General features: G+C 44.5%; 5 protein-coding genes and 3 pseudogenes across 14 annotated transcripts; 3 read left to right on the top strand and 5 right to left on the bottom strand.

The window, feature by feature from the left end:
• The first annotated feature begins 1,953 nt into the window (after positions 1 to 1,953).
• Positions 1,954 to 18,293, top strand: LOC311136649 (cdc42 effector protein 1-like). Of its 3 annotated transcripts, none has more exons than XM_084170858.1 (4): positions 1,954 to 2,104; positions 5,636 to 6,500; positions 6,544 to 9,409; positions 16,497 to 18,293. In XM_084170858.1, exons 3-4 carry the CDS (start codon positions 8,956 to 8,958, stop codon positions 17,243 to 17,245), a joined length of 1,203 nt encoding a protein of 400 aa, XP_084026984.1. In that variant the 5' UTR covers positions 1,954 to 2,104; positions 5,636 to 6,500; positions 6,544 to 8,955; the 3' UTR covers positions 17,246 to 18,293. The 3 variants fall into 3 exon arrangements, with proteins under 3 accessions (XP_084026984.1, XP_084026983.1, XP_084026982.1); XM_084170857.1 differs by having other exon boundaries at positions 5,636 to 6,246; positions 6,290 to 9,409; XM_084170856.1 differs by having other exon boundaries at positions 5,636 to 9,409.
• Positions 18,294 to 22,353: 4,060 nt separating this feature from the next.
• LOC311128427 (SH3 domain-binding protein 1-like) lies at positions 22,354 to 45,799 on the bottom strand (the record flags this gene model as incomplete). Its single annotated transcript, XM_084160562.1, has 18 exons — positions 22,354 to 22,832; positions 23,233 to 23,588; positions 23,722 to 23,878; positions 25,760 to 25,857; positions 26,171 to 26,284; positions 26,631 to 26,711; positions 26,828 to 26,909; positions 27,032 to 27,140; positions 27,299 to 27,435; positions 29,616 to 29,706; positions 29,818 to 29,886; positions 29,990 to 30,077; positions 30,452 to 30,528; positions 31,030 to 31,141; positions 31,225 to 31,301; positions 31,422 to 31,526; positions 35,333 to 35,375; positions 45,753 to 45,799. 18 exons carry the CDS (start codon positions 45,797 to 45,799, stop codon positions 22,576 to 22,578), a joined length of 2,100 nt encoding a protein of 699 aa, XP_084016688.1. The 3' UTR covers positions 22,354 to 22,575.
• An 8,123-nt stretch (positions 45,800 to 53,922) lies between these two features.
• On the bottom strand, positions 53,923 to 60,278 carry LOC311129042 (28 kDa heat- and acid-stable phosphoprotein-like). The gene is made up of 6 exons (XM_084161299.1): positions 60,100 to 60,278; positions 59,386 to 59,468; positions 55,799 to 55,873; positions 55,469 to 55,593; positions 55,058 to 55,209; positions 53,923 to 54,837 (listed from the first exon to the last, which is right to left on the bottom strand). The coding sequence occupies exons 1-6, from the start codon at positions 60,110 to 60,112 to the stop codon at positions 54,803 to 54,805; spliced, it is 483 nt and encodes a 160-aa protein (XP_084017425.1). The 5' UTR covers positions 60,113 to 60,278; the 3' UTR covers positions 53,923 to 54,802.
• Positions 60,279 to 64,643: 4,365 nt separating this feature from the next.
• LOC311123363 (monocarboxylate transporter 3-like) lies at positions 64,644 to 73,344 on the bottom strand (annotated as a pseudogene). The gene is made up of 4 exons: positions 73,324 to 73,344; positions 72,314 to 72,506; positions 71,965 to 72,111; positions 64,644 to 64,980 (listed from the first exon to the last, which is right to left on the bottom strand). The product of its transcript is annotated as a monocarboxylate transporter 3-like (transcript).
• A 498-nt stretch (positions 73,345 to 73,842) lies between these two features.
• Positions 73,843 to 74,680, bottom strand: LOC311123462 (protein chibby homolog 1-like; annotated as a pseudogene). Its single transcript has 4 exons — positions 74,615 to 74,680; positions 74,294 to 74,399; positions 74,053 to 74,144; positions 73,843 to 73,899 (listed from the first exon to the last, which is right to left on the bottom strand). The product of its transcript is annotated as a protein chibby homolog 1-like (transcript).
• A 10,267-nt stretch (positions 74,681 to 84,947) lies between these two features.
• On the top strand, positions 84,948 to 90,835 carry LOC311126216 (phospholipase B-like 1; the record flags this gene model as incomplete). The annotated part of the gene is made up of 11 exons (XM_084158494.1): positions 84,948 to 85,023; positions 85,656 to 85,878; positions 86,044 to 86,127; positions 86,351 to 86,492; positions 86,685 to 86,819; positions 87,171 to 87,315; positions 87,994 to 88,194; positions 88,919 to 89,059; positions 89,847 to 90,032; positions 90,362 to 90,468; positions 90,653 to 90,835. The coding sequence occupies 11 exons, from the start codon at positions 84,948 to 84,950 to the stop codon at positions 90,833 to 90,835; spliced, it is 1,623 nt and encodes a 540-aa protein (XP_084014620.1).
• A 1,728-nt stretch (positions 90,836 to 92,563) lies between these two features.
• kctd17 (potassium channel tetramerization domain containing 17) lies at positions 92,564 to 102,405 on the top strand. Of its 5 annotated transcripts, none has more exons than XM_084169917.1 (7): positions 92,564 to 93,048; positions 97,586 to 97,694; positions 98,254 to 98,345; positions 98,662 to 98,808; positions 99,462 to 99,587; positions 99,996 to 100,101; positions 102,264 to 102,405. In XM_084169917.1, the coding sequence occupies exons 1-6, from the start codon at positions 92,698 to 92,700 to the stop codon at positions 100,065 to 100,067; spliced, it is 897 nt and encodes a 298-aa protein (XP_084026043.1). In that variant the 5' UTR covers positions 92,564 to 92,697; the 3' UTR covers positions 100,068 to 100,101; positions 102,264 to 102,405. The 5 variants fall into 5 exon arrangements, with proteins under 5 accessions (XP_084026043.1, XP_084026045.1, XP_084026044.1 ...); XM_084169919.1 differs by having other exon boundaries at positions 98,662 to 98,760; XM_084169918.1 differs by having other exon boundaries at positions 98,665 to 98,808.
• Positions 102,406 to 109,848: 7,443 nt separating this feature from the next.
• Positions 109,849 to 134,948, bottom strand: LOC311131075 (guanylyl cyclase C-like; annotated as a pseudogene). Its single transcript, XR_014615186.1, has 28 exons — positions 134,355 to 134,948; positions 129,973 to 130,085; positions 129,802 to 129,869; positions 129,116 to 129,330; positions 128,751 to 128,872; positions 126,592 to 126,691; positions 126,223 to 126,337; positions 125,959 to 126,100; positions 120,409 to 120,491; positions 120,225 to 120,333; positions 118,277 to 118,358; positions 117,989 to 118,091; positions 117,832 to 117,894; positions 114,340 to 114,411; positions 114,058 to 114,162; positions 113,891 to 113,977; positions 113,541 to 113,673; positions 113,159 to 113,296; positions 112,843 to 112,928; positions 112,502 to 112,593; positions 111,997 to 112,155; positions 111,638 to 111,830; positions 111,155 to 111,329; positions 110,871 to 110,969; positions 110,666 to 110,760; positions 110,453 to 110,529; positions 110,105 to 110,249; positions 109,849 to 109,981 (listed from the first exon to the last, which is right to left on the bottom strand). The product of XR_014615186.1 is annotated as a guanylyl cyclase C-like (transcript).
• Positions 134,949 to 144,179: the final 9,231 nt, after the last annotated feature.

The following is a 144,179-nucleotide window of genomic DNA, read 5'->3' on the forward strand; positions in this document are numbered from 1 at the left end:
ATGGAGATGGAGAGAGGGAGATGGAGAGAGAGATGGGGAGAGAGAGAGAAGGAGAGAGGGAGATAGCGATAAAAGACAAAGAAGTAGCCTGATGCTATGCCTTCATCCATCCCGTGTTAAACCAGATTGGAAAGCCGAATCAATTTGCTTCAAATTGCTGATGTAACGGCAGTGAAAAATGTCACAAGATCATAATATGGATATGGCATTGACCTAGCCTGGTTGACGTGACTCACGTGATCACTGCGCAATCAGGAGGACTTCGAGTTGGGTGTCAGCCAGACTAGCATTGACCCTACTCTTGGGGTGAAACTAATTCTTTTTTTAAAGTACCATTTGGGCAAAGGCATCTAGAGTTGAGCACAGCCAGTGGTGTGTATGAGTACCATGCCTCATGCCACTCCATTTTAATCAGAGAAGAGTGGGCAGAGGTGGCAGCTGAACAACACAGACCATATACAGCCCTGCCATCCTCACATTCCCTGCTCTACAGGAATCTGGACAGGCAGACACCTCAGTGAAGGCTTGAGGTAGACATTGTCACTAAGAACAGATCTAGGATCAGCTTATTGTTCTTTGGGACTACTACCATAAACATGTGGAGGTGAAAAGTAAAACTGACCATAGATCAGCACCGAGGGGGTACTTTTAAAGGGAAAATGTGTCACCGGCCACTTTGCTTCTTGTCCAATATCTTGAAACTTGACTGGTGACATGCAAAACATTTTGGGACTGTATCAACAGTGGACTAATTTAAAAAATACCAAAATACAGTTTTTGAGCGGATTTTCCCTTTCTTTCAGTGATAAGATGAGGAAGGGTGTTGGCTTGGTTTTAACAGTTGTGCGGAGTTGGTGTGTGTATGTGGATGTGTGGGTGTGTGTGTGGGTGTGTTTGTGTACCACCTGAGTGGCGCAGTGGTCTAAGGCACTGCATCGCAGTGCTAACTGTGCCACTAGAGATCCTGGTTCGAATCCAGGCTCTGTCGCAGCCGGCCGCGACCGGGAGACTCATGGGCGGCGCACAATTGGCCCAGCGTCGTCCAGGGTAGGGGAGGGAATGGCCGGCAGGGATGTAGCTCAGTTGATAGAGCATGGCGTTTGCAACGCCAGGGTTGTGGGTTCGATTCCCACGGGGGGCCAGTATAAAAAAAAACATGTATTCACTAACTGTAAGTCGCTCTGGATAAGAGCGTCTGCTAAATGACTAAAATGTAAATGTGTGTTGTTGGGGAAGTGGTAAAACATGAAGAGGGGGTGTTATCATCACTGTAACAGCCTTGCCAAAAGCTGGGAATTTGAACTATTTAGCAGCCAGCACATGAAATGCTTTGAGGACCTTCTGAGGATACTTCCTGTTGATAAGGAGGTAGTATCCTGTTGAACAGGTCAGCATGGGAAACTGCTCACTTTTAACACACTGTGGGCTTTGGCTGCCTCTGTGGTGCTTTCTAAAGAGATATTGGAAATCAGTTTCATTACTGTGTGCCATCAAAATTGAATGAAGAATTATAGATATCAATCATATAATCTATAAATACATTAATCTGTTGGTGTTTCAGACCTCACAGACTGAGGATAGAGCCAGGCTGAATTTTACATCAGGCATGTGACACCTGAGGGGTTTAAACCATAGCTATAGTCAGGTCAATGGATAACTCGTTTTGGCAGATGTAGCCTGCCCACTACAGCTTCAAGCTTACCGGTGTCTTTCCTATATGATGGGACAGATAAAGATTAATCATACTGTAAACCAAACCTTATAAACCTTTGCATAGATACTCATTGGGCCTATATTTTGGAATATGTCTTACAGTTAGAGAAGCGCGCTCCTTCATACAGTAAATCCTTTTCTCTGCTGCTGATTCGACGATGGCCTCGTCAGTTTTGGACTAGCCCGCCTCCTTCTTCACTGCTACTCCAACTCATTCCAGTGAAGCTGAACGCACTAGCGGCGTTGTCCAGCTACGAGACCGGCTACGAGAAGTCACAGTACTTCATGATACATTTTGTATTATAAATACGGATTTTGGGGCTTATCATAAAAAGTACTGGCTTTTAATCGTATCCTATCTGTGTGAGTGTCTCTTAGCCTACTTGCCCAGGTAAGTTTTTCTTTGCGCTCAACTTTTTGTTTTGCTCATGCAGTTTACCATTTAATTAGGCTATTTGTTAAAGTACGAAGGCTATTCATTAATTTAGCCTTCTATAAATGTAATCACTCAAATATCCATAGACTCACTGTGTCAACTGAAAGTAAAGTATGGAGTAAAGTGTTTTGTTTTGTTTAAATTGTTTAATTACATGTACATTTTAGTCATTTAGCAGACGCTCTTATCCAGAACGATTTACAGTTAGTTAGTTTTTTTTTCATACCCCCTGTGGGAATCGAACCCATGCTCTATCAACTGAGCTACATCCCCGCCGGCCATTCCCTCCCCTACCCTGGACGACGCTGGGCCAATTGCGCGTCGCCCCATGTGTCTCCCGGTCGCGGCCGGCTACGACAGAGCCTGGATTCGAACCAGGATCTCTAGTAGCACTCGGGAGACAATTTAATGTTCCCTTACTGTCTATTCACAATCAAGTAATCATATTTGATATCTGAAACTATGTATGCTCCCCATGTACAGTAAACGGTTCTATGGTCCTGTAACCTAACTGTAGCCTAACATGCACATTTGTTATTGTGGGGAAAGTGTCGTGGGTGACTGTCCATAGATCATTTGTCATGAAACATTACATGTCCTGCAGTACATTTTAGGGTTGCTTGTGTTGCAATATATAATAATAATAATATAATATAATAATAATATGCCATTTAGCAGACGCTTTTATCCAAAGCGACTTACAGTCATGCATGCATACATTTTTTTGTGTATGGGTGGTCCCGGGGATCGAACCCACTACCTCGGCGTTACAAGCGCCGTGCTCTACCAGTTGAGCTATATCACAGGTCTATGCCTAGGTCTTATCAGATCAACAATAATGTCCACAAATTATATTCATTATAAACTGGGTGGTTCCTACCCTGAATGCTGATTGGCTGAAAGCCATGGTATATCAGACCAGGTATGACAAAACACAGGTATGACAAAACAGTTATTTTTACTGCTCTAATTACGTTGGTAACCAGTTTATAATAGCAATAAGGCACCTCAGGGTCTTGTGGTATATTGCCAATATACCAGGGCTAAGGGCTGTATCCATTCACTCTGCGTTGTCGTGCCTAAGAACAGCCCTTAGTCGTGGTATATTGGCCATATACCACACCTCCTCTGGCCTTATTGCTATTAGTATCCTCTCCTGTGGTCTGCATTCTGTATATCTGCACATCTGATGTTTTATGGGGGAATCAGAAAATGGACCATTGAGGATTCAACAATAAATCAGAATGACCGCACTGTTATTACACTTTTGCATAGGGGGACCCATTAACTGACATATCAACAATATTATGGGCTCCTGAGTGGCGCAGCGGTCTAAGGCACTGCATCTCAGTGCTTGAGGCGTCACTACAGACCCCTTGGTTCAATTCCAGGCTGTATCACAACCGGCCGTGATTGGGAGTCCCATAGGGCGGCGCACAATTGGCCCAGCGTCGTCCGAGTTTGGCCGGTGTAGGCCGTCATTGTAAATAAGAATTTGTTCTTAACTGACTTGCCTAGTTAAATAAAGGTAAAATAAATAAAAAATAAAAATTACACTATAGCATAGTGGGACCCCCTAACTGACATAAACAGCCGCCGGTCTTACCTGTGCATATTGGACCCGAATGAACGAGCAAACAACTCAAACTTTATTTTAACCCTGGCCAATTGTACCTGTGCCCCACATTCCTCCCATGTGATCCCTTTGGCAGAGACTATTTACATTTATCCACCATCTTTGATTGACGCAACCAGGAAGAGGTCAATTTAAGAGGTGTGAACTCCCAGTATGGACGCGCTGTCTCTTTTTACACCTGAGGGGAGGCTTCTTGGTGTGGGTGTCTTGGTTGCCACACATGAAGAGCAGGGGAAACGTGCTCCATCATGGCCTGTCAACGTCACCAAATGGGCCTGACTAATACCTTCCCTGACCCCCTCAAAGTCTGTCCACAACAGCATTGCAAATGGAAGGAGAGAGATGAAAAGAAGCCTATCGATGTTTGTTGAAGAAGCATTCAAATGTTTTCTTAGCTTAGGAGAAGTGTTGCTCTGTTTTCCTTGGATTCAAATAGAGCACAGCTAAGAGGAATAGAAGGTCATTGGATGTCGCAGGGGGAGTGAAGAAATGCAGCCTGATCTTGGATGTTTGTTCACCTGGTTAACTTAGTGAGGGAGGGACTTCAAAAAGGGACTGGAGTGTGGCAAGGAGGATAGGGGTCAAATGAACACTGGTTGGGATACCTGACAAGGCATAATTCTGTATAAAATCCTGATTCATTCAATCAATTAAATTAGAGATGATTGAGAGTACAGTATCTCTCCAGCAGGTTAGCGTTTTTTTTGTCATTAATCTTGTTCAGGAGGTAGTGCTAAACCTAATCCTGACCTTAACCCTAATGCCTGACCTTAACCCTAATGCCTAACCCTGACCTTAACCCTGACCTTAACCCTAATGCCTAACGCTAATCTTAACCCTGACCTTAACCCTAATACCTAACCCTGACCATAACCCTGACCTTAACCCTGACCTTAGTCCTAATACCTAACCCTAACCTTAACCCTGACCTTAACCCTAATGCCTAACCTTAAATGAAGAGAAAAGCACATTTTTGTTTTCATGAATTTTTACCGTATAGCCAATTTTTACTTTGCTGCTGGCCCATCTAGCGGGAATAGCTCAGTTCTTCCTCCAGGGCAAGATTCATGACAATAAACACCAACCTGCATCTCTCCAGTCTATTGATCTAGCTGTGTGTTTGTGCATATGTGTGTGTGTGTGTTTGTGTGTCTGTACAGTAATACAGCCAGCCAGCCTCAGAGAAGAAAAGCAGGATCAGTCCTGAAGATGTTTCTAGTCAGGGATGTGGTTGGGTTCTACTCTTCTCTCTCTGATGTGATGTGATGGAGAGAGAGAGAGGCCAGGGCTGTTGTTCCCAGGAATCTGTTCACACACACAGCTCCTATTAGAGCCTGTCTTCTCTGGTTTACATCTAGGGTGCGTCCCAAATGGAACCCTATTCACTACGTAGCACACTACTTTTGACCAGAGGCCTATGGGCCTATGGGCCCTGGTCAAAAGTAGTGCCCTATATAGGGAAAAGGGTGCCATTTGGGACGCAACCAAACCATACCTCACATGCCAGGCAGTGAACATCTACCATGCCTCACCTTGGCTCACAGGCAGTAGAGATGTTCAGGAAACCCCCTGAATATTCAGCTTGTGTCATATTGGAGTTTTGCCTTTTTTAGATTTGTTTAGAAATGTTGAGCCAGTTGAATTACAGTCAAACATTAACTATTGTAACAGTTACTACTTGTGTAGTGGCAGGAAAACAGAAACTATTGTAACAGTTACTACTTGGGTAGTGGCAGGAAAACAGACTAGAGTAGAAAAAGGAGTGGAAAATATGGTGAATACACTAAACTGTCAGTACCATGACCTACCATGTATAACTCCCTGTCTCCCACTCTCTCGCTCTCCCACAGCAGACGACATGTTTTCAGTGAGGCCAAGGTAGCTTCCCAGATCCAGATAACCAGCAGGATCAGGCCTGGAGGAGAGAAACAGCACAGACCCATAGAGAGGAAGGTCAGAGCCAGGACAGAGCCATAGAGAGGGAGGTCAGAGCCAGGACAGACCCATAGAGAGGGAGGTCAGAGCCAGGACAGAGCCATAGAGAAGGAGGTCAGAGCCAGGACAGACCCATAGAGAGGGAGGTCAGAGCCAGGACAGAGCCATAGAGAAGGAGGTCAGAGCCAGGACAGAGCTATAGAGAGGGAAGTCAGTCAGGACAGACCCATAGAGAGGAAGGTCAGAGCCAGGACAGAGCCATAGAGAGGGAGGTCAGAGCCAGGACAGACCCATAGAGAGGGAGGTCAGAGCCAGGACAGAGCCATAGAGAAGGAGGTCAGAGCCAGGACAGACCCATAGAGAGGGAGGTCAGAGCCAGGACAGAGCCATAGAGAAGGAGGTCAGAGCCAGGACAGAGCTATAGAGAGGGAAGTCAGTCAGGACAGACTCATAGAGAGGAAGGTCAGAGCCAGGACAGAGCCATAGAGAGGGAGGTCAGAGCCAGGACAGAGCCATAGAGAGGGAGGTCAGAGCCAGGACAGAGCCATAGAGAGGGAGGTCAGAGCCAGGTCAGAGCCATAGAGAGGGAGGTCAGAGCCAGGACAGACCCATAGAGAGGGAGGTCAGAGCCAGGACAGAGCCATATAGAAGGAGGTCAGAGCCAGGACAGAGCTATAGAGAGGGAAGTCAGTCAGGACAGACCCATAGAGAGGAAGGTGAGAGCCAGGACAGAGCTATAGAGAGGGAGGTCAGAGCCAGGACAGAGCCATAGAGAGGGAGGTCAGATCCAGGACAGACCCATAGAGAGGGAGGTCAGTGCCAGGACAGAGCCATAGAGAGGGAGGTCAGAGCCAGGACAGAGCTATAGAGAGGGAGGTCAGAGCCAGGACAGACCCATAGAGAGGGAGGAGAAAGCCCAAAAAGAGGGAGTCTGGACGGACGGATTAGGGGAAGAAGAGATCCAGGGATTAGGGGCTAATCCAAGCCACGACCAATCCCCAGAGAAGTCCCCCCTTTTTGCTTCTGAAGACACAGACAGCCGCCCGGATTACTGCATTAAACGTATTACCTTTTAGAGACTTAACGTAACAGGGTTTGGTTTCAGCCCTGCTCAGATGCCTGGATATGCATACCTCTGAAAACAAATGACCAGAAGGAGAGGAGGAGGAGGAGGACAGGGCAGGGGGGAGATGCTGGGACGTATAGGAGACATATAGGAGCGTGCCGTAAAGACGGGTGGGGATAAACCTCCATGTTACAGCTGTGTCTGCAGGAGTCAGACGAGAGGTCAACTAAGTGGCCCTCTCTCTCTCTCTCCGAGCCCCTCAGGACGGAAAGGACAGACTCGACCCCCACTGAGCATGGGCCAAAGATCCTCCAACTGAAACAGGATTACAGTAGAACAGAGCTCCAGCCCCTTCTGTTAGTACAGTGTGAGGGGGTCGAGATACCTCTCCTCCACTTGAAATACATGGTTGAAACTGAGGAGTATCTGCTTCATATTCACATACAGGCTGAGAAGGGCATAATTACATTCGCCTCTGCGGCTCACAGTCACACAGGAGAGTTAGTAAGGGATGTTGAGGTGGTGGCGTGAAATCTGACTGTATGAAGTCTGGTTGTGACTGTCTGGTTCATTCTCTCTAGAGGTTAACACAATCTCAAATTCAAGATCACACCTAATAGAAGTCTGTTGGTCTGGTGAGTAAACCCCTGGTACTGCTCGCTCTCTCTCCTCCGGTCTGTGGTGTGAGGCGTGCTTCCTCCCTCTGTGCTGCTCCCAGCTGCCCCTCTTAAAACGCCAGCCAGTCGAGACCTAGAGAGGACCTGGGACTGTGGTTAGGAGCAAATTTAAAGGCTGCTTTAACCGTGACGCAATCCCATTCAGAGGTCTGTTCCAAGTCATTAATAAAGCCAGGCTATCGCTCGCGGGAGGGCCTCGGCAGTGGAAAGCTCTTAAAAGAACCAGAAGACCTAGTCTGTGTGCTCTACACTATCAAAATATTACAGAAAGCGATATACATTACTCCGCTGGCTAAAGATAACACAGGAAAGTTATTTGCCTGGCTCCTGCCAGTGTTGACCCACTGGCTTATTTTGTGCAATAAAAGTCAACTAAGTGATTTTCTTAGCTGACTTTTGTCAGTATTTTGTCAGTATTTGTCAGTATTTTGTGCGCTTTTGGCCCAAAATAGTGTTTTTATCTGGTGGAACATACGTTGCATGTTTGTAGGTTTCTGCTGCTGGTCAAATCCGTTTGAAGTGCTGAATGAGGGTCCCTGCTTTTAAATACAGATAAAACAAGTATTTCAGTGAAATATGACGTGATATGATTAATTAGCACTCATATTGTAGCAAGACACAGGACGAGAGAGAAACAAAATACCCTGAAACTCCCAGACAAAAACCAGACTGACGTTTAATTTGTTCTCGAGAGCAGCGACAGGAGAATGACTGTGGTCTAAATTTCGAAAGTTCCAGAACAATGGACTTTGGAACTTTGAAGTCTAACAGAAGGGCAGGGTCTGTAGAAAAAGCTGATCCAGTTACATTCTAACTGAATGTTCCAGTTAGTGACGTGTTCATCCAGACCCCTTACCTGGTTCTACGTCAATACACCAAATCAATCTCTAGCAAAGAAAGTCCCCTCAGAATACCTAGACTGTTATAGCTGAATTTGAGCCTCTCCTAGACGGAGAATCGAACACATTTTTGTGCTTTCTTTGAATAAATAGTTCCAGTGTACAACCGCAGGAGGGATATTTGCAGCTGGAACTGGGCTTCTTCCTGAGCTGATGTTTTATAAACCCAAAGCCCAAAACAACTGTCGAGCCCAGCTTCTCTGACCACACTCAAACTGCCGGGAGATTCCAGGAACTGAGCGGCATACTTTTCTGCTCCATTTTCTCGACTTAATCCAGCTGGATATGAATGACAACTAACAGCAGAAATTGGGACTGAAATTGCAAACAGCACATGATAACAAGAGAATACAATAGATTTCTCCATTACTGAGGTTGACCCTACAAGACCTGGTGGTGAAATTCTATTCAAAACCTAAACGATCACGATCATTACTTTTGAGGCACACAATCCCCCTGGGAGCATTTCTAAAGCAACTCTCCAGTAACAGTTTCGACCAAAGACATTTGAAACTCAATTTTCATCCCATCTTTTAGAGGATTTAAAGGGATTTTTTTGTCATTTTTAGAAGACCATACCATTGGCCATCACCATGAACCTGGGGAAGATCCCTGGGCTGAAGGGCCTGGTGGCCGGCTCTCAGGGTAAACGTCGTTTCAAAGGAGACCTCACCCTGGACATGATCAGTCCTCCGCTGGGGGACTTCCGACATACCATGCACGTGGGCCACGGAGGGGACATGTTCGGGGACACCTCGTTCCTTAGCAACCACGGGGGGGCCACCAACGGAAACTGGGATTCTGTCACAAGCTCTGACAACAAGATCGGGGCGTTCTTCTCTCGGACCCTCCGGCATGTTCGGAAGACACCAGAGCGTCCCAGGGGGGGATCCAAGGACCTGTCCCCGCCACCCCCTCCCATATCCCCCATTATCAAGAACGCAGTGTCCCTCCCCCGACTGGATGTGGACTCACCAAACGGCTGCCCTGCTAAAAACCTCTTCCCCGCCTCTCCTACCTCGCTGGAGGAGACCGCTTATGGTTATGGTGAGTCTTACTGTACACCTACATTTACACACATATACATACACACACATATACACACAGAAATTCACACACATTCACACACACATATTCACACACATATACACACACACATATACACACACAAATATACACACACACATATACACACACACATATACACACACACATTCACACACACATATTCACACACACACACACACACATTCACACACATACACACACATATACACACACAAATAAACATACACACACACACACATTTACACACACATACACTCACACACATATACATACAAATACACACACATGTACACACACAAACACATACAAATACACACACAAACACACACATACATATACACACATATATACACACACACACACACACACATATACACACACATATACACACACACATATACACACACATACACACACAAATACACACACATACAGTGGGGAAAAAAAGTATTTAGTCAGCCACCAATTGTGCAAGTTCTCCCACTTAAAAAGATGAGAGAGGCCTGTAATTTTCATCATAGGTACACGTCAACTATGACAGACAAAATGAGGAAAAAAAATCCAGAAAATCACATTGTAGGATTTTTAAGGAATTTATTTGCAAATTATGGTGGAAAATAAGTATTTGGTCAATAACAAAAGTTTCTCAATACTTTGTTATATACCCTTTGTTGGCAATGACACAGGTCAAACGTTTTCTGTAAGTCTTCACAAGGTTTTCACACACTGTTGCTGGTATTTTGGCCCATTCCTCCATGCAGATCTCCTCTAGAGCAGTGATGTTTTGGGGCTGTCGCTGGGCAACACGGACTTTCAACTCCCTCCAAAGATTTTCTATGGGGTTGAGATCTGGAGACTGGCTAGGCCACTCCAGGACCTTGAAATGCTTCTTACGAAGCCACTCCTTCGTTGCCCGGGCGGTGTGTTTGGGATCATTGTCATGCTGAAAGACCCAGCCACGTTTCATCTTCAATGCCCTTGCTGATGGAAGGAGGTTTTCACTCAAAATCTCACGATACATGGCCCCATTCATTCTTTCCTTTACACGGATCAGTCGCCCTGGTCCCTTTGCAGAAAAACAGCCCCAAAGCATGATGTTTCCACCCCGATGCTTCACAGTAGGTATGGTGTTCTTTGGATGCAACTCAGCATTCTTTGTCCTCCAAACACGACGAGTTGAGTTTTTACCAAAAAGTTCTATTTTGGTTTCATCTGACCATATGACATTCTCCCAATCCTCTTCTGGATCATCCAAATGCACTCTAGCAAACTTCAGATGGGCCTGGACATGTACTGGCTTAAGCAGGGGGACACATCTGGCACTGCAGGATTTGAGTCCCTGGCGGCGTAGTGTGTTACTGATGGTAGGCTTTGTTACTTTGGTCCCAGCTCTCTGCAGGTCATTCACTAGGTCCCCCCGTGTGGTTCTGGGATTTTTGCTCACCGTTCTTGTGATCATTTTGACCCCATGGGGTGAGATCTTGCGTGGAGCCCCAGATCGAGGGAGATTATCAGTGGTCTTGTATGTCTTCCATTTCCTAATAATTGCTCCCACAGTTGATTTCTTCAAACCAAGCTGCTTACCTATTGCAGATTCAGTCTACCCAGCCTGGTGCAGGTCTACAATTTTGTTTCTGGTGTCCTTTGACAGCTCTTTGGTCTTGGCCATAGTGGAGTTTGGAGTGTGACTGTTTGAGGTTGTGGACAGGTGTCTTTTATACTGATAACAAGTTCAAACAGGTGCCATTAATACAGGTAACGAGTGGAGGACAGAGGAGCCTCTTAAAGAAGAAGTTACAGGTCTGTGAGAGCCAGAAATCTTGCTTGTTTGTAGGTGACCAAATACTTATTTTCCACCATAATTTGCAAATAAATTCATTAAAAATCCTACAATGTGATTTTCTGGATTTTTTTCTCTCAATTTGTCTGTCATAGTTGACGTGTACCTATGATGAAAATTACAGGCCTCTCTCATCTTTTTAAGTGGGAGAACTTGCACAATTGGTGGCTGACTAAATGCTTTTTTCCCCCACTGTATATACACACATATATACACACACATTCACACACATCTACACACACATACTGTATGCACGCATCCACACAATAAGTGAACATGCAACCGTACCTGTGGAGGCTTGCGGTAGCTCCTGGACCTTAGGTCTAGGCTTTAGCTCAGCAGGCTAACACCGTCTTGTTGCATGCAGGAGACTTGGATTTGATACATGGTCAGTCATAGAAGCAGTAACTGCCATTGGACATGCTGTAAAAACAAGCCACAGTAATTCACAGATTTTCCACAGCTGCCATGATGAATCGCTGTGGCTCAGACACAACAACCCTCACATTCTCTCCAGCATGATGTGTGATGATAAGAGCGAGCCGTGCCAGACATGACTGTGCTGTCGTGTGTCTGGTCTGAGGCCCTGTGTGACTGACTGCCCCACATTAATACCCTCATGTCTCACTGTCTGATCTTTCTGCCCTATTGTTGTGTGTTTGTGTATGTGACGCGTGTGCGTGTGTGTGTGTGAGTGTGTGTGACATGCGTGTGTGTGTGCATGCATGTTTTTGGTATGAGAGCCCTGTACTCCTGGGCAGTGGGCACTCCCCATTCAAACTACCCACATGAAAAATACTATAGTATACTATGGTGTAAATACTATAGGATACTATGGTCTAAATACTATAGTATACTATGGTCTAAATACTGTAGTACACTGTGGTCTAAATACTGTAGTATACTATGGTCTAAATACTTTAGTATACTATGGTCTAAATACTGTAGTATACTATGGTCTAAATACTGTAGTATACTATGGTCTAAATACTATAGTATACTATGGTCTATATACTGTAGTATACTATGGTCTAAATACTATTCTACATACTATAGCATACTATGGTCTAAATACTGTTGTATACTATGGTCTAAATACTATAGTATACTATGGTCTAAATAATATTCTGAATACTGTAGTATACTATGGTCTAAATACTATAGTATACTATGGTCTAAATACTGTTGTATACTATGGTCGAAATAATATAGTATACTATGGTCTACATACTATAGTATACTATGTTCTAAATTATGTTGTATACTATGGTCTAAATACTATAGTATACTATGGTCTAAATACTATATTATGCTATGTTCTAAATTCTGTAGTATACTATGGTCTAAATACTATTCTACATTCTATAGTATACTATGGTCTAAATACTATAGTATACTATGGTCTAAATACTGTAGTATACTATGGTCTAAATACTACAGTGTACTATGGTCTAAATACTGTAGTATACTATGGTCTAAATACTATATTATACTATGGTCTAAATACTATATTATACTATGGTCTAAATACTGTAGTATACTATGGTCTAAATACTGTAGTATACTATGGTCTAAATACTATAGTATACTATGGTCTAAATACTATAGTATACTATGTTCTAAATACTATAGTATACTATGGTCTAAATACTATAGTATACTATGGTCTAAATACTTTAGTACACTATGGTCTAAATACTATAGTATACTATGGTCTAAATACTGTAGTATACTATGGTCTAAATACTGTAGTATACTATGGTCTAAATACTGTAGTATACTATGGTATAAATACTATAGTATACTATGGTCTAAATACTATAGTATACTATGTTCTAAATACTATAGTATACTATGGTCTAAATACTATAGCATACTATGGTCTAAATACTTTAGTACACTATGGTCTAAATACTATAGTATACTATGGTCTAAATACTGTAGTATACTATGGTGTAGATACTATAGTATACTATGGTCTAAATACTGTAGTATACTATGGTCTAAATACTATAGTATACTATGGTCTAAATAATATTATAAATACTATAGTATACTATGGTCTAAATACTATAGTATACTATGGTCTAAATACTGTAGTATACTATGGTCTAAATACTATAGTATACTATGGTCTAAATACTATAGTATACTATGGTCTAAATACTGTAGTATACTATGGTCTAAATACTATAGTATACTATGGTCTAAATACTGTTGTATACTATGGTCTAAATACTATAGTATACTATGGTCTAAATACTGTAGTATGACTATTTATATACTATAGTATACTATGGTCTAAATACTATAGTGTACTATGGTCTCAATACTGTAGTATGACTAGTTATATAATATAGTATACTATGGTCTAAATACTATAGTATACAATGGTCTAAATAGTGTAGTATACTATGGTCTAAATACTATATTATACTATGGTCTTAATACTATAGTATACTATGGTCTAAATACTGTAGTATACTATGGTATAAATACTATAGTATACTATGGTCTAAATACTATAGTATACTATGTTCTAAATACTATAGTATACTATGGTCTAAATACTATAGCATACTATGGTCTAAATACTTTAGTACACTATGGTCTAAATACTATAGTATACTATGGTCTAAATACTGTAGTATACTATGGTGTAGATACTATAGTATACTATGTCTAAATACTATAGTATACTATGGTCTAAATACTGTAGTATACTATGGTCTAAATACTATAGTATACTATGGTCTAAATACTGTAGTATACTATGGTATAAATACTATAGTATACTATGGTCTAAATACTGTAGTATACTATGGTCTAAATACTATAGTATACTATGGTCTAAATACTATAGTATACTATGTCTAAATACTATAGTATACTATGGTCTAAATACTGTAGTATACTATGGTCTAAATACTATAGTATACTATGGTCTAAATAATATTATAAATACTATAGTATACTATGGTCTAAATACTGTAGTATACTATGGTCTAAATACTGTAGTATACTATGGTATAAATACTATAGTATACTATGGTCTAAATACTATAGTATACTATGGTCTAAATACTGTTATATACTATGGTCTAAATACTATAGTATACTATGGTCTAAATACTGTAGTATGACTATTTATATACTATAGTATACTATGGTCTAAATACTATAGTGTACTATGGTCTCAATACTGTAGTATGACTAGTTATATAATATAGTATACTATGGTCTAAATACTATAGTATACAATGGTCTAAATAGTGTAGTATACTATGGTCTAAATACTATATTATACTATGGTCTTAATACTATAGTATACTATGGTCTAAATACTATAGTATACAATGGTCTAAATAATGTAGTATACTATGGTCTAAATACTATATTATACTATGGTCTTAATACTATAGTATACTATGGTCTAAATACTGTAGTATACTATGGTATAAATACTATGGTATACTACGGTCTAAATACTGTAGTATACTATGGTCTAAATACTATAGTATACTATGGTCTAAATAATATTCTAAATACTATAGTATACTATGGTCTAAATACTGTAGTATGCTATGGTATAAATACTATAGTATACTATGGTCTAAATACTGTAGTATACTATGGTCTAAATACTATAGTATACTATGGTCTAAATACTATAGTATACTATGTCTAAATACTATAGTATACTATGGTCTAAATACTATTCTACATACTATAGTATACTATGGTCTAAATACTGTAGTATACTATGGTATAAATACTATATTATACTATGGTCTAAATACTGTAGTATATTATGGTCTAAATACTGTAGTATACTATGGTCTAAATACTATAGTATACTATGGTCTAAATACTATAGTATACTATGTTCTAAATACTATAGTATACTATGGTCTAAATACTATAGTATACTATGGTCTAAATACTATAGTACACTATGGTCTAAATACTGTAGTATGACTATGTATATACTATATTATACTCTGGTCTAAATACTATAGTGTACTATGGTCTAAATACTGTAGTATGACTAGTTATATACTATAGTATACTATGGTCTAAATACTATAGTATACAATGGTCTAAATACTGTAGTATACTATGGTCTAAATACTATAGTATACTATGGTCTAAATACTATAGTATGCTATGGTCTAAATACTATAGTATACTATGTTCTAAATACTGTAGTATACTATGGTCTAAATACGATAGTATACTATGGTCTAAATACTATAGTATACTATGTTCTAAATACTATAGTATACTATGGTCTAAATACTGTAGTATGACTACTTATATACTATAGTATATTATGGTCTAAATACTATAGTATATTATGGTCTAAATACTGTAGTATGACTATTTATATACTATAGTATACTATGGTCTAAATACTATAGTATACGATGGTCTAAATACTGCAGTATTACTATTTATATACTATATTACTATATTATTCAGTGTAGGGATACTACAGTGTGGAGTATAGGATTATACAGTATACTACAGTTTACTACAGAATTCTATAGTAAGTACAATAGTATTCTATAGTAAGCTGTAGTATTTTGTGTGGGTATGCAGTGGTTTCTTAACGTACCTTGCATCTAGTTGGTTTCCAGCTATAGTAGCAGTAGGCCATGAGAGCATTAGTGTGTGACGGGTCATGTGAGTGATCTGGCCTGAGAACAACATACCTAAGAGGTGATGTCTAACTCAGAGATAGAGCTTGAGTTTGAAACTGGCAGAAGACTCACTCTTTGATTACATAGTTTACACTGCCCTCTGTTGGTGATGGGAGAGCATCTATGGAAGTTCCTTCCTGAATTCTCCACTTTACTTCCCAGGAGAGACTGAGCATAGTCCACTTTATTTCCCAGGAGAGACTGAGCATAGTCCACTTTACTTCCCAGGAGAGACTGAGCATAGTCCACTTTACTTCCCAGGAGAGACTGAGCGTAGTCCACTTTACTTCCCAGGAAAGACTGAGCATAGCTTCTTTGAGATGATCATGAAGTAATGGTAAAACTAGTAATGGTTAAACTAGTAATGGTAAACCAAGTAATGGTTAAACTAGTAATGGTAAAACTAGGGTGCCAACTGGAATTCTATTTATTCTTCCTGTAAAATAGATTTTTAGGTTTTTGTCAATTATTTTTCACAATACAGAATGTTAGGACTAAACTCCTTGTCTCTCCTCCTCCTCAGGTCTGGAGTCAGGTTTCGCCACTCTGCCCCGCCTCTCCCGCTCAGTGGAGTGTCAGTCGCAACAGGGAGGATCTATTTCCTGTACCCCCAATGCCCACGGCTGCTCGCTCACCGACGTCTCCGCCCTCCTGAAGTCCTCCGCATACCCCACCCTGACTTCTGACCCCGGTCACATGACCCAGTCCGACTCCCTGACCTCCCTGACCTCCATGGCCTCCTTCACCTTTGATCTGGGGCCCTCCCTCATGAGCGAGGTGTTCGGTTTGATTGACAGCCCCAACGGCCACCCAGAGCACAGCCATGCCTGGATGGCAGAGGAGCCAAGTTGCTCTGCGTTCAGGTTTGCGACCAATGAAGGCTCGGAGATGGACTCGGAGATGGATGCCACCACTGCCTCATTGGTGGATTCTCTGCTTCGAGAAGACTGTAGCAGCAGGAAGAGTCCATATGGGATGGAGTGGGAAGAGGAGGAAGAGGAGGCTAGGAGAATGGAGGTGAATGGAGGTGAGCAGCATCTTAAAGGGGCGGTGCCTGATTTAGTGATGGGCTCCCCCTCTAGACAGAGACCTGCTATGGAGAGTGAGAGGTTCCAGGGTGCCACTGATGTGCTGGGGGTGCTCTATGGAGTTGGAGGGATCCTGAAGGGGCAGCAGAGGATGGATCTGGAGGGAGAGGTGACCATGGGCCAGACCATGAAGAAAACACCTTACATCTGCATTACCCCCGATGAGGAGGAAATCAAAGTCTGACTAAATGGACAACATTTTGTTTAACCAGAAGTACCTACTACAGATTTGGGATTATTGCTTAATTCCTTGTAAACTCTTTTGTTTTAAGAAAAAAAGAAAAATCCATCAATGAGGCTGGCTCTATTGACCTGAGTCACCCTTGAACCCTTCTTCTTCATCATGTTCTAATATTCCTTGGAGAAATTGAATGTTATAAGTCATCAGAAGACTCACTTAAAGACTTTGCTATTATTTGTTGAAAGACTAATTGAAAGATTATGGAGGCTGAAAGTTCCCCAAGCGAACATACTGTATGGAAGGAGCTATAAACAGGCTAATAATAGCTTTTAAAAGAGGTCACTGGAACCAGTGGCGAACAAAGAGATGGGGTAGAAAGTGTCAGAGTGTACCAGAGAAAGTGGTCGTTGGACACAAAGGAGTTACCATGGAAACACTAAAGACATTGCTCAACAGTGTTTAAGTCTGTTAACAGCTGGTTAAATATAGTCGGTTTGGAATTCCTGAGCAAAATGCTCAATGTGTGACTTCATAGAACTATTCAAGGCAACAGACAGGACACAAAGACGAAGCAGTAGCCGTTTCAACCCAACTTCATCACCATGGAAACACTACACCAAGAGAGAGATCTGAAATCTTAGCACGTGACGTTAACTACAGGAAAACAATAATTTTTTGCCTGACGCTTACACTTTTTATTAGTCTATAGACACAGTATGAAGAACAAACCCTGAGAAATTTACTTAGAAGTTAAATGGAAGAAGGGAATTATGTACAATGTTATAATATAAGTATAATGTTTGGACTGTAAGTTTGTTAATTCACATATTTACATCATACCCCATTTAGAAATGTTTCCCAAATTCATTATGGGTCAAACTCTCATATTGCTTTTTGATATGATAGTCACCTGCTTGTCTGCTATTCTGTCAACCAATGGTTGAATCCTCTTTTTAAAGCAGTGTCTTCCATCCGTATAAATGTGCTGCTGTTGACACCAATGACATTTCTATAATGATAATGATAAATGCAATAAAATGTTCTTAATTAGCATGGGCATTAACACTTTATTTACATGTCTGAAAACATACTGTAATACAAAACAGCACTAAATAAATCACAACACATAATACAGTGCCTTCAGAAAGTATTCACACCCCTCGACTTATTCCACATTTTGTTGTGTTACAGCCTGAATTCAAAATGGATTAAATATATACTTTTTTATCTCACCCATCTACACACAATACCCCATAATGACAAAGTGAAAATATGTTTTTAGAAATGTTTGCAAATTATTGAAAATTAAATACAGAAATATCGAATTTACATAAGTATTCACACCCGAGTCAATACTTTGTAGAATAACCTTTGGCATGTTTGCTTTTTTTTATTTTTACCCATCTACCCAGGGGCGGTGTGTTCATTAGGGCGATATGGGCGACGCACTGCCAAACGGGAAAAGGAAGGGATTTTTTTTCTAATCAATTATATCACGGCAACAGTAGTTTTCAGTGTTCTAATATAGACGTCTGATCTGCCACTAAATGTCCAATCAGGCTAAAGTCGTGCTTCAAATGGCCCCGCCCCTTTTGGGGCGATTTCAGTCAGGTTGAAAATCGCCCAGGAGTCTCTCATAGACTATCATGTAAAATATTTTTTTTTTCAAATATCAGAGCTTTCAATACAATCTCTATGGGTTCCGGGAGGGCTTGCACTTACGCGCTTTCGTCATACGTAACATAAGTAACCATGAACATAACTAAGAAAAGAGCGGGTAGCAGCGTCAATCAATTCACGTACAACTGTCAAGATGGCTAGCTTTGCGAGGCAAAGATGAAACTGAGGGCTCCACCAACCCTGGTATTTTTCTTGGACTTGTCAACTTTGTGGCACAATTAGATGAGGTGTTTGATGACCATCTTAAAAATGCTAAAGTTTTCAAGGGCACATCAAAGACCATTCAAAACGAGCTACTGGAGTGTATGCTAGCGGTCATGAGGGAACATATTGTGGAGGAGGTGAAGTCGGCGAACTTCGTAGCTATCCAAGCTGACGAGACCACGGACGTTTCTACACAGACACAGCTGGTGCTTGTGCTGAGGTACATAGATAGCAACCACAAAGTGCAGGAGCGCTTTTTTGAGTTCCTTCCCATCTCGGAATCAACCTCAGTCTCAATCGCCAGTGTGCTTTTGGAGAGACTGAACGGTCTTTTTGCCGACGACGAGAAAGTCAAACTCATTGCGCAAGCTTACGATGGAGCCAGTGTGATGAGGTGAGAGAAGGCTGGTGTGCAGCAAAACGTGCGTGATCATTTCAAGAATGCCCATTACGTGCATTGCTATGCGCATCAGCTGAATTTGATCATGCAGCAAGCTAGAACAGTTTCAGTACAAGTAATGTAGCCTCTCTCTCTCTTTGTCCCTCCCTGTCTGTCTCTTTAACACACACACGCCCAAATCAGTTCACAGTTGATGTTGTTTAAAATAGTTATTTTTCATTTTTAAAAAAGTAAAAAATAAAAAAAAATCTGTTCATGTTCATTTTTACAAATCTATACAATTGGCCAGAATATGGTTGTTCATATTTACAAATCTATACAATTGGCCAGAATATGGTTGTTCATTTTTACAAAGCCATACAGATAGCTGTGTTTACCTTTTCTAGAAATTATTTTCAAATTCTGTTTTCAGGCAAAATGTCTATCACTGTTCATTTTCACAAATCTATACAAGAGGGCAGAATATGGAAGTCTATAAAAATTTCTTATTACCAATAACTTGCATCAATGTTTTCAGTAGCCTCTATCAAAAGCTCCTGCTTGCTTGTTGTGAATTATGCTCAGGTGCACATATTTCCAATTCAACCATGAGGCCTTTTTGAAGCAAGTAATGTGTATATCAGTATTGACTTATATGCTGCCCCTGTCTTCATGTTGTTGCTGGACATATATTTTTTAAAATGTGTGTAGGTCACCTAAATCATCAGAAAAATTGCCCCCCCTGAGAATTTTTTCAGGAGCCGCCACTGCATCTACCAATAGGTGCCCTTCTTTGCGAGGCATTGGAAAACCTCCCTGGTCTTTGTGGTTGAATCTGTGTTTGAAATTCACTGCTCGACTGAGGGACCTTACAGATAATTGCATGTGTTGGGTACAGAGATGAGGTACTCATTCAAAAATCATGTTAAACACTATTATTGCACCCAGAGTGAGTCCATGCAACTTGTTACAGTGGCTTGCGAAAGTATTCACCCCCCTTGGCATTTTTCCTTTTTTGTTGCCTTACAAACTGGAATTAAATGGATTTTGGGGGGGGGTTGTATCAATTGATGTGCTTAACATGCCTACCACTTTGAAGATGCAAAATAAAAAAAAATGGTGAAATAATACAAAAAAACTGAAAACTTGAGCGTGCATATCTATTCACCCCCCCCCCCAAAGTCAATACTTTGTAAAACCTACTTTTTGCAGCAATTACAGCTGCAAGTCTCTTGGGGTATGTCTCTATAAGCTTGGCACATCTAGCCACTGGGATTTTTGCCTATTCCTCAAGGCAAAACTGCTCCAGCTCCTTCAAGTTGGATGGGTTCCGCTGGTGTACAGCAATCTTTAAGTCATACCACAGATTCTCAATTGGATTGAGGTCTGGGCTTTGACTAGGCCATTCCAAGACATTTAAATGTTTCCCCTTAAACCACTCGAGTGTTGCTTTAGCAGTATGCTTAGGGTCATTGTCCTGCTGGAAGGTGAACCTCCGTCCCAGTCTCAAATCTCTGGAAGACTGAAACAGGTTTCCCTCAAGAATGTCCCTGTATTTAGCGCTATCCATCATTCCTTCAATTCTGACCAGTTTCCCAATCCCTGCCGATGAAAAACATCCCCACAGCATGATGCTGCCACCACCATGCTTCACTGTGGGGATGGTGTTCTTGGGGTGATGAGAGGTGTTGGGTTTGCGCCAGACATAGTGTTTTCCTTGATGGCCAAAAAGCTAAATTTGAGTCTCATCTGACCAGAGTACCTTCTTCTATATATTTGGGGAGTCTCCCACATGCCTTTTGGCGAACACCAAACGTGTTTGCTTCTTTTTTCTTTTAGCAATGGCTTTTTTCTGGCCACTCTTCCGTAAAGCCCAGCTCTGTGGAGTGTACGGCTTAAAGTGGTCCTATGGAAGATATCTCCGCTGTGGAGCTTTGCAGCTCCTTCAGGGTTATATTTGGTCTCTTTGTTTTCTCTCTGATTAATGCCCTCCTTGCCTGGTCCGTGAGTTTTGGTGGGCGGCCCTCTCTTGGCAGGTTTGCTGTGGTGCCGTATTCTTTCCATTTTTTAATAATGGATTTAATGGTGCTCCGTGGGATGTTAAAAGTTTCAGATATTTTTTTATAACTCAACCCTGATCTTTACTTCTCCACAACTTTGTCCCTGACCTGTTTGGAGAGCTCCTTGGTCTTCATGGTGCCGCTTGCTTGGTGGTGCCCCTTGCTTAGTGGTGTTGCAGACTCTGGGGCCTTTCAGAACAGGTGTATATATACTGAGATCATGTGACAGATCATGTGACACTTAGATTGCACACAGGTGGACTTTATTTTACTAATTATGTGACTTCTGAAGATAATTGGTTGCACTAGATCTTATTTAGGGGCTTCATAGCAAAGGGGGTAAATACATTTGCACGCACCAATTTCTCCGTTATTTATTTTTTAGAATTTTTTTAAACAAGTTATTTTTTTCATTTCACTTCACCAATTTGGACTATTTTGTGTATGTCCATTACATTAAATCCAAATAAAAATCCATTTAAATTACAGGTTGTATTGCAACAAAATAGGAAAAACGCCAAGGGGGATGAATACTTTTGCAAAGCACTGTATGTGACTTGTTAAGCACATTTCTACTCCTGAACTTATTTAGGCTTGCCATAACAAAGGGGTTGAATACTTACTGACTCAAGACATTTCAGCTTTTCATTTGTAATTAATTTGGAACAATTTGGAAAAACAGAATTCCACTTTGACATTGTGGGGTATTGTGTGTAGGCCGGTGACAAAATAATCTAAATGTAATCCATTTTAAATTCAGGCTGTAACACAACGTGGAAAAGGTCAAGGGGTGTGAATACTTTCTGAAGAAACTGTATGGTAGCGCTCAAACTACAAAGCATTTTATCTGTAAGAGTGGAACCCGGCTGCAGAAGCCCAATACATCTCTGGCCTTGATACGCAACCCAAACAAGGTTACACCAAATGTCAGGTTACAGTCTACATTTGTACCTAAAGCATAAGAAAATGTATTTACACAAGCTTAGATGATACTCTATATCTCTACTTCATCATTGCGCTATAGAGGTCACCTGTTTGCTCTCCAGTACTGGTGGCTTGGGTGGTGGGATTTGGGGGGGCCTAATTGCACCCTTTTTGTTTGGGGCCTTCTTCAGGACCGGAGTTAGGGGCTTGGGTGCAGGTTGTGGCTGGGTTTTGGGTGCCTCTGCTGGGGCCGGAGGTGCTGGGGTCCTGGGTTTGGAGTATGTAGCGACTACCTGCTCTTTACCCGGGATGGACGGCTTGTGTTGAAAGAAGGATCTCCTTGCTGTGAAAAAAGAGAAATGGGTAGTTCAGTGTTGAGGATTGGTTGAGGATACGTCTTATTGGGACTATAGATGTGCATTATTATATTAGAGTATTTGTCTTTACATGTACTTGAAACTAAAACTGTTGGTTGTGGTAGTGCAACAGTTATTTATTGCAACAGTTTTGTCATTAGAAGCCGTTGGTTATTTTGGCCACTGCTGCGGTGGAACGTGGGCTTCCTGTGTACTAACGTGGGGCAGTTGTTTGCCACTTATGCTGGGGTGGACCGTGACACATCACATGAGCTCTATGGATGACTTCAGCACTGTCAATAGAGAGCGTTAGCTAGCTACCACATGAGTTCTGTGTTTTACTATGCACCGTTAGCATGTCATGGACGGCCGTGGAGGGTCACCTACGTTTGTATGGTGAGGTGATCTTCAGTATAGCTTTGGGGGAGTCCGGTGGGGCCTCAATGATGGGTTCTAGTGATCCTGGTTCAGGGCTCTGCTTCTGGGTCGGAATACAGACAGACACCGGTGGTGGGGAAGGAACCAGGGTTGGGCCAGGATCCAGTTTAGGGCTGGGTAGTGGGGATGTGTGGTGAACCAGTGTTGGGCTTGAGACGGGGGACGTGCTCTGGGTCTGAACTTGGGTAGGGGTAAGTGGGGTTGAGCCTGGTGGGTCTGAGGCCGGGTTCCCCCAGGTCGTGGTTCTATGACCAATGGAGCCTGACTTGAAGATGAATAGACCTCCACTGTCCTGTGACGCTGAGCTGAGGAGGAGATGGTCGGTGTTAGATAACACACTGTTATAATTAAAAAGTGAACAAATAAAACTCTGTTCAAATGCCTTTATTAATGACTATTGGCAATGTTTCCTTCCTGTTCCATCTGTGTGTGCTGTACCTAAGTGTTTTACAGAGAGGGGGATGAGAAGAGGAAGAGCAGGAGGAAGAGCAGGAGGTAGTTCTGGCAAGCTTCTCTTTTCCAGACTCTGAGGGTTGAGGTTCTGACAAGGTCAAATCTGAGACCCCAGGAAGTTCCGGAATCTCAAAGTCCACCTCTGGAAAGGAACACAAAATAGGCCTACTCTGAGAAACCATTTTGCATTAAAAAAAATCCATAGACCTACCTAGCTTAGTTCAACATACAGTGCCTTGCAAAAGTATTCATCCCCCTTGGCGTTTTTCCTATTTTGTTGCATTACAACCTGTAATTTAAATGGATTTTTATTTTTATTTCATGTAATGGACATACACAAAATAGTCCAAATTCGTGAAGTGAAATGAAAAAAATAACTTGTTTCAAAACATTCTAAAAAATAATTAACGGAAAAGTGGTACGTGCATATGTATTCACCCCCTTTGCTATGAAGCCCCTAAATAAGATCGGGTGCAACCAATTACCTTCAGAAGTCACATAATTAGTTAAATAAAGTCCACCTGTGTGCACATGATCTGTCACATGATCTCAGTATATATACACCTGTTCTGAAAGGCCCCAGAGTCTGCAACACCATGAAGTCCAAGGAGCTCTCCAAACAGGTCAGGGACAAAGTTGTGGAGAAGTACGGATCAGGGTTGGGTTATAAAAAAATATCAGAAACTTTCAACATTCCACGGAGCACCATTAAATCCATTATTAAAAAATTGAAAGAATATGGCACCACAACAAACCTGCCAAGAGAGGGCCGCCCACCAAAACTCACGTACCAGGCAAGAAGGGCATTAATCAGAGAGGCAACAAAGAGACCAAAGATAACCCTGAAGGAGCTGCAAAGCTCCACAGCGGAGATTGGAGTATCTGTCCATAAGACCACTTTAAGCCGTACACTCCACAGAGCTGGGCTTTATGGAAGAGTGGCCAGAAAAAAGTCATTGCTTAAAGAAAAAAAGAAGCAAACACATTTGGTGTTCGCCAAAAGGCATGTGGGAGATTCCCCAAACATATAGAAGAAGGTACTCTGGTCAGATGAGACTCAAATTTAGCTTTTTGGCCATCAAGGAAAACTCTATGTCTGGCGCAAACCCAACACCTCTCATCACCCCGAGAACACCATCCCCATAGTGAAGCATGGTGGTGGCAGCATCATGCTGTGGGGATGTTTTTCATCGGCAGGGATTGGGAAACTGGTCAGAATTGAAGGAATGATGGATGGCGCTAAATACAGGGACATTCTTGAGGGAAACCTGTTTCAGTCTTCCAGAGATTTGAGACTGGGACGGAGGTTCACCTTCCAGCAGGACAATGACCCTAAGCATACTGCTAAAGCAACACTCGAGTGGTTTAAGGGGAAACATTTAAATGTCTTGGAATGGCCTAGTCAAAGCCCAGACCTCAATCCAATTGAGAATCTGTGGTATGACTTAAAGATTGCTGTACACCAGCGGAACCCATCCAACTTGAAGTAGCTGGAGCAGTTTTGCCTTGAAGAATGGGCAAAAATCCCAGTGGCTAGATGTGCCAAGCTTATAGAGACACACCCCAAGATACTTGCAGCTGTAATTGCTGCAAAGGGTGGCTCTACAAAGTATTGACTTTGGGGGGGGGGCGAATAGTTATGCACACTCATGTTTTCAGTTTTTTTGTCTTATTTCTTGTTTGTTTCACAATAAATAATATTTTGCATCTTCAAAGTGGTAGGCATGTTGTGTAAATCAAATGATACAAACCCCCCAAAAATCCATTTGAATTCCAGGTTGTAAGGCAACAAAATAGGAAAAATGCCAAGGGGGGTGAATACTTTCGCAAGCCACTGTAGTAAGACAAACATCAGTGGTGAATGAATAAAAAGTTAAAATACTATCCATAAGGCATTCAAGCAGCTCGCTCAGGTACCATCTAGTGGCTAACTTCCACAAATGTCATGCAAACCAACTCATCACTTAAAGGACTCCCAGTGCTCCTCCCTGGAACACACGTAAACAGAACATTGAAGGTGTACCTTCTGGAAACAGGCTGCTTGAGTATTTTATGAGAGGCTCAACCACCGCCACCACCTGGACAGAGGAGGCAGACGCCATGTCCAACAACGCTGCCTCCCTGAGAGAGAGGGAGAGAGGAAAATTGAGAAAAATAGATGACGGTACAGAATTGGACGGAGGAGAGGAAAATTGAAGTAAGACAAAGAGAGAGGGAGGAAAGAAAGAAAGAAAGAAAGAAACAGGTTAAAGTCAAGTACTAAATAACACAGAGACAGTTAAACAGAGACCTAATCAGATTAATAACAACCATGCAACAATAGAAAGTAACATCAGGAACAACACTGAGACATAGGGCTATTATGACAGACAGATAGATAGATAGACAGTGTGGTTCAGTTTCCTCTCTCTGTCAGCATGTCAGTAGTACCCACCCCTCCATGCGAGGCCACAGCAGGTTGGGACCCAGTACTATGGCAATGTTACTGGGACTCATCCTGTTTATCGCCTGCTGCTCTGACAGACACGACAGGAACTGTACCAGATACCTAATAGAGGGGAGGGGGGAGAGAGACAGAGAGAGAGAGAGAGACAGAGAGAGAGAGAGAGACAGAGAGAGAGAGAGACAGAGAGAGAGAGGAAGAGGTGGCTTCCTGCATCATTCTTGAGTGTTTATAACTTCACACAGGAATCTATCAAGATCACAGGAAGTTGGTGACACCTTAATTGGGGAGGACGGGCTCATGGTAATGGCTGGAGCGGAATTGGTGGAATGGTATCAAATACATCAAACACATGGTTTGTTGCCATTCCATTTGCTCCGTTCCAGCCATTATTATGAGCAGTCCTCCCCTCAGCAGCCTCCACTGGTCAAGATCTGAGAGAGCTATGTACCGGAGGTTGTTGTAGTTTTCTGATGGTAACTTCTTCAGCACAATTTTAAACTGCTCAAGTTTGTCTGTCAGTTCTTTCTCCCTAAATAAAGACGGGGACAGGCAGAGAGACGTTTGATGAGGAGAAATTAGAGAGAAATGATATAAAGACACTATGAACTGTATGCTTCTAAGATGTAGACCAATCAAGGACCTTACCCTGCTGCTTGAAACCAATCATTGTAGAGTTCAAAGGTCATGAGGGGTTCAGGCAGCTCTCTCAGGTAGCTTTTCAAAGCCCCTACATGGAAAAAACAGAAGATGCTGCTTAATGCCTACGTGTTGTTGTACTATCAAGTAAACACATTTGAAACTTGAAAACCTTAAATAAGGAGTACTGTCAACAGGGACATTCTCTCTGACCTGCGACTGCGTGAGGGTCAGTGAACTTGCTGTGGTTCACGACCCCTCCATCCAGACTGCTCTTCAGTCTCTTCACTACCGAGGCTGCTGCTGCCAGACGAAACAGACCCTGGGAGAGAGTCGGAGGGAGAGAGATAGAGACCGATTTTATCCAGGAGGGCAAACATTATCGTAGACTGGCTACAGAGTCCTTTCACCTGCTCAGTTAATTAATAATATCCCATTCACATGAATACCATGTAGTAGATGAATAATCACAGTCCTCACCTCCTCCCTCATGCCGGTGTGCAGCAGCATGTGAACACACTCCTGGATGGGAACAGCGATCTCCCTGCAGCTGTCGTACAGGTGAGTCAGCAGGGGCTCCCCGTATACCTTCCCCCTAGAGTTGTTCTTCTGGGAGTCTGTGTTAACATATACTGGTGACACACTGGCAAAGGGTGGCTATTTGAAGAATCTCAAATAAAAATTTTTTTTTGATTTGTTTAACACTTTTTTGGTTACTACATGATTCCATATGTGTTATTTCATAGTTTTGATGTCTTCACTATTATTCTACAATGTAGAAAATAGTTAAAATAAAGAAAAACCCTTGAATGAGTAGGTGTGTCCAAACTTTTGACTGGTACTGTACATACATACATACATACATACAGTGGGGAAAAAAAGTATTTAGTCAGCCACCAATAGTGCAAGTTCTCCCACTTAAAAAGATGAGAGAGGCCTGTAATTTTCATCATAGGTACACGTCAACTATGACAGACAAATTGAGAAAAAAATATCCAGAAAATCACATTGTAGGAATTTTAATGAATTTATTTGCAAATTATGGTGGAAAATAAGTATTTGGTCACCTACAAACAAGCAAGATTTCTGGCTCTCACAGACCTGTAACTTCTTCTTTAAGAGGCTCCTCTGTCCTCCACTCGTTACCTGTATTAATGGCACCTGTTTGAACTTGTTATCAGTATAAAAGACACCTGTCCACAACCTCAAACAGTCACACTCCAAACTCCACTATGGCCAAGACCAAAGAGCTGTCAAAGGACACCAGAAACAAAATTGTAGACCTGCACCAGGCTGGGTAGACTGAATCTGCAATAGGTAAGCAGCTTGGTTTGAAGAAATCAACTGTGGGAGCAATTATTAGGAAATGGAAGACATACAAGACCACTGATAATCTCCCTCGATCTGGGGCTCCACGCAAGATCTCACCCCGCGGGGTCAAAATGATCACAAGAACAGTGAGCAAAAATCCCAGAACCACATGGGGGGACCTAGTGAATGACCTGCAGAGAGCTGGGACCAAAGTAACAAAGCCTACCATCAGTAACACACTACGCCGCCAGGGACTCAAATCCTGCAGTGCCAGACGTGTCCCCCTGCTTAAGCCAGTACATTTACATTTTAGTCATTTAGCAGACGCTCTTATCCAGAGCGACTTACAGTTAGTGAATACATATATTTATTTTTTTATACTGGCCCCCCGTGGGAATCGAACCCACAACCCTGGCGCTGCAAACGCCATGCTCTACCAACTGAGCTACATCCCTGCCGGCCATTCCCTCCCCTACCCTGGACGACGCTGGGCCAATTGTGCGCCGCCCATGAGTCTCCCGGTCGCGGCCGGCTGCGACAGAGCCTGGATTCGAACCAGGATCTCTAGTGGCACAGTTAGCACTGCGATGCAGTGCCTTAGACCACTGCGCCACTCAGGAGCGTCTGAAGTTTGCTAGAGTGCATTTGGATGATCCAGAAGAGGATTGGGAGAATGTCATATGGTCAGATGAAACCAAAATATAACTTTTTGGTAAAAACTCAACTCGTCGTGTTTGGAGGACAAAGAATGCTGAGTTGCATCCAAAGAACACCATACCTACTGTGAAGCATGGGGGTGGAAACATCATGCTTTGGGGCTGTTTTTCTGCAAAGGGACCAGGACGACTGATCCGTGTAAAGGAAAGAATGAATGGGGCCATGTATCGTAAGATTTTGAGTGAAAACCTCCTTCCATCAGCAAGGGCATTGAAGATGAAACGTGGCTGGGTCTTTCAGCATGACAATGATCCCAAAAACACCGCCCGGACAATGAAGGAGTGGCTTCGTAAGAAGCATTTCAAGGTCCTGGAATGGCCTAGCCAGTCTCCAGATCTCAACCCCATAGAAAATCTTTGGAGGGAGTTGAAAGTCCGTGTTGCCCAGCGACAGCCCCAAAACATCACTGCTCTAGAGGAGATCTGCATGGAGGAATGGGCCAAAATACCAGCAACAGTGTGTGAAAACCTTGTGAAGACTTACAGAAAACGTTTGACCTGTGTCATTGCCAACAAAGGGTATATAACAAAGTATTGAGAAACTTTTGTTATTGACCAAATACTTATTTTCCACCATAATTTGCAAATACATTCATTAAAAATCCTACAATGTGATTTTCAGGAATTTTTTTCCTAATTTTGTCTGTCATAGTTGACGTGTACCTATGATGAAAATTACAGGCCTCTCTCATCTTTTTAAGTGGGAGAACTTGCACAATTGGTGGCTGACTAAATACTTTTTTTCCCCACTGTACATACACACTATTCACCTGTTTGACTGTGGCTCTCTTTTAGCTCAGTGATGTTTCGTTCCAGGAAGTCATAGGAATTCTTATGATGTTCTGCTTGTAGTTCCAGCAGCTGAGAGGGCACAAACCCGGCACTTATTAATTCTAATTCCTAATAGCACATGATAATGAACAAAAGTCAAACACAGCTTGAAAGAGAGGACAATTAGCAGGCCACACTCACACGAATGAAGTAGCTGGCATAGGCCTCTTCTTTAGTGGCAAAGTGATAGAGATCTGCAGAGTATTGGTCCTGCAGAGAACGAATAGCCACACCAACAGTTCATATGTAAGAGGCTGAAACTACCCCATAAAACCACAAAGTCTTAAACAGTAACACACATAATAGGAGTGACCTTGATGCTCTCCAGTTTCCTCCAGGCCTCCTCCACCTCCTCTTTCAGCCCGTCCTGCTTTGCCTGAGGGCCCGTACTGGCCTGGGACCTGAAGGGGCAAAGTCATCCATGATCAGAAGCCAGAGGACACAATGGAGATACTGATTAAAGGTAGTTATTATAGATGTATAAAGGAACTATGAACTGTCTGGAACAGAGGAGGCTGGTGGGAGGAGCTATAGGAGGACGGGCTCATTGTATTGGCTGGAATGTAATAAATGGAACGGTATCAAACATATTGAAACCACGTTAGACTCCGTTCCAATAATTCCATTCCAGCTATTATAATGAGCCCGTCCTCCTATAGCTCCTCCCATCAGCCTCCACTGTTCTGGAACATATAGGGTCTGTCACCTATCCGGTGTATGTGACAATAAAACATCTTAAAGTGCTAAATTCAATCACACAGAATGTGTGACCCACTTGTTGCGTGCATTGTTCCAGTCCATTGTGAGTTTGGCAAACTGCTTCTTGTTTTTGAGAATCTCTGGAAGGTCTTCCTACAGATGAAACAGAGTTAGTGTTCATATGCTGAACAGCTAATCAAATGGCTGCCTGGACTATTTGCATTGACCCCCCCCCCCCCTTTCTTTACGCTACTGCTACTCGCTGTTCATCTATGCATAGTCACTTTAATAACTCTACCTACATGTACAAATTACCTCAATTACCTCGACTAACCTGTACCCCCGCACATTGACTCGGTACCGGTACCCCTTGTATACAGCCTCATTATTGCTATTTTATTGTTGCTCTTTTATTTTTTACTTTAGTTTATTTAGTCAATATTTGTCTCAACTCTTATTCTTCTTAATAACTGCATTGTTGGCTAAGGGCTTGTAGGTAAGCATTTCACAGTAAGGTCTACACCTGTTGTATTCGGCGCATGTGACAAATACAATTGTATTTTATTTTATTTTATTTTATGTGATACTACATAATCACAAACTTTCATTTTCTTCCAAAAGTGTCTGAAAGCCTCGTGCTCGTGCAGCCCTTACCTCACTGAGTTTATTGAGAGGCTCCAAAACCTCCTTCTCCAGCTTCATCTCAAAGTCAGCCAGCGTTGTGGCCAGATGGCTCTCCATGAAGCAACACATCTCCAACACTTTCCTATCAGGAAGGAAATAGACTGATTGATTAATGTTTGACTGATAATTTGGATGATGAATAAATGGTTTGGTTACTTAAAGTACCTGATAGAAGAGTCTGCATCAAAGTCTTTGAAGCTCTCCGCCATGCTAACAGACAGCAGCATGAGAGGGAGTTTTTTCTGGAGAGAGAGAGAGTTTTGTATTGATAGTTTTGTATTGATAGTTTTGTATTGATAATCATAACAGAGGGAAGTCAAGTCAAGGGGAAGGGATGAAAGGTGAAAAAGAGGAGACGTTACCGTTCGTCTCTCGGTGTCCAGCCCTAGTTGACTCTGCAGACAGCCCAGCAGCTTCTTGTGAATAACCTGCGCTGCCTTCTTGGCTGGCTCCACCCGCTGCTCCACCTTAGGCCAATGAAAATGACAGATATAGAGCGTGTCTTATGTTCACAGTGTTAGCTACAGTGGAGGAAAAAAGTATTTAGTCAGCCACCAATTGTGCAAGTTCTCCCACTTAAAAATATGAGAGAGGCCTGTAATTTTCATCATAGGTACACGACAACTATGACAGACAAAATGAGAAAAAAAAAATCCAGAAAATGTAATGCATTTATTTGCACATTATGGTGGAAAATAAGTATTTGGTCAATAACAAAAGTTTCTCAATACTTTGTTATATACCCTTTGTTGGCAATGACACAGGTCAAACGTTTTCTGTAAGTCTTCACAAGGTTTTCACACACTGTTGCTGGTATTTTGGCCCATTCCTCCATGCAGATCTCCTCTAGAGCAGTGATGTTTTGGGGCTGTCGCTGGGCAACACGGACTTTCAACTCCCTCCAAAGATTTTCTATGGGGTTGAGATCTGGAGACTGGCTAGGCCACTCCAGGACCTTGAAATGCTTCTTACGAAGCCACTCCTTCATTGTCCGGGCGGTGTTTTTGGGATCATTGTCATGCTGAAAGACCCAGCCACGTTTCATCTTCAATGCCCTTGCTGATGGAAGGAGGTTTTCACTCAAAATCTTACGATACATGGCCCCATTCATTCTTTCCTTTACACGGATCAGTCGTCCTGGTCCCTTTGCAGAAAAACAGCCCCAAAGCATGATGTTTCCACCCCCATGCTTCACAGTAGGTATGGTGTTCTTTGGATGCAACTCAGCATTCTTTGTCCTCCAAACACGACGAGTTGAGTTTTTACCAAAAAGTTCTATTTTGGTTTCATCTGACCATATGACATTCTCCCAATCCTCTTCTGGATCATCCAAATGCACTATAGCAAACTTCAGACGGGCCTGGACATGTACTGGCTTAAGCAGGGGGACACGTCTTGCACTGCAGGATTTGAGTCCCTGGCGGCGTAGTGTGTTACTGATGGTAGGCTTTGTTACTTTGGTCCCAGCTCTCTGCAGGTCATTCACTAGGTCCCCCCGTGTGGTTCTGGGATTTTTTCTCACCGTTCTTGTGATCATTTTGACCCCACGGGGTGAGATCTTGCGTGGAGCCCCAGATCGAGGGAGATTATCAGTGGTCTTGTATGTCTTCCATTTCCTAATAATTGCTCCCACAGTTGATTTCTTCAAACCAAGCTGCTTACCTATTGCAGATTCAGTCTAACCAGCCTGGTGCAGGTCTACAATTTTGTTTCTGGTGTCCTTTGACAGCTCTTTGGTCTTGACCATAGTGGAGTTTGGAGTGTGACTGTTTGGGGTTGTGGACAGGTGTCTTTTATACTGATAACAAGTTCAAACAGGTGCCATTAATACAGGTAACGAGTGGTGGACAGAGGAGCCTCTTAAAGAAGAAGTTACAGGTCTGTGAGAGCCAGAAATCTTGCTTGTTTGTAGGTGACCAAATACTTATTTTCCACCATAATTTGCAAATAAATTCATAAAAAATCCTACAATGTGATTTTCTGGAGAAAGAAAATCTCAATTTGTCTGTCATAGTTGACGTGTACCTATGATGAACATTACAGGCCTCTCTCATCTTTTTAAGTGGGAGAACTTGCACAATTGGTGGCTGACTAAATACTTTTTTCCCCCACTGTAGGTAAAAATCTATTCACTATTCACGTTGTGAACTGAGCCACCTCTATCCCCTTTTATAATCAGCCTTAACTCACCATGACCAAATCCTCTATCCCCCGTTATAATCAGCCTTAACTCACCATAACCAGATACTCTAGCCCCCTTTATAATCACTCTTAACTCACCATAACCAGGTCCTCTACCCCCTTTATAAACAGCCTTAACTCACCATAACCAGATACTCTAACCCCCTTTATAATCACCATTAACTCACCATAACTAGAACCTCTATCCCCCTTTATAATCAGCCTTAACTCACCATCACCAGATCCTCTATCCCCCTTTATAATCAGCCTTAACTCACCATAACCAGATACTCTATCCCCCTTAACTCACCATAACCAAACCCTCTATCCGCCTTTATAATCAGCCTTAACTCACCATAACCAGATCCTCTATCACCCTTTATAATCAGCCTTAACTCACCATAACCAGATCCTCTATCCCCCTTTATAATCAGCCTTAACTCACCCTAACCAGATCCTCTATCCCCCTTCATAATCAGCCTTAACTCACCATAACCAGATCATCTATCCCCCTTTATAATCAGCTTTAACTCACCATCACAGATCATCTATCCCCCTTTATAATCAGCCTTAACTCACCATCACCAGTACCTCTATCCCCCTTTATAATCAGCTTTAACTCACCATCACAGATCATCTATCCCCCTTTATAATCAGCCTTAACTCACCATCACCAGATCCTCTATCCCCCTTTATAATCAGCCTTAACTCACCATAACCAGATCCTCTATCCCCCTTTATAATCAGCCTTAACTCACCATAACCAGACCCTCTATCCCCCATTATAATCAGCCTTAACTCACCATAACCAGAGCCTCTATCCCCCTTTATAATCATCCTTAACTCACCATCACCAGATCCTCTATCCCCCTTTATAATCAGCCTTAACTCACCAAAACCAGAGCCTCTATCCGCCTTTATAATCAGCCTTAACTCACCATCACCAGATCCTCTATCCCCCTTTATAATCAGCCTTAACTCACCATCACCAGATACTCTATCCCCCTTTATAATCACCCTTAACTCACCATAACCAGATCCTCTATCCCCCTTTATAATCAGCCTTAACTCACCATGACCAAATCCTCTATCCCCCGTTATAATCAGCCTTAACTCACCATAACCAGATACTCTAGCCCCCTTTATAATCACTCTTAACTCACCATAACCAGGTCCTCTACCCCCTTTATAAACAGCCTTAACTCACCATAACCAGATACTCTAACCCCCTTTATAATCACCATTAACTCACCATAACTAGAACCTCTATCCCCCTTTATAATCAGCCTTAACTCACCATCACCAGATCCTCTATCCCCCTTTATAATCAGCCTTAACTCACCATAACCAGATACTCTATCCCCCTTAACTCACCATAACCAAACCCTCTATCCGCCTTTATAATCAGCTTTAACTCACCATCACCAGTACCTCTATCCCCCTTTATAATCAGCCTTAACTCACCATCACCAGATCCTCTATCCCCCTTTATAATCAGCCTTAACTCACCATAACCAGACCCTCTATCCCCCTTTATAATCAGCCTTAACTCACCATAACCAGATCATCTATCCCCCTTTATAATCAGCCTTAACTCACCATAACCAGATCCTCTATCCCCCTTTATAATCAGCCTTAACTCACCATCACCAGTACCTCTATCCCCCTTTATAATCAGCCTTAACTCACCATCACAGATCATCTATCCCCCTTTATAATCAGCCTTAACTCACCATCACCAGTACCTCTATCCCCCTTTATAATCAGCCTTAACTCACCATCACCAGATCCTCTATCCCCCTTTATAATCAGCTTTAACTCACCATAACCAGTACCTCTATCCCCCTTTATAATCAGCCTTAACTCACCATCACAGATCATCTATCCCCCTTTATAATCAGCCTTAACTCACCATCACCAGTACCTCTATCCCCCTTTATAATCAGCCTTAACTCACCATCACCAGATCCTCTATCCCCCTTTATAATCAGCTTTAACTCACCATAACCAGAGCCTCTATCCCCCTTTATAATCAGCCTTAACTCACCATAACCAGATCCTCTATTCCCCTTTATAATCAGCCTTAACTCACCATAACCAGATCGTCTGTGAGAAGGTCAGTGGCATCCTGTGACCTGTTGATCAGAATAAAAAAACGCTTTCAGGCCGTATTTGTGTTGCAGTGTGTTGCAGTATGTGCATTTATTATGGATCCCCATTAGTTCCTGCCAAGGCAACAGCTACTCTTCCTGTGGTCCAGCAAAGTGCAGCAAAGTGCAGCTCTATGGGAGATTAGAACACATGTAGCTCTTCCACTGTCAGTTAGATGAGATCAACATCCTAAAGTTAGAGAGTGTGGGCTACTGTGGTTTAGATAGGTAGCAGGCCAGCGAGGGGGGGGGGGGGGGTTGGAGGGGAAGTTGGCTGATGAGGGCTACTGCTCACGCCAAGGCCCTCCCCCCTCACCCTATCAAGATAACCCAGTGGTTCCCAACCTTTTTTGCTTACTGTACCAGCAACTAAATTTTGCCCGGAGTACCCCTGAAGTACCCCCTCATGTGCATTTTACCAGTAAACCTATGGTCTCATGAGTGTTCTCAAGTACCCCCTGTGGATAGGCCAAGTACCCCAGGGGTCCTAGTACAAACACCATTGTAAATACAACCCATATTTATGTTTATTTATTTTCCCATTTGTACTTTAACTATTTGCACATTGTTACAACACTGTATATATACATAATATATTATATTATTATATTATTTTGGAACTTCTGAGTGTAATGTTTACTGTTAATATGTATTGTTTAATTCACTTTTGTTTACTATCTACTTCACTTGCTTTGGCAATGTTAACATACGTTATCCATGCCAATAAAGCCCTTAAATTGAAATTGAATTGAATTGAGAGAGAGAGACAGAGAGACAAAAAGAGAGAGAGAGAGAGAGAGAGAGAGAGAGAGAGAGAGAGAGAGAGAGAGAGAGAGAGAGAGAGAGAGAGAGAGAGAGAGAGAGAGAGAGAGAGAGAGAGAGAGAGAGAGAGAGAGAGAGAGAGAGAGAGAGAGAGAGAGAGAGAGAGAGAGAGAGAGAGAGAGAGTTGATTTATGCGTTTTATAAGGTTTTAATTATATGTCCGGCCTTTTCTCAGTTTTAGTTTGCAATTTGTATCATGTTAAATATTAGCCACTATCGGAAGCCACCGTCAGTAATACCCACATACATTTATAACTAACTTTAGTGTTAGTTTCCTTCAATTTGTAGCCCACATTTTGCATCATTCCATTCCATTCCGTTTACCTTTCTTTCCTCTGTCACGGCCTTGTAAATTGTTCCTGAGGGTCGCTAGCAATAGTGGATCATATTAGGCTAACATTGTGCAATAATTTGGGACATGTAGCCTATTTGAATCATTATGGAACTCAGACCACACATAGCAGTTTAAACCTGGAGCCTGGCGCATGGTTCACGTTGTCATACAGTTCCATGATTAGTGAGGATTAGGGTAGATTTATAGGACTATTGTTCAACCCCTATTGTACACTTTTTCACCTTCCAATATTTCATGGATTGAACTTGAATATGACAACTTTCAGGATTAATGAAACCACTGTAATTTTGATTCATCAATATATTTAGAGCGTAAAGGCTCTCCAACCCTGTTGTTTATGAGTCATACAATTGAAGTCGGAGGTTTACATACACCTTAGCCAAATACATTTAAACTCGTTTTTTCACAATTCCTGTCATTTAATACTAGTAAAAAATCCCTGTTTTAGGTCAGTTAGGATCACCACTTTATTTTAAGAATGTGAAATGTCAGAATAATAGTAGAGAGAATGATTTATTTCAGCTTTTATTTATTTCATCACATTCCCAGTGGGTCAGAAGTTTACATACACTCAATTAGTATTTGGTAGCATTGCCTTTCAATTGTTTTACTTTGATCAAACGTTTCGGGTAGCCTTCCACAAGCTTCTCACAGTAAGTTGGGTGAATTTTGGCCCATTCCTCCTGACAGAGCTGGTGTAACTGAGTCAGGTTTATAGGCCTCCTTGCTCGCACACGCTTTTTCAGTTCTGCCCACACATTTTCTATAGGTTTGAGGTCAGGGCTTTGTGATGGCCACTCCAATACCTTGACTTTGTTGTCCTTAAGCCATTTTGCCACAACTTTGGAAGTATGCTTGGGGTCATTGTCCATTTGGAAGACCCATTTGCGATCAAGCTTTAACTTCCTGACTGATGTCTTGAGATGTTGCTTCAATCCACATAATTTTCCTTCCTCATGATGCCATCTATTTTGTGAAGTGCACCAGTCCCTCCTGCAGCAAAGCACCCCCACAGCATGATGCTGCCACCCCCGTGCTTCACGGTTGGGATGGTGTTCTTCGGCTTGCAAGCCTTCACATTTTTCCTCCAAACATAACGATGGTCATTATGGCCAAACAGCTCTATTTTTGTTTCATCAGACCAGAGGACATTTCTCCAAAAAGTACGATCTTTGTCCCCATGTGTAGTTGCAAACCATAGTCTGGCTTTTTTATGGCGGTTTTGGAGCAGTGGCTTCTTCCTTGCTGAGCGGCCTTTCAGGTTATGACGATATAGGACTCGTTTTACTGTGGAGATAGATACTTTTGTACCTGTTTCCTCCAGCATCTTCACAAGGTCCTTTGCTGTTTTTCTGGGATTGATTTGCACTTTTTGCACCAAAGTACGTTCATCTCTAAGAGACAGAACACGTCTCCTTCCTGAGCGGTATTGTCACGGTTTCGGCCGAGGCTGCCTCTCTCCCTTGTTCGGGCAGGCTTCGGCGTTCGTCGTCTCCGGAATTCTAGCTGCCACCGTTGTATGTTTCATGTTCGTTTGCTTTTGTCTGTTTGTTTTCACACCTGTTTCTATTTTGGGCGTAATTAGTGTCCTATAAGTTTCTCGTTGTGTTTGTCTAGTGTTGTGTGTAATTGATTTTCGTCAGTCGTGTGTTTCGCTCGGTTGAGCTTCTCTCCACTGCGCTGGAGTATTTTCGCACCTGTTTGTGCGCTGTTACTATTTCGCCTTCGTGCGTATTTTCGCCTTCGGGCCAGTTGTCCTTTTGCCTTGGTTTTGGCTTTAATACAAGTCTTTGGATTATCGTTCTGAGTCCTGCGTTTGATTCCACCACTACACCTACAGCACGCCCTGACAGAATTACACACCTACCATGGAATCAGCAGGAGCCGAAGCAGGACAGACGAGACTGGAGGCCCAGGTTCGGGAACAACAGGACCAGATCCTGCAGATGGGGACCGCCCTGCAGGAGGTGATCACCACCCTCCGAGGCTGGGGTACGCCTCCACCGCCTCCCTCCCTGCCAGCACCATCGGCCAGTCCGCCCATTCCAGCGCCGGAACCTCGAGGAGTCCGACTCTCTCTCCCGAGGGCCTACGACGGAACCGCGGCTGGGTGTCAGGGATTCCTCCTCCAGGTGGAGCTATACCTGGCCACCGTGCACCCGGCACCTTCGGGGCATGAGAGCGTGTCCGCCCTGATCTCCTGCCTGGCCGGGAAGGCGTTGGAATGGGCCAACGCGGAGTGGAGGAAGATCGACGGCGCGACTATTACCTACGACGAGTTCTCCCGCCGCTTCAGGGCGGTGTTTGACCATCCCCCGGAGGGGAAAGCGGCGGGGGAGCGTCTGGTCTTCCTCCGGCAGGGGAGGAGGAGTGCCCAGGAATTCGCTCTCGAATTCCGTACTCTAGCGGCAGATGCAGGGTGGAATGATCGGGCCCTCGTCGATCTATACAGATGTAGCCTACGAGAGGACGTCCGTCGGGAGCTGGCTTGTAGGGACACCAGCCTCTCTTTCGACCAGCTGGTCGACATGTCCATCAGGCTGGATAACCTACTGGCTACCCGCGGACGTCCTGCGGAGGGTCCGTCCATTTCACCCTCCAGCGCCTCCGAGCCGTGTCCCATGGAGCTCGGGGGCGCTGGCGCTAGAGAGAGGAGGAGTCGGCAGGCTAGGGGGTCCATCCACTGCACCAACTGTGGTCGGGGAGGACACACCGCGGCTAGGTGCTGGGGATGGCCTCCTAGGGGAGATGACGACAGGTTCCGCACTGGGGATTCCCTCCAGGTGAGTAGGCGCCCCACTCACCCAGAGCTCACTGTTGCCCATTTTTGTATGCCTGTGCGTTTTCCACAGGTAGCACCTCATTCCCAGCATAAGGCGCTGGTAGATTCAGGCGCGGCTGGGAATTTTATTGATAAGAAGTTTTGTTTAGCGTTAGGGATTCCCCTTATTCCTGTTGATGTTCCTTTCCCCGTTCATGCCCTAGATAGCCGTCCGTTGGGTACGGGCTTAATCAGGGAGGTCACGGCGCCACTTAGGATGTGTGCGCAGGGGGATCATCAGGAGATGATTCAGCTGTTCCTGATTGACTCTCCTGCGTATCCGGTGGTGCTGGGCATGCCCTGGTTGAGTACCCATAACCCAGCTATTTCGTGGCAGGAGAGGGCTCTGATGGAGTGGTCTGCTCAGTGTGTGGGTAGATGTTTGGGCGTTTCCGTAGGGGCTACCTCGGTGGAGAGTCCAAACCAGGTGCCTGCATTGCACGTTCCCCCTGAGTATGGGGATTTGGCTATTGCGTTTAGTAAGGCGAGGGCGACGCGGTTGCCACCCCATAGGCAGGGAGATTGTGCGATAGACCTCCAGGCAGGAGCTGCGCTCCCACGGAGCCATGTGTATCCTCTGTCTCAGGAGGAGAAGAAAGCTATGGAGATTTACATAGACGAATCTCTGAGACAAGGATACATACGGCCTTCCACTTCCCCTGCGTCCTCGAGTTTCTTTTTTGTGAAGAAAAAGGATGGTGGTTTGCGCCCGTGCATCGATTACCGTGGTCTCAATCAGATTACGGTGAAGTACAGTTATCCACTCCCGCTGATTGCGACCATGACTGAGTCGTTGCATGGGGCGCGTTTCTTCACGAAATTAGATCTCAGGAGCGCGTACAACTTGGTGCGCATCAGGGAGGGTGATGAATGGAAGACAGCCTTTAGTACCACCTCGGGCCATTACGAGTATCTGGTCATGCCATACGGGTTGATGAACGCTCCGTCAGTTTTCCAATCATTCGTGGATGAGATCTTCAGGGACATGCAGGGGCAGGGGGTGGTTGTGTACATTGATGACATTCTCGTGAACTCGCCTACCCGTGTCGAGCATGTGGCCCTGGTGCGTAGAGTGTTGCGGAGGCTGGTGGAGCACGACCTGTATGTGAAGGCAGAGAAGTGTCTGTTTTTCCAGGAGTCGGTCTCCTTTTTGGGTTATCAGTTGTCTGCGTCAGGGGTGAAGATGGAGGTAGACCGGGTGTCGGCCGTGCGTAATTGGCAAACACCAACCACTGTGAAAGAGGTGCAGCAGTTTTTGGGGTTTGCAAATTACTACAGGAGGTTTATCCGGGGTTTTGGACAGGTGGCAGCTCCCATCACGTCTCTGTTGAAGGGGGGTCCGGTGCGTCTGCAGTGGTCGGCCGAGGCGGACAGGGCGTTTGGGAGGCTGAAGGACCTGTTTACCTCGGCCCCGGTGCTGGCGCATCCGGATCCCTCTTTGCCGTTCCAGGTAGAGGTGGACGCGTCAGAGGCCGGTTTAGGAGCCGTGCTTTCACAACGGTCTGGCGCGCCACCTAAACTCCGCCCCTGTGCTTTTTATTCTAAGAAGCTCAGTCCGGCGGAGCGGAACTATGACGTAGGGGACAGGGAGCTGTTAGCCGTGGTACAGGCTCTAAAGGTGTGGAGGCACTGGCTTGAGGGGGCTCAACACCCTTTCCTCATTTTGACGGACCACCGTAACCTGGAGTACATCCGGGCGGCGAGGAGGCTGAACCCTCGCCAGGCAAGATGGAGTATGTTCTTGACCAGGTTTACTTTTAAAATCACGTACATCCCTGAGTCACAGAATGGCAAGGCAGATGCGCTGTCTCGGCGGTATGACACGGAGGAGAGGTCCGTGGAGCCCACTCCCATACTGCCTGAGTCGTGTCTGGTGGCACCGGTAGTGTGGGAGGTCGATACTGAACTCGAGCGGGCGTTACGCACCGACCCTAGTCCACCACAGTGCCCGGAGGGTCGGAAGTACGTTCCGCTCGAGGTTCGGGATCGATTGATCTATTGGGCTCACACGTCACCCTCCTCTGGACATCCGGGTATCGGCCGGACAGTGCACTGTCTTAGTGCCAAGTACTGGTGGCCCACGTTGGCAAGGGATGTGAGGGTTTATGTTTCCTCCTGCTCGGTGTGCGCCCAGTGTAAGGCGCCTAGACATCTGCCTAGGGGTAAGTTGCTACCCCTGCCCGTTCCACAACGACCATGGTCCCACCTCTCTGTGGACTTTATAACAGACCTTCCCCTCTCCCAAGGGAATACTACTATCCTGGTCGTTGTGGACCGGTTCTCTAAGGCCTGTCGTTTGCTCCCCATGCCGGCTCTTCCTACTGCCCTACAAACTGCCGAGGCACTGTTCACCCATGTGTTCCGGCACTACGGGGTACCCGAGGACATTGTGGCTGATCGGGGTCCCCAATTCACCTCCAGAGTCTGGAGAGCGTTTATGGAGCGGTTGGGGGTCTCGGTGAGCCTCACCTCGGGGTACCACCCGGAGAGTAATGGGCAGGTGGAACGCGTAAACCAGGATGTGGGTAGGTTTCTCAGAACATACTGCCAGGACCGGCCGGAGGAGTGGTCAAGGTACGTTCCCTGGGCCGAGATGGCCCAGAATTCCCTACGCCATTCCTCCACTAACCTAACTCCATTTCAATGTGTGTTGGGTTACCAGCCGGTTCTGGCACCCTGGCAGCAGAGCCAGATCGAGGCTCCTGCGGTGGATGAGTGGGCGCGGCGCTCGGAGGAGACGTGGAACGCTGCACACGTCCACCTGCAGCGGGCCCTCCGACGTCAGAAGGCGAGCGCTGATCTCCACCGCAGTGAGGGACCGGTGTACGCACCTGGTGATCGAGTCTGGCTCTCTACCAGAAACCTGCCCCTCCGCCTGCCCTGTCGGAAACTGGGTCGGCGGTTTGTAGGGCCATTTAAAGTCCTGAGAAGGTTGAACGAGGTATGTTATAGATTACAGCTACCTGTGGAGTATAAGTGTATTAACCCCTCGTTCCATGTGTCCCTTCTCAGGCCGGTGGTAGCGGGCCCACTCCAAGAAAATGAGATCTTGGAGACTCCTCCGCCCCCGTTGGACATCGAGGGGGCACCGGCGTACTCCGTGAGGTCCATCTTGGATTCGAGACGTCGGATGGGGGGTCTCCAGTATCTAGTGGAGTGGGAGGGGTACGGTCCGGAGGAGCGGTGCTGGGTGCCGAGGAGAGACATTTTGGACCCGTCGCTCCTGACGGAATTCCATCGGGGGCATCCGACGCGCCCTGCTCCGCGTCCTCCTGGTCGTCCCCGAGGCCGGAGTCGGCGCACGTCTGGAGCCGCGCGTCAAGGGGGGGGTACTGTCACGGTTTCGGCCGAGGCTGCCTCTCTCCCTTGTTCGGGCAGGCTTCGGCGTTCGTCGTCTCCGGAATTCTAGCTGCCACCGTTGTATGTTTCATGTTCGTTTGCTTTTGTCTGTTTGTTTTCACACCTGTTTCTATTTTGGGCGTAATTAGTGTCCTATAAGTTTCTCGTTGTGTTTGTCTAGTGTTGTGTGTAATTGATTTTCGTCAGTCGTGTGTTTCGCTCGGTTGAGCTTCTCTCCACTGCGCTGGAGTATTTTCGCACCTGTTTGTGCGCTGTTACTATTTCGCCTTCGTGCGTATTTTCGCCTTCGGGCCAGTTGTCCTTTTGCCTTGGTTTTGGCTTTAATACAAGTCTTTGGATTATCGTTCTGAGTCCTGCGTTTGATTCCACCACTACACCTACAGCACGCCCTGACAGGTATGACGGCTGCGTGGTCCCATGGTGTATATACTTGCGTACTATTGTTTGTACAGATGAACGTGATACCTTCAGGCGTTTGGAAATTGCTCCCAAGGATGAACCAGACTTGTGGAGGTCTACAAAAAAAATTCTGAGGTCTTGGCTGATTTCTTTTGATTTTCCCATGATGTCAAGCAAAGAGGCACTGAGTTTGAAGGTAGGCCTTGAAATACATCCACAGCTACACCTCCAATTGACTCAAATCAATTAGCCTATCAGAAGCTTCTAAAGCCATGACATCCTTTTCTGGAATGTTCCAAGCTGTTTAAAGGCACAGTCAACTTAGTGTATGTAAACTTCTGACCCACTGGAATTGTGATACAGTGAATTATAAGTGAAATAATCTGTCTGTAAACAATTGTTGGAAAAATTACTTGTGTCATGCACAAAGTAGATGTCCTAACCGACTTGCCAAATCTATAGTTTGTTAACAAGAAATTTGTGGAGTGGTTGAAAAACAAGTTTAAATGACTCCAACCTAAGTGTATGTAAACTTCCGACTTCAACTGTACATACATTCCTAACCCTAAAATGTGCTTAAATAATCTACAAGATTAGTGTTTTTAAATCAGTTGGTGCTGAAACAGAGAAGAATATATTTAGTTAGCTTCCTTTCATTGATCCCTATATTCTGAAGCCGTTCTCTCGATGTATTCTAGTGAGTCTGTTGACAAAATTATAATTAAAAGTGCACCGTATTTAAAGGGATGGCTTAAGATAAATGTACGGAAAACTCTATTGAATGAAAACTCCATGAGAAAATCTGTTGGTTAGCAGTTGCATAAGATTCATTCAAAATTAATTCAGCCCACGCAAGGGAACCACGCCTGCAAAGCCAATTACACGCCAGCAGAAGGTAAGTCTGAATACCAAATACTGAGAAGTGCGTAGGAAAGGCGTGCATAGGAAAGGCATACATTTCCTAAGTCTGAATTGGGCCCTTAGAGAGCTGTCTGATTGATAGCAGTGAAACAGCTATGGTGTAGCCTTGAACTCCAACCCAGTTCACAGCCAGGTCACATGATTAGCACCTGAACATGTGAACTTGTGTCTTCTGATTGAAACCTATAACATGAGAAATCCCCACCATCTTTGTGAAAGTACCTATGACATCAAGAGCAAGTTCCCTCTTTTGTGTCACTCACTCTCATTTCAACTTTCCTGTTACAACAGCACTAGCTGGACACATTTTTTTCTAGAATAGCTGGAGGAGTGTTTCTACATTCAAGCATTTTCTTCAACTTAACAAAAGTCCATAGGTGTCTGTCTGGGTGTTTTTATAGTTACAGTCAGTGAGTGTAGGTAAGTGCTCCTCTACAGCGGTTAGAGCTCTCTACTGGTGTCACCGCCCTGTTAGTTAGCAGTTCTTGTAAATAGTCTGAAACACATTTTTACATTTTAGTCCTTTAGCAGACGCTCTTATCCAGAGCGACTTACAGTAGCAATTAGGGTTAAATGCCTTGCTCAAGGGCACATCAACAGATTTTTCACCTAGTCGGTTTAGGGATTAGAACCAGCGACCTTTCGGTTACTTGCACAACGCTCTTAACCACTAAGCTATCTGCCACCCCACGTCAGTGGAACAGAGGCCTGCACACACACAGCTTCCATGGTCTGTTGCAACCTGCTGCAGACACCCTCAGCTCTCAGCCAGGATAGCGTGGGTATCAACAACCCGATGTGTCCAATTACATATTTCAGCTAATCTACAGCATAATATACTACATACACATGTGGTCCTCTGTAGCTCAGCTGGTAGAGCACAGCGCTTGTAACGCCAAGGTAGTGGGTTCGATCCCCGGGACCACCCATACACAAAAAAAAATGTATGCACGCACGACTGTAAGTCGCTTTGGATAAAAGCGTCTGCTAAATGGCATATTATTACATGTAGATTTGGCTTTTGTAAATGTCACATTACTGGGTCAAAGGTCAGCCAGGGGCACAGTTGACTTTTTGAGGTACAGGGGAAATCTTGTGGGATGTGCTCTCAAGTTTACACTTTAACCCTTTATGTCACAGGCCACACACAAAGTAAAACATGATTTACACACACTGCACTTGTCATCTCGCCCGTGACACTATCTAAAACAACTGTTCATTGTTATGACTGAACTCTCACTCATCAAGATGAAACATTACAGTTATCCACTCTTCTCACCACTTCTTACTTTCATACTAAGGGTGGCAAACTCTGTGATTTTCTTCAGACACCAAAGATACCCTGTCCTACGCAGAACTCAGCTGACTCTTCCAAACAAGCTCCCCACTCACCAAAAGCTTGTCTAAAGGTTTCCCTTCAACACACAGGTGCTCACAGTGAAAATAAGTCTAAAACCTAGAACCAGACTGGAGTTTAGATTGTCACAAAACTTGATACATGTAGCATTGGTTACAGAAGTACATTAACTCATGATTGTATTCCCCATTTTATATTGTTAGCTCTATTTTCTGTTAAAGCTAGTGTAGTACTAAAACTACTAGAATCAACAGAACTAGGCTATTGTACCATTTATAAACCCCAAAAACAAACAAAAAGTCAAAAATGGCACATGAAAGTACTTACTTCCCCACAGATCCTAACTGCTTCAAGAGGTTGAATGATTTCAGCATTGTCACACAGGAGTCAACCCTCCTCTTACAAAATATCCCTCTGTCTTGACTCAAGCCAGGACTTCAGTCAGGTATCACCTTGTCAGTGACTGTAATATTTCATTGAGCAGGCACCACTGCAAGTGGTTTTCTTCCGTGTGTGTTGTGAGTGTGCGGCTCTGTAATTCAGCAGTATTCGTTCTTGTTTCGGAAATGTGACTGTTCAACCGCCTCTCTGACACCGGTCTGATAGAAGAGGAAGTTGCTTCAGCTAAAGCAGCAGCAGGGGGAAGAGTTTTTTTTCTCCAATATCACAATGTGAAACATTATCATGTAATATATATCTGAGTCATAGATGTATGTCTGTCTAGATATTGTAATCTGCCTATTTACAGTGCCTTCAGAAAGTATTCACACCACTTGACTTGTTCTACATTTTGTTGTGTTACAGCCTGAATTTTTGTCACTGGCCTACAGACAATACCCATACTTTCAAAGTGGAATTATGTTTTTAATCAATTTAAAAGGAAAAGCTGAAATGTCTTGAGTCTAAGTATTCAACCCCTTTGTTATGGCAAGCCTAAATAAATTCAGGATTAAACATTTGCATAACAAGTTACATAATAAGTTGCATGGACTCACTCTGTGTGCAATAATAGTGTTTAACATGATTTTTGAATGACTACCTCATCTCTGTACCCCACAAATGCAATTATCTGTAAGGTCACCAGCTTCATTAGAAAATGTATCGGCGTTGTTGTCCCCACGGTGAGGGTTCGCTGCTTCCCCAATCAAAAGCCCCGGATTAACACTGAGGTTGGTGATAAACTAAAGAGCAGGGCTAATGCACACAGAGCTATCGTAGACAACCCTGAGGACAGGAACAAGTACAAGAAGTCCCGCTATGACCTCCGCAGAGTGATCAAAAGGACAATATAGGAATAACGTGGAATCATATTACACAGGCTCTGACGCCCGCCGCATGTGGCAGGGGCTACAGTCCATTACGGATTACAAAGGAAGACCCAGCTCTGATCTGCCAAAGATGCCCCTCTACCAGACGAACTCAATGCATTTTATGCACGCTTTGACAGCAACAACATCGTGCCGAGATCACCCAGAGGATTGGGTGATCTCGCTTTTCGAGGCCAACGTGAAAAAGGTATTTAATCAGGTCAACGCCGCAAGGCGGCGGGGCCCGACGGTATTCCAGGGTGCGTTCTCAGAGCATGCGCAGAACAGCTGGCAGGCATATTCAATACAAAGTGTTATGTTTCGGGCAAATCCAATACAACACATTACTGAGTACCACTTTCCATATTTTCAAGAATAGTGGTGGCTATGGCTGTGGTGGTCACGAAATTTCGTAAGCTGGTTATTGTCAAGCAAATAATTGTAGGTCTCACGGTAATTGACCATTAATTAACATAAACACATTTAGCATCTCCTGGCTTCCACACATAGCCCACAAGCCATTTTAAAAAGTATAATAAATCCATGTAATATAGCATACACCTTCACAATAAATCCATTATTTATTTTAGACAGGTCTAAAGAAGCATGATATGAAGAAAATGTAGTCTATTTCAGAAGAAAATAATAGCATACTCTGAGTTGTCCTTATGTTAGGTCCTGATGTGGCTATGCCAAATGGCTGTGGGCTACACTAGTTAACTTAGCAGACAAGATTTGCTTATAATTCCGTGGAATTATTTTATATTATTTTATAGTATGAAGAATACAATTGAACAAAGCTGAATAAAATATAAATATTTTCTCCAAACGATTTGAGGTAGTCCACACATGCGGCTATTCTGTGTTGAGCGGTTAACAAATAAATAGGTACTCCTATCTGCTTAATTTAGAGTTATTAATGTAACTTTGGTTGTTCTACAAACGTTGGGCTATATGTTTAGATTTTTAATACATTGTAAGGCTGCATGATGAGACTCTAATGATGATTTGAAAAAAGTCGCTTGAAAGGCATGAGCTCTGCTCTGATTTTTGCGCAGGCTGTACACTCAGTAGTCTCTCTTTCACAATTTGACAAGCTCTTGATAATGCCTCAAATTTCACCGCGGCATCCCCTTTGTGGCCGTATGGCACCCTAAAAAAAACGATGCCCTTTGCCGCCCGGAGTGCGGCGTTGTGCCCTTCACCCTGAGCGTGCTGCGCAATCCGAAGCGTCTCTCACGCGCACCGCTCTCGGTCACATGATCGTGTCCTTCTCACAGGCTACAATTTAAGACAGACACATCTGGGACGCAATTGCGCCCGTCCTTATCCAATTCCAAGGTGCATATTGAAGATATTGGAAGAACTGGCCTAATGAACAGCAAAAGCACTAGCCTATGTCAATCTACTATCCCCCATAGTACAAAAGTCGACCTATTCTATTCTGTGCAACAAATAAATATTCCAAACATTGGGACAGTTATGGGATGTGATAGATCCCAAATTAATACAACTACTAGCATCAAAAAAAACTTATTTGATGAAATGTGGCTGACGCAACAGATCAGGAAGTTTAGCTGAAAATGTTGATAAACTATTAGGCTATTTCTTCACATTCAATTCAAATCAAATTGTATTTGCCACATGCGCCGAATACAACAGGTGCTTACAAGCAATCACTAACTGTAAGTCGCTCTGGATAAGAGCGTCTGCTAAATGACGTAAATGTAAACCAACATTATAAGCGCAGTAATGTGCACATGGTAGTAGGCTATAAGCGTGAATGTTCCATTAGCGGAAAACACCATTATCAAAAGTGACCGCAAATGCAACTATGCATGTAATGCTTATATTATAAAGGTGCATTTTTATGGTGAAAATTATCTTAACCAAACTTGAAACTCACGCGCTGCTTATATATGCCAGTTAGGCTCTACACCCCTTGTAAAACGGATGAATGTGCTTAATTTTAAGAAGTTATTTGGCCACTTTAGTTGATACAAACCTTATTAAAACATATAGGCCTATGGGCTAGGCTACATGAGGTGTGCGAGTATGATTCGAAAAAGTCGCAAAAAAAGGCATTGTTTCTTATGCTGGGCATAATTCACAAGTGATAATATATAATTCACAAGTGATAGGCTAATATTGTCACCCATCAGACTATTCTTGATTTAATCTTGTCTTTACATATGCTAAATAATATACAGTGGGGAGAACAAGTATTTGATACATTGCCGATTTTGCAGGTTTTCCTACTTACAAAGCATGTAGAGGTCTGTAATTTTTATCATAGGTACACTTCAACTGTGAGAGATGGAATCTAAAACAAAAATCCAGAAAATCACATTGTATGATTTTTAAGTAATTAATTTGCATTTTATTGCATGACATAAGTATTTGATACATCAGAAAAGCAGAACTTAATATTTGGTACAGAAACCTTTGTTTACAATTACAGAGATCATATGTTTCCTGTAGGTCTTGACCAGGTTTGCACACACTGCAGCAGGGATTTTGGCCCACTCCTCCATACAGACCTTCTCCAGATCCTTCAGGTTTCGGGGCTGTCGCTGGGCAATACGGACTTTCAGCTCCCTCCAAAGATTTTCTATTGGGTTCAGGTCTGGAGACTGGCTAGGCCACTCCAGGACCTTGAGATGCTTCTTACGGAGCCACTCCTTAGTTTCCCTGGCTGTGTGTTTCGGGTCGTTGTCATGCTGGAAGACCCAGCCACGACCCATCTTCAATGCTCTTACTGAGGGAAGGAGGTTGTTGGCCAAGATCTCGCGATACATGGCCCCATCCATCCTCCCCTCAATACAGTGCAGTCGTCCTGTCCCCTTTGCAGAAAAGCATCCCCAAAGAATGATGTTTCCACCTCCATGCTTCACGGTTGGGATGGTGTTCTTGGGGTTGTACTCATCCTTCTTCCTCCTCCAAACACGGCGAATGGAGTTTAGACCAAAAAGCTCTATTTTTGTCTCATCAGACCACATGACCTTCTCCCATTCCTCCTCTGGATCATCCAGATGGTCATTGGCAAACTTCAGACGGGCCTGGACATGCGCTGGCTTGAGCAGGGGGACCTTGCGTGCGCTGCAGGATTTTAATCCATGACGGCGTAGTGTGTTACTAATGGTTTTCTTTGAGACTGTGGTCCCAGCTCTCTTCAGGTCATTGACCAGGTCCTGCCGTGTAGTTCTGGGCTGATCCCTCACCTTCCTCATGATCATTGATGCCCCACGAGGTGAGATCTTGCATGGAGCCCCAGACCGAGGGTGATTGACTGTCATCTTGAACTTCTTCCATTTTCTAATAATTGCGCCAACAGTTGTTGCCTTCTCACCAAGCTGCTTGCCTATTGTCCTGTAGCCCATCCCAGCCTTGTCCAGGTCTACAATTTTAACCCTGATGTCCTTACACAGCTCTCTGGTCTTGGCCATTGTGGAGAGGTTGGAGTATGTTTGATTGAGTGTGTAGACAGGTGTCTTTTATACAGGTAACAAGTTCAAACAGGTGCAGTTAATACAGGTAATGAGTGGCGAACAGGAGGGCTTCTTAAAGAAAAACTAACAGGTCTGTGAGAGCCGGAATTCTTACTGGTTGGTAGGTGATCAAATACTTATGTCATGCAATAAAATGCAAATTAATTACTTAAAAATCATACAATGTGATTTTCTGGATTTTTGTTTTAGATTCTGTCTCTCACAGTTGAAGTGTACATATAATACACATTACAGACCTCTACATGCTTTGTAAGTAGGAAAACCTGCAAAATCGGCAGTGTATCAAATACTTGTTCTCCCCACTGTATGTGTGAAATTTGTTTTGATTTAGAATGGACCATTATCATGCACCTGTATCGAAACAGGGGCAGCTGGAAAAAATACATGTCATCTATGCACTTAAATAGCGAATGGAGGACGCTTTTATTTTCATGCCAGCCAGGTAGGCTATACTCCTGTTGTAAATATAAGCAATGTGCTTAATATTAGGAAAGTTGAGAAATAAATATAGTAGGCCTACTAGCCTATAGAAAGCTGATGGGATCCTCCTCTTTTTATTAGCGGCCATCACTGTTTTCTCCCGCAATTGCATAGCCTATAGAAATGTTGCGCAACATGATCATTTTACATTTTAGTCATTTAGCAGACGCTCTTATCCAGAGCGACTTACAGTTAGTGAATACATATTTTTTTATACTGGCCCCCCGTGGGAATCGAACCCACAACCCTGGCGCTGCAAACGCCATGTTCTATCAACTGAGCTACATCCCTGCCGGCCATTCCCTCCCCTACACTGGGCCAATTGTGCGCCACCCATGAGTCTCCCGGTCGCGGCCGGCTGCGACAGAGCCTGGATTCGAACCAGGACCTCTAGTGGCACAGTTAGCACTGCCTTAGACCACTGCGCCACTCAGGAGTATAATGGGCTCTCAATGAAGTGTTTGGTTCGATTTTCGAATACTTTTGCATTGATGTCAGAGTGATTAGAGGGAAGAGTGCTGAGTACCAGGCAGTTAACACGTTTTTGTAGGCTGTGTGAATACTTATGTAAATGAGATATTTCTGTATTTCGTTTTCAATACATCTGCAAAAATGTATAAAAACATGTTTTCACTTTGTCATTATGGGGTATTGTGTGTCGATGGGTGAGATTTTCAGGCTATAACACAACAAAATGTGAAATTAGTCAAGGTGTATGAATACTTTCTGAAGGCTCTGTAACTGAGGATATGTTGGTTGAAGTTGCACCATACATACAGTAGTAGATTGTGGTAGTAAAAAGACATGCATGATACTTTCACTTTAAAGGAGAATCTAAATACAATGTCTGGTGATATTAGTTAATAATACTGGGCCATCTGACATCTGTTCTGTCTCCACTTCTGTAAATAGAAGCAGTCTGTCCACAGCACACACATGATCATGATGTGAAAGAGGAAACCTTCTTGGGTGTCTGGTTAGGACTTCTCATATTTCATCTAATAATTATGGTATGCGAGTGGAGATACAACAGCCATCTATCCTAGCTATCCTTTTTTTCCATAGGCTTATATTATAGTTTAGACACACCTCTGGTTAAATACAGATTGCATGCAGTTCTAAACATTTCCAGTGTATTTACAATAGCAGTAAAGTTGCATGCAGGCCTATGTGCAGATTGACAGTTATGGTCTTATCAAATACTGCAGCCTGGTGACAACAGTGAAATTGCATTTACATTTTAGTCATTTAGCAGACGCTCTTATCCAGAGCGACTTACAGTTAGTGAGTGCATAAATTTTTTTATTTTTCATACTGGCCCCCCGTGGGAAACGAACCCATAACCCTGGCGTTGCAAACGCCATGCTCTACCAACTGAGCTACATCCCTGCCGGCCATTCCCTCCCCTACCCTGGACGACGCTGGGCCAATTGTGCGCCGCCCCATGGGTCTCCCGGTCGCGGCCAGCTACGACAGAGCCTGGATTCGAACCAGGATCTCTAGTGGCACAGCTACAATGTGCCTTAGACCACTGCACCACTCGGGAGGTCGCATAAGAGATGTATGGGGTCATATTCTCTGTATACAAGAATCATCTGTTGGACCTGTGTGTATTATAGAGACCATCAGTGCTGTCCCTCAAATCCACTACAGCAGGGGTGTCAAACTCATTCCATGGAGGGCCTAGTGTCTGCTGTTTTTTCCCCTTTCAATTAAGACCTAGACAACCAGGTGTGGGGAGTTCCTTACTAATTAGTGACCTTAATTCATCAATCAAGTAATAATATAATAATATAATATGCCATTTAGCAGACGCTTTTATCCAAAGCGACTTACAGTCATGCGTGCATACATTTTTGTGTATGGGTGGTCCCGGGGATCGAACCCACTACCTTGGCGTTACAAGCGCCGTGCTCTACCAGCTGAGCTACAGAGGACCACAAGTACAAGGGAGGAGTGAAAACCCGGAGCCACTACGCCCTCCGTGGAATGAGTTTGACACCTGTGCACTACAGCAGGGTTTGCCAAACTCGGTCCTGGGGCCCCCCCTGGGTGCATGTTTTGGTTTTTGCCCTAGCAGAGTTGGTTATTTGAATCAGCTGCGTAGTGCTACGGCAAAAACAAAACGTGCATCCAGGGTGGGCCCCAGGACAGTTTGGGAAACTCTGCACTATAGAATCATAACCATCTTGTGGGTCATCACTGTCCTGTTCCACGACACCATAGAAGTCAAACCGTGGAGTCTGAATTTTTCACACTGTCTGTCAGAGCATTGACAGCTTTTGAAGCCAAAGCAGATATTTTGTTCACCTCTGAAAAGCTTGGTGGGGTACAAGGACAAACTTCTATACTATAGTGAGGTGTAAAGGCCTAAAATTGTCCACCGTCAAATGTACGTAGGCCTACAACTTCTGCAATGTCATATGTGATGTGGTATAGACCAGTGGTTCCCAACCAGGGGTACTAGCACCCCTGGGGGAACTTTGACTACCCACAGGGGGTACTTGAAAAGACCCATGACACCATAGGCTTACTGGTAAAATGCACATGAGGGGGTACTTCAGGGGTACTCTGGGCAGAGCAAAATTAAGTTGGTGGTACAGTAACATAAAAAGGTTGGGAACCACTGGACTAGACCATGGATGTACTGTGTAAGTCCATTCAAATCAAAACCGATAACAAATAGTTATTCATCTATTAATGTATTTATTTCTATACAACAAATTAATTCAAATAGACGAAAATCAAACAATTATCCGACCAATCCTTTCAGTCCTGGAGAGTCCTTTTTATAAACATTAAAACACTTTGTATATACTGTGTTTTCAAGAGAGAAAGGAGTTTCCGCCACCACCTCCATTCAGAGAATATTGCTTTCCTGTTAAAAGGCATATCAGGTTCCAACCATTGCGCTACAGCATGTCATCGTCATAACTACCAGAGACCGACAGTGGGCGAGTTCCTCTGCCCAGGCATTGCTGATGCCTGCCAGATCTTAAAATGCCTGGATGTTATAGCAATCTGGTGCCCGACGGCAGTCGATAACGTGGCATGCAACCATTGGCTGATGCATACAACGTCTGAGCAGTGGAACGCGACCATTGACTTGGTCCTGTGTAAACTGTCAAAGGGAACAAAATGATGGTCCATTTCAAGAGAAACCCATAGTGCTGAGAAAGAGACTTACAGTAGGAGACTATAGCAATGCTTTTTCAGTTTTATTATTGTGTAATATCATTATGCCCCTTTTTATTTTTTATATAGCAATATACTTTTTTTACTAGAAGATGTTACGCTGCCAGGTGGTTCAATGAGAAATTAGAGCCAGGTGACAACTCAAACAGCTAATCATTTCTGGGCAGAAACACCAACAAAAACCAATAGAATAAAAGATCCAGGAAATTAAACACCTACAGATAAATGGCATAAAAGCTGATTGAGTCCTTGATGTATGTTTTGTCTGAGACACTACTGCCTCTGGGACCGCTCATTCCCACATCTTCCCTTTGCAGCCAAAGGCCTTTAAACGGTCAGGTTGTGAATGAAGACACAGCTGGTAGAGACAAAGGCCAGAACAGAGAACAATGAGTACATAGACTTCCTGTATAAGGTGGATCTTACTAATGTTCCTCCATCCCAACCACCTCCTCTTGATTCACCTTAAAACAGGTCAGACGAAGGAGAAGGTAAACAAACCCCTCCTCATCGACCCCAAACACTTCTAATTTATAAGTAAACAGTGTTAAAATGTAAAAATCAAAGAATGATCTCCAGCAGCTTTAGAATTTGAACACGGGGAGGAGTGAGGAGGGAAGACACTAGAACACCTGCCATTGTGACCTCACAGAATTCAGAGGAACTAAACAGGCGAACCCGAAGTTCCCCTTCCCTCCCCTGTCTCCTCCAAAATGCCTGGCTCACACCCTTCCCTCATCAGAGATGAAGGGCAGGAGCCCAAGCACACGGTACCCCTGAGCCGACAACCCTCGTATTGGTCCCCTCCCCTCCCTCCTACAATCTTCTCTCGTCTCTCCATCCTCCCCAGAACATTTGCCAGGCCAAGTCCTCGGGAGACAGAGGACTAACGCTTGGACTTGGAGTCTTCAGCTTCTTTTTCTAGGAAATCGTCAGATAAAGACAGTCGGTTAGGCACTCAATTCAAAAGGAACAACACTTAAAACCACAGTCTGTCTGAATAAACACAACAGTTCCCATATGGCCGTCTCTGACTAACCATTTAAGCCCTGTGTTCCTTACCATAGAGAAATACCAATACCTGTCGGACTGTACAGCACAAAGTACTAGCACAGTAGATGTGTAATTCCTCATCCCTCACCTTTTTTGAGTCCGTCCCTCTTCTTTTGCGCGTCCTCTCTCTGCTTCTTGATGATGGCCAGCCTGGCGAGGTCGGCCCGTGCCTGGTCCGTCTTCCCCTCCAGGTGCAGCTTCATGTAGCGCTCCTTAGCTTTCTGCTTCTCAATCTCCTCCCTGAGACAGAGTGTAACAAAGCCCTGCTATCAAGAAGTCCAAGGTCTAATAACAACCCCACCACATTTGCTGTTATCATTTCCATCTGAATGTTAAATGGACATGCTGCAGTGGACATGAAATAAATTATCCTTGCCGACGCCTACTCCCAAGACCTTCACTATCCCAAACACTTACAAGTCAAAACGGGTTATTCCTGAAATTACTGCCTTTACTCATTTAATTTTAGGCATAGGCCTGAGACTTGAAGGATCCCCACCTCTCTCTGCGTGACAGCTCTTTGGGTGCGTTGACATCTAGCTCGGTCACCTTCTTACTTTTCTGCGATATGCGGTTGGGATTCTCAATCTCGATCAATCCCTCCACTCCACTCTTCTTCTTGTTCTGTAATAACAGAGAGAACGTCAAGACATTGAACAGAGTCAACATTGCAGCTCTGACTACGGTAGTGTTGGCAGGTAACACTTTGAAAGTGAGTAGGATAATCTTCACAAGCCTTTCAGTAAAACCCCACATCAACACTTCTAACTCCTTGGCGGGCGGCCTAGAACTAGACATTAAAAAGTTAAAAAGGAGCGCCCTCACTCACAATGTCCTCTTCACTGCTGCTGTCGTCAGATCCTGATGACTTCTCCTCCTCCTTCTCTACCCCGCCGTTCGCCTCCTATCACACACACACCTGTTAGATCATGTTCAAGCCGTCATGTCCGTGTTTGAAATGTATTTCTGATACCTCTGAGTATATAGGTCAATGTTACTAGCCGAATTAGCTGGTGCAGGAGGTCGAGGAGCCAGGCTATAGACAGCATGGTAAACACATTTTCAACCAACCTTTACTTGGCGATACCTCCTTCATTCTCGATTTGGAGGGCAGGTGGAACTCCAAAAACCAGCGAATATTCAGAAAAATGTTAAATCCACTTTTTGCACCGAGTGGGGAGTTGCCATTTACCTGACGGACACCTCCCATTTCCCAACATCATTGCTGGAACTAGTCATTTCTAAGCGCCGTGACCACATGTAGAAGAACCTGACAGCGCAGCACACGGTGTGACCAAACACCACAAATATCTACACACATGCAGGAGGCATTTCTCACTCGGTACTAAAAGTGGATGAATATCTTTCTGAATATTTCCTTGTTTTCAGAGTTTCACCTGCAACTAGAAACTGGACTTTAAGACACCAGCCCCTTCCAAAATGTAAAGTGAGGTGTAATATCTCTCCCTGCACTTGAAGCTAGAACCCTGTACACAAAGACATCTAAAATACAGGGATCTGTCTAGAGCAGGGATGGGCAGACTCTGGGACAGTTCTGGGACGACATAATTCATACAACCACAGCACATATATAAAATAAAATGTAAGCAATGAGGCTGATGCAACAGATCATTTAGCTTAAAATGTTGATAGTTTTATTTCTTCATATTATAAGGTCAATGCACACAAGGCTGTACGCTACGTGCAAATGTTCCAAAATGCAATTAGCTTGAAAAAACGGTTCTTAAAAGCACACAGCACGCGCGAGCGGTTTCATGTAGCAGATGAAAATATCCGTTAGAAATTAAGAGGGGAGATCTAAAGATGCATCAACTAGAATGGGTTACTATTATGACTAGGATTATGCCTTTGGCTACTGGACAATAAAACAACGTTGATTTGAAAACCAATAGAACATGAGAAAAATGCTGGTTTCAATGACATATTAAGTGTTTATAAAATAATTCCCTCAACATTTCTATGGTCATATTTTGGATAGGCTACTTTGAAACAAGGTAAGACATGCTTCATAAAATGACAAAAGTTCCTCCACTCAGATTCAAGGTGGGTGATGTGTGGTGCACAACATACTTTTCTTTTTTTTGTCATTTAGCAGACGCTCTTATCCAGAGCGACTTACAGTTAGTGAGTGCATACATTTTTCCTTCACTCTCCGGTCTTGTGTCCATTTGATCTGAACGAACTGTGCCTCGAGTATGTCGACAGAATCAAGCCTTTAGAAGCTAATTATCCTTCATTATATTTGTCAAACATGACTGGCGTTTAGCCTATATTTATGTAATTAAAAGCCTCATTAAAGTTTGACTCCCCCCCCCTCATGTGAGCATTGGTTTGGACACGAGGCTGTAGCCAACAGGGGTCGTGTTAACACAGAATTCTGTGTTCAAAAATAAAAGATAAACACATAAGAAATATCTTGCTGCATTTTGAAATCTAAAATGCTTTTAATTGTAATTTCTGCTTGGCATCAGACACATGCGCTTCAGTTGCACTGGGTATTCTATCAGCAGACAGCGCTCTGACTACATTTCTGTGGTACTTTTCTCAGGTAAAAACGCAAGATTAACTTCAAGCAAACCATTAGGAAATGTAGCTGTCTACATTCTTTCTATGATAAACATTAGAAATATGGTAGCCATGCATCGTTTTTGCAAAAAAATACCTTCCTTTTTCATTGTAAGCTCATTTACTGCTAGCCAAATGGCGTTGCACTTTGTTGTCATTGATGAAGATGAAGCTATTTTCTGCCGAATGTGTTGCACTAATGTATTTTCTGTGAAGGAAAACTATAGTTGCACACTCCTGATCACTATTGAAGCAAAAAAAACACGACTTTAAATATTAAACACTGGTGAACTGGTTTAAAACAGTTTTAATGGTCTGCGTTTTGAAAATGCAGATTTCTGAACTCTAACGCGACCCCTGGCCAATATGCAAATCATGTAGTATTAACCTGCTGAAAAAAATCAATTCGCAGAAGGATACACTGCTGCCATGAAGGGATGCACCTGATTGGCAATGATGTTCAGATATCCTGCAGCATTCAAACATTGCTTTTATCAAGGGGCCCAATGTGTCCCATGAAAACACACCATCGCCACCAGCCTGCAATGTTGACACACAGCATGATGGACGCATGTACTCATGTGGTTCTCCAACCCTAGTCCTCCCATTCAGCGTGAAAGAGCAGGAACCGGGATTAATCAGACCAGGCAATATTTTCCCAATTCTCCAGTGTCCATTTCTTAGCCCACTGCAACCGCAGTTTCTTGTTTTTTTTGCTTGAAGAAGTTGAACTCTAAGGTCGTCGGCTGCCATACCCCATTTGTGTCAAGGAACGACGAGTTATGCATTCATTTATGGGTCTTTGGGCACCAATGTTGTACTGGACTGTCAGTTGACAAACTGTAGCCCGTCTGTTGCTCTGAACAATGTGTCAGCCTCCTTTGTCCTCTTTCATCAATGACCCGTTTTCGACCACTGGCCTGCCGTTTCCTAGATGTCCTTTGGGAGGTGGACCATTAGTGATACACACGTGAAACTGTTGAGTGTGGAAAACCCAGCATTGTTGCAGTTGTTGACACTCAAACCAGTGTGCCTGGCACCTACTACCATACACCGTTCAAAGGCACTTCAATATTTTATCTTGCCCATTCACCCTCTGAATGGCACACACACATTCCATGTCTCAATTGCCTCAAAAACCCTTCATCTACACTGACTGAAGTGGATTTAACAGGTGACATCAATAAGGGATCATAGCTTTCACCTGGATTCACCTGGTCAGTGTCATGGAAAGAGCAGGTGTTCCTAATGCTCTATACACTCAGTGTATATTCTTCTTTATTTTACTTGTCCCGGACAAGAGGACATGCGTTAATGTCGAGCCCTGTTATGTCAGTCACTCGATATGCCCATGTCAGCTAACATTTTTTAGATTGGTAAGTTAGTCTAGCCAGTTATCTAAACTTGTAGTAATCATGGTCGAATTACCAACCAGGGCCCCCCCATTGATTTTGTTAGTCTCTCTCACTCAGATATCATTAAAACGGCAAACATTTCTCTCCACCCTATGGCAAAATGTGTAGAATTGCAGCAAACTTGCTGTAAAACTACAACATTCTCTACGCCCAATGGGAAAATGTGTAGAATTGCAGGAAATTAACTCTAAAATGTATATTTTCTCTCCACTGTAAAGAGGGGCGGCCTCAAAAATGTTTTCCTTGCCAGGGAGGGGGAGGGGGGAGAAAGGCTAGGACTGCATGTGTGGGTATACAGACCCGCAAGCCACTGCGGCCTCTCATGCAGAGTTCAGATGTTTTGTGGCCCCCACCCCCATCAAAGTTACACATCACTGGTCTAGAGCTGTGTTACTCACAAGGGTCCTTTACTCACCAGCTCTCTCTGTGCTTTCATCTGTCTGTCGATCTCTTCTGGGTTGCTGAACTGCTTTCCCCGACCCTTGTGACCTTTTTTACCTTAAAACCCCAAATGAGAGAGCGCGTGGTATGTTGTAGAGATCACAGAGAACAAGAGATGAATCAGACATGACGTTTACTCACTACGGCATGGTTAACTACATGTCAGAATCCAATCCTTATTAAAAGTTAAAGTGATTGAGCTTCTTCGCTGCCTGGATACAGTGTGGCATAACTCATTAGCCACATATCATTAGGGGGCAGTAAATGCTTACTAAGAAACATGACACTGACATGAACGAAAATGGATGAAATCAACTGGGTGCACATGGTGATAGCCAGATCAACATTTCAGCTAACATTCGCTAGCTAGCTAGTGACAGTAACCTAACAGGTAGCAAGCTAACTAGCTAGCTAGCTAATTAACTAGCTAACAACTACATAGTTAGCGTAACTAACTAGTGGGCTATCTGGCAAGCCAAGTTGCGGTTCTCTATGGCTAGCACGCTACGTCAGTTCTCACGAAACGGGGATACTCAACATAACATTTAGCCAGATCCTTCCAAGTAGCTAGCTAACGTTAGTTAGGTATATTTTTTAAGGTAATGTTCCGTTGTATGGCTAGCTAGCTAACTAGCTACATTTGGAACGTAAGCAAATGTTAGCAAAAATAACGGCGTTTGATACTCACCGCCTCTTGGCATATTTGGTATAGGAACTTGAACAACTAACACAGAAAATGTATAAAAAAATAAATCACTTCACAGTTTCCAGCAAAACAGTGTTTCTTTTCCAAAGAAAAGGCCTTCACTACACAATACTCGCCTTCCGCTAGACAAGCGCACAATATTTTACCCGCTTCAGAGCAACAAGAATGCAAGGCAGTGCAATGATGCAATATTCAGCCAATCGCTACACAGGGATTTTGACAGACTTGTCAACAGACCATTCATATCAGGAAAATACATGCCCAGAGTGGACGGAAAGTAAACATAGCCAATGAAAACACATATCCGTAAGTGCGTTGCTTTACTAAGCACCGCCCTAATTACTTTATGTGGCGGTCATTTTTGGATAAGCAAATTTTGCTCAATACCAGCCAGCCAGAGGAAGGTGTCCACATCACCAAGGACATAAAATGGTCCACTCACACTGTTGTGAAGAAGGCGCGATAGCGCTTCTCCCCCCTCAGGAAATGAAAAGGTTTGGCATTGTCCCTCAAATCCTCCAAAAGTTATACAGCTGCACCAATGAGAGTATCTTGACTGGCTGCAAAACTGCTTGGTATGGCAACAACATTGCCCTCGATCACATGGTGATACAGAGGGTGGTACGGACAGCCCAGTACATCACTGGGGCCGAGCTCCCTGCCATCCAGGACCTCTATATCAGGAGGTGTGAAAGTAAGGCCCAGAAAATCGTTAAATAATCCAGCCACCCAAGCCATAGACTCTGCTTCAGCACAGCAAGTGGTACTGGTGCATCAAGTCTGACACCAACAGGCTCTGCATTCTGGTCTCAGAGCATTTCCTGTTATTCTGTATGTAAATCCGAGACCCTTCATTTAGTATGATATGTGTTGGGTTCTATTTTTCTCATAATTGGATCTGTATGTGATGAATAGCTTGGAAGGAATGCATTAATGAACTGTACTGATATAAATTGTTTCACATAACAGGCTGTTATTCATGTAAGGAACGTTGGGGGCTAGGATGAGATAAGACTTGTATTTCTCACAGATACGAACACTCTCTCTTTGTTGTCTGTGAAACTGTCCTTGAACATGGGTACATGGAGTACAGTGGAATGGTGTCTTTTGGGTGCTGACTCCACAGGTTATAATGATAGCAACTTATGCCTGGCAACAAATGGAATGCCGAGGGGTTGGGACCAACCCCTGCGCCAACGGATTGGCTGAACCACACTCAGTCCTTTGCTCTGGTTGGCCAACAGAAGAAGTGGAGGCTTTCTGTCAGAGTATTTGAAGAAGAACTTAGAACAATGGATCAGTTCTCTGTCTGCCCTGCGTGGTTTTTCAGTGAGCCCGTATACGAACCTTCATACTTATCATACATACATTTTGCATATAATACATTTAGCTTGGATTGAATATCTCTTGATTATGTTTTCTCTTATTCCAATACCAGATTTGAATTACGCAATTTCTAACATATGTTACGTTTCATATGGTGTGTATTAATTTGTGGATGTCCTTCACCCATTTCGGATGATATGTTACTAATTATAATTCGTACAATATGTTACGAATTTCTAAAATGTGCAATATGTTACGAATTCTAGCTAGGTGGCTAACATTAGCTAGGCTAGGGGTTAGGGTTAAGTTTAGGAGTTAGGTTAAAGGGTTAAGGTTAGGGGAAGGGTTAGCTAAAACGGTTAAGGTTAGTGGAAGGGTTAGCTAACATGCTAAGTAGTTGCAAAGTAGCTAAAAAGTAGTAAGTAGTTGAAAAGTCGCTAATTAGATAAAATGCTAAAGTTGTCTGCGATGAGATTCAAACTCACAACCTTTGGGTTTACCTGAAATAAGGATTTGTCTTATGTAACCATGCAATAATATTGTTTAACATGATTTTTGAATGACTGCCTCATCTCTGTACCCCAGACATACGGTATAATTATCTGTAAGGTCCCTTAGTTGAGCAGTGAATTTAAACACAAATTCAACAACAAAGACCAGGGAGGTTTTCCAATGCCTCGCAAAGAAGGGCCCCAATTGGTAGATGAGTAAAAATAAAAAAGCAGACATTGAATATCCCTTTGAGCATGGTGAAGTTATTAATTACACTTTGGATAGTGTATCAATACACCCAGTCACTACAAAGATACTGGTGTCCATCCTAACTCAGTTGCTGGACAGGAAGGAAACTGCCTAGGGATTTCACCATGAGGCCAATGGTGACTTTAAAACAGTTATAGAGTTTAATGGCTGTGATAGGAGAAAACTGAGGATGGATCAAAAACATTGTAGTTACTCCACAATACTAACCTAAATGACAGAGTGAAAAGAAGGAAGCCTGTACAGAATACATACAGTGGGGAGAACAAGTATTTGATACACTGCCGATTTTGCAGGTTTTTCTACTTACAAAGCATGTAGAGGTCTGTAATTTTTATCATAGGTACACTTCAACTGTGAGAGATGGAATCTAAAACAAAAATCCAGAAAATCACATTGTATGATTTTTAAGTAATTAATTTGCATTTTATTGCATGACATAAGTATTTGATACATCAGAAAAGCAGAACTTAATATTTGGTACAGAAACCTTTGTTTGCAATTACAGAGATCATACGTTTCCTGTAGTTCTTGACCAGGTTTACACACTACACACACTGCAGCAGGGATTTTGGCCCACTCCTCCATACAGACCTTCTCCAGATCCTTCAGGTTTCGGGGCTGTCGCTGGGCAATACGGACTTTCAGCTCCCTCCAAAGATTTTCTATTGGGTTCAGGTCTGGAGACTGGCTAGGCCACTCCAGGACCTTGAGATGCTTCTTACGGAGCCACTCCTTAGTTGCCCTGGCTGTGTGTTTCGGGTCGTTGTCATGCTGGAAGACCCAGCCACGACCCATCTTCAATGCTCTTACTGAGGGAAGGAGGTTGTTGGCCAAGATCTCGCGATACATGGCCCCATCCATCCTCCCCTCAATACGGTGCAGTCGTCCTGTCCCCTTTGCAGAAAAGCATCCCCAAAGAATGATGTTTCCACCTCCATGCTTCACGATTGGGATGGTGTTCTTGGGGTTGTACTCATCCTTCTTCTTCCTCCAAACACGGCGAGTGGAGTTTAGACCAAAAAGCTCTATTTTTGTCTCATCAGACTTGTACAGGTCTACAATTTTATCCCTGATGTCCTTACACAGCTCTCTGGTCTTGGCCATTGTGGAGAGGTTGGAGTCTGTTTGATTGAGTGTGTGGACAGGTGTCTTTTATACAAGTAACGAGTTCAAACAGGTGCAGTTAATACAGGTAATGAGTGGAGAACAGGAGGGCTTCTTAAAGAAAAACTAACAGGTCTGTGAGAGCCGGAATTCTTACTGGTTGGTAGGTGATCAAATACTTATGTCATGCAATAAAATGCAAATTAATTACTTTAAAATCATACAATGTGATTTTCGTAAACTACCCCCGCCAACAGAATTCTACTCCTTTGCGCTCTGGCTATGCCTTCAACAAAATCACAGACTCAATCTTGCAAAGTTATGTGTGTTTTGGTTTGTTGCATTGAAAAGGGGCTGATATAATATTGATTCGATCACAGAATAAACGTTGATCTATATAGTGCAAACTAATGGCGAACTCAGGGAAGTTCAATCTCTTGAGTCTATGCGCGGCATTGCATTTCTTCTGTACCACAGTCCTGGAGGAAGTGCGCGGCCCACGCGTGCAGATTAGAGGGAACATTGGCAAGGACTAGGGAGTTTTTAGGATAAAAATAAACGGACTAGAGCTAAGCACAGGCAAAATCTTAGAGGGAAACCTGGTTCAGTCTGCTTTCCAACAGACACTGGGAGACAAATTCACCTTTAAGCAGGACAATAACCTAAAACACAAGGCCAAATTATACACTGGAGTTGTTTACCAAGACATCATTGAATGTTCCTGAGTGTCCGAGTTACAGTTTTGATTTAAATCGGCTTGGAAATCTCTGGCAAGACTTGAAAATGTCTGTCTAGCAATGATCAATAACCAATTTGACAGAACTAGAAGAATATATTGCAAATATTGTACAATCCAGATGGGCAAAACTCTTAGAGATTTACCCAGAAATGCTCAAAAATGTAATCTTTGCCAAGGTGATTCTAACATGTATTGATTCAGGGGGGTATATAGCTTCTTACTTTTGTCTTCTTATTTATTATTTTTATTTATTGTATTTCTTACCTTATGTTATTTGTAGTGCTGCATTGATATTGATTACTGCATTGTTGGGCTTCGAGCTTGCAAGAAAGGCATTTCACTGTACTTGTGCATGTGACATTAAAACTTGAAACTAGCCAGTTGTAAACCAGGTAGAATAATCTCTCTTGGACAGACTATGCAAATCAAATTTAGGTTAACCAAGATTAGGTACATGGACAAACATGAAAGCATAAATACAGAATGCTGACATGTGTAATTGGCCTCCTCCATTATCAATAGGTGTTCCTAATGCTTTGTCCACTCAGTGTAGATCAACAGCCCTCTGTTCCGGAACCCCCTTAAGTCCAAAAGCTTATTTTCTATTCCATTCTTCTCCTTTCATACTTTTGAAGGGAACATCTCTTTCAGCTCTGGTTCGTTCCCTTCTCCCGTCTCCCGCCTCCTCCTTTCTCCTCCTCTTCCTCTCCAGAGGTCTCATGACAGCCCCACAGGTGAGCAGCAGCCCCCCATGATGAGGAAGCCTTCCCTCCAGCCATAGTGGTCCAGCAGAACCTGACCCAGGGGGGACAGGACAGAGAGGAACACGGGGCTCCCGGCTGCAGCCAGGCCATTGGCCAGGGGACGAAGCTTGTCGAAGTAGCTCACCAACATGATGAGAGAAGACTGGAAGTACAGCGCCAGGCCCAGACCTGAGCATAGAGGGATAGGGAGAGCATTAGTCATTGGGGGCCCGGGCCGAAATCATTGTATACAGACTATGGGAGGCTATACGATAGAGCTGGATAGAGAGAGGGATGATTGGTGTGTGTTGTGATATGTTGCAGGTACAGTTGAAGTCGGAAGTTTACATACACTTAGGCATGGGCGGTGTGTTCAATAGGGCGATATGGGCGACGCACTGCCAAACGGGAAAAGGAAGGGATTTTTTTTCTAATCAATTATATCACGGCAACAGTAGTTCAGTGTTCACGTTTGATCTGCCAGCCACTAAATGTCCAATCAGGCTAAAGTCGTGCTTCAAATGTCCCCGCCCGTTTTGGGGCGATTTCAGTCAGGTTGAAAATCGCCCAGAAGTCTCTCATAGCCTCTAATGTAAAATATTTTTTTTTCAAATTTCTGACCTTTCAATACATTCTCTATGGGTGTCTGAGGGCTTGCACTTACGCGCTTTCGTCATACGTAACGTAACGTAACCATGAACGGCAGACAGCAACGCTTGGACAGCGACTGGTGTAACCGACATGCACCATCTTTCAGAAAAGATTAAGAAAAATGAGCTGTCAAAGACCCACATTGATAGCTGTTTGAGATTGTCTGCTTTGGTGAGAGTGAATATTGCCACTCAACTGGATGAGGGATACAGGCTAGCTGTCCGCCGCCACAACGATGAGGTTAGCAACAGCAGAGTCGTGAACACTGTCTACGAGAATCGAGACGACCTCATAGAATGTTTTGAAGCCATCCGGACGGGTTCATTGGGTTCATTTGACCAGCCCACCGTACCAGAAGCTACAGAAGAAGGACATCGATGCTGTCTTTATCAAACGTGCCCTCGACAGCTTCGCAAGCAGTGTGCAGGCCATAAGGTAAGATAAAGATTAAACAATATCATTCGATCTTTCTCAAAGCAGAGCTTTATTTGAAAATGTATGCATGAAAGGAGACTGCATTTGTGTTTGAAATTACATTATTCTCATTATATATGGCCAGTGGTGTAATCTATCTTATTTTATATACTATGTGTACTGTACAGTGGTGCTCATAAGTGTATGAACACATTCTAAAGCTGACTAAAAAGAGGAATAAAAAAATAAAAAAATAATCTTTTGGAAATTGATCTTAATGACTTAATTAAAAAAGTTGGAAAATCCAACCTTTAAGGACACCAATTTTCTTTTCTTTTTTATTCCTCTTTTTAGTCAACTTTAGCATGGGATCATAAGCTTATGAGCACCACTGTATACTGTGCTGAACATCCAGGCTATGTGAGACACAAAGGCTAACTTAAACACTAAAGACTTTATGCATCCCTGCCCATTTTAAGTGGAACTGAAGTATTTGTACTATACATGGATACATTGCATATACCTGTGCATCACATAGACAACAATACTGTACAAAGCCAACAAACACATTGGTCTGTTTGCCTTCAGGGACTCCTCTCAACAGCAGCTGCAAGAAGCAACAGGAGCCAAAAGACCCAGAACAGCTTTGAGAGAAGAGGAGAAGCAGAGGCTGTCTGAAGAGGTCTGCAACACCATCCTGGATCACACCAAAGAAAGGTTCTCTTTCTCTGGCCACCTTGTGAGTGCTACCTTACTGCAAGCAGACATGTTTGAAAGGTACTGCCATTCAAAAAAATAAAAAATCTGTTCATGTTCATTTTTACAAATCTATACAATTGGCCAGAATATGGTTGTTCATATTTACAAATCTATACAATTGGCCAGAATATGGTTGTTCATTTTTACAAAGCCATACATATTGTTTATGCAGTGTTGAGGAATGTGAAAGAACACCCTTGATTATTTTTACTGTGATAACTTATTTTGCTTTTGTAAGCCAACACTTTTGAGATCAGTCAATAAATGCTTCTGGTATTGACTTATATGCTGCCCCTGTCTTCATGTTGTTGCTGGACATATCTTTTTAAAAATGTGTGTAGGTCACCTAAATCATCAGAAAAATTGCCCCTCCTGAGAATTTTTTCAGGAGCCGCCACTGCACTTAGGTTGGAGTCATACTCCACACTCCACACATTTCTTGTTAACAAACTATAGTTTTGGCAAGTCGGTTAGGACATCTACTTTGTGCATGACACAAGTAATTTTTCCAACAATTGTTTACAGACAGATTATTTCATTTATAATTCACTGTATCACAATTCCAGTGGGTCAGAAGTTTACATACACTTAGTTGACTGTGCCTTTAAACAGCTTGGAAAATTCCAGAAAATGATGTCATGGCTTTAGAAGCTTCTGATGACATCATTTGAGTCAATTGGAGGTGTACCTGTGGATGTATTTCAAGGCCTACCTTCAAACTCAGTGCCTCTTTGCCTGACATCATGGGAAAACCAAAGAAATCAGCCAAGACCTCAGAAAAAAATGTGTAGACCTCCACAAGTCTGGTTCATCTTTGGGAGCCATTTCCAAACGCCTGATGGTACCACGTTCGTCTGTACAAACAATAGTACGCAAGTATAAACACCATGGGACCACGCAGCCGTCATACCGCTTAGGAAGGAGACGTGTTCTGTCTCCTAGAGATGAATGTACTTTGGTGCAAAAAGTGCAAATCAATCCCAGAACAACAGCAAAGGACCTTGTGAAGATGCTGGAGGAAACAGGTACAAAAGTATCTATATCCACAGTAAAACGAGTCCTATATCGACATAACCTGAAAGGCCGCTCAGCAAGGAAGAAGCCACTGCTCCAAAACCCCCATAAAAAAGCCTGACTACAGTTTGCAACCGCACATGGGGACAAAGATTGTACTTTTTTCCTCTGGTCTGATGAAACAAAAATATAACTGTTTGGCCATAACGACCATCGTTATGTTTGGAGGAAAAAGGGGGCCTGTGGCAAGCCAAAACACACCATCCCAACCGTGAAGCACGGGGGTGGCAGCATCATGCTGTGGGGGTGCTTTGCTGCAGGAGGGACTGGTGCACTTCACAAAATAGATGGCATCATGAGGAAGGAAAATGATGTGGATATATTGAAGCAACATCTCAAAACATCAGTCAAGAAGTTAAAGCTTGGTCGCAAATGGGTCTTCCAAATGGACAATGACCCCAAGCATACTTCCAAAGTTGTGGCAAAATGGCTTAAGGACAACAAAGTCAAGGTATTGGAGTGGCCATCACAAAGCCCTGACTTCAATCCTATAGAACATTTGTGGGCAGAACTGAAAAAGCGTATGCGAGCAAGGAGGCCTACAAACCTGACTCAGTTACACCAGCTCTGTCAGGAGGGATGGGCCAAAATTCACCCAATGTGAGAGTGTGATTTGAAGGAGTCAGGCGCAGGAGGGTAAATCACCAAATACAGAGTTTTTATTCCGTAGGACACAGTTATGCTGGATAGCGTCAACAAAATACAGGCACACAGGGAACAATATCCCCGGAAAATACAAGGTACGGTCATCTATCGCCCTCCAGGTTCCCTTGGAGAGTTCATCAATGAGCTTGACGCCTTGATAAGTTCATTTCCTGAGGATGGCTCACCCCTCACATTTTTGGGGGATTTCAACCTCCCTATGTCCACATTTGACTCATTTCTCTCTGCCTCCTTCTTTCCACTCCTCTCCTCTTTTGACCTCACCCTCTCACCGTCCCCCCCTACTCACAAGGCAGGCAATACGCTTGACCTTATCTTTACTAGATGCTGCTCTTCTACTAATCTCACTGCAACTCCCCTCCATGTCTCCGACCACTACTTTGTTTCCTTTTCTCTCTCGCTCTCCTCCAACACTACTCACTCTGCCCCTACACAGATGGTAATGCGCCGCCGCAACCTTCGCTCTCTCTCTCCCACTACTCTCTCCTCTTCCATCCTATCATCTCTTCCCTCTGCTCAATCCTTCTCCCTCCAATCTCCTGATTCTGCCTCCTCAACCCTCCTCTCCTCCCTTTCTGCATCCTTTGACTCTCTGTGTCCCCTATCATCCCGGCCGGCTCGGTCCTCCCCTCCAGCTCCGTGGCTTGATGACTCATTGCGAGCTCACAGAACAGAGCTCCGGGCAGCGGAGCGGAAATGGAAGAAAACTAAACTCCCTGCCGACCTGGCATCTTTTCACTCCCTCCTCTCTACATTTTCTTCATCTGTTTCTGCTGCTAAGGCCACTTTCTACCACTCTAAATTCCAAGCATCTGCCTCTAACCCTAGGAAGCTCTTTGCCACATTTTCCTCCCTCCTGAATCCTCCCCCCCTCCCCCCCCCCCTCCTCTCTCTCTGTGGATGACTTCGTCAACCACTTTGAAAAGAAGGTTGACGACATCCGATCCTCGTTTGTTAAGTCTAATGACACTGCTGGTCATACTCACACTGCCCTACCCTATGCTTTGACTTCTTTCTCCCCTCTCTCTCCAGATAAAATCCTGCGACTTGTGACTGCAGGCCGCCCAACAACCTGCCCGCTTGACCCCATCCCCTCCTCTCTTCTCCAGACCATCTCCGGTGACCTTCTCTCCTACCTCACCTCGCTGATCAACTCATCCTTGACCACTGGCCATGTCCCTTCCGTCTTCAAGAGAGCGAGAGTTGCTCCCCTTCTCAAAAAACCAACACTCGATCCCACTGATGTCAACAACTACAGACCAGTATCCCTTCTTTCTTTTCTTTCCAAAACTATTGAGCGTGCCGTCTTTAGCCAACTCTCTTGCTATCTCTCTCAGAATGACCTTCTTGATCCAAACCAGTCAGGTTTCAGGACTGGTCATTCAACTGAGACTGCTCTTCTCTGTGTCACGGAGGCTCTCCGCACTGCTAAAGCTAACTCTCTCTCCTCTGCTCTTGTCCTTCTAGACCTGTCTGCTGCCTTTGATACTGTGAACCATCAGATCCTCCTCTCCACCCTCTCCGAGCTGGGCATCTCCGGCGCGGCTCACTCCTGGATTGCGTCCTACCTGACCGGTCGCTCCTACCAAGTGGCGTGGCGAGAAGCTGTCTCCGCACCACGTGCTCTCCCCACTGGTGTCCCCCAGGGCTCAGTTCTAGGCCCTCTCCTTTTCTCCCTATACACCAAGTCACTTGGCTCTGTCATATCCTCACATGGCCTCTCCTATCATTGCTACGCTGACGATACACAACTAATCTTCTCCTTTCCCCCTTCTGATAACCAGGTGGCGAATCGCATCTCTGCATGTCTGGCAGACATATCAGTATGGATGACGGATCACCACCTCAAGCTGAACCCTGGCAAGACGGAGCTGCTCTTCCTCCCGGGGAAGGACTGCCCGTTCCATGATCTCGCCATCACGGTTGACAACTCCGTTGTGTCCTCCTCCCAGAGTGCGAAGAGCCTTGGCGTGACCCTGGACAACACCCTGTCGTTCTCCGCTAACATCAAGGCGGTGACCCGCTCCTGCAGGTTCATGCTCTACAACATTCGGAGAGTACGACCCTGCCTTACACAGGAAGCGGCACAGGTCCTAATCCAGGCACTTGTCATCTCCCGTCTGGATTACTGCAACTCGCTGTTGGCTGGCCTCCCTGCCTGTGCCATTAAACCCCTACAACTCATCCAGAACGCCGCAGCCCGTCTGGTGTTCAACCTTCCCAAGTTCTCTCACGTCACCCCCCTCCTCCGCACACTCCACTGGCTTCCAGTTGAAGCTCGCATCCGTTACAAGACCATGGTGCTTGCCTATGGAGCAGTGAGGGGAACGGCACCTCTGTACCTTCGGGCTCTGATCAGTCCCTACACCCAAACGAGGGCATTGCGTTCATCCACCTCTGGCCTGCTGGCTCCCCTTCCTCTGCGGAAGCATAGTTCCCGCTCAGCCCAGTCAAAACTGTTCGCTGCTCTGGCACCCCAATGGTGGAACAAGCTCCCTCACGACGCCAGGACAGCGGAGTCACTCACCACCTTCCGGAGACATTTGAAACCCCACCTCTTTAAGGAATACCTGGGATAGGATAAAGTAATCCTTCTACCCCCCCCCCCCCCCAAAAATTGTAAAGTGGTTATCCCACTGGCTATAGGGTGAATGCACCAATTTGTGAGTCGCTCTGGATAAGAGCGTCTGCTAAATGACGTAAATGTGCCCTTGAGCAAGGCACTTAACCCTAATTGCTCCTGTAAGTCGCTCTGGATAAGAGCGTCTGCTAAATGACAATGTACAGGTAGCTCAACCGAGCTACACTCAACAGTCACCCACAAGGACAAGGGAACACTTATACATGTACTAATTTTACATTTTAGTCATTTAGCAGACGCTCTTATCCAGAGCGACTTACAGTTAGTGAGTGCATACATTATTTTTTTTATACTGGCCCCCCGTGGGAATCGAACCCACAACCCTGGCGTTGCAAACGCCATGCTCTACCAACTGAGCTACATCCCTGCCGGCCATTCCCTCCCCTACCCTGGGCCAATTGTGCACCGCCCCATGGGTCTCCCGGTCACGACAGAGCCTGGATTCGAACCAGGATCTCTAGTGGCACAGCTAGCACTGTGATGCAGTGCCTTAGACCACTGCGCCACTCGGGAGACTAATGAGGGGCTATGAACCAGGTGTGTATAATTGACAAGACAAGACAAATGGAATGATGATATATGGAGCGGCAGTGGCTAGTAGGCCGGTGACGACGAACGCCGAAGCCTGCCCGAACAAGGAGGGGAGGCAGCTTCGGAGGAAGTCGTGACACCCAACTTATTGTGGGAAGCTTGTGGAAGGCTACCCGAAACGTTTGACCCAAGTTAAACAATTTAAAGGCAATGCTACCAAATACTAATTGAGTGTATGTAAACTTCTGGCCCACTGGGAATGTGATGAAAGAAATAAAAGCTGAAATATATCATTCTCACTACTATTATTCTGACATTTCACATTCTTAAAATAAAGCAGTGATCATAACTGACCTAAGACAGGGAATTTTTACTAGGATTAAATGTCAGGAATTGTGAAAAACTGAGTTTACATGTATTTGGCTAAGTTGCATGTAAACTTCCAACTTCAACTGTACCTGTAAGGTAAAGCTGTATGATGGCGGTGGTGAAGGAAGCTCCCACCGTGCCTGCTGATGCCAGCAAACCTCCGACCAGCATCACCGGCTTGCTGCCAAACCTGTTGACCATGATACTGGACACTGGGCCTGGGCAGAAGGAGTTCACAGACAAACAGGCCATGAGTATTTGTTAATGAAATGATGCAGAACTACAAGAGAACTTGCGTCTCCAGACAACAAATACATTTCCCAGACAGTCACATTTTCTATTTTGTTTCTCACAGCTTTGCTTTGTATACGATTCAAGCTCTCAGAGGCCCCTGTATCATCTCTATGATTGACCTCTGACCTGATCCATAGAGCATGGGCAGTATGATGGAGGAGATTCAGGCCGTGTCGCTGTGGCCTACGTCAAAGTCCCTCATCAGCTCCTTAAAGTAGACACTGATGGCTTTGGGGAAGGCGTAGGAGAACCCAGTGACGACAAAACAGATGAGCAGCACCATCCAGTCCCAGCCACCATCCAGCCCCAGTCCCAGCCACTATAATCACCAATACCAGCCACTATAATCACCAATACCAGCCACTATAATCACCAATACCAGCCACTATAATCACCAATACCAGCCACTATAATCACCAATACCAGCCACTATAATCACCAATACCAGCCACTATAATCACCAATACCAGCCACTGTAATCACCAATACCGGCCACTATAATCACCAATTCCAGCCACTGTAATCACCAATACCAGCCACTATAATCACCAATACCAGCCACTATAATCACCAATACCAGCCACTATAATCACCAATACCAGCCACTATAATCACCAATACCAGCCACTATAAATCACCAATACCAGCCACTATAATCACCAATACCGGCCACTATAATCACCAATACCAGCCACTGTAATCACCAATACCAGCCACTGTAATCTACCTCTTGAAAATACCACAATTTTTTTTTATATTGCCAGTTCCCATCAGACGGTGGTCTAAGCTGGCATTAGTATGGGCACTTGCATACTTATACAGACATGTATGCAAACAAACAAAACATAGCTTTCTGAAATATAGTTAAAACCTTTTAATAAAGTAGAAAATATCTGAAAACAAATATTAAAATACACTCAGCTGCCAAAACCAGAAATCATAGTATTCTAAAATAGGTCAGCACTGATATGATAATGCTTACAAAAGTTCATGAATCAAATAAATACATTTTTATAAAAGGACAGGACACATTTAAACTCTCATACCTTCAATGATTTTAAATCCATAGAAATGATACATAATTTTCCAGTACATAAAATGAATTGGTCACTAACACTCCCCATCCATCACCATACTTTATCTATTCCCTTCTTCATTCTCAGGTATCACTGTGAACCTGCCTCCAATTTTCTATTCATCACTTCTTCCTTCGACTGTGAATCTTTACATTTACATTTAAGTCATTTAGCAGATGCTCTTATCCAGAGTGACTTACAAATTGGTGCATTCAACTTAGGATAGCCAGTGGCACAACCACTCCTTTTAAAATCTTTTTTGTGTGGATTTTTTTATTTATTTTTATGGGGGGTGGGGTGGGGTAGAAGGATTACTGTTATACCATTCCAGGTATTCCTTAAAGAGGTAGGGTTTCAAGTGTCTCCGGAAGGTGGTCAGTGACTCCGCTGTCCTGGCGTCGTGGGGGAGCTTGTTCCACCATTGGGGTGCCAGAGCAGCGAATAGCTTTGACTGGGCTGAGCGGGAACTGTACTTCCGTAGAGGTAGGGGGGCTAGCAGGCCAGAGGTGGATGAACGTAGTGCCCTTGTTTGGGTGTAGGGTCTGATCAGAGCCTGAAGGTAAGGAGGTGCCGTTCCCCTCACACCTCTTCCAGCTCCTTCTCCATCAGGTGAGACTCTGCAGTGGTTTCTGACAACTTAAGAGAAAGGGAATCAGTTACTTGCTCCTATAATGACTACTAATGGCCTATAAAGGGAATCCCTTATTCAAGGTTAATTGTATGGCTTATACTGTATATCTATCTATGCAACTGTTTTCAATGGGATGCTTCAAGCTGATGAGAACCTACCATGTCCAACAGGAGGTCAATCTTCAGCCTGAGTAGGTTGTTCTCCTCTTCAAGCTGTAGGTTCCTCTTTTTCAGTCTCTGCACCTCCTTCCCTGTACATTCCCTTCAGACTCTGGGGGCGAGAAACAAAACAGCAAATGAAAAAGAAAACAAATAAAATTGAAATATCAGTGGTGATCAGACTTCTGACAGTAGCAGTGCAGTTTTCTACTACATTTAACGTTAATTGATTATCAATTACCTGAAATCCATTGTCTGTTTTCAAATGTCAAGCTCTGGCCCCCAATGTTCATAACAGGGGCTCCATACTCAAGACCCAACTATATTTCCCTCGTAGACCGATCCAGCTAGACCCAACAAATGAAGAGGGGGGGATGTAGAGACTTACTTCACATAAAAGACAACAGATGCACATTGTGCAGAATAATGTTTTTGGGGGTGCGACAGAAATTTGATCAACTCACCGTGTGCAGATTGAAGAGAGAAACAAACTTACATTTTACATTTTAGTCATTTCGCAGACCCTCTTATCCAGAGCGACTTACAGTTAGTGAGTGCATACATTTTTCATACTGCGAGGAGTCTTCTTTGGACTGAAGGTGTTGCCTAAAAGCGGGATCTTCTTCATCAGCTGCGTTAGATAGTGAGACAAATAGATATTGTGTAGGATTAATGTTTGATTGATAACTTCTTAATTTGCAGCTTTGGAAATAGCAGTCAAGTAACGTTAGCTACGTAGCTAGCTAACGTTAGCATAGCATTGCAAGCTAAGGCTACCAACAGCAACAACATTACGCCACTATCTTTGTCGTTTTGATGAAGTAGCTAGCCTAATCATATATTTAAATAGCTAGCTAAATTACTGTACAACGCTTTTATTGACCTAGCTAACTCGATATCCTTGGTTAGTAGAGGCTTCCCTTCTCTTTCCCGCCCTACAGACATGCAGCGCAAGCGCTACAGACCAATTTTGCTCTAAACGGGTAATAATGGATGAATTTACAAATTGCAACACAGCATTTGAGTTGGATGATATCAAATCATTTTGCATTTTTATGATTATTTACTTAACTACATACCATTCGATTCTATATAGTTTGACAAAGTCTACATTTCATCCTTGTAATAATGTAAACATTTGATAAATACCCCTGCTGTTTAGTTTGAGTAGGATAAGCCATCAACGTGAACCATGGTGATAGCGTTACTTTGTGTTTGTTTTGTGTTTGTTTACCGAATGCTTTGATTCGAACTGTTTTCCGTGCGAAATGGTTTCTTCAGTGTCATAGTCAACTGATTTATCATCCCATACAAAAAGACAGTCCGGTCATATTCCCCGTGTTAATGCATGTTATAAAGGGCAAATTCCGTTCACTCTCAACTAGCCCCAGTGGCCTAATGGATAAGGCACTGGCCTCCTAAGCCAGGGATTGTGGGTTCGAGTCCCATCTGGGGTGAATAGTTTTTGTCCATTAAATAGCGGTGTCAACAACTAAATGCAATACATATCAACATAGCTAATAGCTTATAAAAAACGAATGGATGATTTCACACAAACATTTCATTGAATATATATAAATGATTTATCTTGTCATAACATTTATACTGAACAAACATTTTGTGCACAAATTTATTTACATCCCTGTTAGTGTGCATTTCTCCTTTGCCAAGATAATCCATCCACTTGACAGGTGTGGCATATCAAGAAGCTGATTAAACAGCGTCATCATTATAAATCAAATCAAATCAAATTTTGATTTGCCCTTAATCAACAATGCGGTTTTAAGAAAGAATAGCAAAAATAATTACACAAAAAAATACAATATAAAATAATACGAAATAAAAGTAACAAATAATTAAAGAGCAGCAGTAAAAATAACAATAGCGAGGCTATATACAGGGGCTACCGGTCAATGTGCGGGGGCACAGGTTAGTCAAGGTGCACATTGTACTGGGGAAAATAATAGGCCACTCTAAAATGTGCAGTTTTGTCATACAACACAATGCTACAGATGTCTCAAGTTTTGAGGGAGCATGCAATTGGCATGCTGACTGCAGGAAAGTCCACCAGAGCTGTTGGCAGAGAATTTTAGAGAATTTGGCAGTATGTCCAACCGGCCTCACTGCAGACCACGTTTAACTGCGCAAGCCCAGGACATTCACATCCGGCTTCTTCAATTGCGGGATCGTCTGAGACCAGCCATCCGGACAGCCGACGAAACTGAGGAGTATTTCTGTCTGTAATAAAGACCTTTTGTGGGGAAAAACTCATTCTGATTGGCTAGGCCTGGCTCCCCAGTGGGTTGGCCTGGCTCCCAAGTGGGTGCCAGGCCAACTGCCCAGTCATGTGAAATCCATAGATTAGGACCTAATGAATTTATTTCAATTGACTGATTTCCTTATATGAACTGTAACTCAGTAAAATCATTGAAATTGTTGGATGTTGCGTTTATATACAGTGCCTTCGGAAAGTATTCAGACCCCTTGACTTTTTAAACATTTTGTTACGTTACACCCTTATTCTAAAATGTATTACATCGTTTCCCCCCCATCATCAACCTACACACAATGTCCCATAATGACAAAGCAAAAACAGGTTTTTAGAAATATTATCTAATTTATTAAAAATAAAAAACAGAAATATCACATTTACATAAGTATTCAGACCCTTTACTCAGTACTTTGTTGAAGCACCTTTGGCAGCAATTACAGCCTGGAGTCTTCTTGGGTATGATGCTACAAGCTTGGCATATCTGTATTTGGGGAGTTTCTCCCATTCTTCTCTGCAGATCCTCTCAAGCTCTGTCAGGTTGGATGGGGAGCGTCGCTGCACAGCTATTTTCAGGTCTCTCCAGAGATGTTCGATCGGGTTCAAGTCCGGGCTCTGGCTGTGCCACTCAAGGACATTCAGAGAATTGTCCCGAAGCCACTCCTGCGCTGCCAGAGTGACCATCGGGTTCTTGGTCACCTCCCTGACCAAGGTCCTTTCCCCCCGATTGCTTGTTTGGCTGGGCGGCCAGCTCTAGGAAGAGTCTTGGTGGTTCAAAACTTCTTCCATTTAAGAATGATGGAGGCCACTGTGTTCTTGGGGACCTTCAATGCTGCAGACATTGTTTGGTATCCTTCCCCAGATCTGTGCCTCAACACAATCCTGTCTCGTCGCTCTACGGGCAATTCCTTCGACCTCATGGCTTGGTTTTTGCTCTGACATGCACTGTCAACTGTGGGACATTATATAGACAGGTGTGTGCCTTTCCAAATTATGTCCAATCAATTGAATTTACTACAGATGGACTCCAATCAAGTTGTAGAAACATCTCAAGGATGATCAATGGAAACAGGATGCACCTGAGCTCAATTTCGAGTCTCATAGCAAAGTGTATGAATAATTATGTAAATAAGGTATATACAGTGGGGAGAACAAGTATTTGATTCACGGACGATTTTGCAGGTTTTCCTACTTACAAAGCATGTAGAGGTCTGTAATTTTTTATCATAGGTACACTTCAACTGTGAGAGACGGAATCTAAAACAAAAATCCAGAATATCACATTGTATGATTTTTAAGTAATTAATTTGCATTTTATTGCATGTATTGTAAGTATTTGATACATCAGAAAAGCAGAACTTAATATTTGGTACAGAAACCTTTGTTTGCAATTACAGAGATCATACGTTTCCTGTAGGTCTTGACCAGGTTTGCACACACTGCAGCAGGGATTTTGGCCCACTCCTCCATACAGACCTTCTCCAGATCCTTCAGGTTTTGGGGCTGTCGCTGGGCAATACGGACTTTCAGCTCCCTCCAAAGATTTTCTATTGGGTTCAGGTCTGGAGACTGGCTAGGCCACTCCAGGACCTTGAGATGCTTCTTACGGAGCCACTCCTTAGTTGCCCTGGCTGTGTGTTTCGGGTCATTGTCATGCTGGAAGACCCAGCCACGACCCATCTTCATTGCTCTTACTGAGGGAAGGAGGTTGTTGGCCAAGATCTCGCGATACATGGCCCCATCCATCCTCCCCTCAATACGGTGCAGTCGTCCTGTCCCCTTTGCAGAAAAGTATCCCCAAAGAATGATGTTTCCACCTCCATGCGTCATGGTTGGGATGGTGTTCTTGGGGGTGTACTCATCCTTCTTCTTCCTCCAAACACGGCGAGTGGAGTTTAGACCAAAAAGCTCTATTTTTGTCTCATCAGACCACATGACCTTCTCAGATTCCTCCTCTGGATCATCCAGATGGTCATTGGCAAACTTCAGATGGGCCTAGACATGCGCTGGCTTGAGCAGGGGGACCTTGCGTGCGCTGCAGGATTTTAATCCATAACGGCGTAGTGTGTTACTAATGGTTTTCTTTGAGACTGTGGTCCCAGCTCTCTTCAGGTCATTGACCAGGTCCTGCCGTGTAGTTCTGGGCTGATCCCTCACCTTCCTCATCATTGATGCCCCACGAGGTGAGATCTTGCATGGAGCCCCAGACCGAGGGTGATTGACTGTCATCTTGAACTTCTTCCATTTTCTAATAATTGCGCCAACAGTTGTTGCCTTCTCACCAAGCTGCTTGCCTATTGTCCTGTAGCCCATCCCAGCCTTGTCCAGGTCTACAATTTTAACCCTGATGTCCTTACACAGCTCTCTGGTCTTGGCCATTGTGGAGAGGTTGGAGTCTGTTTGATTGAGTGTGTGGACAGGTGTCTTTTATACAAGTAACGAGTTCAAACAGGTGCAGTTAATACAGGTAATGAGTGGAGAACAGGAGGGCTTCTTAAATAAAAACTAACAGGTCTGTGAGAGCCGGAATTCTTACTGGTTGGTAGGTGATCAAATACTTACAGTGGGGAAAAAAAGTATTTAGTCAGCCACCAATTGTGCAAGTTCTCCCACTTAAAAAGATGAGAGAGGCCTGTCATTTTCATCATAGGTACACGTCAACTATGACAGACAAAATGAGGGAAAAAAATCCAGAAAATCACATTGTAGGATTTTTAATGAATAATTTGCAAATTATGGTGGAAAATAAGTATTTGGTCACCTACAAACAAGCAAGATTTCTGGCTCTCACAGACCTGTAACTTCTTCTTTAAGAGGCTCCTCTGTCCTCCACTCGTTACCTGTATTAATGGCACCTGTTTGAACTTGTTATCGGTATAAAAGACACCTGTCCACAACCTCAAACAGTCACACTCCAAACTCCACTATGGCCAAGACCAAAGAGCTGTCAAAGGACACCAGAAACAAAATTGTAGACCTGCACCAGGCTGGGAAGACTGAATCTGCAATAGGTAAGCAGCTTGGTTTGAAGAAATCAACTGTGGGAGCAATTATTAGGAAATGGAAGACATACAAGACCACTGATAATCTCCCTCGATCTGGGGCTCCACGCAAGATCTCACCCCGTGGGGTCAAAATGATCACAAGAATGGTGAGCAAAAATCCCAGAACCACACTGGGGGACCTAGTGAATGACCTGCAGAGAGCTGGGACCAAAGTAACAAAGCCTACCATCAGTAACACACTACGCCGCCAGGGACTCAAATCCTGCAGTGCCAGACGTGTCCCCCTGCTTAAGCCAGTACATGTCCAGGCCCGTCTGAAGTTTGCTAGAGTGCATTTGGATGATCCAGAAGAGGATTGGGAGAATGTCAGATGAAACCAAAATATAACTTTTTGGTAAAAACTCAACTCGTCGTGTTTGGAGGACAAAGAATGCTGAGTTGCATCCAAAGAACACCATACCTACTGTGAAGCATGGGGGTGGAAACATCATGCTTTGGGGCTGTTTTTCTGCAAAGGGACCAGGACGACTGATCCGTGTAAAGGAAAGAATGAATGGGGCCATGTATCGTGAGATTTTGAGTGAAAACCTCCTTCCATCAGCAAGGGCATTGAAGATGAAACGTGGCTGGGTCTTTCAGCATGACAATGATCCCAAACACACCGCCCGGGCAACGAAGGAGTGGCTTCGTAAGAAGCATTTCAAGGTCCTGGAGTGGCCTAGCCAGTCTCCAGATCTCAACCCCATAGAAAATCTTTGGAGGGAGTTGAAAGTCTGTGTTGCCCAGCGACAGCCCCAAAACATCAATGCTCTAGAGGAGATCTGCATGGAGGAATGGGCCAAAATACCAGCAACAGTGTGTGAAAACCTTGTGAAGACTTACAGAAAACGTTTGACCTGTGTCATTGCCAACAAAGGGTATATAACAAAGTATTGAGAAACTTTTGTTATTGACCAAATACTTATTTTCCACCATAATTTGCAAATAAATTCATAAAAAATCCTACAATGTGATTTTCTGGATTTCTTTTCTCATTTTGTCTGTCATAGTTGACGTGTACCTATGATGAAAATTACAGGCCTCTCTCATCTTTTTAAGTGGGAAAACTTACACAATTGGTGGCTGACTAAACAGTGAATTGACACATACTGTACACAGGGCAGTGAATTGACACATACTGTAGACAGGGCAGTGAATTGACACATACTGTAGACAGGGCAATGAATTGACACATACAGTGGGGAAAAAAAGTATTTAGTCAGCCACCAATTGTGTAAGTTTTCCCACTTAAAAAGATGAGAGAGGCCTGTAATTTTCATCATAGGTACACGTCAACTATGACAGACAAAATGAGGAAAAAAAATCCAGAAAATCACATTGTAGGATTTTTAATGAATTTATTAGCAAATTATGGTGGAAAATAAGTATTTGGTCAATAACAAAAGTTTCTCAATACTTTGTTGTATACCCTTTGTTGGAAATGACACAGGTCAAACGTTTTCTGTAAGTCTTCACAAGGTTTTCACACACTGTTGCTGGTATTTTGGCCCATTCCCCCATGCAGATCTCCTCTAGAGCAGTGATGTTTTGGGGCTGTCGCTGGGCAACACGGACTTTCAACTCCCTCCAAAGATTTTCTATGGGGTTGAGATCTGGAGACTGGCTAGGCCACTCCAGGACCTTGAAATGTTTCTTACGAAGCCACTCCTTCGTTGCCCGGGCGGTGTGTTTGTGATCATTGTCATGCTGAAAGACCAAGACACGTTTCATCTTCAATGCCCTTGCTGATGGAAGGAGGTTTTCACTCAAAATCTCACGATACATGGCCCCATTCATTCTTTCCTTTACACGGATCAGTCGTCCTGGTCCCTTTGCAGAAAAACAGCCCCAAAGCATGATGTTTCCACCCCCATGCGTCACAGTAGGTATGGTGTTCTTTGGATGCAACTCAGCATTCTTTGTCCTCCAAACACGACGAGTTGAGTTTTTACCAAAAAGTTATATTTTGGTTTTATCTGACCATATGACATTCTCCCAATCCTCTTCTGGATCATCCAAATGCACTCTAGCAAACTTCAGACGGGCCTGGACATGCTGGCTTAAGCAGGGGGACACGTCTGGCACTGCAGGATTTGTGTCCCTTGCGGCGTAGTGTGTTACTGATGGTAGGCTTTGTTACTTTGGTCCCAGCTCTCTGCAGGTCATTCACTGGGTCCCCCCGTGTGGTTCTGGGATTTTTGCTCACCGTTCTTGTGATCATTTTGACCCCACGGGGTGAGATCTTGCATGGAGCCCCAGATCGAGGGAGATTATCAGTGGTCTTGTATGTCTTCCATTTCCTAATAATTGCTCCCACAGTTGATTTCTTCAAACCAAGCTGCTTACCTATTGCAGATTCAGTCTTCCCAGCCTGGTGCAGGTCTACAATTTTGTTTCTGGTGTCCTTTGACAGCTCTTTGGTCTTGGCCATAGTGGAGTTTGGAGTGTGACTGTTTGAGGTTGTGGACAGGTGTCTTTTATACTGATAACAAGTTCAAACAGGTGCCATTAATACAGGTAACGAGTGGAGGACAGAGGAGCCTCTTAAAGAAGAAGTTACAGGTCTGTGAGAGCCAGATATCTTGCTTGTTTGTAGGTGACCAAATACTTATTTTCCACCATAATTTGCAAATAAATTCATTAAAAATCCTACAATGCGATTTTCTGGATTTTTTTTTCTCCAATTTGTCTGTCATAGTTGACGTGTACCTATGATGAAAATTACAGGCCTCTATCATCTTTTTAAGTGGGAGAACTTGCACAATTGGTGGCTGACTAAATACTTTTTTTCCCCACTGTATATATATACATTACCGTTCAAAAGTTTGGGATCACTTAGAAATGTCCTTGTTTTCCATGAAAACATACATGAAATGAGTTTGAATAGGAAATATAGCAAAATGAATAGGAAATGTAGTCATTGACAAGGTTAGAAATAATTATTTTTAATTGAAATAATTGTGTCCTTCAAACTTTGCTTTCGTCAAAGAATCCAACATTTGCAGCAATTACAGCCTTGCAGACCTTTGGCATTCTAGTTCTCAATTTGTTAAGGTAATCTGAATCTTTTTATTGGCCAGTCTGAGATACGGCTTTTTCTTTGCAACTCTGCCTAGAAGGTCAGCATCCCGGAGTCGCCTCTTCACTGTTGACGTTGAGACTGGTGTTTTGCAGGTACTATTTAATGAAGCTGCCAGTTGAGGACCTGTGAGGCGTCTGTTTCTCAAACTAGACACTCTAATGTATTTGTCCTCTTGCTCAGTTGTGCACCGGGGCCTCCTCTTTCTATTCTGGTTAGAGACAGTTTGCGCTGTTCTGTGAAGGGAGTAGTACACAGCGTTGTACGAGATCTTCAGTTTCTTGGCAATTTCTCGCATGGAATAGCCTTCATTTCTCAGAACAAGAATAGACTGATGAGTTTCAGAAGAAAGTTATTTGTTTCTGGCCATTTTGAGCCTGTAATCGAACCCACAATTGCTGATGCTCCAGATACTCAACTAGTCTCAAGAAGACCAGTTTTATTGCTTCTTTAATCAGCACAACAGTTTTCAGCTGTGCTAACATAATTGCAAAAGGGTTTTCTAATGATCAATTAGCCTTTTAAAATGATAAACTTGGATTAGCAAACACAATGTGCCATTGGAACACAGGACTGATGGTTGCTGATAATGGGCCTCTGTACGCCTATGTAGATATTCCATTAAAAATCAGCCGTTTCCAGCTACAATAGCCATTTACAACATTAACAATGTCTACACTGTATTTCTGATCAATTTGATGTTATTTTAATGGACAAAAAAATGTTTTTCTTTCGAAAACAAGGACATTTCTAAGTGACCCCAAACTTTTGAACGGTAGTGTATATACAGTGGCTTGCGAAAGTATTCAACCCCCTTGGCATTATTCCTATTTTGTTGCTTTACAACCTGGAATTAAATTGCATTTTTGGGGGGTTTGTATCATTTGATTTACACAACATGCCTACCACTTTGAAGATGCAAAATCTATTTTTATTGTGAAACAAACAAGAAATAAGGCAAAAAAACTGAAAACTTGAGCGTGCATAACTATTCACCCCCCCAAGACAATACTTTGTAGAGCCACCTTTAGCAGCAATTACAGCTGCAAGTCTCTTGGGGTATGTCTCTATAAGCTAGCCACTGGGATTTTTACCCATTCTTCAAGGCAAAACTACTCCAGCGCCTTCAAGTTGGATGGGTTCCGCTGGTGTACAGCAATCTTTAAGTCATACCACAGATTCTCAATTGGATTGAGGTCTGGGCTTTGACTAGGCCATTACAAGACATTTAAATGTTTCCCCTTAAACCACTCAAGTGTTGCTTTAGCAGTATGCTTAGGGTCATTGTCCTGCTGGAAGGTGAACCTCCGTCCCAGTCTCAAATCTCTGGATAGATTGAAACAGGTTTCCCTCAAGAATTTCCCTGTATTTAGCGCCATCCGTCATTCCTTCAATTCTGACCAGTTTCCCAGTCCCTGCCGATGAAAAACATCCCCACAGCATGATGCTGCCACCACCACGAGGATGGTGTTCTCGGGGTGATGAGAGGTGTTGGGATTGCGCCAGACATAGAGTTTTCCTTGATGGCCAAAAAGCTTTGCAGCTCCTTCAGGGTTATCTTTGGTCTCTTTGTTGCCTCTCTGATTAATGCCCTTCTTGCCTGGTCCGTGAGTTTTGGTGGGTGGCCCTCTCTTGCTTAGTAGCGTTGCAGACTCTGCAGCCTTTCAGAACAGGTGTATATATACTGAGATCATGTGACACTTAGATTGCATACAGGTGGACTTTATTTAACTAATTATGTGCCTTCTGAAGGTAATTGGTTGCACCAGATCTTATTTAGGGGCTTCATAGCAAAGAGGTTGAATACATATGCACACACCACTTTTCCGTTATTTATTTTTTAGAATTCTTTTGAAACAAGTAATTTTTTTCATTTCACTTCACCAATTTGGACTATTTTGTGTATGTCCATTACATGAAATCCAAATAAAAATCAATTTAAATTACAGGTTGTAATGCAACAAAATAGGAAAAACGCCAAGGGGTATGAATACTTTTGCAAGGCACTGTATATATATAAATATATATATATATATAGTTTTTTTTATATATATATACATTTACACACAAAAAATTCAACCTGTTTTCGCTTTGTCATTATGGGTTATTGTGTGTAGATTGCTGTAGATTTTTGTATTTTTTTAAATCCATTTTAGGATAAGGCTGTAACGTAACAAAATGTGGAAAAAGTCAAGGGGTCTGAATATTTTCCGAAGGCACTGTATTTTTTCAGTATAGGATTGTAGTTGGAAATGTGTAGCCAAACATCCTAGAAAAGATCAATTGATGTTTATCATGTAGCCTTGAGCCAATTGAAGAGCGCTTCTTAACGTTTGTCCAATCAGATGTCTAGGTTAATATCTATTTAGGTCGCACATGAATTTAAGTCGATTCCCCCAGTTGAACTTAAATTTGACGCTGTAGCGACCAGCGAATGTCATATGTTCTTGCCTTTAGAATATGCACTTTAAACGTATCAACATTAGAACCGATCAATTAAGAAATGTCTTTGAGTGGGGAGCAGACAGAATTCCTTGTTATTTTGTGCGTCTTGGCTGCAGCCCTCGTGCAAACTTACCGTAAGTCTTCATTCAATATTTTTCAATATTGCTCTTTGCATTTCGATATTCATAAAGTAGCCAAATTATGTTTAACGTAGGTTGTTCATTCATTGCAACCAAGAAACTACATAAATGTGCAAGCAGACATGGATCAGAGCGCTATAACCTGCTGTGGATTGTGGCACGGTTTGATTGACATGTAATGTCAGACAGCTATAATTCGTAGGAGTAGTAGCAGAAAACCCCCAGAGTGAACATTTTGTATGGTGCGTAGGCTATATTGCCAGACACTTCTTTTGTTTTTTTTGGTGACGCAGATAAAAAAAAATCATACACAATCATATTTACCGCCGTATTTGCTTCCCGATATTTTTTTATTCTGTATTCCAATCAGTATTTCTATAGTGTGAAAGTCAGTATAATGGATTGATAAAATACAGATTGACATTGTAACTATTTGAACATGCACTCCAAGGTAAACATTGCCTGGTAATAGGCCTACTGTCAGCAATGCTCAATATACCTATTCTTCAATCCATACAATTCATTCAGCTGAATACACAGACAAGACACTCTTGCTTAGCTTCTATCCACCACCTATGAGTGTTCTTCTAATATTATGTAAGGTGTGTTATTCATCCCTGTGGTAGAGATCCAAGAGGCCACTGTGTACTGGGATGCTGCCCAGAAGAGTGTGATTCTGAAGGAGGGGGTGTTGGAGAAAGAAGGGGGTGCCTATGGCTATTACAATGATACTCTCCTCCTGACGGGCTGGGGGGTACTGGAGATTCGGGCAGGGTATGGGGAGACCCCCGAGAGTGATGAGACCACTTCCTTCTTGGCTGGGTATCTGGAAGGGTTCCTCACCGCAGAGTGAGTGCTTTCACTGCTTTGTTACAAATGACACTGATGTTCGTTTTATCTTTATTTAGCGCTGTTCATGCCTATACATTCATTATAGACATCATCAGTATTGAGAGTGAGAATCCTTTAGGAAATGTTGAGGAAATTTTGACTCTGGCTTTCTCTCTCCATCAGGCAGATGTTTAGCCACTATGCCAACATATATCCTCAGATGATTAAAGACGAGAAGATTCTGGACCCCTTGAAAGATTTCATGATGTAAGATTCCCTTTTATTCTATAGACCAGCGGTTCTCAACCTTTTCCTTTCTGGGGACTACCAAATCACTATCGAAAGCTCGAGGACCACCATTCGCGGAATCACAGATTTTCTTTTTACATCAAATATCTTGACGGTCAAATGTAGTCCATTTTAGCAGTGAATGTAACAAATTAAAGGCCTATAATTATTATAATATCTGAATACCTGAGTCGGTCCACAGTAAACAGGACTACTGGACCAGAGAGCAGGTGAAGTTGAGGAGAAACACTGACCCCTTGTGGCTGCATACAGGACTGATCCTGGCTCAACTGGATGGGCTACAGGCTGGAGCTGCATACTGGGCTAAGAGCAGGCAGAGAGAGGTGTGTGGGAGTGAGAGAAAGGTGTGGGGAAAGGTGTGTTTTGAAGATTATTTTCTGTATGCGAGCATCAGATTTTCCTCCAACCTAATGGAATCTGTAGATTCACAAACCCCTAATTGCAAACCAAAAACAGTTCCCAGTCCTTTATGCAAATCCCAACTGACCCCTTTCTTCCCCCTCTTTACGTCCTAGCCTCTGTCCATGTTTGCGCTGCAGTTTCTGAATGAAGTTGGAGACCTGCTGGACCTGATTCCAGCGCTGACGCCACGCTTCAACTCCTCCCGAGGCCCTGTGCCAGTTATGGGCCACTGCTCAGCTCTCATAAAGGTCAGAGGTCAAGTGAATTTGGCTGGGATGAGGTCTGGTCGTTTGTTTAGCTCATGATTGGTGGTGTTTATAGTTTATTTATACCTGACTTGCATATCATCCCCATGAGTGGAGTTATACAATGCGATTTCCATAATCTACAAAAGATATTCAGCCACTGTTAAAGCGTATTGGTTTATAATGATATAGATACCTTTTTTATTGAGCTTACATTTTTCTACAGGAGTGGATTAATACCTTTCTCAGATCCAGTTTTCTCTTCAGTTCATGCACGAGGTAGTGGTGCATGAACCACAAAAGCCTGTGATGTAACACCATGTGTTTGGTGTCTTTATCCTGTTCTCTGTGTAGGTTCTGCCAGGCTTTGAGAACCTGCTGTTAGCCCACTCCAGCTGGTTCAGCTACGCTTCCACCATGCGTATCTACAAACACTGGGACTTCAGGCTGGCCGACACACACACCGCCACGGGCAAGATGTCCTTCAGCAGCTACCCTGGTACAAGAACGATTGAATTTGATTGATATAGCGCTTTATATTGAACCCTTGACTGGGAACACATTCTCATTTACAGCAACGCCCCGGGGAATAGTAACAGGGGAGAGGAGTGAATGAGCCAATTGGAAGCTGGGGATGATTAGGTGGCGATGATGGTATGAGGGACAGATTTGGAAGCCTGGTTCCTCATTTTCAAGTCAAGGGGGTTAAGTGATGTTATTGAAGATTTGCCATTTTCCCTATCAAACAATATATTGTGGCTTAAAAGTGCTATTTTTAGAGTTAAGCAGGGAATATTATCTCACTCTCAGTGCAGAAACCCACTACATTAAAAACTACTAAAATACACTCAGGGATCTAGGATTTGAATTTATCTAGCCCTTCTTCTGTGTACAAGCTTACCACAGTCTCTCGGGACTGAAATCGACTACATTATAATGACATTTTTAATTACCCTGTGGTGCTAGGAATGTTACACCTCACATATGTCCTTACCCTTAGCCCGGCTTATTTTTTTCTCTACACTATGGTGCAAGGGATGCTATACTACTCCCACATCCCACTCCAAGCCGCCCCCACATGTCCTCTCCCCTCCTTCACCCCTCAATGTCCTCCTCTCCTTTCCTAACCAGACATGCACTGATCTCCCCCTCTCTCCTCTCCCCTCTTTCCTGCCAGGCTTCCTGACATCCTTGGATGACTTCTACCTGCTGGGCAGTGGGCTGCTGATGACTCAGACCACCAACAGTGTCTTCAACACCTCTCTGTTCACCCTGGTCACCCCCCACAGCCTGCTGGCCTGGCAGAGGGTGCGGCTGGCACACGCCCTGGCACGCACCGGGGAGCAGTGGGCACACATCTTCTCTAAGTACAACTCCGGTAATGCCTGGGGTGTGGAGGATGTTTCTGGGATTGGGTTTTGTGATTTGTGTAATAACCTGTACTTGCATGAATAACCTATGCGCTTTTGTTTAGGTGTGGTGAGGTGTGAGGATCGACTTTGTGATTTGTGTGCTACTGTACTTGTTAATGATTGCAGGATTACATGTTTTCTGTGCAGTAACACTAGGTAGTTTATGTTGAATTGATTGTTGCATAGTATGATAAATGGCATAGTATGTTACACACCATGTGATGTATCGCCTTAGGCCCTGACCACAGATGATGGAACTGTCCTGTTCTCTAAGGGTGTACTGTAGTCTGTCTTTGTTAATAGAGCCATTGCAGCAGGAGATGACAACTTGTTGCTTAGGAGGAACAGTACAGCTTGTTCTCACTGAGGGGACTGACTGGCCATAGCCTCTGTGTCTCTGGAACCTACAGTAACCAGAAAGTGACACCTGATACGTGCCCATTATGATGGTATACATGCGAACTCTGCTCACCAGTTCCATATTCAAATACTCTATTTTTCCGGGTATCTGCATGTTCCAGTGTAGTGCATGGGTTCACCACAGTCCCAAGCCATGACATACTGCATATCAGGAGGAGACTTGTTTCTCCTGTCTTTTCAAGGACCTGTAATAACCAGTAGATAATCAACAACAAACCAAGTTAACCACCACTAATAACACAACTACATTTCCCCTCCCTCCCTCCTCAGGAACCTATAACAGCCAGTACATGGTGCTGGATCTGAGCAGGGTGTCGTTGGGGAGGAGAATAAGGGATGGGGCTCTGACTGTGGTGGAGCAGATACCAGGACTGGTGCTACACTCTGACCAGACACAGGCCCTGCGACAGGGTAAGGGACAGTCTCATTTCAGTCTGTTGATATAACGCTAAACTGGTGGATATACATGGGTTATATGCCATCCTAATTGACACTCTAGGATTAATAAAGTCTTATTGGATTGAACTTCATATGCTTCCCCCAAATGTAATGAATTGATTGACAAGCTGATATGTTGCTACATTTATTTTCAAAGCCTGGGGGAGAATGATAAATGTATTGTTTGTATAATGTGATTAAATGGCAGCTGTACTAGCCATGATTATTATCTATATGTGTATATTGTAAAATAAAATTGTGTTTTACTACCAATATGTGCATGACACTTAAAGGCCCAGTGCAGGCAAAAATTAGATTTTCCTGTGTTTCATATATATTTCCCCACTAAGGTTGGAATAATACTGTGTAATTGTGGAAATTATGATAATGCCCTTTTTTAGTGTAAGAGACATCACCACGCGGTAAAACCTCTCTGCCAATAACAGCTAGTTTTCCGTTTTCCCCTCCCCAATCCGACCACTCCCGGACAGTCGTAGCAAATTTCTTGCTTGAGAAATTGCTCTTGCTAAGAAGCTATTTTTATTTTATTTTTGACCATTTTGATTTGAAAACAATTACAGTAAGGTACCTAATTGTTACCCAGAAAGGATTTGATATTAAGGTAAAAACAGCTGCATTGGGCCTTTTTAAATAAAATATATCAATCAAGGAATCATGTTGGTTGTTTGGGTCTCTCAGCATCTGATATGTCTTCACCCTTCCTACATTATTCTTGTCTTTCTCCTGGTCCCTCCGGCAGGCTACTGGCCATCCTACAACGTGCCCTTCCATGCAGACATCTACAACCTGAGTGGCTACGGGGTCATGTGGAGGAAGCATGGAGAGGACTTCTCCTACGACCTCTGTGCCAGAGCCAAGATCTTCCGCAGGGATCAGGCCAGGGTTACAGACCTCGCCTCCCTCAAGCACATCATGAGATACAACAGTGAGTGCTGCAGTATGATTTTATCAGGAATGGGTTGGTAACTGTAGTCCTTTTATAATTAGGCAGATGCAGGCAACGCCAGGCCTGGAGGACCGCTGGCCCTGTAGTGTCTGTAATCTTTTTTGCTATAGCCATAATCGGGCTGGAAAGAATCGGGCCTTTCATTCCGGGCTGCTCAAGCTATCCCTATAAATAGAATGAGAATTCAGTCTGAGATTAAATTATTCAACCCCACAAGGAGGATAGATCATCTTGCTGTGTGGGTCTACTAGATTGTCACGCCTGCTGTTCCAACCTCTGAACTCAGTGCTTTTGAACTGTGTCTCCAGACTACAGGAAAGACCCTTACTCCAAGGGCCATCCCTGTAAAACCATCTGCTGTCGCAACGACCTGAGGCTGAAGAAACCACGTCCAGGAGGCTGCTATGACACCAAGGTCAGGGTTCAATTACCACCATGTCCAGGCATTCTCACTCATAAAATAACAATATCAAAGGGAACATGATGGCACAATTTATACTCCTACAGTACATCATAATACTAAAATAACATTCAGGTAAAACAAAGGGCCATTTTTTATTATCATTCTCTCTCTCCTTCTCCCTCTCTCCCTCTCCTAGGTGACGGACTTCCATCTGGCCCATCAGTTAGCAGCGGAGGCAGTGAACGGTCCCACCACTCAGGGGGGCCTGCTTCCGTTCTCCTGGAGCCACTTCAACAGCACAGCCCACAAGGGTCTGCCGCAGTCATACAACTTCAGCTTCATCACCATGAAGCCAACCCTGTCACTATACCAGCCCTGAGAGGGGTCTGGGGGTCAGGGTTGTGTTCATTAGGGCATGCAACACTTTTTTTTTTTTTTTGCAATGGAAGATGAAAATAAGTGTTTCTTATTGTCCAGGTAGTCCCTCTCTATTTAATTCAGTTTTCTTCCATTTGGTGCATAATGAAAATGACCCATGGGACTGAAAGCACAGAGGGAGTAGGGGAAGAGGTAGCCACTAGACGCTGATCTAAGGTCTGTTTTGTGGTTTTTGTTGTTAGCGAAACGGTTAGATGCACTGAATATAGTGTATCTTTTTTATGTGATTGTTACTTTTGTATAATGCGTGTTCATTTGTGTGGTGTATATTCCTCTGAGTTAATGACTGAGCAGGCAGAGGTCATTACATGATTCTATGTTTACAGTGCAGTCCAGTGAACTGTGTCAATCGGGGCTGGGGAACATGTAGCCTGCAGGCCAATATTGACATTTACACACAATGATACCAGCTCAGACTTTTCATTTTTATGCCACAGTTTGGTTCCCTGGTCTTGACTTGAACCAGAAGTGATGACCGGATGCCAATAATCAGGGAATTAGTTGTCTGTACAACATTCTCAGGTTTGTGTGTTTTTTCTGAAGCCACCATATTGATACTCCCCCGAAGAAAGTCCTCCATAGGAATGAATGGAATTCCACAGTACAATTAAATGTTTCAATGACAAAATGACATGTCTTTAGTGGGGACAGTAACATTAGTACTCTCAAAAAATTATACTGAAATAGTTGAATTTTGTATTTTAATGTTTAGCTCACATAATATAATTTAAAGGTTTGCGTTAAGGTGTCTGTAATAGAATAAACGTGGCAAAAATGATTGTAGACATTTAATAAATGCATTTCTATAGCTTCCAAAATATGTTTTTACCATAGAGTACCACAGTATGAGTCATAATACCCATAAAACCTAGCGTTTTTCCAGCATTCAGTTTTTCCATAGGGGATTTTAGAAAAACTTCAAATAAGGGCGGTGTTTCGTGTAGGCTTACCCTGGCGTTACGTTTTAATAACCGTGTAAATCTCTCTAGGACAAGGTGACTTTTATCAATATATTCGCCTGTATTTACCCCCCCAAAATGAAATGCTAATTAGCTGCTAATGTGGCTATCATAAAGAACTACAAATGCCATGATGATCTGGGCGAGACTGCCAAATTGAGGCAAAGGTAAGAATCTCTGGATTAACTATCTAATGTTAGTTAAATGTAGTAATTAATAAATTGGCTAAATTTATTTAAATGGACAATTCTGTGAACTGTCTTGTGCAAGTTTTTTATTGACACAATACCTTTTAGCAAAGGTGTCAGCGAGAGATGACGTGCAGGAGCTTGCAGGGATTTGTAGTTTTGCATGATGTCTACTTTGATACTAATTAGCATTTTGAATCTGAGAGTAAATAGAGCCGAATATATTGATAAAAGTGACCTTGTCTGAGAGAGCTTTACATGGTTATCAAAACGTCACGCCAGGGTAAACCTACACAAAACACAGCCCTTATTTTAAGTGTTTCTAAAATCCCCTTTAGGACAAATAAATGGTGGAAAAACGATTGGAACCATTTCCCTGTTTGACCGCTAGGTTTTATGGGTATTATGACACCTCCACTGTTGGGCTCTGTGAAGGAGTACAAAAATGGAGATCCCTTGGCTTCAAAACAGCGCCCCCTGTCAGTCATCTAGTGTGTATATGTAAATCGTTGGGCGGAGCTCGAGTCAACGAGGTACACGGTTGTCGTAGAGAGGGGAAAAGTGTTGTTGAGAAAGAGAGGAAGCTCAACCGTGGTGGGCTACGCACGCACGCTATTGCTTGTTGACGTTGTTTGCATCCATTGCTTATTTTCCTAATGGCAACGGAGGATAAAAGGAAATCGGTGCCGCAGGCTGTATCAGAAGTCGGCTCGTTATCAACACCTCAGGGCTACAATAACAATAATAACAACAACAATAACAATAAAGACAGCGAGGTAAGCGAGAATAAGACCACAGCAACCTCGAGCGGTACCGAATCAAGTGGGACGGAAACGCACAGCATCGGGAACGGTTGTGGAGTCAATCCAACAGTGGGAAATAACGGGAAATGGGTCCGTTTGAACGTCGGCGGTACGGTATTCCTCACAACGCGGCATACCCTACTTAAAGAACAGACTTCCTTTCTCTATCGGCTCTGTCAACAACAGGACTTGCATTCGGACACGGTAAGGAGAGAATTGATCAAGCGCTTGTCTTCGCTTCGATCAAGAGATCCGAATCTGATAAGGCAAGACAGGCACTGTAGGTTGTCAATCTGTAGGTTGTGACTGATCTGTTCATGAAATACCGTACATCACTAATGCAGTAGGGCTATATAATATGATTAATTTCAGAGTGACTGTCTGTCTTTCTGTCTGTTTGTAGCCTATGATTACAGATGGTCTCGTCCCTTGGCCACATGCATTGCCCAGTGTTGTACTGTCAATTCACTGGCTCCTGCACCACTGGCCACAATTAATAGATGAGGCGCATCATCTTTGTGTGTGACCTTCATTCATCTAACTTGATCACTAATAATCAGAATAATTTGAGTGCTCTTCTTGACCATTGATGACGTGATAAATCCTACCCTGCTCTCCTCCACATCTAGATCTGATTAGTTTATTTCAGAGATAAGATCACAAACATTAGGCTGGGTATCAGTCAAGCAAGACCTGATGAGACGTTTGATATGTGCCCTAACCTACCGCGCAAAAACACCATGGAGTTATTTTCCCTGGTTGACACAGACATGCTCAGGAAAGTGATATCACAATTACTGCCTTCTCGATCCTATCCCCACCACCTTCTTCAAAACAGTGCAAGTTATTGTTAATCACTCCCTGTTCACAGGCACTTTCCCCAATGCACTAAAAACTGCTATGGTGAAACACCTTCTGAAGAAAAGTAATCTAGATTCTTCAGCTATTAGCAATTTTCAGCCAATCTCCAACCTTCCATTCTTAAGCAAAATTCTGGAGAAATTGGTTTTCATACAGCTAAATGATTTTTTTAAAGTGCCAACTGTATTTGAGAAAAATTCCAATCTGGTTTTTGTGCCTATCACAGCACAGGGACAGCCTTAGTTAAAGTGGTAAATTATCTTAGAGCCAACACAGATGCCAAACAGCTCTCTGTCCTTGTACTCTTGGATTTAAGTGCTGCATTCGACACTGTTGACCATGATGTCCTTCTGGAGAGGTGGGTTGGTTGGTTTAGGACCTAGTTAACTGGTCGAGAGTTTTGTCACCCTTGGTGAACATAACTCAGAGAAAATAGATATTACATGTGGCGTTCCACCAGGTTCCATTTTGGGTCCGGTTAAGTTTCAGTTTATGTATGTTACCCCTTGGTAGCGTTATCAGAAAGCATGGCATTGATTTACACTACTATGCAGATGATAGACACCTTTACATTTCTGTGTCACCAGAGGATTTTAGCGGCACAGATAAATTATTAGACTGTATTAGTGATTTAAATACTTGGATGGCTCACAATTTCCTCCAGCCAAACCAAGACAAGACCGAGGTACTTATTGTTGGAGCCAAAGCACAGAGAGATAATCTGGCCGCACATTTTAATTCATGGGTAATAAAGATAAAACACCAGGTAAAAAACCTAGGTGTCATTTTAGATTCTGACCAAAATAGCTTTTTACCACCAGAGGAACATTGCCAAGGTGAAGCTGTTTCTCTCTCAGGCTGATACAAAGAGACTCATCCATACTTTTATTACAAGCAGGCTTGACTACTGTAATGCTCTACTGTCTGGTCTACCCAAGAAAGCCATTTGTCAACTGCAAAACATACAGAATGCTGCAGCAGGGGTACTGACCAAGACCAGGCGGAGAGCACACATATTTTAAGATTCTTCTATTGGTTTTTAAATCAATCGACGATTGTGCACCCCAATACATGTCAGACATGCTTTTGAGTTATGTACCCAGTAGGTCCCTCAGGTCCTCTGGCACTGGCCTTTTAACTATCCCAAAGCCTTGGACCAAGAGGCATGGAGAGGTAGCCTTTAGTTACTATGCCCCCAGCCTCTGGAATAGCCTGCCAGAGAACCTGAGGGGGGCCGAAACCGTGGAAATATTTAAAAGAGATCTTAAAACAGACCTTTTTTGCTTTGCTTATCCTTAGGGTGCTTTATTAGTCTTTCAGTTATTAATGTTATACTTTTCTTTTTTTATCCTCTTGTATTTGTGTAGTAAATATTTCTGTTTTTATTTTCATTGTTTTTATTTATATGATTTCCTGTGAAGCGCATTGCGTTGCATCCATGTCTGAAATGTGCTATAGAAATAAAGCTTGATTTGATTAGTGCACTAGTGTCCATGAGTGTGTGTGTGTGTGTGTCTCTCTCTCTCTGGTTTCAGTTATTGTTTTCTCCCTAGAATAAGTCAAATGATTGTATGTGTGTCTGTCTCTTTGTTGAGACAAACAACACCCCTGTTTTCCTAACAGGTATTTCCTGTGGGACCCAGTGAGGCCCCCATAGGACCTGGCACTAGGCTAGCACATTGTGTAGTTCCTTGGGTAAACGCCGGGTAAACCATTAACACACCAGATGAGGGTTTACTTTTCCGTGACGGCTGTTTAATGGGCTGATCGGCGGCGGTGTGGCTGAACAGACAGGCCAGGATGACAGGAAATACAGAGAGAGAGTAGCTCATTTTTAATCTTCACCCTCGCTGTGTGCGTGTGCGTGTATCATTCATAGCGAGGGTACTGAGATATTCTGGTGTCGTCAAGTCACGTCCAATAAGGAGGTGTCTGTCTGTCCTCAACTGCAGTTGCTCTGGGTTGTCTCTCGCTCTCTGCCCCTGTCTAGCCCCCTTTCCCCCAGCACCTCTACCTCTGCTCCTGTCTATCCCCCTTTCCCCAAGCACCTCTACCTTTGCCCCTGTCTAGCCCCCTTTCCCCCAGCACCTCTACCTCTGCCCCTGTCTAGCCTCCTTTCCCCCAGCACCTCTACCTTTGCCCCTGTCTAGCCTCCTTTCCCCACCTCTACCGCTGCCCCTGTCTAGCCCCCTTTCCCCCAGCACCTCTACCTCTGCCCCTGTCTAGCCCCCTTTATCTCCCTCCCCTTCTCCTTCTCTCTCCAGTGTCTGCCAGCTCTCGACTCCAATCGATCCTCCTTTTATCTGCATGGCTCCCAAGTCTCATGTTCATTCAGCTGAGTGCCTCACATACCCTCCATCCCTCCGCCCATCTCTCTCCCTCTCTCTCTTTCGCTTTCGCTCTCTGATCTGCAGGCTCTCATTCCTTTAGTGAGGTTGGACACTGATGTTGGGCGATTAGGCCTGGCTCGCAGTCGGCGTTCCAATTAATCGCACAGAATCGTCTAGAATGTCATTGTATGCTGTGACATTAAGATTTCCCTTCACTGGAACTAAGGGATCAAGCTCGAACCATGACAAACAGCCCCAGACCATTATTCCTCCTCCACCAAACTTTACAGTTGGCACTATGCATTGGGGCAGGTACCCTTCTTCTGGCATCCGCCAAACCCAGATTTGTCCGTTGGACTGCCAGATGGTGAAGTGTGATTCATCACTCCAGAGAACGCGTTTCCACTGCTCCAGAGTCCAATGGCAGCGAGCTTTACACCACTCCAGCCAACGCTTGGCATTGCGTATGGTGATCTTATGCTTGTGTGCGGCTGCTCAGCCATAGAAACACATTTCATGAAGCTCCAGACGAACAGTTCTTGTGCTGACGTTGCTTCCAGAGGCAGTTTGGAACTCGGTAGTGAGTGTTGCAACCGAAGACAGAGACGATTTCTACGCGCTTCAGCAATCGCCGGTCCCATTCTGTGAGCTTGTGTGGCCTACCACTTCGTGGCTGAGCCGTTGTTGCTCCTAGACATTTCCACTTCACAATAACAGCACTTACAGTTGACTGGGGCAGCTCTAGCAGAGCAGAAATTTGACTGACTTGTTGGAAAGGTGGCATCCTATGACGGTGCCACGTTGAAAGTCACTGAGCTCTTCATTAAGGCCATTCTACTGCCAATGTTTGTCTATGGAGATTGCATGGCTGTGTGCTCGATTTTATACACCGGTCATCGACGGGTGATGCTGAAATAGAATCCACTAATTTGAAGGGGTGTCCACATACTTTTGTGTGTATATAGTGTAGTTCTCTCTTTCTGCTTTTCTGCTAGCTCACTCCACTCTGTTCGTGTTCCTGAATCCCTCTCTCCCATTCTCCTCTTTCTGAACTCCTTGGCCTCTCTCTCATCGCTCTCTACCTCCCTCTCTCTTTATAGTGTCTCTGTGTTTGAGGATGGGTGCCTGGGGCTGGTTGAGTAATCGGCAGGCAGGGAGCTCTCTATGGGGGATGCTGTAAAGGCACTGGCAGGCCTTCAGCCAAGAAAGGGCAAAGCCATGTGAATGTAACAGGCTCTCTCTCCAACGCTCTCTCTCTCTCTCCCTTCTCTCCATATCTCTGTGCATCTCTATCCTCATTCTTAGTCCTTCTCTCTCTATCTCTCTCGACTCCCCCCATCCCTAGGCTGTAATAGAGACTCTATCACTCTAATTTCATCCTTCTCGACACAAGGACTTTTGCTGTTAGTGTATAACAGGTAATCGCAAGGGGGTTTCCAATCCTACATATTTACCAAAACCCAATAGACTAGAATAGCGCAATAGAATATCACTTAATATTGATCTCCTATTCATACTAGTAATTCCTATGGTTCTCTCCTCCACTGTAGGACGAGACAGGGGCCTATGTGATAGACAGAGACCCCACCTACTTTGGCCCCATCCTCAACTACCTGCGACATGGCAAACTAGTCTACAACAAGGAGTTGGCTGAAGAAGGTACTGGATTAGGTTTGGTATTTTTACATTGTAAGACTAGTAATAAGCATGCAGCAGTGGTGTGTGGGTAAAATCACAGGGGAAGCCAGAAAAAAAGCCATACTACAACCTATGTGTTGTGATAATTGCGTTGTTTTCTCTATAACCTGTTAGTTCATATGCCTTGACACCGTGATATATAGACCTAAAGGCCGAGACAATAAGAAGACACAGTGGCAGAAAAAATTCAACCACACCTTTGTTTCATCACTAAACCGGAGAGCAACATCTGTCCGGTGGAGTCCACAAAGCATATTGCATGTAACAAACAGTTACATGACCTACAGCATGGTCAAGCAAGTTAACGTTGCCGACATTTTTGGACCACTAAACAACTATTGATTTAGAATTACGTGAGTTACCCAAGTCGCAAAGAAAACAGGAGCTGCCTTCACTATTCCAGTGACAACTAAAAGATACCAAAAATGATTTAGTCCAATCAACGTAAGCTAAATATGATTTGGCTGTCCATGGTTCTGATTTCTCTGTGTGTGTGTGTGTGTGTGTGTTTCTCTCCCAGGTGTGTTGGAGGAGGCTGAGTTCTACAACATCACTCCTCTGATCAAACTGATCAAGGAGAGGATCCTGGAGCGGGACTGTAAAGTCACACAGGTCACACACACAGACACACACAGGTCACACACACAGACACACACAGGTCACACACAGACACACACAGGTCACACACACACTGTACATAAGCAACCGAGATATACACAAATACAAAATGGCTACAGGTTAAAACAACAGACTAGCACCCAGTGCTTTGTGCAGAAAGTTCTGCCATGTTTCCTTCTGTATTTTCTAGTATATTTCACCCATCCCCCCTGGTTGTAAAGGCCTCCTAAACATGTGTACCGGGTGTTGCTGTGTTTACATATCTATCTCTCTCTCTCTTCACACTCGTCTCTCTCTCTCCGCCTATCAGCAGGTGCCTCCTAAACATGTGTACCGGGTGTTGCAGTGCCAGGAGGAGGAGCTGACTCAAATGGTTTCCACCATGTCGGACGGCTGGAAGTTTGAGCAGGTCAGCGTACGCGCCTGCAGAAAGCCCCGCACTGGACTGCTCTGGACTGTGGGTTGGACTCGTGCTGCTCTGCTCTACCACCCTCCCAACCAATCAACCCATTTCCTGCTCTCTGTTAGCCAATCAGAGTCTCAGAGGCAGACCAATCAGAGACCAAGGCCCAGTCCCAATCTGCTCACAAAGATGGCCTCCTTTTCACATTTCCTTCCCCTCAGAAGAAGACTGATCTGAACAAACACAGACCAGTGATCATAACGGGAAGGAGATGCAAAAAGGAAGCGGCGCTAAGGAAGTTCCAATAGAAGCTACCATATGTTGGCACGCACATCACCAGTTTAGTAAAGAGTATTGAGTAATGCTAAACATTGCCGTCACTGCAACAGGGTGTACAGTTCAGTCTCACTGCCCACTGTTGTAGTGCTGCTAGGCTGTCCTTCCACCGTTCCTGCTCTCTGCATGAGCATCCATGGCCTGACCTGCTGTGATACGGGGCCACCTCTCTCTCTCTCTCTCTCTCTCTCTCTCTCTCTCTCTCTCTCTCTCTCTCTCTCTCTCTCTCTCTCTCTCTCTCTCTCTCTCTCTCTGTGTCTCTCTCTGTGTCTCTCTCTCTCTCTCTCTCTCTGTGTCTCTCTCTGTGTCTCTCTCTCTCTCTCTCTCTGTGTCTGTCTCTCTCTCTCTCTGTGTCTCTCTCTCTGTGGTAGATGGTGAACATTGGTTCGTCGTACAGCTATGGGACAGAGGACCAGGCAGAGTTTCTGTGTGTGGTGTCCAAGGAGCTACACACACCTGGCTCAGGCCTGGGCACCGAACAGAGCCACAAGACCAAGGTGAGACTGACACACAGGAAACACACACACACAGGTACACATGCAGATGCGTCAGATGGATATACTCCTAAATCGTACATCATTCACCATTCACTTATCACCATCATTCACTTATCACCAACATTCACTTATCACCACCATTGATTTCCACACAGGTCTGAAGTAGCAGGATACGGATCTGTCACTGTGTGACATTTCTCCTTATCCAAGATGATCTCAGCAGCCTTTGATCTTAGTCTCGGCATTCTCCACTCAAACCCTCCAAATGTCACACACATCTCCCAAATGTCATTCAAAAGCACATTCACTCCATCATCCATCTGTTCTCGCTCTCTCTTTGTGATACTCATCAATCTGTTCATTATTTTTTTGTCGTTTTTTATTCTCCGCCCTTTTAATCGAGGGAAGGCTTCAGAGGTGCAGGATGAGGAGGAGGGAGGAGAGAGAAATACCACCCCGAATGAGTGCAAAGGGGAATGACAGTCTTGTGTCAGTGTTCCAAAGACGTGAATGGGTGAGGATCCATGCTAGTGTTGTTGGCTGGTGGTGGATAGTAGCAGCAGTAGCCCATGTGATCAAAAGGGATCCAGAGCTATTTCACAGGCATTTCCTTGCCCCAAACTCAATACAGTAATCAAAGGCCAAGGATAGACTGTAACCTTTTAAAAAGTGTTTTAGATTTTTACATTATGTAGAGAAAAAAGTAGGCCTTGAACTTTTGCTCCCGTCGTAAAAAGTTGGCTTCTATTTGTTTGAAATACTAATTAGGGCCTTTGTGTCCTGCCTAGGACATGATCTGATCAGCGGCATAACCCAGCTGTTCTGATGATGAGCTAGTCTCCCTAGGCAGATTAACAATGCCCTCACACATTAACAATGCCCTAGATGCCTCTCACATTAACAATGCCCTAGATGCCTCTCACATTAACAATGCCCTAGATGCCTCTCACATGAACAATGCCCTAGAAGCCTTCACATTAACAATGCCCTAGATGCCTCTCACATGAACAATGCCCTAGATGCCTCTCACATTAACAATGCCCTAGATGCCTCTCACATGAACAATGCCCTAGAAGCCTTCACATTAACAATGCCCTAGAAGCCTCTCACATGAACAATGCCCTAGATGCCTCTCACATGAACAATGCCCTAGATGCCTCTCACATGAACAATGCCCTAGAAGCCTTCACATGAACAATGCCCTAGAAGCCTCTCACATGAACAATGCCCTAGATGCCTCTCACATGAACAATGCCCTAGATGCCTCTCACATGAACAATGCCCTAGATGCCTCTCACATGAACAATGCCGTAGATGCCTCTCACATTAACAATGCCCTAGATGCCTCTCACATGAACAATGCCCTAGAAGCCTTCACATTAACAATGCCCTAGATGCCTCTCACATTAACAATGCCCTAGATGCCTCTCACATGAACAATGCCCTAGATGCCTCTCACATGAACAATGCCCTAGATGCCTCTCACATGAACAATGCCCTAGATGCCTCTCACATGAACAATGCCCTAGATGCCTCTCACATGAACAATGCCCTAGATGCCTCTCACATGAACAATGCCCTAGATGCCTCTCACATTAACAATGCCCTAGATGCCTCTCACATTAACAATGCCCTAGATGCCTCTCACATGAACAATGCCCTAGATGCTTCTCACATTAACAATGCAATAGATGCCTCTCACATTAACAATGCCCTAGATGCCTCACACATTAACAATGCCCTAGATGTCTCTCACATTAACAATGCTCTAGATGCCTTCACATTAACAATGCCCTAGATGCCTCTCACATTAACAATGCCCTAGATGCCTCTCACATGAACAATGCCCTAGATGCCTCACACATTAACAATGCCCTAGATGCCTCTCACATTAACAATGCCCTAGATGCCTCTCACATGAACAATGCCCTAGATGCCTCTCACATTAACAATGCCCTAGATGCCTCTCACATTAACAATGCCCTAGATGCCTCTCACATTAACAATGCCCTAGATGCCTCTCACATTAACAATGCCCTAGATGCCTCTCACATTAACAATGCCCTAGATGCCTCTCACATTAACAATGCCCTAGATGCCTCTCACATTAACAATGCCCTAGATGCCTCTCACATTAACAATGCTCTAGATCTGGGATTTCCAAGACTAATAATGAGCTGACGCTGCTGTGCTGCCACTGATCCAAACCCTCTCCTAAAGGTCTCTCATTACCAATGCAATGACATGGAATAGCCCTGACATTTTGTGGAATAGTAGTATTAGTTTATTTTACGGTTCACACGCACAAAGACACACACACACACACACACAAACACACACACAAACCATCTTACTTGTACAAGTGTAAAGGGGACATAGTTTGGCAGAACTGCACAAAGTGGAGCTGCAGCGTTTTATGTTTATCCAAACACCAATTAATCAAGCTTATGTTGTTGTTTTCCATCCACAACAAAGGGACACACTATTATTGTCACCATTGTCACCATCAAACATAAACAACATTACATTTCTGTCTTTAGATTGTTTCCCATGTCGTCCAATCAAAGCTGATCCACAGTTTGAAATGTTTCTCAGTTGTAAAATATTGTGAAGGGTTACATGAACATGAGAATCTGTCTTTAAAGAGGGTCTCTCCTGTCTCTGCTTGTCTTCCAGCTTTTTCACAGCCATGGATCCCGGATGTACTAGAGAGAAATGTATTTTTCTAGCTTGACATTCCATTATGTGTTTATTTATATATGTTGTATTATTGTTGTTGCTTTGGGGCGAAAAAAGACCAATAAATGCTCAAACATTGTTTTCAAATATTATTGAAACATTAGCAGAAATGTCCCTCACCAGCAGCGAAACAGCAACATTTCAAAGTGTGAGAGACGGATATGTTAGTAAAAGCATTTTGTATTATTATCTATCATTTAAAATGTATTTTAGTTCTAATCACCACTTAAGTCATGGCAGTTAGGGAATCTTAGTAAAATACATTTGTACAAAAAAATGGATGAAAAGCACTTCAAATCAATGTGCTCATCCAACTATGAAAAATGAAATTCACACTAAATATGTGATTCGTAAGTTGTTGTTTAGACTGGTTCTGACTGGTCTGATGCTTGATACCATAGTGAGACATGGGCCTGTGGTGTGTCTCTGACATTCTGTGAGACTCATACAGAAAGACAGACAGACATGAACTAACCGGCCACAGTCAGCAACACTCACTAACTCGCACACGCACACTCACACACTCACACTCACACTCACACTCACACTCACACTCACACTCACACTCACACTCACACTCACACTCACACTCACACTCTCTCTCTCTCTCTCTCTCTCTCTCACACACACACACACACACACACAACAGTGCTTCCTGCCGCAACATGCATGTTCCCTGAGGCATGTGCGTGCCTGCAGAGCAGAGCTCTCAGCCTGTCGCCCTGGCCTGGCTCCAGCGTGACTCTAGGCCCTGTCAGGAACATGAAGAGAAGAGAGAGGTGCCTGAAAGAGGCATGTGTCTGAAATGGCACCCAATTCCATATATAGTGCACTACTTTTGACCAGAGGCCATAGGTCTCTGGTCAAAAGTAGTGTACTAATTAGGGAATAGGGTGCCATTTTGATGCAACCCTGTTCTCTGCTCATGTTGTAATGATAGTCCCTGGCACCTTGAGGCCAGGCTGTTGTCATGACATGTTTAGCTAGAGCAGGGATGGGCAACTGGCAGCCGCGGACCCCTTTTGTAAGCCTGCGGATACATTTTCAGAATAATTACACAAGTGCAATTTAGAATTTTGGTTGTGCATCAGCAGTTTCTCTCTTATGACAGTCAGTCAAAATGATTTAGATTAGTAAGTTAGTCTAGCCAGCTATCTAAACTTGTAGTAATCATGGTCAAATTATCGATCGGAGGGCCCCCCATTGATTTAGTTAGTCACTCTCACTCAGATATCATATTAAAAACGGCAAACATTTCTCTCCACCCTATGTGTAGAATTTCAGGTACTGTACATTTGGTGTAAAATTGCAACATTTTCTCTATGCCTCATGTAGAATTGCATGAAATTAGTTATAAAATAGCAAAATATTTTCTCTGCCCCACGTCAAAATCTGTAGAATTGCAGTAAACTTGCTTTAAAACTGCAACATTTTCTCTACGCCCCATGGCAAAATGTGTAGAATTGCAGGAAATGAACTCTAAAACATTTTTCTTTCTGCTTTGAAGAGGGGGGCTGCTAAAATATTTTGCTCCATAGGTGGGGGGGAGCAACACAATGTCACCCCAAAAGGCTAGGGCTGGCTCTGACTGCATTTGTGGTCATGGATGTTGGTACACAGACCCACGAGCCATTGCGGCCCCTCATGATAAATTCAGATTTTTTTGTGGCCCCACCCCATCAAAGCTAGAGGTATGATGGTTCCTCGCTTTCACATGGCAAAGTATTCAGACCTTGACTTTCCACATTTTGTTACGTTACAGCCTTATTCTAAAATGGATTAAATTGGGGGGTTTTCTCATCAATCAACACACAATACCCCATAATGACAAACAAAAACAGGTTTTTAGATTTTTTGGTAAAAAAAAAAAAAAAAAAACTGAAATATCACATTTACTTACAGTAAATATTCAGACCCTTTACTCAGTACTTTGTTGAAGCACCTTTGTCAGCGATTACAGCCTCGAGTCTTCTTGGGTATGGCGCTACAAGCTTGGCACACCTGTATTTGGGGAGTTTCTCCCATTCTTCTCTGCAGATCCTCTCAAGCTCTGTCAGGTTGGATGAGGAGCGTCGCTGCACATCTATTGTCAGGTCTATCCAGAGATGTTCGATTGGGTTCAAGTCCGGGCTCTGGCTGGGCCACTCAAGGACATCCCGAAGCCACCCCTGCGTTGTCTTGGCTGTGTGCTTAGGGTCGTTGTCCTGATGGAAGGTGAACCTTCGCCCCAGTCTTAGGTCCTGAGCGCTCTGGAGCAGGTTTTCATCAAGGATCTCTCTGTACTTTTCTCCGTTCATCTTTCCCTCGATCCTGACTAGTCTCCCAGTCCCTGCCGCTGAAAAATCCCCACAGCATGATGCTGCCACCACCATGCTTCACTGTAGGGATGGTGCCAGGTTTACTACAGACGTGACGCTTGGCATTCAGGCAAAATAGTTCAATCTTGGTTTCATCAGACCAGTGAATCTTGTTTCTCATGGTCTGAGAGTCCTTTAGGTGCCTTTTGGCAAACTCCAAGCAGGCTGTCATGTCATGCCGTCTGGCCACTCTACCATAAAGGCCTGATTAGTGGAGGGCTGCAGAGATGGTTGTCCTTCTGGAAGGTTCTCCCATTGACACAATCTTGTCTAGGAGCTCTACGGACAGTTCCTTCGACCTCATAGCTTAGTTTTTGCTCTGACATGCACTGTCAACTGTGGGACCTTATATAGACAGGTGTATGCCTTCCCAAATCATGTCCAATCAATTGAATTTACCACAGGTGGACTCCAATCAAGTTGTAGAAACATCTCAAGGATGATCAGTTGAAACAGGATGCACCTGAGCTCAATTTCGAGTCTCATAGCAAAGGGTCTGAATACTTATGTAAATAAGGTATTTCTGTTTTTTATTTGTAATACATTTGCGAACATTTCTAAAAACTAGTTTTTGCTTTGTCATTATGGGTATTGTGTGTAGATTGATGAGGAAATGCTTTAATTTAATCCATGTTAGATTAAGGCTGTAACGTAACAAAATGGGGGGAAAAGTCAAGGGGTCTGAATACTTTCCGAATGCACTGTATATTATTACAGCATTTTATGAGACGTTTTTCAGATGTATTTAATACTATTTTAATTCAATTTATTTCACTGTTAATGAGGAGAAAGGAGCTAAGACCCTGTCAAACAGCTGGCCAGAGCCTTAGAACAGAAAACTGTCACAACTGATTTAAAAGGATTTGGCACTGGCCATCATCACCTCCTAGCCCCTGCAGCCCAATATTGGCATAGCCAGTAGACTGCCTGTCTCTGCAACCTTCAAATACTGCAACTACAGTGATTCTAGTCTCTACACATCAACACACCGACAGATCACCATTTGAGTTGATTTCAGTTGAAAGCTTTCATGGAGGCAATCTTGCATTTATTTTGCGCTTGTGAGGTGTTAACCTCTTTTGTTATCAAGGAAGAGCATTTTTGATGGTCTTGCAATTTTGATTATTGGGTGCCTTGATTTCAAGCAGTCATCTACAAAGTCTCTGGGCAGATTTGTTTGAGTCGGTCAGTAGACTGTATAATTACCAAGCTGTTACTGAATACTGTTTTTGGTTATTTATTTTCATGACATTTGAATTGCGTGTTATTTTACTGTAAAATAAGTTTTATCTTGTTTTTCTTCTGTTTTTAAGTGTCAATGTTTTTCTGCTTTATTCCATGTATAGCCATGTGTCTGGCATAGACCTCATGGGGCGGCAGGTAGCTTAGTGGGTAAGAGCGTTGTGTCAGTAACCGAAAGGTCGCTGGTTCTAATCCCAGAGCCGACTAGGTGAAAAATCTGTCGATGTGCCCTTAAGCAAGGCACTTAACCCTAATTGCTCCTGTAAGTCGCTCTGGATAAGAGTGTCTGCTAAAATGTAAATGTAATGTTTTGGTGGTGTTGCATCAGAAGGCGTCCCCCTTATTGAGACTCTAGTTTGTAGCCTAATCTCAAACTGTTTTTCCAAGACATCAGAAGTTGAGTTGAAAACCTAGTATTCCTCAGCATGAGGTTTTTGTTTATTTTTCTACTCATCCATGAGCATGACAGATTTATCCCCCGTGCTTCACGGTTGGGATGGTGTTCTTCGGCTTGCAAGCGTTCCCCTTTTTCCTCCAAACATAACGATGGTCATTATGGCCAAATAGTTATATTTTTGTTTCATCAGACCAGAGAAAATTTCTCCAAAAAGTAAGATCTTTGTCCCCATGTGCAGTTGCAAACCGTAGTCTAGCTTTTTTATGGCGGTTTTGGAGCAGTGGCTTCTTCCTTGCTGAGCGGCCTTTCAGGTTGTCGATATAGGACTCGTTTTACTGTGAATATATATACTTTTGTACATGTTTCCTCCAGCATCTTCACAAGGTCCTTTGCTGTTGTTCTGGGATTGATTTGCACTTTTCGCACCAAAGTACGTTCATCTCTAGGAGACAGAACGCCTCTCCTTCTTGAGCGGTATGATGGCTGCGTGTTCCCATGATGTTTATACTTGCGTACTATTGTTTGTACAGATGAACTTGGTACCTTCAGGCGTTTGGAAATTGCTCCCAAGGATAAACCAGACTTGTGGAGGTCTACAATGTTTTATTGAGGTCTTGGCTGATTTCTTTTGATTTTCCCATGATGTCAAGCAAAGAGGCACTGAGTTTGAAGGTAGGCCTTGAAATACATCCACAGGTACACCTCCAATTGACTCAAATGATGTCAATTAGCCTATCAGAAGCTTCTAAAGCCATGACATCATTTTCTGGAATTTTCCAAGCTGTTTAAAGGCACAGTCAACTTTGTGTATGTAAACTTCTGACCCACTGGAATTGTGATACAGTGAATTATAAGTGAAATAATCTGTCTGTAAACAATTGTTGGAAAAATTACTTGTGTCATGCACAAAGTAGATGTCCTAACCGACTTACCAAAACTATAGTTTGTTAACAAGAAATGTGTGGAGTGGTTGAAAAACAAGTTTTAATGACTCCAACCTAAGTGTATGTAAATTTCCGACTTCAACTGTATATATATATACAGTGGGGGAAAAAAGTATTTAGTCAGCCACCAATTGTGCAAGTTCTCCCACTTAAAAAGATGAGAGAGGCCTGTCATTTTCATCATAGGTACACGTCAACTATGACAGACAAAATGAGGAAAAAAAATCCAGAAAATCACATTGTAGGATTTTTAATGAATTTATTTGCAAATTAAGATCTTAAAAATCAAACAATGTGATTTTCTTTTAGATTCCATCTCTCACAGTTGAAGTGTACCTATGATAAAAATTACAGACCTCTACATGCTTTGTAAGTAGGAAAACCTGCAAAATCGGCAGTGTATCAAATACTTGTTCTCCCCACTGTATGTATATATATATATATATACACACAGTGCCTTGCTAAAGTATTCATCCCCTTGGTGTTTTTCCTATTTTGTTGCATTACAACCTGTAATTTAAATGGATTTTTATTTGGATTTCATGTAATGGACATACACAAAATAGTCCAAATTGGTGAAGTGAAATGAAAAAAATTACTTATTTAAAAAAAAATCTAAAAAATAACTAACGGAAAAGTGGTGCATGCATATGTATTCACCCCCTTTGCTATGAAGCCCCTAAATGAGATCTGGTGCAACCAATTATCTTCAGAAGTCACATAATTAGTAAAATAAAGTCCACCTGTGTGCAATCTAAGTGTCACATGATCTGTCACATGATCTCAGTGTATATATACACCTGTTCTGAAAGGCCCCAGAGTCTGCAACACCACTAAGCAAGGGGCACCACCAAGCAAGCGGCACCATGAAGACCAAGGAGCTCTCCATACAGGTCAGGGACAAAGTTGTGGAGAAGTACAGATCAGGGTTGGGTTATAAAAAAAATATCCGAAACTTTGAACATCCCAACGGAGCACCATTAAATCCATTATAAAAAAATGGAAAGAATATGGCACCACAACAAACCTGCCAAGAGAGGGCCGCCCACCAAAACTCACGGACCAGGCAAGGAGGGCATTAATCAGAGAGGCAACAAAGAGACCAAAGATAACCCTGAAGGAGCTGCAAAGCTCCACAGCGGAGATTGGCGTATCTGTCCATAGGACCACTTTAAGCCGTACACTCCACAGAGCTGGGCTTTACGGAAGAGTGGCCAGAAAAGTCATTGCTTAAAGAAAAAAATAAGCAAACACGTTTGGTGTTCGCCAAAAGCCATGTGGGAGACTCCCCAAACATATGGAAGAAGGTACTCTGGTTAGATGAGACAAAAATTGAGCTTTTTGGCCATCAAGGAAAACGCTATGTCTGGCGCAAACCCAACACCTCTCATCACCCGAGAACACATTTTACATTACATTACATTTTAGTCATTTAGCAGACGCTCTTATCCAGAGCGACTTACAGTTATTGAGTGCATACATTTTCATACTGGCCCCCCCTGGGAAACGAACCCACAACCCTGGCGTTGCAAGCGCCATGCTCTACCAACTGAGCTACAGGTAGAGCAACACCATCCAACAGTGAAGCATTGTGGTGGCAGCATCATGCTGTGGGGATGTTTTTCATCGGCAGGGAGTGGGGATGTTTTTCATCGGCAGGGACTGGGAAACCTTCCAGCAGGACAATGACCCTAAGCATACTGCTAAAGCAACACTTGAGTGGTTTAAGGGGAAACATTTAAATGTCTTGGAATGGCCTAGTCAAAGCCCAGACCTCAATCCAATTGAGAATCTGTGGTATGACTTAAAGATTGCTGTACACCAGCGGAACCCATCCAACTTGAAGGAGCTGGAGCAGTTTTGCCTTGCCTTGAGGAATGGGCAAAAATCCCAGTGGCTAGATGTGCCAAGCTTATAGAGACATACCCCAAGAGACTTGTAGCTTAAGTTTTCTGTTTTTTTTGTCTTATTTCTTGTTTGTTTCACAAAAAAATATATTTTGCATCTTCAAAGTGGTAGGCATGTTGTGTAAATCAAATGATACAAATCCCCCCCAAAATCAATTTTAATTCCAGGTTGTAAGGCAACATAATAGGAAAAATGCCAAGGGGGGTGAATACTTTCGCAAGACACTGTGTGTGTGTGTGTGTAATATATATATATATATCTCAGACAATTGTGCATTGTCATTTATAATTCACTGTAGAATATCAGCGCGAGTGAGAGCTTCCTTCCTACTCCCTTCAACTAAAGCATCAATGTACTCAGATACACCCATAACATCTCAGACATCCGTGACGTATAGGAATTGTAATGCCTCAGTGAACTATTACAGGTTCAATGAAACATGATAAATGTTTTCAATCCCATCAACTACATTGGTAACATGCTGTACAGGAATGATTCCAACAACTGTAAATATAACCACATAAAGAAATAAAGTTTCAATGTCATTTGTTCTTAAATGAGAAATTATACCTTGTTTTTATTTATCAGAGTAAAAAATTATCAATAATGGTCTACATATATTGCAGTCCGTTAAAAGGAATATGTATGTAGATAGATAAATAGATTGTGTGAAAACTAAAGTCAAATACATTTGAATAATAACCGTATTTCTCCTGATCAAAATAACTACAAGAAAGTAGTGAAGTTGTCAACGGTAGCCAGATGGAGGTACTCCGGCTGGTCATCGCCATCCTCCTCCTCTCCCCCCTGCTCCTCTCCGTCCCTCCCCACCCCCCTCCATCCCTCCCCACCCTCCTCTCTCCCCTCCGTCCCTCCGTCCCTCCCCACCCTCCTCTCCCCCCTCCGTCCCTCCCCACCCTCCACTCTCCCCTCCGTCCCTCCATCACTCCCCACCCTCCTCTGCCTCATGGACAGGGTGTTCCTCTTCTCCATGACCTCTGACCCCAGCGAACGGTTGTCCAGACACTTCTGGATCATCTGGGCCAGATCCTGCTGCAGACGCTGGCAGTTCTCCCTGCAGGGAGGGACAAGGACATAGGAGTTAATTACAGTATATAGATCTACATAGATATGTATCTCTAATGATCTCTGTTTATCCTACAAAATGGAAGAAGGACATAGAAGGTAGAAGTTAATAATATAGATGTAAATATGACGTGTACCTCTAGTGATGTACAATTATAGGGGAGCACGTACATTAGCAGGAGGTTAACTCACGCTGTCGGGGGCGTTGGCAGGTTGTAGTCCTCTCCTGTTTCACCTGTCAACCAGTAGGTCAACTCTGTGCCTTTACCCTGGGATACACATACACACACTCTTACATGATATTCAACTCAGTAGATAAGAGAACTACACAGTACAAATGACAGCAAAAAAATCTGTATGATTCTATCATGACAAACGGCAAAGCAGCATGTGCCATGTCCATACCTTGAGGAAAGTCTCCCCTCTCTTCTCGTACTCAAACTTGCAGTCTGTCCTCTGTAGGATGCTGATGGTGGGCTGACTGATGTGGATTCTCAAGGCTGGATGGAGAGAGACAGAGTTGTATTTTACTCATCTGCCATGACAGCTGATATGACATGTTTGTATGGAGTTGGTATGGATATCTCTAGTGTTCCTGTAGCCTGCTTACGATGTCCTGTTGACTCCATGCTAGAGGCAGTGTTGACTGTGTCTCCAAACAGGCAGTATCTGGGCATCTTTATCCCCACCACTCCTGCTGCACAGGGGCCTAGGGAACAAGTAGCAAGCATAAGGGGGTTATTGATGACAGACAGAGGGAGAGAGTGAGGGAAGTTACAGGAAGGAGGGAGAAGGAAAGCGCAGAGACCAAGGAGGCTTGCATTGATGATATAGAGAGGAGAAAGATGGGAGGTTTCATGAATTCAGGATAGGGACTTGAGGGACTAGGGGTACCTGAGTGCATCCCAATGCGGATCCACACAGGTAGCCCCGGCAGGTGTCTGAGCTGGAAGGTCCCCATAAATGCCAGAATGTCCAGGGCCATGCGGGAGATGTCCACCGCGTGCCTGTTACCGTTCCGCCGCGGCAACCCTGACGCCACCATGTACGCATCACCTATCGTCTCCACCTGACACAGGACAAAAAGGAAGATTAGATTGGACCACAACCCTAACCCTAGCCTCAACCACAACCCTAACCTCAACCACAACCCTAACCTCAACCACAACCCTAACCCTAGCCTCAACCTTAGCTTCAACCACAACCAAAACCCTAGCCTCAACCCTAACCTAAACCACAACCCTAACCCTCAACCACAACCCTAGCTTCAACCACAACCCTAACCCTAAACCACAACCCTAACCCTAAACCACAACACTAACCCTAAACCACAACCCTAACCCTAAACCACAACACTAACCCTATCCCTAACCTAACCTTGTATACGTCGTGGTGGTCGAGGATGCTGTCGAAGCCCTTGTAGATGTCGTTGAGCATGTCCACCACTTCCATAGGGGTGCTGTACTGGCACAGGGTGGTGAAGCCCACGATGTCGCTGAAGTACACCGTCACCTCCTCAAACAGCTCTGGCTCCACACTGCCCGTCTCCTTCAGAGAACGCACCACAGGACTGGAGCGAGAGAGATGGAGAGAAGTAATTTGCTGGTCTTAAAGTGGTTTTCTGGTTGTGCAGTCTGGCAAAGACCTTCTGGTCAAAACATTGCACTTAATAAAACAACAGGAGCATTGAACTGTGTGTGGATATCTGTTAATTGTTGTTGTTGTTGTTGACTGACCCAGGCAGCAGCATGAAGTTGAGGCAGTCGGCCCTGTCTCTCTCAGCCTTGTACAGCGCTGTCCTCTCCTCCACCAGGTGCTCCAGGTTCCTGGAGTACATCTGTAGACGACGGATCAGGTTGTCCATGTAACTCTCATTAGCCTGGTTGTGCAGGTTACTGTGGAGAACAGGAGAAAGGATCAGTCACACATACACACACACGCACACATGCGCACACACACACCACTTTTCAATGTAGGTGTTGCCCTTGTGAGGTGTTTCTCAAATGTCTCTTAAATGAAGGGAATGGTGCAGCTCTACAGTAATTAAATATTAATGAAGCACTGCAAGCCATAACCATGCTCCCTCTCACTCATATCTCTACAACTCCATTTTGACCATTTATCATGTTACAGAGATATTTTACCATCTTTGTACAGTGATTCTTCACCTTTCTGATCAAATGGCCTGGCAAGTGTTTAGCTCTATCCAATAAAAGAGAGATAAAAGTAGGTAGCTGGTACCTGAAGATCTTCCCCAGTGAGCTCTCCATCTTCTTAAAGTCAGGCCTTCGCTCTGGGGTCTCATCCCAGCACATCTTCATCAGCATGTACACCTGTGGGCATGGAGGAAAAAACACAAGTGGATTTCAGACTCTATCTCTATACATATCTTTCTCCATACTGTAAATCTGTTCCTCCCCCCTTTCTCTCTCTCTCTCTCTGTCTGTTTGTCTGTCTTCTCTCCTCTCTCGCTCTCTCTCTCTCTGTCTCCTCTCATCTCTCTCTCTCTCAACCCTCTCTCTCTCCCTCTCTCTATGATAGACACACAGACAAACACACAAACAAATAAATGCCAATCTTACCTCCAATTCTTTTTCTCCTGCAGTCTCAACATTCAGATCAGGTCTGAAATAGGTTTCGCTGGGGTACTGCACTCTGGCCATTTTCTCTGATGAAGACAGAACAACATGTGAGCGTCTTGTTTTTCTGCTACACTATGTGGCGCTCAACTGAACAATGCTACATTTGGCCAGGAGGGGTCGATAATTCCCCAGAATGAAATGCAGCACCACATCAAAGTGCCAAATTCTAAACAAGGGTGATTACAGTATAGCGGAACTGATGCATTGATTTGGCTGCAAGTTTCTATATAAGGTGTTATATAGGAATGTGTCTAACCTGCGCCGTCGGAGCAGGCCTCGGTGTAAAAGGTGCTCCTCCTGAGAACTATCTCCTGGGCGATGATGGCAAAGCTGTAGACATCCCCCTTCTGGGAGATCCCCTGTCTACGCAGGTGCTCTGGAGCTGTCCACAGGTCTGATGGAGAGAGAGGGCCAGATAAAAGGAGAGAGGGGGAGGAGAGGAGGGAGGGAAAGGATGGAGAATAGAGTGATGGAGTGAGGGGATTCGGGATAGGGGAGGATAGGTAAAAGAAAATAGCTCAAAAATAAGGGATAAGACAGAAAGAAACAGTCCTAGGACAGACAGACCTCAGGGGATGTGTATGGCATGAACGCTAACTATGCTAGCAAGCTAGCCCTACAGAATAAATAGTTCCTACCTCTGCCTGGGTCTAGAATGGTGTTGCAGCCAAAGTCAGTGATCTTGACCACCATGCGGTTGTCCACCACACAGTTAGTGGACTTGAGACGGCCGTGGACCTGGATGTCACTGGAGTGGAGGTAGGACATACCCTGTGGAGAGGAAGAAAGGAGGTTTTGTCTTTGAACTTACAGTATTTCAATGACTCAGCGTTCCCAAACGGATCGAAGCACTTTCAGAAATGTATATCAATATTGACTAGATCAAAATTATTGTCTAAGGTTCCAACTTGGGGTCAGGGGTCATCTTGAGTTGACATCTTCTGAGCTCATACAAACTAACAGCAGACTAGAGTTGTTGCCAGGTCACCTTAGCAATGTCGTACATGACAGAGATCTTAAACTCCCAGTCCATGAAGGTCTCCTCCGGGTACGAGATCTTGTCATTCAGCACATACTGAGGAAGGAAGAGGGTCAAAGGTCAAAGTGTGTGTGTGTGCACGCGTGCATGTGGCCGCTTGTGTGTGTGTTTCTCACCTTTAGGGATCCCCTCTCGCCGTACTCGAACACCCCAAACACACCATGATCATACTTGACTGTGCCATAGAACTTAGTCAGGTTGTAGTAGTCAATATGCAGAAGCTGTAAATCAGGAAGGATGGGTATAATAAGCAATAGGAGTTATAATAAAATAAAATATAAAATAAAATAAAATAAAATAAACAAAGATACCACATGAACACACGTAGAAATGCATACTTGATACCCTTGAGTAGCCTACTGTACGTTAACAGACTTGCTGTGTAATCGGTGACTCACCGAGTTGAGTTCTATCCTCTGACTCTCGTTAAAGTTCCCATCCGAGTGCTTCAGCTCCTTCAGGATCACAATCTGAAACCATGACAACAACAGTAGCCTCAGTACACCTGACTTCCATCACCATGACAACAACAGTAGCCACAGTACACCTGACCTCCATCATCATGACAACAACAGCAGCCTCAGTACACCTGACCTCCATCACCATGACAACAACAGTAGCCTCAGTACACCTGACCTCCATCACCATGACAACAGCAGTAGCCTCAGTACACCTGATCTCCATCACCATGACAACAGCTGTAATCTCAGTACACCTGACCCCCATCACCATGACAACAACAGTAGCCACAGTACACCTGACCTCCATCACCATGACAACAGCAGTAGCCTCAGTACACCTGACCTCCATCACCATGACAACAGCAGTAATCTCAGTACACCTGACCTCCATCACCATGCAACAACAGTAGCCACAGTACACCTGACCTCCATCACCATGACAACAGCAGTAGCCTCAGTACACCTGACCTCCATCACCATGACAACAGCAGTAGCCTCAGTACACCTGATGTCCATCACCATGACAACAGAAGTAGCCTCAGTACACCTGACCTCCATCACCATGACAACAGCAGTAGCCTCAGTACACCTGACCTCCATCACCATGACAACAGCAGTAGCCTCAGTACACCTGACCTCCATCACCATGACAACAGCAGTAGTCACAGTACACCTGACCTCCATCACCATGACAACAGCAGTAGCCTCAGTACACCTGACCTCCATCACCATGACAACAGCAGTAGCCTCAGTACACCTGATGTCCATCACCATGACAACAGCAGTAGCCACAGTACACCTGACCTCCATCACCATGACAACAGCAGTAGCCTCAGTAAACTGACCTCCATCACCATGACAACAGCAGTAATCTCAGTACACCTGACCTCCATCACCATGCAACAACAGTAGCCACAGTACACCTGACCTCCATCACCATGACAACAGCAGTAGCCTCAGTACACCTGACCTCCATCACCATGACAACAGCAGTAGCCTCAGTACACCTGATGTCCATCACCATGACAACAGAAGTAGCCTCAATACACCTGACCTCCATCACCATGACAACAGCAGTAGCCTCAGTACACCTGACATCCATCACCATGACAACAACAGTAGCCACAGTACACCTGACCTCCATCACCATGACAACAGCAGTAGCCTCAGTACACCTGATGTCCATCACCACGACAACAGAAGTAGCCTCAGTACACCTGACCTCCATCACCATGACAACAGCAGTAGCCTCAGTACACCTGACCTCCATCACCATGACAACAGCAGTAGCCTCGGTACACCTGACCTCCATCACCATGACAACAACAGTAGCCACAGTACACCTGACCTCCATCACCATGACAACAGCAGTAGCCTCAGTACACCTGACATCCATCACCATGACAACCGCAGTAGCCTCAGTACACCTGATGTCCATCACCATTACAACAGCAGTAGCCTCAGTACACCTGACCTCCATCACCATGACAACCGCAGTAGCCTCAGTACACCTGATGTCCATCACCATTACAACAGCAGTAGCCTCAGTACACCTGCCCTCGATCACCATGACAACAGCAGTAGCCTCAGAACACCTGACTTCCATATCCAGCTCCCTCAAGATCCTGCTTCAAGTGTCAAAGTGAAGGACTTGACGAGTTTGCGGAGTCTGGCAACATGAGACTACAATACACCTAACCAGACCAATGTATCAGTCCCTGAGCCGTGGTTGTTCCTGTAACCTACATACACTACGGTTCAAAAGTTTGGGGTCACTTAGAAATGTCCTTGTTTTAGAAAGAAAAGCCATTTTTTTGTCCATTAAAATAACATCAAATTGATCAGAAATACAGTGTAGACATTGTTAATGTTGTAAATGGCTATTGTAGCTGGAAACGGCTGCTTCTTAATGGAATATCTACAAAGGCGTACAGAGGCCCATTATCAGCAACCATCAGTCCTGTGTACTTTGTGTTTGCTAATCCAAGTTTATCATTTTAAAAGACTAATTGATCATTAGAAAACCATTTTGCAATTATGTTAGCACAACTGAAAACAGTTGCGCTGATTAAAGAAGCAATAAAACTGGCCTTCTTGAGACTAGTTGAGTATCTGGAGCATCAGCAATTGTGGGTTCGATTACAGGCTCAAAATGGCCAGAAATAAATTACTTTCTTCTGAAACTCATCAGTCTATTCTTGTTCTGAGAAATGAAGGCTATTCCATGCGAGAAATTGCCAAGAAACTGAAGTACAACGCTGTGTACTTCTCCCTTCACAGAACAGCGCAAACTGGCTCTAACCAGAATAGAAAGAGGAGTAGGAGGCCCCGGTGCACAACTGAGCAAGGGGACAAATACATTAGAGTGTCTAGTTTGAGAAACAGACGCCTCACAGGTCCTCAACTGGCAGCTTCATTAAATAGTACCAGCATAACACCAGTCTCAACGTCAACAGTGAAGAGGCGACTCCGGGATGCTTACCTTCTAGGCAGAGTTGCAAAGAAAAAGCCACATCTCAGACTGGCCAATAAAAAGAAAAGATTAAGATGGGCAAAAGAACACAGACACTGGACAGAGGAAGATTGGAAAAGTGTTATGGACAGACAAATCGAAGTTTGAGGTGTCCGGGTCCCAAAGAAGAACATTTGTGAGACGCAGACCAAATGCAAAGATACTGGAGGAGTGCTTGATGCCATCTGTCAAGCATGGTGGAGGCAATGTGATGGTCTAGGGGTGCTTTGGTGGTGGTAAAGTGGGAGATTTGTACAGGGTAAAAGGGATCTTGAAGAAGGAAGGCTATCACTCCATTTTGCAACGCCATGCCATACCCTGTGGACGGCGCTTGATTGGAGCCAATTTCCTCCTACAACAGGACAATGACCCAAAGCACAGCTCCAAACTATGCAATAACTATTTAGGGAAGAAGCAGTCAGCTGGTATTCTGTCTATAATGGAGTGGCCAGCACAGTCACCGGATCGCAACCCTATTGAGCTTTTGTGGGAGCAGCTTGACCGTATGGTACGTAAGAAGTGCCCATCAAGCCAATCCAACTTCAGATTACCTCAACAAATTGACAACTAGAATGCCAAAGGTCTGCAAGGCTGTAATTGCTGCAAATGGAGGATTCTTTGACGAAAGCAAAGTTTGAAGGACACAATTATTATTTCAATTAAAAATCATTATTTCTAACCTTGTCAATGACTACATTTCCGATTAATTTTGCTATATTTCCTATTCAAACTAATTTCATGTATGTTTTCATGGAATCAAGGACATTACTAAGTGACCCCAAACTTTTGAATGGTAGTGTATATATATATATATATATATATATATATATATATATATATATATATATATATATATATATATATATATATACAGTATATATATGGCTCTGGTGGTTTTATGCAAAAGTTTGAGTTACCTTTTTATCATAGTGTCCTTGGCGGATGTTATAACTTGTGTTTTTCCTGTGGTCTTCGTCAATCTGACAAACAAACAGACAGAGAAAGGGGTTAGAAGACGTACTGGAAAATGTGACTTAACTTTCAGGGGTCGTCGCACACTGATGACAAGCTGACCTTGAGGGAGACCAGGCTGCGTTCATTGTACTCCAGCGGGGTGATGAGGTCAGAGTGGATGTGAGACCATCTCTTCCTCAGCCGTCGCTCTCTGTGGTTCTGCCTGGTAACAAATAGCAGCACAGTGTGAGAGGTCTCCCTCATATAAATATAATTACTAGAATGGAGATCCCCCATTCAAGTAAATTATCTGTGATGGTTTGAACCCCAGATCCCTGTTCTAGTAATTATATTTCTATGAGCGAGACCTCTCTCACACTCCGCTGCTATCTGTTATCCAACTCTTACCTGTAGAAGATGAAAGCAATGGTAGCCACCCCCACCACAGTGACACCTAAGACAATGACAATGATGTCATGCTCCTTCGAACCTGGGGGGGGGGGCACACCGCACTAGTTAGACCTAGGCACACATACACATACACACTGTGTCGCTCGGGCATTACTACGTATTCGATGCGATGAGCAGACCAATAAAAAAGACTGTAAAGCGTCTCAATGAGTGTTCAGGCCAGGGGGTAATTGAGTTTGTATTACAGTTTTTTACAATCACTTTGGCACTAATTTCAGAACCTTGACGTCATTTTTCAAAACTCTAGACACAAAACTCAAAACGGTCATCACTTGTAACACAGGCTGTCCAATGTTCAAAACATTGCATTGTGCATTCATATCTTTAAAGAAATCTTGCACTTGCACAATTATTGGTTCAAAAAACTAATTTATTGTGAAATACCAATGAAACGTTAATTTAGATCACCCACACACAAGCAACCGATAGTTTCACTGTGTCATTGTTCGTACGATCATTACATATTGTAGTACAAAATAGGTGATACATGTTTCTTTATGGTACTACATGTAAATACATCCCTGTAAAAGTACTGCAGTAGTAGAGAGAATACTACAGACACAGTGGAATCATTTAACAAAATCTGAAATATATTGATGAAAAACATTACAGTACTGTAAAACATCAAATGCAGTGTTCCTCAACTTGCTTGCTTGTACTGTAAAAAGCAAAACATAGGAGTGATTACTGTACTTCTACATTTTCATCAACTCTGTCTTGTGGTTTTGGCCACAGGTTCTCATCTACATCACAATGGATGTTTTCATTAGCCAAACATCTTGGAAAAAACCTTTGGCCATGGCGAATCCAGGCCTGACACTGGTCTGCCGTGATGTCATTGCATGCGTCATCCATGGCCTGGAGAAGAGTGACTTGTTCATGAGGGCGCCTATCATAAACCTTCCATCTCCATGTGGAGAAAAATTCCTCAATCGGGTTAAGGAAAGGAGAGTATGGGGGTAAATACAGGGTGGTAAATTGTGCATGGGCCTGAAACCATGCTTGCACCATATGAGCATGGTGGAACCTGACATTATCCCACACAATGACATAGGTCACGCCACCAGCTCTACAGGCCTGATCGAGCTCATCAAGGAAGGTTACAAGGGGACCATAGAAATGGTGTCTGATAAAGAATGATGATGAAATATTACATCCATAGATAACGTAGTCTAATTGGTTCATGCTCCACGCTAATTGGTGACAATGAATCTCGTTACTTTGAAACTTTCATGATCTAAACATGGAATATTGTTTGTCTGTTTCCATACAACTATGCATTAAGAGCAATGCAACAGTTACTTATCATTTTGAGCAGTTGTATCAATTGATAGTTGGATAATTGTAATGAAATGAATAGACACTCATCTGAAATGTAATGTGTGAATTGCCTTTTGAAATAGTAGTACTTTGATGTTAAGTTGTGTCATATTGAACAGGTGACTTTTGTTAAATGAACAAATGATCTTAGTTTAATGTGTATTGTATGATATCCAAGCAATTGAAAAAAGTGTTAGAGTTTTGAAAAATGTGCATTGTGATCATTGGTTGTGAGTTTTGTGTCTAGAGTTTTGAAAAATGACGTCAAGGTTCTGAAATTAGTGCCAAAGTGATTGTAAAAAACTGTACTGTACATTGAAGCTGGAGTTTGATCCCTCAACACCAGTTCGGCACCGGATTGTCCCATTTCTGTCTTATCTATCAAGAATGACAAGCTGATGATCAGTTAATGCTTTCAACTAAGCCAGTCACGATGGGTGTGGCTCATGTATTAGGGAAAAACAAGCCAGACTCAGATGCACAAGTTGAGTCGTGTGTGTGTGTGTGTGTGTGTGTGTGTGTGTGTGTGTGTGTGTGTGTGTGTGTGTGTGTGTTGAGCACATACGCTGGGATGGAGTGTCATCTGGGAGGCATCTGCCCCAGATGAAGGATGGGTTACTGTTGACGACCTTGGTGTAGTTGTAGGCAGTGTTGAATATAAATAAAGTTTCATACTGCGGAGGAGACAGGAGTTAGAACATTAACTTTGACACAATAGAATCATATGATATACATGATAGCTGACCTACCTTGTTGTCAGTGGTGGTGTAAATAACTGAAAAATTCACGTCTCTGTCCCCATAGTCATCCAGCTTGTAGTGGCCTGCAATGCCTGCATGGAAACACATACACAATTTACACTACACAGAACTACATAACTACACACACACACACACACGCACGCACACACACACACACAAACACACACATAGACAGGGGCGTCATGCACCCCAAAAATCTGAGGGTACGTGAGGATGTCTGGGGGGTGGAGAATTCTGCATTTTTCAAACACCTGAAACAGCTTTTTCCTGCAATTGATAAACTGAAATGGGGTCGTCACTAGTTACCACAGCCACAAAGTCCTAAACCCCGCCCATTTCTACAATTTCTGTTCTTAAAATGTGATTTTAAACCTAACCCTAACCTTAACCCTAACCACACTGCTAACCTTATACCTAACCCTAACCTTAAATTAAGACCAAAAAACAAAAAATAATCAATTTGCCAATTTACTATTTTCAGTGTCGTTTTTAATCAACTCCCTTGCCATTTTACACTTTGTCTGTGTTTTTTAATTAACATTCAACTACAGAGTACATTTATCTTTCAGTTTACTTCCTTTGAGTTATAAGGGTCTAAAGCCTTATCTGAATATTTCTTAATGTATCACCTTATGGTGGTTGGAAATGTGATATCCAACCTACAGTACGTTGGAAGCCAACTTGCAGGAAGATGGCCAGCACTTTTGCATCACTCACAACTGTCAGAGTAGGGCCAAAAGTACACAAGATGGAGACTACCTACACCATGTAAACTGGAACAACTATCTCACTAACGGTTGCTAGAATTCCAACCACTTGCAGATTTACATTTCTTATCTTTCTGTAGCATAAGATCAAAAGCAATCAATGTGCAAAACACAGATATTGAAACATTTTTTTTTTTTATCAACCTGCAACAGAGCATGCTGGGAAATATGACAATGAGGCCCCTCCCAGATCTGTGGATAACTTGATATATTTAACTCCCTGTCTCTGGTTACTCTTAATGGAGTTAAAAGTACTCCGTCCCAATGAACTCCAGTTATCAACACTAACTCTTCTTTGCTCTGCAAAATAAGCAGAGATGACAGAGAAAATGTTACCTCGGTAAGAATGCTGTTTATTGACTATAGCTCAGCATTCAACACCATAGTACCCTCCAAGCTCATCATTAAGCTCGGGGGCCCTGGGTCTGAACCCCGCCCTGTGCAACTGGGTCCTGGACTTCCTGACGTGCCGCCCCCAGGTGGTGAAGGTAGGAAACAACATCTCCACTTCGCTGATCCTCAACACTGGGGCCCCACAAGGGTGCATGCTCAGCCCCCTCCTGTACTCCCTGTTCACCCATGACTGCGTGGCCAAGCACGCCTCCAACTCAATCATCAAGTTTGCAGACGACACAACAGTAGTAGGCTTGATTACCAACAATGATGAGACCGCCTACAGGGAGGAGGTGAGGGCTCTGGGAGTGTGGTGCCAGGAAAATAACCTCTCACTCAACGTCAACAAAACAAAGGAGATGATCGTGGACTTCAGGAAACAGCAGAGGGTGCACCCCCCTATCCACATCGACGGGACCGCAGTGAAGAAGGTGGAAAGCTTCAAGTTCCTTGGCGTACATTTTTACATTTACATTTACGTCATTTAGCAGACGCTCTTATCCAGAGCGACTTACAAATAGGTGCATTCACCTTATAGCCAGTGGGATAACCACTTTACAAATTTGTATTTTTGTTTTATTATTTTTTTTGTATATTATTTTTTTTTGGGGGGGGGGGGGGTTGGAGTAAAGGGGGGGGGGGGTAGAAGGATTACTTTATCCTATCCCAGGTATTCCTTAAAGAGGTGGGGTTTCAAATGTCTCCGGAAGGTGGTGAGTGACTCCGCTGTCCTGGCGTCGTGAGGGAGCTTGTTCCACCATTGGGGTGCCAGAGCAGCGAACAGTTTTGACTGGGCTGAGCGGGACCTATGCTTCCGCAGAGGTAGGGGAGCCAGCAGGCCAGAGGTGGATGAACGCAGTGCCCTCGTTTGGGTGTAGGGACTGATCAGAGCCTGAAGGTACGGAGGTGCCGTTCCCCTCACAGCTCCGTAGGCAAGCACCATGGTCTTGTAGCAGATGCGAGCTTCAACTGGAAGCCAGTGGAGTGTGCGGAGGAGCGGGGTGACGTGAGAGAACTTGGGAAGGTTGAACACCAGATGGGCTGCGGCATTCTGGATGAGTTGTAGGGGTTTAATGGCACAGGCAGGGAGCCCAGCCAACAGCGAGTTGCAGTAATCCAGACGGGAGATGACAAGTGCCTGGATTAGGACCTGTGCCGCTTCCTGTGTAAGGCAGGGTCGTACTCTCCGAATGTTGTAGAGCATGAACCTACAGGATCGGGTCACCGCCTTGATGTTAGCGGAGAACGACAGGGTGTTGTCCAGGGTCACGCCAAGGCTCTTCGCACTCTGGGAGGAGGACACAACGGAGTTGTCAACCGTGATGGCGAGATCATGGAACGGGCAGTCCTTCCCCGGGAGGAAGAGCAGCTCCGTCTTGCCGAGGTTCAGCTTGAGGTGGTGATCCGTCATCCATACTGATATGTCTGCCAGACATGCAGAGATGCGATTCGCCACCTGGTTATCAGAAGGGGGAAAGGAGAAGATTAGTTGTGTGTCGTCAGCGTAGCAATGATAGGAGAGGCCATGTGAGGATATGACAGAGCCAAGTGACTTGGTGTATAGCGAGAATAGGAGAGGGCCTAGAACTGAGCCCTGGGGGACACCAGTGGTTAGAGCACGTGGTGCGGAGACAGCTTCTCGCCACGCCACTTGGTAGGAGCGACCGGTCAGGTAGGACGCAATCCAAGAGTGAGCCGCGCCGGAGATGCCCAGCTTGGAGAGGGTGGAGAGGAGGATCTGATGGTTCACAGTATCAAAGGCAGCAGACAGGTCTAGAAGGACAAGAGCAGAGGAGAGAGAGTTAGCTTTAGCAGTGCGGAGAGCCTCTGTGACACAGAGAAGAGCAGTCTCAGTTGAATGACCTGTCTTGAAACCTGACTGGTTTGGATCAAGAAGGTCATTCTGAGAGAGATAGCAAGAGAGTTGGCTAAAGACGGCACACTCAATAGTTTTGGAGAGAAAAGAAAGAAGGGATACTGGTCTGTAGTTGTTGATATCGGAGGGATCGAGTGTTGGTTTTTTGAGAAGGGGTGCAACTCTCGCTCTCTTGAAGACGGAAGGGACATAGCCAGCGGTCAAGGATGAGTTGATCAGCGAGGTGAGGTAAGGGAGAAGGTCACCGGAGATGGTCTGGAGAAGAGAGGAGGGGATAGGGTCAAGCGGGCAGGTTGTTGGGCGGCCTGCCATCACAAGTCGCAAGATTTTATCTGGAGAGAGAGGGGAGAAAGAAGTCAAAGCATAGGGTAGGGCAGTGTGAGCAGGACCAGCAGTGTCATTTGACTTAACAAACGAGGATCGGATGTCGTCAATCTTCTTTTCAAAATGGTTGACGAAGTCATCCACAGAGAGGGAGGAGGGGGGGGGGGGGGGGGATTCAGCAGGGAGGAGAATGTGGCAAAGAGCTTCCTAGGGTTAGAGGCGGATGCTTGGAATTTAGAGTGGTAGAAAGTGGCCTTAGCAGCAGAAACAGATGAAGAAAATGTAGAGAGGAGGGAGTGAAAAGATGCCAGGTCCGCAGGGAGTCTAGTTTTCTTCCATTTCCGCTCAGCTGCCCGGAGCTCTGTTCTGTGAGCTCGCAATGAGTCATCAAGCCACGGAGCTGGAGGGGAGGACCGAGCCGGCCGGGAGGATAGGGGACATAGAGAGTCAAAGGATGCAGAAAGGGAGGAGAGGAGGGTTGAGGAGGCAGAATCAGGAGATTGGAGGGAGAAGGATTGAGCAGAGGGAAGAGATGATAGGATGGAAGAGGAGAGAGTAGCAGGAGAGAGAGAGCGAAGGTTGCGACGGCGCATTACCATCTGTGTAGGGGCAGAGTGATTAGTGTTGGAGGAGAGGGAGAGAGAAAAGGATACAAAGTAGTGGTCGGAGACTTGGAGGGGAGTTGCAGTGAGATTAGTAGAAGAACAGCATCTAGTAAAGATGAGGTCAAGCGTATTGCCTGCCTTGTGAGTAGGGGGGGACGGTGAGAGGGTGAGGTCAAAAGAGGAGAGGAGTGGAAAGAAGGAGGCAGAGAGAAATGAGTCAAATGTAGACGTAGGGAGGTTGAAATCCCCCAGAACTGTGAGGGGTGAGCCATCCTCAGGAAAGGAACTTATCAAGGCGTACACATCACCGACAAACTGAAATGGTCCACCCACGCAGACAGTGTGGTGAAGAAGGCACAACAGAGCCTCTTCAACCTCAGGAGGCTGAAGACATTTGGCTTGGCACCTAAAACCCTCACAAACTTTTACAGATGCACAATTGAGAGTATCCTGTCGGGCTGTATCACCACCTGGTACGGCAACTGCACCGCCCGCCACCGCAGGGCTCTCCAGAGGGTGGTGCGGTCTGCCGAACGCATTATTGGGGGCAAACTACCCGCCCTCCAAGACACATACAGCACCCAATGTCACAGGAAGGTCCAAAAAGATCATCAAAGACATCAACCACCCGAACCACTGCCTGTTCACCCCGCTATCATCCAGAAGGCGAGGTCAGTACAGGTGCATCAAAGCTGGAACAGAGAGAATGAAAAACAGCTTCTATCTCAAGGCCATCAGACTGTTAAATAGCCATCACTAGCACATTAGAGGCTACTGCTGCCTATTGAAATCACTGGCCACTTTAAGAAATGGAACACCAGTCACTTTAATAATGTTTACATATCTTGCACTACTCATCTCATATGTATATACTGCATTCTATTCTATAATCTTAGTCCATGCCGCTCTGTCATTGCTTGTCCATATATATATTTTTTCTTAAATTCCATTCCTTACTAGTTTTGTGCGTATTAGGTATATGTTGTGAAATTGTTAGATATTACTTGTTAGATATTACTGCACTGTCGGAGCTAGAAGCACAAGCATTTTCGCTACACCCGCTATAACATCTGCTAAACACGTGTATGTGACAAATAAAATTTCATTTGAACTAGATTGAAGCATTTATTCTATCGATTTACAATTATTCAGGGTTTATTTAGTCTTCTAGGGCAACATAAAATGACAGAAGAGAAGCTGCATGTATCTAATTATAGACAAGTTGACTAACAAATACCCTACCAAAACATCGGAAATTATAAGCAGAAACATATATAAATTAGGCAAAAGAAATCCTGCACCCCGTCAAAAAATTGTTCTGCCGTCTCTCACTGTGGCCTACAACACATTTTCTATATTTGCGTGTTACGGTTAAGGTTCACTTTATCGGGCGGTTGCGGATTGGTTATTACCAATTGTGGGCGGGTGTGGGTGAACAAACAGCTGACCAGTACACCACTAACACACACATATACACACACACACACACACACACACACACACATACACACACAGGTGGCCACATCTCCAGGCCAGACCACACAGCTTGGTGTGTTGTTTCTTGGTCTCTTACCGTTGAAGGAGACGTTTCTGAAGTGGTTGATGTTGACTACCTCCATGGGGTTGAGCTCAGACTTAGGCTTGTTCCAGAGCTTCCTCATCACCTGACCAAACAGCAGCACTGCATCATGGTACGCTGCCATGTAGTCATTCATCTGGACAGAAGGCAGATTTATTGGGCCCTGGTCAAAAGTAGTACACAATATAGGGAATAGGATGAATAGGATACCTCAGAGTACAGTGATAGACAGGGCCTCAACCCAGCAGGGAGTCTCACCGTCACGTTGTTGCCCAGGTCTGTGTCCACAGTATAGTTCCTAGAGTTGGGCATGGTGAGAACCAACACGTTCTTCATAGCAGGGATAGAGGACTTATTGGTGTAGTACTTATCACTGTGTGGAGTCATGGGTTCATTGTCAATGACACTGAAAACACTGGTGCTCTCAAACACTCACTGAAGCACGGCGATTACAATATTAAGCCTCTTTGAACTCTTTCAGAGGAAAAAATTAGAGAGAGAGGGGGAGAGACACAGATACACAGAGAGAGAGAGAGAGAGAGAGAGAGAGACATAGAGAGAGACACATAGAGAGAGAGAGAGAGAGAGAGAGAGAGACAGAGACAGAGACAGAGAGAGAGGACTAACTTGTAAAGATTGATCAGGATGAAGACAACACTCGGATCAGCCTCTATAGTTCCATTCTTCAGGTCCACAATATCTTCTGGTGTCCCACACACTATGAACACTACACAGTGAAGAGGAGAGAGGGAAATAAATAGAAATGGAGACTGTTGGTATCTGTTCACTGCCCTGTCTACAGTACAGTGGGGGAAAAAAGTATTTAGTCAGCCACCAATTGTGCAAGTTCTCCCACTTAAAAAGATGAGAGAGGCCTGTAATTTTCATCATAGGTACACGTCAACTATGACAGACAAAATGAGGAAAAAAATTCCTGAAAATCACATTGTAGGATTTTTAATGAATTTATTTGCAAATTATGGTGGAAAATAAGTATTTGGTCAATAACAAAAGTTTCTCAATACTTTGTTATATACCCTTTGTTGGCAATGACACAGGTCAAACGTTTTCTGTAAGTCTTCACAAGGTTTTCACACACTGTAGCTGGTATTTTGGCCCATTCCTCCATGCAGATCTCCTCTAGAGCAGTGATGTTTTGGGGCTGTCGCTGGGCAACACGGACTTTCAACTCCCTCCAAAGATTTTCTATGGGGTTGAGATTTGGAGACTGGCTAGGACACTCCAGGACCTTGAAATGCTTCTTACGAAGCCACTCCTTCGTTGCCCGGGCGGTGTGTTTGGGATCATTGTCATGCTGAAAGACTCAGTCACGTTTCATCTTCAATGCCCTTGCTGATGGAAGGAGGTTTTCACTCAAAATCTCACGATACATGGCCCCATTCATTCTTTCCTTTACACGGATCAGTCGTCCTTGTCCCTTTGCAGAAAAACAGCCCCAAAGCATGATGTTTCCACCCCCATGCTTCACAGTAGGTATGGTGTTCTTTGGATGCAACTCAGCATTCTTTGTCCTCCAAACACGACGAGTTGAGTTTTTACCAAAAAGTTATATTTTGGTTTCATCTGACCATATGACATTCTCCCAATCCTCTTCTGGATCATCCAAATGCACTCTAGCAAACTTCAGACGGGCCTGGACATGTACTGGCTTAAGCAGGGGGACACGTCTGGCACTTCAGGATTTGAGTCCTTGGCGGTGTAGTGTGTTACTGATGGTAGGCTTTGTTACTTTGGTCCCAGCTCTCTGCAGGTCATTCACTAGGTCCCCCCGTGTGGTTCTGGGATTTTTGCTCACCGTTCTTGTGATCATTTTGACCCCACGGGGTGAGATCTTGCGTGGAGCCCCAGATCGAGGGAGATTATCAGTGGTCTTGTATGTCTTCCATTTCCTAATAATTGCTCCCACAGTTGATTTCTTCAAACCAAGCTGCTTACCTATTGCAGATTCAGTCTTCCCAGCCTGGTGCAGGTCTACAATTTTGTTTCTGGTGTCCTTTGACAGCTCTTTGGTCTTGGCCATAGTGGAGTTTGGAGTGTGTCTGTTTGAGGTTGTGGACAGGTGTCTTTTATACTGATAACAAGTTCAAACAGGTGCCATTAATACAGGTAACGAGTGGAGGACAGAGGAGCCTCTTAAAGAAGAAGTTACAGGTCTGTGAGAGCCAGAAATCTTGCTTGTTTGTAGGTGACCAAATACTTATTTTTTTAATTCATTAAAAATCCTACAATGTGATTTTCTGGATTCTTTTTTCTCAATTTGTCTGTCATTGTTGACGTGTACCTATGATGAAAATTACAGGCCTCTCTCATCTTTTTAAGTGGGAGAACTTGCACAATTGGTGGCTGACTAAATACTTTTTTTCCCCACTGTATGTGTCAATTCATTGCCCTGTCTACAGTATGTGTCAATTCACTGCCCTGTCTACAGTATGTGTCAATTCACTGCCCTGTGTACAGTATGTGTCAATTCACTGCCCTGTCTACAGTATGTGTCAATTCACTGCCATATCTACAGTATGTGTCAATTCACTGCTCCGTCTACAGTATGTGTCAATTCACTGCTCCGTTCTACAGTATGTGTCAATTCACTGCCCTGTCTACAGTATGTGTCAATTCACTGCCATATCTACAGTATGTGTCAATTCACTGCTCCGTCTACAGTATGTGTCAATTCACTGCCTATCTACAGTATGTGTCCATTCACTGCCCTATCTACAGTATGTGTCAATCCTCCCAGATGTGTTACATGTTGTGGGTTTACTTACAATTGCTTGTCCTATTTTTTGAGCTTAATTCCTTTCTAAGATCCTCTGCTTTGCTTATAACGTTTGTTTTTTTGATGTGTAAGGAAAAGTGGGCTGAAGCTGTACCCAGTGCATTGATATACCTGGAGAGGGATGTGTAGATACCATGACATCAGTATCAACATCACATCTAAGCAAATAAAATAGACACAAATAAATAGTCTCAAAGTCATCTAAGTGTCCATTAGATTAGCATACAGAATCACGTCTAATTCATATCCACCGTCACCCTTTTCCATCATATTACACTTAAAGAATTCACATACAAGTCAGGACACTTGTGACTCAAAAGCAACTCAAAGGCGACTCACAAGTGACTCACTCACCAGAAGCAGTCCTCAGTGTTCTCCTGCTTCTTATATAGGGAGGCTGTGTACCACTTGGGTTTGATATCATTTTGAAGTCCCAAAACTTTGTGAAGAAGGTGGAGATCTTGCGTGCGGGGGGAAGTATGCGAGTCAGGTATTCTTTGTAGTCACAGGACAGAGCAAAGCTGCCTGCTGAAATGATGGGCATTTTGAGCTCCAGACCAACCTCAAGACTGGCACATAGATAGATAGAAGGGAGAGAGAGAGAGAGAGAGAGAGAGAGAGAGAGAGAGAGAGAGAGAGAGAGAGAGAGAGAGAGAGAGAGAGAGAGAGAGAGAGAGAGAGAGAGAGAGAGAGAGAGAGAGAGAGAGAGAGAGAGAGAGAGAGAGAGAGAGAGAGAAGAGAGAGAGAGAGAGAGAGAGAGAGAGAGAGAGAGAGAGAGAGAGAGAGAGAGAGAGAGAGAGAGAGAGAAGAGAGAGAGAGAGAGAGAGAGAGAGAGAGAGAGAGAGAGAGAGAGAGAGAGAAGGATAGAGAACAGACACACAGAGAGAGAGAGAGTGGTAGAGATAAAACTTTTTTATGAATTACTCTGCTATTAGAATGTAACTGCAAAAGTAATTGAGTTGGATACAAGTGAGAGATATATATAGAGGTAAGTAAAATAGATAGAAAGGGATAGGGTGTCACGGCAACACAACACTTACTCAACCATCTGAAAGGTTGCATGGGAGCAGGTGGGCCCCAGCAGAGCACAGCCCACCTCACCTGTCCTCTAAAACAGAGGAGAAGCAGCTTAGATATGTGAATATTTGAGCGACACAGTGTGTGTATGTATGGGTGTGTCTGTGTGCGTGTGTGAGTTGGTTAACACTCACATTTAGGTTCTTCACGGTCTCCACCACCTCACAGGTGCTGCTTCGGCAGCCTTTATTGCTGTACAAACTAGTATCGAGCCCTCGGAAGTTGGCAGTCAGGTTGTGCTTCACTCCTTGGCAAAGAAAACGCCAATACACCATAATGATGAAAGCACAAATTGTGGACCCACAGATAGTGATTCAGCCAAAGAACATCAACACTCGTGACAGCTGATAAGAGAAGTTATAACACAATTAAGTAGGCTACATTTTGTGAGGTAAAGCTAAGGTCCTTACAGCTATAACACAGTGTAGGTCTAGGATATCCTTATAAACCAGGGCTCTTCAACCTTTTCTTGCTCAGGGACCCCTGCCCAGGCAAACTGGCAAACCGGCAACCTAGGGACTGTGACACTCTGGCTCCGGGACTTTTGTATTTGAGCCAGGGTGTATTTGTTTTGTTGGGTTTTGTTGTGGGGTTTGTTGTATAGGGTGTATTCGGTTGGTGGTGTTTTGGGTGAGTTAATTGTGGTGTCGTGTGACTCCCAATCGGAGGTAACGAGTGTCAGCTGTCGGCTCGTTATCTCTGATTGGGAGCCATATTTAAACTATTTGTGTTCTCTTGAGGGTTGTGGGTTTTTGTTCCGTTTCGGTTAGTTAACCGTGGACTTCATGAGTCGTCTTTTGTTTTGTATTTTGTGCGTCATCTATTAAAGTCATGTTCGCCACAAACGCTGCGCTTTGGTCCGCTTCCTTTCAAGACGGCCGTGACAGAAAAACCCACCATAAAAGGACCAAGCAGCGTGTCAAGCGGCAACAGGATTTATGGACGCCTATCAAGGATTCATGGACATGGGAGGAGATACTGGATGGAAAGGGTCCTTGGGCACAACCGGGAGAATATTGCCGCCCTCGTGAAGAGCTGGAGGCAGCTAAAGCCGAGAGGAGGTGGTATGAGGAGGCAGCACGGAGTCGAGGCTGGAAGCCCGTGGGTACTACCCAAAAATTTCTTGGGGGGGGGCTAAAAGGGAGTGTGGCGAAGTCAGGTAGGAGACCTGCGCCTACTCCCTGGACTGACCGTGGAGAGCGAGAGTACGGGCAGACACCGTGTTACGCAGTAGAGCGCATGGTGTCTCCTGTACGTAGGCATAGCCCGGTTCGGTACATTCCAGCTCCACGTATCGGCCGGGTTAGAGTGAGCATTGAGCCAGATGTCATGAAGCCGGCCCAACGCATCCGGCTACCAGTGCGTCTTCTCGGGCCGGCGTACATGGCACCAGCCTTACGCATGGTGTTCCCGGTTCGCCCACATAGGCCGGTGCGGGTTATTCCACCTCCCCGTACTGGTCGGGCGACGGGGAGCATCAACCCGGGTAAGGTTGGGCAGGCTCAGTGCTCAAGGGGGCCAGTAAGCCTGCACGGTCCGGTATTTCCGGCGCCACCTCCCCGCTCCAGCCCAGTACCACCAGTGCCTACACCACGCACCAAGCCTCCTGTGTGTTCCCCGAGTCCTGTGCGTCCTGTTGCTGCTCTCCGCACTAGCCCTTATGTGCGTCCCCAGGGTCCAGCATGCCCTGTTGCTTCTCTCCGCACTAGGCCTTATGTGCGTCCCCAGGGTCCAGCATGCCCTGTTCCTGCTCTCCGCACTAGGCCTTATGTGCGTCCCCAGGGTCCAGCATGCCCTGTTGCTTCTCCCCGCACTAGCCCTGAGATGCGTGTCCTCAGCCCGGTACCTCCAGTTCCGGCACCACGCACCAGGCCTACGGTGCGCCTCAGACGGCCAGAGTCTGCCGTCTGCCCAACGGGGTCTGAACTGCCCGTCTGCCCTAAGGCGCTTGAACTGGCCATCTGTACTGAGCCTGCTAAGCCGCCCGTCTGCCATGAGCCTTCAGAGCCGTCCGCCAGACCGGAGCCGCTAGAGCCTTCCGCCAGACAGGATCAGCCAGAGCCTTCCGCCAGCCATGAGCAGCCAGATCCGTCAGCCAGCCATGAGCAGCCAGATCCGTCAGCCAGCCATGAGCAGCCAGATCCGTCAGCCAGCCATGAGCAGCCAGATCCGTCAGCCAGCCATGAGCAGCCAGATCCGTCAGCCAGCCATGAGCAGCCAGATCCGTCAGCCAGCCATGAGCAGCCAGATCCGTCAGCCAGCCATGAGCAGCCAGATCCGTCAGCCAGCCAGGATCCGCCAGAGCCGTCCAGCCAGGATCCGCCAGAGCCAGCCAGCCAGGATCCGCCATTGAGTCCGGGGCTGTCCCTTAGCCCGATGCTGTCCCTTAGCCCGGTGCTGCCCCTTATCCTGGTGCTGCCTCTTAGTCCGGTGCTGCCCCTTAGCCAGGTGCTGTCCCTTAGCCCGGTGCTGCCCCTAAATCCAGGTGGGGTAAGTTGGAGGGTGGTCATGTGGAGGAGGCTAGGGAAGCGGGTGGTGACTAAGGTGGGGTGGGGACCACGACCAGGGCCAGAACCGCCACCGTGGACAGACGCCCACCCAGACCCTCCCCTAGACTGTATGCTGGTGCGCCCGGAGTGCGCACCTTTAGGGGGGGGTACTGTGACACTCTGGCTCCGGGACTTTTGTATTTGAGCCAGGGTGTATTTGTTTTGTTGGGTTTTGTTGTGGGGTTTGTTGTATAGGGTGTATTCGGTTGGTGGTGTTTTGGGTGAGTTAATTGTGGTGTCGTGTGACTCCCAATCGGAGGTAACGAGTGTCAGCTGTCGGCTCGTTATCTCTGATTGGGAGCCATATTTAAACTATTTGTGTTCTCTTGAGGGTTGTGGGTTTTTGTTCCGTTTCGGTTAGTTAACCGTGGACTTCATGAGTCGTCTTTTGTTTTGTATTTTGTGCGTCATCTATTAAAGTCATGTTCGCCACAAACGCTGCGCTTTGGTCCGCTTCCTTTCAAGACGGCCGTGACAGGGACTCCCATCATATGTTAGCAAAACATGTTTTTTCCCATGTTTTTTTCCCACATCTTCTCTTATCATCTGGTGAATGATAATGGCAAAGACAAGTAATCAACATTTTAAAATTAATAGATTTGGTAATCGACCTCCCCAGTCCCCACATTATAATTGGAAGAAGTGTCAACTCTAACATAGACTAATAGCATTTCGCTGCACCTACGATAACATTTGTAAATATGTGTATGCGACCAATATTACTTTATTTTATTTTTAACTACAACGGTAACTCCAAACACATGTTCACTAATAGCCACGGGAAGTAGTTTGGGGTGGGGGTGTGGGGTTGGGGGGGGTTTTGCCTGCGCTGAAGACATCTACATTGGTCCGCTAATACAGGACCAGTAAAGGCCCAGTGCACTACTAAATTAAACTAAATGTATTTGAGTGTTTACCAGCATTTGTAACTTGAGTCTGATAATTATCTGTACAAAACAGTTAATCTGATAATACTTGTGGAATATAAAAATACTTGCTAGATATCTGTTTTCCAGTTTCTTGAAATACTTTGCAAATGCAACTTATTTCTATGTGAAAACTGAAATGGTCTATTCATTCCTTTTTAGTAGACTCTCTTATCCAGAGCAACATTTTCATACTGGTCCCCCATGGGAATCGAACCCACAACCCTATCATTGCAAGCACCATGCTCTACCAACTGAGCCACATCATCACATCACATCATCACAAACCACTTGATGTCTCAGTGTATTCAATTACTGTATTGTGCATTGTTTTCCTTCATGGTGATGGAAAGTTAACAGGTACAAACCTAGATGACCAGCCTATGTACAATACGATAATGTACATTTCAATTAAGGGGTTTGTTAGGATGGTAAATTAATACTGCTCAAAAAGTGGTTGTTTCCATGTTATCTGATCAATAAATAAATTTGATGTGGATGTTTTATGTCTTCGACCATAACTTTGCACCTTTTGTTCATTCTGGATTCCATTAGAATGACAATCGTAGAGAAAGAGACAGGGCAACAACTCTTACAATTCCAACTATTGAATCCTGCAAGATATTGTTCTTAACTATACAACTACTATTTTTTGCCAAAGCAGAGATGCTGAAAAAAGGTTTGGGCAGCACTACAGACCTCTATATCGGTCCGCTAATGCTAGTAATGGCCCCTTTGCACTACCTTTGTGAAAAAGATTGTTAAAAATATAATACTTTTTTTCTTATTTTTCAGGGAGTGCTGCACCATCCTCAGCACCCCTACTTTCAGCGGCTATGCTCCAGTGAGTGTAATTAGCAGACTCCCTGCAGTACCTCGGTTGAATACCCCTGTAAATCTATGTTGTTCTTGTTTTATAGCCTGCCATATAAGTGCTTGCATACTACCAATTAACGGGGATCAGCTGCGTTTGGGCTTGAACTAGAAACCCTGTGTAATCTCACTATTAATTTACAGTTGTACAATTATGATTACATTTACCGTTTGGACAGCAGGTGAGTTCAGCGTCGAGCTGGATCGCACTCTCCACAGCGCCACGGACAAACTTCATACTCCAGGGAGAGATGTCGTCATCCAGCAGAACCACGTTCATCATGATCCCATCCAGACAGGGCGGGTAGGTCGCCTCGCATCGGCCTGCGATCAGCACCAGCCAGCAGACACACAGCGACCAAGCTCTATAAGCCATTCTGAGGACTGAATGTATAGGCTACAGAATATTCTAGACGACTTCTTCTCTTGCCAATTCTGTTGAGGAGATGTTCAATTACAAGACATTTGAGCTGTGGGTTGGCAAAATCCAATTGCCAGAAATGTTCTACTAATTCCAAAAAGTAAAAACTTAACAAAAAATATTGTTACTTGTCACCTCTTGTATTCCAAATATCTCAATATTCTGACGCTATATTCCTTTCATATGTTCCATTCAGTCCAGACACTTTTTCCAGTTTGAAAAGAAAACAAAATATGTGTGCAAAAACAGCCTATGAAAATGTAGTTCCCAGAATATCTCAACGTTTTTTAAATGTAATGACTGACTATGAAATCTCTCCACTGCTTTGTTTCAAAACAAGGTTATATGGATCTACACACCTGCTTTGTTCCTCTTAGATTCGGCAACTCACCTGTGCTTTCCTAACTCACCTGTTAATGAACAACTGGAATTGACACAGACGGAGGGAGGGGGTCAGCCAATAATAACCTTCTCACCATTGTTCCAAGGTCCATATAAACCAATAATCACACACACTTCACATCACCAGGGATCGGGTCAATTCCAGTCAATTCAGGAAGTACACAGAAATTCAGTGCTTTTCAATGACGAAAATTAGGAATTGGGTTTACTTTCTAAATTGCCCCCAACCCTACACATCACACAACCACCATAGACTGTATGACAATACACACAGGCCAGTACACAGCCATGGTCCTCTGTAGCTCAGCTGGTAGAGCACGGCGCTTGTAACGCCAAGGTAGTGGGTTCGATCCCCGGGACCACCCATACACACAAAAAAAATATAAAATTGTATGCACGCATGACTGTAAGTCGCTTTGGATAAAAGCGTCTGCGAAATGGCATATTATTATTATTAGACCTATGGGGCAATGGGAATTACTGGGGGCCAGGAAGGGCTAAACCACCCTGAATGAGAGATGAGCCCCCCCATGTATTCCAGCACCTATTCAGGTGTCCCCAAATAAATGTATACGAAAAAGGTCATTTTGTCAGCAAGACGCATCAATTAATTAAGGCTACAAGAGTGTAGACCTAATGACGTTTGCCGAATGTCATTACACTTTTTGGTGTTCTGTAACAAATGTATCTTTCCTTTCATCTTTCCCTTCGTGGCGGGTATTTTGGAGTGGACGAATATGCGCATAGCCGACTTTTTGAAGTGATTTGTTTGACGATAACATCATGACTTTATATACCGTTTTTTTTTTTTTACCTGTAGAGCAACTACTCTGACTTCACTTCGAACAATTGTAAGACAAATTCTAAATTCTACATTCTGTTTCAAATGGCAGCCGAGATAAGAGCATAACCATGTGTAGGCATAATGTGGACTCTCTCTTTCTCACTCTCTCTTTCACTCTCTCTCTCGCTCTCTCTCCAATAGTGTCAGAACATTTTGGAACTCAGTTCTGTTTCAAATTCTGATTCAGAGCTAGATTGAATAGGTAGGTGGTTGCACTTGAGCAATAACCCACACCGTTCATTTGGCAGTGAGGGTAGGAATAGAGGGGAGCCGTCAGCATCATGCCGTCAGCCTCGTGCACAGGGGCGGTGTGTTCAATAGGGCGATATGGGCGACGCACTGCCAAACGGGAAAAGGAAGGGATTTTTTTTCTAATCAATTATATCACGGCAACAGTAGTTATCAGTGTTGTAATGTCCAATCAGGCTAAAGTCGTGCTTCAAATGGCTCCCCCCCCTTTTGGGGCGATTTCAGTCAGGTTGAAAATCGCCCAGAAGTCTGTCATAGACTCCCATGTAAAATCTATTTTTTTCAAATTTCAGAGCTTTCAATACAATCTCTATGGGTGTCTGAGGGCTTGCACTTACGCGCTTTCGTCATACGTAACGTAACCATGAACGTAACTAAGAAAAGAGCGGATTGTGTCTTTGAAAGAAGTTCCTTTTTGTCGGCGAACAAATGAAGATAAATTGGCAACGAAACAATTAGGACCTCCCAGACCAAATTTAATAATTCAACAGGTTTCTACTAAAGGCGGAAAGTCCTACACCCGAGGATTTTCCAAAAATTGGTACGAACGAAAAAATAACATTGCCACTCAACTGGATGAGGGATACAGGCTAGCTGTCCGCCGCCACAACGATGAGGTTAGTGTTGATAATCACAAGTTTACTGGAGAACTGAGACCAAGTAGAGACTTTGGACAGGGTGGATATGGTATAATAAAGGCAGTTTATTCAGAGGTAAAGATATCTGGAATCGCGTGCACGGACCCGTTCGTCAAACTCTTAGGGAGCTATACATTAAGCCCCATTACTTACCATATCAGATAAGAGAAATTGCTGCAGCTACATATATTTTACATCCTGGCCCTACATAGTTCACTATTTGCATCACTTACCAAAATATTACATGTGGTCATATATGCTTGGAAAGTGGAGATGCCATAGAACGTCAAAAAAGTAAACATTGCTGGAGACACATTGCCGTTTTGGAGAAGACATCGCGTTTGCTAGCGAAGAGATTTGTTGTGGCAAATGAACTTGGGCTGGGAATTGCCAGGAACCTCACGATAAGATATATGCATTGCGAGTCTCATGATTCTATACGTATTGCGATTCGATACTGTGATTTTATTGCGCACCATATGTCTGTTGCAGAGGGATCAGAAAGCCATGAGAACGAGTTTTGATCAGTCATGGAAATAAAAGTGCTGAAAACAAATTGGCTCCCAATGTGAAAAGATTGAGAACAAGCTATGAAGGAACAATAATGGTGTTTTGGTGCAGGTACAGCCAACTAGCGCTAAAATATTGCGATATTGTCAATACAGTATATCGTAAAGTATCACTATGTAACTCGATTTCTTTCACCCCAATCCCTCAAATTAACGGTAAATAACTGAATTGTTTGCCCCACATTTAGCTAAGATGATTAGCTAGCCAGCTAAAATGTTTTAGTTAGTTAGCAGTCGCATCTACAATAGTTTACTGTCAATAACATGTCTCCAAAAATGACGTGGTGTCTCCAATTGTGTTGACATTTTACAATTGCGATGCGCATCCATGAGTATCCACTTTCTGTAGCTCAGCTGGTAGAGCACGGCGCTTGTAACGCCAAGGTAGTGGGTTCGATCCCCGGGACCACCCATACACAAAAATGTATGCACGCATGACTGTAAGTCGCTTTGGATAAAAGCGTCTGCTAAATGGCATATTATTATTATTATTATTATTATCTGAAGAGAGCCCCGAAACATTGTGTGCAGACATTTTATGCAATAAATGAAGTAGGTTGAATCTAGTAGTTCTGATCTTCTGATTGGTCCTGATGAGTTGGGCGAGGTCCCCTCCAGGCTACTGTCACTGTTGCATTGGCTCTGAGTCGGGTTCTCTGTCTTCAAATGTTCAGCCTAAGAGAGGGGATTTTTGTGTGTGTGTGTGTGTGTGTGTGTTTAACAGTGATGATGTGTGTGTGTGTGTGTGTGTGTGTGTGTGTATGTGTGTGTTTAACAGTGATGATGTGTGTGTGTGTGTGTTTGTGTGTGTGTGTGTGTGTGTCCTCAGAGCAAGAACTCGTGAGTTGGAAGAACTGAGAGGCCTATGGCGTGGGTGTTGTCCTTGGCCACCTGCTGACAAGGCTGACAAGATAGGACCCTTTTGTCCATTGTTATTGGATAGGAACAGAACTTATAACCAGCTCCTGACCTAAATAGATCTTAGCACAACATTTTACTCAACATATCATATTCCATATTCACTATAACAAATATATTTACTACGACATTAGCAAGAACCGCCACATCCTCAGCCGGCTAATCCAGTGTGTGAAGTTTTGCGGAGTGTTTGAGTTAGCTTTGCGAGGCAAAGATGAAACTGAGGGCTCCACCAACCCTGGTAAGCCAACACTTTTGAGATCAGTCAATAAATGCTTCTGGTATTGACTTATATGCTGCCCCTGTCTTCATGTTGTTGCTGGACATATCTTTTTTAAAATGTGTGTAGGTCACCTAAATCATCAGAAAAATTGCCCCCCCTGAGAATTTTTTCAGGAGCCGCCACTGCTCGTGCAGTATAGTCAGGTTTAGCACACCTAGTCAAAACAGATCGACACACACACTTGTTTACTCAGACACAGAACACACCAATGCCTGGCTATTGTCAAAAGGTGTTCTCAGCTGTAGATCATCCTGTCTGTGGACTCACCGTTAGACAAACATTATGTCTGGCTATGACCTTATTTCCCACGCCCCCTGTTACCTGCACAAACATCTAATTCATAAATATGGCAAGTCAATAGGACAGACCGTTGGGTTTACTTAGTTCTGTGTGTATATGTTAGCTTGTGTGTGTGTGTGGCGCGCGTGAGTTTGTACGTGAATTCATGCATGTGTCCAGGGGTGTGTGTGTGAGTGCGTCATTCCGTGCGTTGTTATCATATACCTGGGGCAGGAGGTCCTTATCTATTAAGGCAAATGCTTAATAGCAGGTTTAAAGTCTGGTTGCTGACCAGCAATCTGATCACGTTTCTGATGTGCTCTGTATGTGTGTATTTAATTATTTAATTAATTAAGATATTGTTTTATTTTTTATGTTGGCTTGGAGGATAGTTGACAGTTTGGAGGATAGTTGACAGTTTAGAGGATAGATTACACAGAAGCAAAGTTGACGTCCGTTTATTTTATCTATACCATGTTTTCAACCGAAGCTGTGTCATTAGGGCTTATCTATCGCATGACATCAGGGGTTAAAACAGGTCAGGGTTAACCATTACTTCACCCCCACTTTAAAGAGGTTGACACCACATACAGTTCTATATCGTGGAGCTCCGCCCCATGGGGGAGCTCTGCTCCTATTGGTTTACCCTCTGCCCTAAAGCAGTATCAGCCTGTGTCACGCCCTGACTCTGGGGACTCATATATGTTGAGTCAGGGTGTGTATGTTCTATGTTGTGTATTTCTATGTTGGGTTTCTATTATGTGTAGATCTATGTTGGCCAGTGTGGTTCCCAATCAGAGGCAGCTGTAGCTCGTTGTCTCTGATTGGGGACCATACTTAGGCAGCCTATTGGCACTAGTGGGTTGTGGGATCTTGTGGTATGTTGTGTTGTGCTGCCTTGGACTTCACGTTTCGTTTTGTTTGTTATTTTGTTGTTGTGTTTAATATTTAATAAACATGTACGCATATCACGCTGCGCCTTGGTCTGTCCCGTCTGTAAGCGATCGTGACAGAAGATCCCACCAAATGAGGACCAAGCAGCGTGCCCAGGAGGAGCGAATAGCCATGTCCCAGGTGGGCAAATTGTGGTCATGGGAAGAGATATTCGCGGGGAAAGGGCCATGGGCGAAGGTAGATACCCAGGCAGGAGAGGAGCAACGGCAACGCAGAGGACGCCGGTCGAGGAGGAAGCCCGAGAGACAGCCCCAAGAACATTTTTTGGGGGGGCTAAAGGGGTGGTCGGGGAGCGAGAGAGAAGAGCCCCGACCACTGCACCCGGTCGGTTTTCAGATTGGGTCCCTACGACCATGGGAAGAGGAGTGGGAACAGTATTATACTGAGGAGTCGGAGGATGACGACGACGACGAGGTTCTGTTCCCTTACTCGTGGGGGCTCCCGGAGGAGTCCTCACATTGAAGAGGAGTGCCGATGACGGAGACCCGAGAGGCACACCCAAGAACATTTTGGGGGGGGGGGCACGGGGTGGATGACGAGGCTACAGGAGGCTAAAAGGGAGAAGGAAAGTGTAGAGGCACGGCGAGAGGAGCTGGTTAGGCAGCAGAAGGAGCGGGGGTTAATAAAGGAACCCAGTCCCACTCCTCGCACCAAGTAAGTGGTGCGTGTCGCCAGTCCGGTCCGGCCCGTTCCTGCTCCCCGCACTAAGCCAGTGGTGTGCGTCGCCAGCCCGGTCCGGCCCGTTCCTGCTCCCCGCACTAAGCCAGTGGTGCGCGTCGCCAGCCCGGTCCGGCCCGTTCCTGTCCCTCGCACCAAGCCAGTGGTGCAGTGGTGCGCGTCGCCAGCCCGGCCCGGCCTGTTCCTGTTCCTGTCCCTCGCACCAAGCCTGAGGTGCGCGTCGCCAGCCCGGTCCGGCCTGTTCCTGTCCCTCGCACCAAGCCAGTGGTGCGCGTCGCCAGTCCGGTCCGGCCTGTTCCTGTCCCTCGCACCAAGCCAGTGGTGCGCGTCGCCAGCCCGGTCCGGCCTGTTCCTGACCCTCGCACCAAGCCAGTGGTGCGCGTCGCCAGCCCGGCCCGGCCTGTTCCTGTCCCTCGCACCAAGCCAGTGGTACGCGTCGCCAGCCCGGTCCGGCCTGTTCCTGTCCCTCGCACCAAGCCAGTGGTGCGCGTCGCCAGCCCGGTCCGGCCTGTTCCTGTCCCTCGCACCAAGCCAGTGGTGCGCGTCGCCAGCCCGGTCCGGCCTGTTCCTGTCCCTCGCACCATGTCAGTGGTGCGCGTCGCCAGCCCGGCCCGCCCTGTTCCTGCCCCTCGCACCAAGCCAGTGGTGCGCGTAGCCAGCCCGGCCCGGCCTGTTCCTGCCCCTCGCACCAAGCCAGTGGTGCGCGTCGCCAGCCCGGTCCGGCCTGTTCCTGTCCCTCGCACCAAGCCAGTGGTGCGCGTCGCCGGCCCGGCCTGTTCCTGCCCCTCGCACCAAGCCAGTGGTGCGCTTCACCAGCCCGGTCCGGCCTGTTCCTGTCCCTCGCACCAAGCCAGTGGTGCGCGTCGCCAGCCCGGCCCGGCCTGTTCCTGCCCCTCGCACCAAGCCAGTGGTGCGCGTCGCCAGCCCGGCCCGGCCCGGCCTGTTCCTGCTCCTCGCACCAAGCCAGTGGTGCGTGTCCAGTCCGGCCCGGCCCGGCCTGTCAGCTGCTCCACTCCGGAGCCAGAGCAGTCCGCTCCACCGGTGCCCAGTTCAGCTCTGGTCAGCTGCTCCACTCCGGAGCCAGAGTAATCCGCTTCACCGGGGTCCAGTCCAGCTCCGGTCAGCGGCTCCACTCCGGAGCCAGAGCAGTCCGCTCCACCGGTGCCTGATCCAGCTCCGGTCAGCTGCTCCACTCCGGAGCCAGAGCAGTCCGCTCCACCGGTGACCAGTCCAGCTCCGGTCAGCGGCTCCAGTCCGGAGCCTGTGTAGTCCGCTCCACCGGTGCCCGGTCCAGCTCCGGTCAGCGGCTCCAGTCCAGACCCAGACGTCAGCCCCTCTCCAGGTTCGGGGTCTCCCACACCAGGGTCCAGACAGGGCTTGGTACTTCGTGGGAGGAAGGAGAGGGGAAGCAGCGCGCCGAGGTCCAGACCAGACCAGGTGCGCAACAGGGAGGCGGAGAGTAAGTGGTCGTCACGCCCTGATCCGGATCCGCCTCCGAGGCGGAATGCCCACCCGTCCCCTACCCTGTTATGTTTATGTTGTGCGGTCGGAGTCCGCACCTTTGGGGGGGGTACTGTCACGCCCTGACTCTGGGGACTCGTATATGTTGAGTCAGGGTGTGTATGTTCTATGTTGTGTATTTCTATGTTGGGTTTCTATTATGTGTAGATCTATGTTGGCCGGTGTGGTTCCCAATCAGAGGCAGCTATAGCTCGTTGTCTCTGATTGGGGACCATACTTAGGCAGTCTATTGGCACTAGTTTGTTGTGGGATCTTGTTCCGTGTAAGGTATGTTGTGTTGTGCTGCCTTGGACTTCACGTTTCGTTTTGTTCGTTATTTTGTTGTTGTGTTTAATATTTAATAAACATGTACGCATATCACGCTGCGCCTTGGTCTGTCCCGTCTGTAAGCGATCGTGACAGAAGATCCCACCAAATGAGGACCAAGCAGCGTGCCCAGGAGGAGCGAATAGCCATGTCCCAGGTGGGCAAATTGTGGTCATGGGAAGAGATATTCGCGGGGAAAGGGCCATGGGCGAAGGTAGATACCCAGGCAGGAGAGGAGCAACGGCAACGCAGAGGACGCCGGTCGAGGAGGAAGCCCGAGAGACAGCCCCAAGAACATTTTTTGGGGGGGCTAAAGGGGTGGTCGGGGAGCGAGAGAGAAGAGCCCCGACCACTGCACCCGGTCGGTTTTCAGATTGGGTCCCTACGACCATGGGAAGAGGAGTGGGAACAGTATTATACTGAGGAGTCGGAGGATGACGACGACGACGAGGTTCTGTTCCCTTACTCGTGGGGGCTCCCGGAGGAGCCCTCACAGGAAGAGGAGTGCCGATGACGGAGACCCGAGAGGCACACCCAAGAACATTTTGGGGGGGGGGGCACGGGGTGGATGACGAGGCTACAGGAGGCTAAAAGGGAGAAGGAAAGTGTAGAGGCACGGCGAGAGGAGCTGGTTAGGCAGCAGAAGGAGCGGGGGTTAATAAAGGAACCCAGTCCCACTCCTCGCACCAAGTAAGTGGTGCGTGTCGCCAGTCCGGTCCGGCCCGTTCCTGCTCCCCGCACTAAGCCAGTGGTGTGCGTCGCCAGCCCGGTCCGGCCCGTTCCTGCTCCCCGCACTAAGCCAGTGGTGCGCGTCGCCAGCCCGGTCCGGCCCGTTCCTGTCCCTCGCACCAAGCCAGTGGTGCAGTGGTGCGCGTCGCCAGCCCGGCCCGGCCTGTTCCTGTTCCTGTCCCTCGCACCAAGCCTGAGGTGCGCGTCGCCAGCCCGGTCCGGCCTGTTCCTGTCCCTCGCACCAAGCCAGTGGTGCGCGTCGCCAGTCCGGTCCGGCCTGTTCCTGTCCCTCGCACCAAGCCAGTGGTGCGCGTCGCCAGCCCGGTCCGGCCTGTTCCTGACCCTCGCACCAACCAAGTGGTGCGCGTCGCCAGCCCGGCCCGGCCTGTTCCTGTCCCTCGCACCAAGCCAGTGGTACGCGTCGCCAGCCCGGTCCGGCCTGTTCCTGTCCCTCGCACCAAGCCAGTGGTGCGCGTCGCCAGCCCGGTCCGGCCTGTTCCTGTCCCTCGCACCAAGCCAGTGGTGCGCGTCGCCAGCCCGGTCCGGCCTGTTCCTGTCCCTCGCACCATGTCAGTGGTGCGCGTCGCCAGCCCGGCCCGGCCTGTTCCTGCTCCTCGCACCAAGCCAGTGGTGCGCGTAGCCAGCCCGGCCCGGCCTGTTCCTGCCCCTCGCACCAAGCCAGTGGTGCGCGTCGCCAGCCCGGTCCGGCCTGTTCCTGTCCCTCGCACCAAGCCAGTGGTGCGCGTCGCCGGCCCGGCCTGTTCCTGCCCCTCGCACCAAGCCAGTGGTGCGCTTCACCAGCCCGGTCCGGCCTGTTCCTGTCCCTCGCACCAAGCCAGTGGTGCGCGTCGCCAGCCCGGCCCGGCCTGTTCCTGCCCCTCGCACCAAGCCAGTGGTGCGCGTCGCCAGCCCGGCCCGGCCCGGCCTGTTCCTGCTCCTCGCACCAAGCCAGTGGTGCGTGTCCAGTCCGGCCCGGCCCGGCCTGTCAGCTGCTCCACTCCGGAGCCAGAGCAGTCCGCTCCACCGGTGCCCAGTTCAGCTCTGGTCAGCTGCTCCACTCCGGAGCCAGAGTAATCCGCTTCACAGGGGTCCAGTCCAGCTCCGGTCAGCGGCTCCACTCCGGAGCCAGAGCAGTCCGCTCCACCGGTGCCTGATCCAGCTCCGGTCAGCTGCTCCACTCCGGAGCCAGAGCAGTCCGCTCC

Source organism: Coregonus lavaretus, assembly GCF_964263955.1.
Source record: "Coregonus lavaretus genome assembly, chromosome: 1".
Classification (NCBI taxonomy): domain Eukaryota; kingdom Metazoa; phylum Chordata; class Actinopteri; order Salmoniformes; family Salmonidae; genus Coregonus; species Coregonus lavaretus.

Excerpts from the sequence above, each read along its gene's own strand:
- LOC311136649 (XM_084170856.1), top strand. The coding sequence starts at position 8,956 with ATGAACCTGGGGAAGATCCCTGGGCTGAAGGGCCTGGTGGCCGGCTCT. Across the intron at positions 9,410-16,496 it reads GGAGACCGCTTATGGTTATG|GTCTGGAGTCAGGTTTCGCC; the intron begins GTGAGTCTTACT and ends CCTCCTCCTCAG.
- LOC311129042 (XM_084161299.1), bottom strand. Across the intron at positions 55,594-55,798 it reads GCAGCAGTGAAGAGGACATT|AACAAGAAGAAGAGTGGAGT; the intron begins GTGAGTGAGGGC and ends CTGTTATTACAG. Across the intron at positions 55,210-55,468 it reads GAGCTGTCACGCAGAGAGAG|GGAGGAGATTGAGAAGCAGA; the intron begins GTGGGGATCCTT and ends ACTCTGTCTCAG.
- kctd17 (XM_084169917.1), top strand. The coding sequence starts at position 92,698 with ATGGCAACGGAGGATAAAAGGAAATCGGTGCCGCAGGCTGTATCAGAA. Across the intron at positions 93,049-97,585 it reads AGGACTTGCATTCGGACACG|GACGAGACAGGGGCCTATGT; the intron begins GTAAGGAGAGAA and ends CCTCCACTGTAG. Across the intron at positions 97,695-98,253 it reads CAAGGAGTTGGCTGAAGAAG|GTGTGTTGGAGGAGGCTGAG; the intron begins GTACTGGATTAG and ends TTTCTCTCCCAG.